The sequence below is a fragment of the Paroedura picta genome, chromosome 3 (genome assembly GCF_049243985.1).
Source record: "Paroedura picta isolate Pp20150507F chromosome 3, Ppicta_v3.0, whole genome shotgun sequence".
In the NCBI taxonomy this organism is placed as follows: domain Eukaryota; kingdom Metazoa; phylum Chordata; class Lepidosauria; order Squamata; family Gekkonidae; genus Paroedura; species Paroedura picta.
The window spans coordinates 52,884,522-53,017,516 of NC_135371.1; the positions used below are offsets into that span (position 1 = coordinate 52,884,522).

At 43.7% G+C, this 132,995-nt stretch overlaps 2 long non-coding RNA genes across 7 annotated transcripts; both read left to right on the forward strand.

Annotated features, from left to right (window-relative positions):
• Nucleotides 1–13,315: 13,315 nt before the first annotated feature.
• LOC143832002 (uncharacterized) lies at nucleotides 13,316–38,065 on the forward strand. 6 transcript variants are annotated; one of them, XR_013229050.1, is made up of 9 exons: nucleotides 20,093–20,253; nucleotides 22,554–22,620; nucleotides 26,120–26,211; nucleotides 29,138–29,283; nucleotides 30,663–30,748; nucleotides 31,525–31,587; nucleotides 32,854–32,907; nucleotides 35,461–35,568; nucleotides 37,129–38,065. It is a non-coding gene; the product is annotated as an uncharacterized LOC143832002 (long non-coding RNA). The 6 variants fall into 6 exon arrangements; XR_013229052.1 differs by lacking the exons at nucleotides 20,093–20,253; nucleotides 22,554–22,620 and adding an exon at nucleotides 13,316–13,417; XR_013229053.1 differs by lacking the exon at nucleotides 31,525–31,587.
• A 155-nt stretch (nucleotides 38,066–38,220) lies between these two features.
• LOC143831109 (uncharacterized) lies at nucleotides 38,221–51,080 on the forward strand. Its single transcript, XR_013228720.1, has 4 exons — nucleotides 38,221–38,659; nucleotides 38,740–38,874; nucleotides 46,346–46,463; nucleotides 50,704–51,080. It is a non-coding gene; the product is annotated as an uncharacterized LOC143831109 (long non-coding RNA).
• Nucleotides 51,081–132,995: the final 81,915 nt, after the last annotated feature.

The window sequence follows — 132,995 nt, forward strand, 5'->3', positions numbered from 1 at the left end:
ATCTGGAACAGTTTTGCTGTATAATAAAAATCTAAGGCCTAGGTGGGTGGAGAGTGGGTGGAGCCCATTCTGACCCAGAAATTATATGATTTATACACCAAACAAGAGTGGCTGTGAGACTTACAGACTGGACAACTCGTCCCCTTCCTCTTCCCAGTGCCAAGCTCTAGCGCCCGTCGTATTCCTGGATACAACGAGCTTTGTCCTAGTTATGAGATTAGCAAAATAAGGCAATTTAGAAAAAATAATCTTTCGCAGTGGAAAGCTTTCACAGCAGGTATTATAGGAGGACACAACCATTGATGAAATTTATTTGGAATATTTTACGAATTACACTTTATAGGAATTCAGCCCTGAGATAGGTTTCTTTTTTTCTGTTGTTATTCCATTGTGAACTGCCCTATTTTTCATGTTATAGTGTCTGTAGAACTAAGCATAAGAATGCTCAGTGCTTAGGAAGAGAGGACTGATCGCCTCTGAATTTCCTTTGGTCATTTTTTTTACCAGCATTGCAGCTCCTGGGCCATGTGAAATGTATAGTTCTAATTATTGGAATATCAAGGTAGATTCTAGAGTGTTGTGCATATTAAACTTTCACTAAATTCTGTTTCAACTGTGGTAACAATTATTTTCCTTGCATACTATACCTTCCATATATTATAATGGTTTTTGGATTGATTTTGTAGTTTATTTTAATTATCAGAACTGACACTGAAACTGCTAGGAGTAGATACAGATTTTGGAGCACATTGGGAGAACCTATGTACAATGGAAAGTGGTAGCAGTTTATAAATAAAAAACATAGGGGCCTAAATTCACTTTGGGTATGTCTCTTCCCAAGAAACAGAACTGGTGAATAACTTCAAAGCATTTGCTGCAGTATGGTTCAAAAATGGATTGTACTCTTATTCTTGAAAAAGGAAAGTTACTGTCAATTTTAAATTGCATAGTTATCCAGGGATGTTCCTCCTGAGAAAATGAGCAAAAAGAATAGAAAGAAATGCAGTTGGGTCCTCTTAACCTGTAATTTATTTAAAACTGTATATTACCGGACTTTGGAAAAGAAAGGTCTTCAGCTGTGATATCCTAAATCAGTGAGGCTGCAAGAAAGGAAGGAAGATAACAAAAAAAGGAAAGTACAAAGTTTTGACATGATCTTTTGGTAACACCAGACATTAAAGAAAGAGTAGCTTTCTAGGACTGTTCCCACACTTGGAACTCCCGTTCGGGAGCAGGAAGAGTTGGGGCAACCTCCCCTGCAGCCGGGCGCAAAGCTTCCAATATGGAAACTATGATCTTTCTGTTCACTCAAGAATTACAGACAAGATTATGGAAGAGTAATAATCAGCATTTCCCAGTTTTTTAAAAATATAAATAGATTCTGTGAAGAAGCCTAGACTATTTCTACACTATTGATATCTCTTGCTTTTGACTTTTTAAAGTACCAAACGTTGTGTTTGTTTCCACATCTAATTTTACCTTTCCAGCTGAAGACCCGAATTGTACATTCACATCATGGTAAAGAATTTCCCAGTTATAGCAATTTCATTTTTTAAGGTGGATTCTAATTTGGGACTGCTCAATGGAGAAATCCTTGCATTCAGGCTCCCCCCCACTATTTTGATTTGTTTTTGCACACTCCTTCCTTATAACATCCATTGCCATCCTCCCTCCTTTCTCCTCCCTCCTGACACATGTGACTTAATTTTTTTAATGTGGTGATCATATTACAACACTGTCTCTATTAAAAATTAGCAGCAATCAGTCTTGATTGTTACACAGCATTATAATGTGATCACATTTTTTTTAAAAAATACATTCATTTAGCTAATTAAATATCATTATATTATATTATATCCTCATGCAAATGTATGCACACCAGCAAGAAAAAAATATAATTATACATCTTTTTTTGAGGTGAGGACACATAATCAATTCTTGGTTACATAGAAATTTTGTGGCATTTGAGATTATGTTTTTAAAGGGAGAATTAAATAGTATTTTTGAGGTTGTGTTTTTTATTTTTTTCAATCTATGTAAGTATTATGCCATTATTTACAGTTTAATTTATAAGATACATAAATAGATGTAATTGCATTTAAACCAGTTTAGTTCCATGGATTTTAATAAAACTAAAATGCATGTTTTTACTCCAGTTACTCCAGCCTGGCTAGGATGTGGTAGGTGCGCTAGAGGAAGGAAGCTGCTTCAGACTGCTAATAAAAAGGGATTGTGCTCTACCAGTGTTATAAATGGTTACATGTTGCCATCTTTCACAATACTATAATAATATGCTAGTAGTCTGAACATTATGTGCTAGACACAGACACTATAATGGATGGTAGAAAAGTATTCATAACATTTCTTGAAAAAAAATATTTATTTATTTTATTATATATTTGCTATTATTGACTGCTGCTCCCGGACCCTGACGGCATGCAGCATTTTACAGTAAAATCATAAAACCCCATTAAATACAAGGTACAAATACTGGCAGCAAAATACAATCTATGTCCTCTCCACACCTATCCATGTACTTTTCATCTTCTAATGGATCGGCTACATATTGTTATATTAAATGTTTCCCTCTTTCAGATGAGTCACTAACAGCTTTATAAATTTTCAGATTATCAGATTATTATTTTTAGATTATCTCACTCTATAGTTCTATTTCAAAACTGAATGTACATTTTGCAATGCTATTCAAAGACATTTGACAGTGTTTAGTCAGACCTAAACAATATTAGCCAACATACCATGGTGGGGGGAGGGGGCTGTTCTGGTGGCTGTGAGTAAGTCATTGCCACTTTTTACAACACAAAGCAACTAAACAGCATTATACATTTAATAAGCATTGCAATAGGACTAGGATTACAAAACTAGAAACCATGCAAAAAGTATGAGTCTTGATATATTAAACCATATATCAAATGGAAACTAGAAAAGTAGAAAAAATGCAGTTAGTTAGTTAAAATAATGCATGTAGGATAATGCATCCCCATTGTGTAAATATATAATATATACAATATATAGTGGCATAGACTACAGCAGTGGTCCCCAATCCCTGGTCCGGGTACCGGTCTGTGGATGAGTCTGTACTGGGCCGTGGCTCCTCCTCGTCCTCCTCCCTGGCTGCTGCCTCGGGGCTGCACTGCCACTCTGCTGCCAGCTCATCTTTGGTGCTCTCCAGCGGCTGCCATGGCTGGGGCTCCCCCTCGGTGTGGCACTGTGCAGCTGCTACTGGCAGCGCCCCCCCCCCAGTGGGCGGCAGGAAGTCAGGGGCACCGGCAGGAAAGCAAGTGGAGCAGGGGCTCAGGTGGCGGCGGCGATGTCCCTTGGCAAAAGACTACCCCCCCCCAGGCCTCAGTAAAATTGTCAAGTGTTAACCGGTCCCCGGTGATTAAAAGTTTGGGGACCACTGGACTACAATTGTGTTTCCTTTATAAAAGCTACCACCACCACTACTACTACTTCCTGTTACCTTTTGTAAAAATGCTCTCTGATGTGACATGGATTGCTGTAATCTGGGGACTAGTTGTAATTCTGGGAGATCTCTGGGCCCCACATGGAAGTTGGCAACCTTATTCAAAGAGGATTACACAGTGTTAAATAATGCAGTCAAACAGCACAAGATGTTCAATAGTCTATGCAATAGGACTAGGATTACAAAAATTTGAAACCTCCAGCCTCTAGGAGGGGACTGGAGGCTCTTGTGGATGCAGCTGATCTCCAGGCAACAGAAATCTGTCCCCCAAAGAAAATGGCTGCTCTGGAGATTGGATTCTATAGCTGCTGATGTCCTTCCCCTCCCAACTGAACCCTCCCTGGATCCACAACCAAATATCCAGGAACTACCCAGCCCAGTGTTGCAGTCTTTGTAGCTGTGGTGCCTGGAAACAGATGATCTTTAGAGTCACAGAGAAAGCAAGGTCTATTCCTTTAATCGGAAATGCCATGGATTAACCCTGGGACTTCTGGCATGCCAAGCCTGGACTTTAGGTGTGTTGCATCCAGCTAAGGCATCCTCTTTTCAGTGCGTGTACTCCAGTACTTCTTGTTGTTGTTTACTTGTTGTTTGAATATTGCAACAACTTGGTTAGCCCCCCCCCCAAATAAGAATTTTTAGTAATTATTTAAAAAGTGGGAAAAGATGACAATGAAGAAGTAGGCAGGTCTTTCTTCTTTCAACCTTCTTATTCCATGTCCCCATTGCCCAGTACACCACTTATCGGAACTAAGCATTTGATGTAAGATTTTGGAGACATTCCACTTGTAATGAAAGGCTGCTTGTTATTTCCCGTGGAGCAGTTTTGCAATGGAGTGGTGCTGTGCTTGAAATGGTGAGGTAACAAAGGGATGTTTTTACAGTAATGGCAACCTGTTTGTTTCTATTGTCTTTAGGGTGCTTTGAATTAGTTCCTGAAGGAGAGATGATTGGGATGTTGTTGTGTTTACTAGTAGGATGCTGTTTTTCTAGTGTTGTTGGAGCACTTTGAGTAAATGAGAGGTTGCTGAGAGTTGGCACTTCTTGAAACCTCCAGCTGCCAAATGGCCTTGCTTGCTCTTAATGTTCTTTGAAGTCAGGCATGGGTGGTGGAAGAAAGAAGACGTAACCTTTTATTCTGGTTATTTCTCCCAAGTTACATTGTTCTGTTTTGCATTTAACAGTCTAGTTTCCACAGTTCGTAGCTTTGTGGTTCTGCTTAAACAAAGCACTCAGATTCTCCATTACAAAGCAGTCTTTGTAATCAGAAACATTCTCTTTATGTTTTAGCGCACAATGTACTCAAATGATGAATGATTCTTTCCTAAGGATACCTTTAATTACACATGGACCAGTTTACGTGAGCTTTTATGTCCACGTTATCTGTATTTTGTACTCATGACTTACAACCTTACTGACAGCCATATACAGTCTTGTGCTCTCACAAAAAATGTACTAAGCCCACAACCATTTTGCTCAAAAATGTACGTTTGCTGTGAAGTGCCGTTAAGTACATGGAAAACAAATGGTTGAATCCATGTTAACAAAATTGGAAGTTAAAATAGATTGACTATCACTTTTTTTCTTTATTTACGGTCATTTAGACCAAAATTTTATATGCACTACTATACTATAGCAGTTTGTAAAGGGAAGGTAATACATTAAAAGGTTAAAAATGCATCAACAATAAAACTTAAAACTTCTCCACCATAAAAGCCAACATTTAGAATCATTAACTGCCGTTGACTATTTTACAAGGATAAAATGAGCCATAAAAGCAATAACACTAGTAAAGCTGTTAAAATATTAAACAAAAGACAAGATTAAGAGACGTGCGATAATATCTACTAACCAAAAAACATAAGAAGTTCTGTGGACCTATAATGGCTAAACATGAGTGACCCAATCTTTCCTAATTCTTAAAGCTAGCCACGCAAATTTTGCTACTTTGCTAGTTAGCAGATTATCTGATAGCAATATTTGCAGGCGATGCTTTCTCAGGTCGTGAGGGCATTCTATAAGCATTGGTACTAATGCACCTGTGCTAATATGATTATACAGCTTGCACTCAAATAAGATGTGTTCTGTATTCTCTACTTGACCCTCATTGCAGATCCAGAGCCGATCCTTGAGAGGGAGTCCATCAAATTTCCCACTCAAGTAACTAGAGGGTAGGGCATTATGACGAAGGAGGGTAAAGGATCTCCTGTGCTCAGGATTTACCACTTTTCTTAGATATTGCATCTGTTTAGGAGATCTTTCCTAAAAAGTGGGTCCTGAATATTGTTGAGATCATGTTGCCTCTCTACTTCTATCACTCTTGTCTTAACAAGATCTATAGCCTTGTCATAACCCATAGACAAAAACAATTGATTTGAGGGACCATAGTAGCACAACCTTTTAGTGAGTACAATTTGCCAAGGTGCAACGAATGTGTCTATCACTATTAGACTTGCAAGACTTTACTGTTGGAAAAGTAGTTTTAGCCAGAATGTAAAGGTAGCTATCCAAAGCCTGGACTGAACGTTGACCATACCTGTCTCAGTCCTGCTATGTTTGAGATGTTGTTTGGTATTGCCAGAATTGCCCCCAGAAATTTAGACCTTTTTGATTGACTATCACTCATGTTTGAGATACATTCAAATCACCACATGACTTGGGTTTTGAACTATTATTATTTATCCTGTTTGCATATTGCCCCTCTCTGCAAAGAGGCTCAGGATGGTTTACAACACTAAGATAAAGCAAACGGAGGCCCCAAACTTACCTGGGCCAGAAATTAATTGGTGGTGGCACAGGTGCAGGGAAGGATGCCACAGGCACGGGGAGAATTGCATGGCAAGCCACCTGTTGCACATGCCCGCCTATAAAGGCCTGCCTCCCCAACCAGTTTGGGTTGAGGTGACGCTGGGAAGGCAAGCGTTGGCAACTGCAGATCTGCGGCCAGTGCAGCTTCACTCCCAGGCCACGAGTGCGTCAGAGCGGGGGGGGGGGCTTGGCCCCATCTCTGTCTCGTGTTACAAGTCCTACTGGTGCCTGCATCCCACTGGGTTCAATGGGGGCTGGGGCCACATTCCACCCCGAGCCATCCTGACTGCCCTGCACTGGTTGAGTGACGTCCAGGCCCGGACAGAGGCTAGGGGTGAACACTACACAAATATTGGCATTCCTAAACTAATGCCTCATAGCCTGGCATCTCTCATCTGCCTGCTGCCTTGGATGGCTGACTCTCCCACCCACCCTGTGTTCCGGTTTATGTTTAAAATGTTAATTGTTTATGATTGATTGTTCAAAAAAAGAATTGTCACAGCTTGCAGGATGGCATAGGGGGCAACTGATAGTGATTCACTCCCTCTTCCTCTGGCTATTTGTATGACCAAAGGAACAGGTGGCATTCTTTCAGGTGAAACTGTAAAAGAACAGAGAGAGAGAGGTCAAGACAGCAATTTTGATTTAAACAAGATTCACGTGGCCTGGATGTGTAATGATTCCAGAGAGCCAAAAAAGAAGAAGAAGAGTTGGTTCTTATATGCCGCTTTTTCCTACCCGAAGGAGGCTCAAAGCGGCTTATAGTCGCCTTCCCATTCCTCCAAGCCTCACTTGGGTTGTGTGACGGATTTCGTAGGGAAAACTAGCCACATGCATAGAGGTGCACTTAACTGCATGGAAGCCTGGTCATGATTTGATAGAAAGGTTTGATACAACATGGAATCTCTGTAGCTTTGAATAGCACCCAGGGATCTTAAGGAGTTTTGAGGAACAAGGCTGCTTGACATCAAGGGGCATGAAGGTAAAATCCAGAATTCATTCTTATCATACACAGAAGAATTTTTCCCATAGCATTATCTTCTCATTCTTTCCCCATTGTGAAATCTGAATAGATTAAAATGTTCTAGTCTGGGTATGTTATTACTTTCTTACTCTGAAGCTGAAATAAAATTTTATAAAAATGTTGATCCATTTTCGAATTAAACATGTAGCGTTTGATTTTGACCATTGGCATAGAAATCAACATGCGATACTAGGATGTGGTATTTTACCTTGCAATGTAACTATTTTAGTTGATGTTCAGACACATTCCGGGAGCTGATCAATGACAGGTTTGACTGTTTTTTGAATTGTTTGTGGTTTTTCAGCATGTGGCTTCACTGTATTTCTTTCTAACCCATGTGGTACAGCCAAATGGGGGTCTACTACCTTTCTGTTCACTGCATAACTTCTTTGTGCGGCAGGCAAATATTTAAACAGACAGATCAGTTACAAATTGTATAACTGAGTCATAATTAAGTGCTGTGTTTTTAATAAAGTCTTCCCCTTTGGAATCTAAGTAGACCCAAGTGATCTGAGAGAGCCATCTTGGTGTAATGGTTAAGAGTGGCACCTTTTAAGCCCATTATGCACGGGGGGGATAGCACACATTCGGGGTGGCGCACAGGTCAGGGAGTTACTTATATGCAAAGTCTTATTAACCCACTCCATTGTCGTGCTTTTATGCTTGCTAGATTAAACATCTTCCCATCAGCTGTCCTAGCAGGCAGATATAGCAATGTACCAATTGGGAACAGACTTTGTAAATTTTGCCAATTAGAGCCTGACTCAGTGCCACATATTCTACTCTATTCCCCATCACATTCTATGCTTAGACAACGACTTGTTGTCTCTATCACAATGGACCTTTCTGGCCCTATGGACAGAATAACCAGACATTTGTTAGCTGATAGGACCCCAGAAATAACGGAACTGGTGGCCGAATTCTTGGCTACTGTGATACAAAAGGCAAGAATCAGGTCTAGACCAGGGGCACCTACAATTGGTGGAAATTACTGATTGCTGGGCATTCTGGAGGAATCTACTGTTGGTTACTGCTTATTTTATTTTATTTGCTTATCTAGACTATGTAATATTTATCAATTAATTATAATTATGAATTACCCTTGTTCTTATGATGTTTTATATGCCATTAAAGGTTTTTGAATTTGAATTTTGAATAAGATGCAATTCAGCTGGGATAAGTGCAAAATTCTACATCTGGATAACAAAAATGAGAATCACATATACTGGCTGGGGATACATTTTGGTGTAGCAGTGTGTGTGAACAAGATCTTGGAGTGTAGGTGGATTGTAACCTAAATATGAACACTCAATGTGATTCAGCCAGGGGGGAAAGGCCAATGCAGTGAATCAGTAATGGTATAACTTCCAAATTGCAAGATGTCATGGTCCTGCTGTACACTGCATTGGTCAGGCCTCACCTTGAGTACTGTGTGTAGCTCAGGAGGCCTCACTTCCAAAAGGATGTGTACAGAATGGAAGGAGTACAGAAGAGAACAACAAGAATGATCAGGGGCCTGGAGGCCAAACTATAAAGAAAACCTGAGTGAATGTTCAAACTGGAGTATGGGAGTTTGTTTGGAGACACAATTGCTCCCCTTAAGTATTTGAAAGGCTGTCACTTAGAGGAGGGCAGTGAGCTTTTCCTGTTGTCAGCAGAGGATAGGACTCATTACAGGTAGGACTAGGTATCAGGAAATGTATATTACAGTAAGAATAATTCAGCAGTCAAATCAGTTGCCTAGGAGAGGTAGTGAGCTCCGACTCATTGGCAGTCTTCAGATACTTGTCATGGATGCTTTAAGCCAAGCTTTCTCAACCAGGGTTTGGTATAACTCTGGGGTTTCATGAAAGCGCCAGAAGGATTTCGTCGAATGGGTGGGAGTTAATTTTAATTTTTCTAATGATCGTGATATGATCATATATGGTCATGTCAAACCCCCTCCTAAAATGGCCAATGATTGGCCGAGGGGGTGGGAAGGGAGGGGCCCGAGCCCTACAGAGCCTTGCTGGTCAAGGCTTGTTGCACGTGGTGGAAACTGGAGTCCAGAGAGGTAAGTATTCTCATTTTAACTTAACGGGGGGGGGGGGGGGGATGAAGCTGCGTATGTACAAACTAGCCCTGTGTCTGGCCCAATAGAATAGGCTGCTAGGCTGTTTCTGGCAGGGAGTGAGGGTGACAGAGTGGCATGGGACTGCTCCACCCCTGTTTCTCCAGGATTCTACTGCACGCTGTCTTTGGCAAAAAAGAACAAACTGGTAGCTAGCCCAGAGTGCAGGTATGGTTCTGTTCACAAATGATCTGAAAATATTTCTGTGCCGTCACTCCCTGTGCTGTGGTAGTGGCCTGGAGTTATCACATCCTGTGGGAGTGTCTGAGTGATGTCACTTCCAGTGACATATGACCTCTGGGGGCATGGCAGGAAAGTGTGGCCTGCTGGCATCACTTTCGGGGTTTCTCGAAACTTGAAGAATGTTTCAAGGGTTTCTCAATGGTAAAAAGGTTGAGATATGCTGCTTTAGGCTGACCTTGCAGTGAACAAGGGGATGGACTAGAGAACCTCTATGACGTCTTCCAACTCTAAGTTCTAAGTTCTTATCTCCTTTATCTTTAATGAAGCTCCATGGATCTTTTGTCACCCATATACCTTTTCCCTATATTCCATTTTTGGTTCAGACACCTTTAGGATATGGTGGTCTAAGTCCTTGTCTTCCATCTCTTATCTTGAGATCCAGTGGACCTGCTCAATGGTAGTGGGAAGAAAATGCAGAATCCCTTGAAGAAAACAAGTCAAGAATTTAATTTTGTGAAGCAGAATCATCCTCAGATTAAATTAGTTGTGTTTGCGTATTACCTGTATTCATAGATAGAACTATCCTACTTCTACAAATGTAGCTATTTTAAATAAAACACAATTTCAGGTAAAAGTAATTTAATAAGTTCCTTTTCTGGAGACAGATATTAATGCTGTGCAGGGGAAAATCTACAATTTATGGTGAGGCTGTCTATTCCAACACATTTATCAGTAGCAAAACAGATGCTTATATTGCTATTTCTAAAGCTTAACCAATGATGATATATGGAGTATGATTATATATGGCTTTTATATCTTATAAATCTTATACACTCTTAAAGAAGATAATCAGCAGCACAGTGGGGAACACTGTATGAGACAAATAAGAAGTCTAGGTGAGAACCCCAAGTTACTAAAGCTCTGCTTGTGTGTTACAGTGAACATCCTGCCAGTACACGTATAGATCTTTTTTTTAAAAAGAGCCAGTACATGTTTACTTTATGAGTGAAACTGAAGACCAGTCCCTGGATAAATGTGGGGTTTGTATAACACGTTCAGCTGATACACATTGACTGTAATATGAGAATACACATACAAAGAAAAATCAAGTGTATCCTGTCCATGGACAGTACATACATACACTGCTACTCCATGTAATGCTCTCTCCTTTTTTGGACTATCCGCCCAACATGTAAAACCTTGCCAAATTATTTATATTTGCCGGACTCCTATTTATCAAGGAGGGCTTTTCTATTGGCAAGAGTAAACTCTTTTATTTCAAATGTGTCATGGGGTAGGTTTCATCAGATTCCTACACCAGAAAGGTACTGTTTGCATGGTTGGAAAGTTCAGACACATTAATCCATATTGTACTAGATTGTTCAGCCTTTTTGAACCAATTAATGATAATTAAGGATTATCTGTTGGATCTAAGATCCATTCCGCATGACTTTAATATAGCACTAGTATTACATTTTGTTTTTGCCACTAAAACTACGTTCCGCATGACGTCGTGAGCAATCTGCAACACTCCTGCAACACTAGCGCCAAAATCGCTTAGTTGTAGCGATTTCCGGGGAATCCAGAAAAGTGGATTCACCCTCATAAAATCGCTACACTCCTGCCAACAACCTGCAACACTTGTGAAAAAGGCCTGTGCATTCTCAATGTAGCGGTTACAACAAAGTCCCTCCCCCTGGCTCTCTCCTCCAAACTTCTGGCGAAGCGATTGCCATTTTTTCCCCCTCGGAGCGGGGAAAGCAACGAAGTAGCTGTCATGACCCCCCTGGTTCATGCCATCCTGTTCCCGACTGTTCCTGCATATTCTCACTTTCTCAGGCCTCTTCTAACCCAAGGCCATAAAGCAATAAACCTGTCCTCTGAGATGTTTCCTCCCTTCCTTTTCCCAGTGGGCAAGGAGGCCCAACAACTGTATCAATCTCACTGTAAGTGTCCTTGCGGAGACAGCCAAATCTCAACAATGTGCCATCTCCCCGATAAGGCACCTGGCCATCTGGTAGCCTGAGAACAGGACCCCTTTTGTCGTCTTTAACCACTCTCCCGCCAAATCCCCTGAGCACCCCTCCTTTATTTGGTGCACCCTATATCTACCCCACCCGTTTCACTTGTACTTTGTTATTATCAAGATCTTTGCTTAGGAAGATCTTGGCATGCTTAGCTAAACGTGGACTTTGCCTAATAAAGCTCTACTTTGGAATTTGCAACTGACTGTTGGATTCTTGATGCGCTTTCACTTGGGACTCCACCGGCTGGGCTCAGCCTGATTCCTGACAGTAGCGAGGCTTCATTCACCCAGCAAGGTTTCTCCGGCTACAGTCCCTCCACAGAATTGCTTTAAAGCTCCCCTAAGTCCCCAAGCACAACACAGCCCCCTGTTTGCCAGTTCCCTTTAATTTCAGCCAAAAAACTGCGCCCATGCGGGGGGGGGGGATTTTTTTTCATTCAGGGGAGCATGGTAACGATGACTTGCCAGCTCACACGCCAGCTAGATGGGTCTCTACATTGCGAGGAATCAAGACATATTTGTTGAAACGTGTGTGTGTTTTTTTTAACTGTGCTTAAAAGGAAAGGGGCTTTTCTGGAGCATGATAACAACTGCCCATTGGCTGTTCATTTGATTGATGGCCAAGGGCGGGAACAAGCACAGGGAAAAATCGCTTCCTTTCTAGCGATTCCTGCGAGACCGGAAACCTGTGGGGAACGAATGAAACGCTACTGGATTCCACTACAAATGAAGGTATGTGGAACGCCGAGATTCCACTATTTAAAATAGCATTTCCGCTTTGTGAATCCAATTTGCAACATTGGTCCTTGTGATGAATGGCCCTAAATTTAGGATGTAGTTCCTTATTATAATGTCTATGCTAAGTGAAAGGGATTGTGCAATGCTTGTTAAAACTGCTGTTCTCCTTGGGAATGTGTAAACAGATCTTTGTTAACTCAGAAGGAGCAAATTTAGCTATTCTTATTCATGGTTCCTCTATATATTTGTGAAACAGCCTGGGGGGTGGAACATGTCCGGCTGTCCAAGTTGGAATAGGGCCATTGCTGGCTGGACTCTGATTGGCCCTGCCCCTACATCTCCTGCCCTCCTTCCCCGGATGCTAGCCATGTTCCTCTCAGATGTGCCAGAGGCAGGGAGAGATACACAGAGCCCTGCCAGACCGAACATGAGCCCTCATTCCCTCCTATCGCTCCTGCTGTGAGGGAGACAGAGAGACACAAGGGGTGGATTCCCAGACATTGTACCTTCCCTGGTGTTCTGTCTGCTCCAGGAGTATGAGAGTATAATTTGTTTTAATGTTTGCTATTGGATTTTGTGTACATTTCACATATTCTACATGTTATGAATTTAAGTGAGAGATTGGCTGCTGAGGAGGGCCATTAAAAAACCAATTGAACTGGTAGGCTTGTGAATCTCAAGGGGTGTCTGGGAAAGGGATTCCCGTGGAGGACAAATCCACAACCTCTTCACTGGAGGAGGACTCTGAGAGCAGCCAACAACTGTCCATGCACCCCAAACTCTCCCCTGAGATGGGGGGAACAGAACCCCCAACTCCTTGCTGTGGGGAGGCCAGAGGAAGGAAGGGGAGGGGCTCATTTCCATGCCCTTGTGTGACATCACAGGGCCACACTCCCAGGGAGGCCTTGTTACCATGGGGACCGTACTGGCTTCAGAGGATGGCCAGCTCAGGGGCAGGCAAGCCAGTCTGGGGAGGAGGTGGGCTGTGTGGAGGACGTTGAGGATGAGACCCAAGATATCCAACCTGAGCAGCCCAGAGGAAGGGTGAGTTCCTATGTTAACAGAGGGATGTGTAATGAAGAGTTTGGGACCAGGAGGTTTCCCAAAGAGGTCCCTGGAGGCAATGGGTGCTTTGGAGGGTGGATTCCCAGACACTGAACCTTCTTTGGTGTTCTGTCTGCTCCAGGAGTATCAAAATATAATTTGTTTAAATTTTTGCTCCTGGATTTTGTGTAAATCTCACATATTCCACATGTTATGAATTTAATAGAGAGATTGGCTGCTGAAGAGGTTCATTAAAAAGCCAATTCAACTTGTAGGTGTTGGGATAGACAATGTCTGGTGTACAAAGATGAGAAGAAAATACTTCAGTGGGCAGCAAGAAGAGTGCTAGATAGGATAGTGAGGTCAGGACCTTCTCTACTGTTAAGTGTCACTCTTTGTCTCCAGATTGCTACTCTTAGGGGCAATTTCGTCCTTCCAGTCTCTCTCAGCTAGGCATGTAGTCAGGCTCTGTCTCTCCTCTGCGCTATCAAGTATGGTAATTATTTAATAAAGAATTTTTCCTATTCATACATCGTGTGCAACTTCAATAACTTATTTACTCTGCCAACAGTAGGCTTGTGAATCTCAAGGGGTGTCAGGGAGAGGGATTCCCATGGAGACTGAAACCACAATCTCTTCACAGGACAAGGTTCCATATCCACAAGAGCAGCCAACCACTAGCCCTGCGCCCCAAACTCTCCACTGAGATGGGGGAACAGAGACCCCATTGCCTTGCTGGGGGGAGGATAGAGGGAAGAAGTGGAGGGGCTCATTTCCATACCATTGTGACATCACAGGGCCACTCTCCCAGGGAGGCCTTGTTACCATGTGGACAGTACTGGCTTCAGAGGATGCCAGCTGAGTCAGGCAGGCCTGCTTGGGGAGCAGGAGGGCTATGAGGAGGAGGTTCAGGACAGGAGTCCCAAGGGATCCACCCTGAGCATCCCACTGGAACAGTGAGATCACATGTTTATTATTATTATTATTATTATTATTATTATTATTATTATTATTATTATTATTATTATTATTATTATTATTATTAGATTTATTTCCCGCCTCTCCCGATAGGCTTGAGGCGGGTCACAACAACTAATCCCATTAAAATTCCCATTAAAATATCAATCTACTAACTAATATGGCAGCTAAAAATCCCATCCCTCCCCCAATTATTAAGAGGTGAAGAGGAAAGGATAGGGGAGTAGCATAAACTCCAACTCCTAGGGGGGGAGCGATATCCCTGATTTGCTGACCCCAGCCTCAACCATAGACCTGGTGGAAGAGCTCCGTTTTACAGGCCCTGTGGAAAGCTGACAAATCCCGCAGGGCCCGCAGATCACCTGGGAGCTCATTCCACCAGGTAGGGGCCAGGACTGAAGAAGCCCTGGCCCTGGTCGAGGCTAGGCGTGCTTCCTTTGGGCCGGGGACGACCAACAGGTTCTCACCCGCAGAGCGTAAGGCCCTGCAGGGGGCATAGAGCGGTAGGCGTTCCCTCAGGTATGTGGGTCCCAACCCGCGTATGGCTTTGAAGGTTAAAACCAAAACCTTGAACCGGATCCGGGCAGCAATTGGCAGCCAATGCAGCTGCCTCAGCACTGGCTGGATGTGGGCCCTCCAGGATGTTCCAGTGAGGATCCTGGCAGTTGCATTTTGTACCAGCTGTAGTTTCCGGATCAGGGACAAGGGTAGGCCTGTGTAGAGCGAGTTACAGAAATCTATTCTGGAGGTGACTGTCGCATGGATCACTGTGGCCAAGTGGACAGGGAACAGGTAGGGCGCTAGTAGCCGGGCCTGGCGAAGGTAGAAAAATGCCTGGCCCGCTACTCTCTTGACCTGAGCCTCCATAGTCAGGGAGGCATCAATGGTCACACCCAAATTCCTAGCTTGGGGCACGATAGTAAGTTGCACCCCTGCTAGGGTGGGTAAACGCGTTACCTGTTCCCGCCCCCTTCCCCCCCCCAGCCACAGGACCTCCGTCTTGGAGGGGTTGAGTTTCAGGCGACTCTGCTCGAACCATTCTGTCACCGCTTCCAAACATCTGGCAAATGGTTCCAGGGGGGAGTTCAGGTGACCGTCCATTAGGAGATAGAGCTGGGTGTCATCAGCGTACTGATGGCAACCCAGCCCAAAGCTCCGTACCAGCTGGGCCAGAGGGCGCATAAAGATGTTAAACAATGTGGGGAAAAGGACCGCACCCTGAGGGACCCCGCAAGTGAGTCTATAGGGCCACGAGAGCTCTTCCCCCACAGCAACCCTCTGGGACCGGTTCTGGAGGAAGGAGTGTATCCAGCACAAGGCTGTGCCCCGGATTCCCCTTACCGGCCAGGCGATGGACCAACAGTTCATGGTCCACGATGTCAAAGGCCGCGGATAGGTATAAAAGGACCAACACGGCTGACCCGCCCCTGTCCAGCTGGCGACGGAGGTCATCCAGCAGAGCGACCAAAACCGTCTCCACCCCGTGGCCAGGGCGGAAGCCAGACTGATATGGATCGAGTGCTGAAGTTTCCTCCAAGAATGCCAGGAGCTGGTCCGCTGCCGCCCTCTCCACCACCTTGCCTAGGAACGCTAAATGGGACACTGGGCGGTAGTTAACAGGGTCCAGCGGGTCCAGCGATGGTTTCTTCAGGAGAGGGTGGACCACCGCCTCCTTGAGCCGCTCAGGAAACTCTCCCGTACTCAGGGAGGAGTTGATGATGTCTCTGAGCTGGCCTTCTATCTTCTGGCCACCTCCCTTGAGGAGCCAAGAAGGACAGGGGTCGAGGGGGCAGGTGGTCGCCCTGACCGAACCTAGCAACTCGTCCACTTCAGAAGAAGTGACCAATGGCGGCCAACAGGTCTCCAGTTCATTCACTGTATTAATTGTGGCGGGAAGGTCGCGGGGGAGTGACAAGACTTTATCCGCAAAATAGCTCGCAAATGCCTCGCAGTCGATTTCCAATTGTCTACTGTTTTGGCGCCCCTCAAGGGCGGTAAGTGATCTAACTATCCTGAATAATTGGGCCGGGCGAGAGCTTGCGGATGCGATTTCCATGGCAAAAAACTCACGTTTAGCCACTTTCACCACCATCTCATATGCCCTCATAAGCGTGCGATAAGATGTTCTTGTAGCCTCGTCACGAGTCTTCCGTCACACTCGCTCCAGTCGTCTCACTTCCCTTTTCTTCTCCCGGAGCACCCCCGTGTACCAGGGGGCCCGTTTGAGTCGAGGGCAGAGAGGACGTTTAGGGGCGATCTCATCTATGGCGGCCGTCAGGCGGGACTGCCAGTCCCCCACCATGGCCGCAAGTGAGTCGCCAGGAGGCATCGGGTCCCGCAGAGCATTCTGGAAACCGAGCGGATCCATGAGTCTCCGCGGGCAGGCAAAAATACACCCGCCGCCCAACTGGGGAGGGGGTGGCATCTCGAGCCGGGCCCGCAGGGCATAGTGGTCTGACCACGGCACAGCCAAAGCTGTATCCAGATCCACCTCTATCCCGGAGCCAAAAATCAAGTCAAGCGTTTGGCCGGCGTAATGGGTGGGCCCAGCAACAAATTGCGAGAGCCCCAGTGTCGCCATGGATGACACCAGGTCCCCGCCAAGGCCTGAAGAGGGCGCATCCGCGTGGACATTGAAGTCACCCAGGATTAGAAGCCTGGGGAACTGCAATGCCCAGGCGGCCACTGCCTCCAGCAGGCGGGGCAGGGCATCTGGCGGAGCATTGGACAGACGATATACTAGCCAGATAGCCAAGCTCTCGACCGAGCCCAACTCAATACCGACGCACTCCACCCCACCGATTTCCGGCCCCGGGAGAGCCCTGTAGGAGAGAGCCTCCCGGACCAAGATTGCCACCCCCCCCTCCTCTCTTGTGGGTCCGGGATTGGTGAAGAACGGAGTATCCTGCTGGGGCCAGTTCTCTCAAGGCCACCTCCTCTCCATCTCTCAGCCAGGTCTCCGTTATGCACGCAAGGTCAGCCTTTGACTCCGCAAAGAAATGTTGCAGAGTCGCAGCCTTGTTCTTGATCGACCTTGCATTGCACAAGACCAATGTCGGACCCACTTTCCCCTTAGCCTCCACCCTCACATAACTGGGGATGGGACGGAGGTTAGAAGGGGATCGAGCACACCCAGAGCGCCGGTCGTGTTTCCACGGCCGGGCCCTATATGGGACACCAGTGCTCCCAACCCTTCTCTTGTCCAACCTCCTCCCCCAGCCATAGCACCCCTGGCCTGTGATCGTCGGGATCCCGGCCCTTCTATATGCTCCCCCCCTGACCAGAACTCCCCCTCCATAATTCCTCCCACCTACCCCCCCAAGAGAGGGCACTAATACACCTAAGCTAGGTCCTTCTCCCTACAACTACATCCCACCCTAGCCCGCCCAGCCCACTTACACTATCACCCACCCAACCCCACCACCCCCCACCCACCAATTCTAGTAGCTAGCGAAAGGGGTCTGATCACAGGGCGAGATCCCGCCTATCTCAGGAGCTCTCTCTGTCCTCTGGCCGATCCTCTCTACTTAACTGACCTAACCTAATCTCAAGCCTCTCTTGGTGAAGATCTCAAAAAATCACCATTCCATCCACAGTAAGTCAGTATTGACAGCAATAAGAAGGAGCAGGTCCAACTGATGTTCTGGCCAGAGCTACTGGGTGGAACCGAAAGGGCAAAGCTAAACCCAGAGACCAAGCTCTGGGAGATATTCCGGTTGCCTCTGGATGGCAGTCTGGGGACCAAATTCTCCTCTCCTCCAGTCTTGGCTTTGCTCTTAAAGTGAAAGCACCAAAGGCTTTCCCGTCCTCCAGGTCGCACTTCCACCGGTGAGGGATCTCCTTAACGACCGCGCAGGGCCCTGGGCAAGCCAAACTCTGCCAGGGAGCCTCCTCCCGTTCCCGCGCTGGTCCAAGGACTGAGGCACGACCCGCGACTCTTACAGCAGGCTCCCCAGACTCCAAAATGCTCCGCCGCCGCATTCTGCGCTGCGCCAGCCAGGAACCAAGCCGGAGCCCAGAGAGACCTGCCGCGAGTAATTCTTTCATTGTGTTACCCTCCTCTCCCAGCAAGCGCCGATTTCCCTCTTCTCCCCGCTGCAGCTGGATGGGGGAGGGATACTCTGGGGGCTCCAAGCTTAGGGAAAGGGGCGCGCAGCCCAACAGATGGAGAGAAGATCTTTCGCAGGGCCCTGTACCGTCCTGGGACCCTGTGCTGCAGTCTGGCACTAGCTCGAATCGCCCCCCAAAGCTCACGTAGGTCCCCTTCCCCCAGCACAGCTGACTCACGCTGAGGTAGCCTCCGACGCGAGCTCGGTGATGTAATTGGCGTTTTTGCTAGGCCGCTGTTATCTCCTTCTTTGCGCCACTGCCTCCTTGAGGTTGCTGCCGAGCCAACTCTGCAAAAGGGAAGGGGGGGGGAAACTAACCCCAGTCCCCCAAAAATTGCCACGGGGAGAGTGCCTGGTAGTTTTCAGGCACTCATAACCAGTGGTGCCAGGTGGAGCTCTAAACTCCTGCATCCGGCACGTCCGCCATGTTTTACAAGTTCCAGAGGGATCTGTGATGAAGAGTTTGCTGCCCTCCCAGAATGGCTGGTGGGGGGCCTCTTCCTCCCAAGGAGCAGGGAAGAGAGCCTGGGAAAACCCTCCCACTGGCCAAAGTCCAACAGCCCCTGAGTTCTCAGGTAGGCCTTTAAGTCCTGTGTCTCTCTCTGTTTCTCCTCCAGACACAGGCAGGCACCCAGATCCAGGTGATCCGGATCCAGCAGAGAGGAGGAGGCTGATCCTGTGGAGGTGAGAGGCGCCTGGGTTTGTGAAATCCAAAAGGAAGCTTTATCCGAAATACTAATACAAAGGCATCTACAGGCAAAGTTTGGTGAAAAAATTTCTGAACAGAGACAAAGGATCAATAGCCCACCAAGGGGTACTTATACAAAAGACCAAATAAAGGAGGGGGGAAGAGGGATGCAAAGGCGGGGAATTACAATGGTTCTCAGCAGGGCCATCTGGTCTGTGCTTTGATCTAAGATGTTACTAGTGTTGAGACTGCACAGGTTCAAGCAAGGTCATTGAGAGCAGGATGAGATAAGGTGTTCTGGTGGTTAGACGCTTTGGTATGCCAAGGTAGGACAGGAACCAACAGGCAATTTATGGTTTTATGACAATCGCCCTGGAGTCTCTGGGAGAACTCAGGTGAAAGGTTAGGAATCAGGGTTCATGAAAGTTGTCCTGCATAAGTGGCGGAACTTACAGAGAACTTGTACCTTCTCTGGTGTTCTGTCTGCTCCAGGAGTAACAGAATATAATTTGTTTTAATTTTTGCTCCTGGATTATGTGTGCATTTCACATATTCTATGTGTTATAAATTTAATAGATTGGCTGCTGAGGAGGTCCATTAAAAAGCCAATTCAAATTATAGGCTTGTAAATCTCAAGGGGCTTCTAGGAGAGGGATTCCCATGGAGGCCAAAACCACAACCTCTTTACAGGACAAGGACTCCAAATCCACAAGAGCAGCCAACCGCTGGCCCTGCACTCCAAACTCTCCACTGAGATGGAGGAAACAGAGCCTGCATCTCTTTGCTGGGGGGAGGCCAGAGGGAGGAAGGGGAGGAACTCATTTCCATGCGTTTGTGTGACATCACAGAGCCACTCTCCCAGGGAGGCCTTGTTACCATGGAGACAGTACCAGCTTCAGAGGATGGCCAGCTCAGGTCCGGGCAGGCCTGTCTGGGGGAGAGGAGGCTGTGAGAAGGAGGGCTGTGAGGAGGAGGTTGAGGAGACCCGAAGGATTCACCCCGAGGCTCAGACAACTGAGAGCACGTGGAGAGAGCTACTGGAGAGTGTTGTTGCTGACCAGGTGAGGCTATTGTGGTGCTGAGTGAGGTGATTGCTGGGTGATTGCTGGGAGGATTAAAAAGGGCTGCTCCTTGCCAGAGGCATGAGCCTTTGGCGCGAGCCGAAGGGCTCGTGGTCACAAAGGGTTCTTGGCCTGGGGTTCTTGGCCTAGCAATTAGAATCAGTTGATATTTCCCTAGTAGTTGCACTACCTAGAAGTTACAACGGACCTCCAGGACACTCATCCCATCATCTGCCGTGAGTGTGACATGATTGCCTTCCTCCCAGAAGACAAGATGGACTACATCTGCCCCAAGTGTAAGCTGATAAGACTTTTGGAGGAAAGGATTAGGGGATTAGAAGACAGCATTATTACTCTGACCCAAACTAAGAAAGGGGAGGAGTTCATAGACCAGAGCTGTGCAACTCGGAATAAAGAGGATACAACCAGTCCTGAAGAGGATAAGGGGATTGACCTCATTACAGAGCCTCTGCAGACAGTTCGGAAAAAGACAACGGCGTAGAGCGAGACAGTTCTCCGGGCCTTTGGAGCTCCAGAATAGATTTCAGGCCCTTGCAGAGGAGGTGCAAGGGTCAACGAGGGAAGAGGTCCCAAAACAAAGTCTAAGACAAAGTAAAGAGGCCACAGGGACAGAAGGAAATGGAGTTGAGAAGAGGAAAAAAGGAGAGTACTGGTAATTGGAGACTCCCTGCTAAGAGGAATGGATCACCATGTGGCTGGGCCCGACCCCCAAACCCGAGAGGTGTGTTGCTTGCCAGGGGCAAAAATTAAAGATGTTTCAGAATGGCTTCCCAAACTCCTAAAATCTATGGATCGCTACCCATTTGTGATGGTCCATGTGGGAACGAATGACATGTCCCTGAATACCATCGCTCCTATTAAAAAAGACTATCAAGATCTGGGGAGGAAGCTCAAGCAAATGGGGGCACAAGTGGTATTCTCTTCAATCTTGCCTGTCAAGGGAAGAGGAATGCGTCGGGAGAGGAAGATAATGGAGGTGAATCAGTGGCTGCGTAGTTGGTGCCAGCAGGAGAGATTTGGTTTCTGGCACCATGGGATAGGCTTTCTTGAGGAAGGCCTACTAGCACCTGATGGACTGTACTTATCTAAGCTGGGGAAGAATGTGTTTGGCAAGAACCTGGGGAGATTCATCAGGAGGGCTTTAAACTGAAGCCACAAGGGGAAGGAGACGATCAACATAGGGAGTGTAAGAAAGGAGACCGATCGGGGGCAGCCCAACCGGCAAGGCCAGCTCATAGGGAACCAAAAGTAAAAGGATTCAGATGCCTTTATACTAATGCCTGAAGCATGGGCAATAAGAAGGAAGCGCTGGAACTTCTCATGCTGATGGAAAGGTATGATCTAGTAGGCATCACAGAAACTTGGTGGAATGATTCTCATGACTGGAATGTAATAGTGGATGAATATGAACTGTTCAGAAAAAACAGAATAGATCGAAGAGGTGGAGGAGTGGCACTGTATGTGAGGAAAAGGCTTACCTGTCAGGAAATTCTAGTGAAGGAGAGTATATCTACAATGGAAAGCATCTGGATGAAAATAAGCGAGGGGAAAACAAACAGTGTGCTGGTTGGTGTCTGCTACCGACCGCCTGACCAATGAGAGGATGTGGATGCTGCACTTTGTGAGCAGCTTGAGAAAATATCCAAGTGGCAGGACCTTGTAATCATGGGTGACTTCAATTTCCCAGATGTGTGCTGGGAAACAAACTCTGCAAAGCGTCCTCACTCATGCAACTTTCTGACCTGCCTGGCTGACAACTTCATTTATCAAATGGTAGATGAAACCACAAGAGGTTCAGCCATACTGGACTTAATACTGACCAACAGGCAAGAGTTGGTGGATGAGGTGAAGGAGGTGGGGACCCTAGGGGGAAGTGACCATGTCCTCATAGAATTCCTTTTGAGATGAGGAGGCAATGAAGCTTGTAGCCAGACACGGATGTTGGATTTTCGTAGGGCAAACTTTAATAAACTCAGAGACATGATGAGTATCATACCATGGATGAGCAGGAGTTGGACTAGATGGCCTGAATGGCCCCTTCCAACTCTATGATTCCATGATTCTATGATTCTATCCCAGAGAAAGGTGTGTTTCCAAGTCAACCAAGGGATATGTGATGAAGAGTTTGCTGCCTTCCCTGAATGGCTGGTGAGGGGGCTCTTCCTCCCAAAGAGCAGGGAAGAGAGCCTGGGAAAACCCTCCCACTGGCCAAAGTCCAACAGCCCCTGAGTTCTCAGGTAGGCCTTTAAGTCCTGTGTCTCTCTCTGTTTCTCCTCCAGACACAGGCAGGCACCCAGATCCAGGTGACCCGGATCCAGCAGAGAGGAGGAGGCTGATCCTGTGGAGGTGAGAGGCGCCTGAAGGCAAGTTGTCCTGTGAAAGCAGGGGAACTTGTAGTGTATACAGTGGTAACTGGCAACTTGAAGCTGGCAGAGTGCCTTGATTGGAAGCGCCTGATGATGTTAGCTGATGGAAGCTGGTAGAACTCAGCAGCGTGAAGGGGGCAGAAATCGGTGAATGGCAGCTGTGGAGTGTGTGTGTGTGAGAGTGTGTGCATGAATGGGGTGTTCCATAGTTGAAGGGCTGTCCACCGTCAGCATGGAGTACTGGTGTGAATGCGTGAGTGAATGTGTGTGAGCATGGGGGTGTTCCATTGCTCTGTGGCTTCCTGCCCTTAGCGTGGCGCACTGGCTTGAATGGAGGTGTGAATGTGTATGCAAATGGGAGTGTTCCATTGCTGTGTGGATATTTGTCCTCAGTGTGGAGCACTGGTATGAATGGATGATGGATTAATGGGAGCCAGTGGCCATTCGCAGGCTGATGTCCTTGGATGCCGGGTGACAGACCCCGGTAGATGTTGGCCAGCCTAAGGCTAGGTAAGTCCTTGGAGGATGCCAGCACAGGGGAGTCCGCGATCCCCGCTTACCACCAGTGTTTGCCTTGTAGGAATGTGTCCAGCTGGTCTTTTGGAGAAGCCGGAACACAAAATGGATCCAGAGGACATGTGGGGGAAAAGGCCCTCTACCCTTTCTGTGACATCACAGAGCTACTCTCCCAGGGAGGGCTTGTTACCATGGGGACAGTACCAGCTTCAGAGGATGGCTAGCCCAAGGGCAGGCAGCCCAGCCTGGGGAGGAGAAGGGCTGTGAGATGGTTACGGACGGGAGACCAAAGGGATCCACCCCGAGTGTCCCAGAGGAAGGGTGAGATCCCATGTTAAATGAGGGATCTGTGATGAAGAGTTTGCTGCCCACCATGAATGGCTGGTGAGGAGGGCCTCTCTCTGTTTCTTATCCAGACACAGGCTGGCACCTGGATCCATGCAACTGGCAGAGGAGCAGAAGGGATGCAGAGAGGAGGAGGCTAATCCTGTGGAGGGGAGAGGCACTCGAAGGCCTCTCTTGCGAATGTCTTGCGAATGTGGGGGAACTTGCAGTGTAACCAGTGGTAACTGGCAACTCAAAGCTGGCGTAGTGCCTTGGTCAAAAGCGCCTGATGATGTTAACTGATGGAAGCTGGCAGAACTCGGCTGGGTGAACGGGGAGGAAATTGGTGAATAGCAACTGGGGAGTATGTGTGTGAATGGGGTGTTCCTTAACTGAGGGGCTTTCCGCCATCAGCATGGGGCACTGGTGTGAATGTCTGGGTGAATGGGGGTGTTCTGTTTCTCTGTGGATTCCTGCCCTCAACACAGCACACTGGCATGAATGGAGGTATGAATGTGTGTGTGAATGTGGGTATTCCGTTTATGTGTGGCTTCCCTTCCTCAGTGTGGTGCACTGGCATGAATGGAAGTGTGAATGTGTGTGCAAATGTGGGTGTTCCATTGCTGTGTGGCTTTCCACCCTCAGCGCGGTGCACTGGTGTGAATGGATGAAGGATGAATGGGAAACAGTGGCCATTCGCAGGTAGAAGTCTGTGGAAGCAAGCTGACGGACCCCGGTGGATGTTGGCCAACCGAAGGCTATGGAAGTCCTTGGAGGATTCCGGTGGGGTGGAATCCATGATTCCTGCTTACCGCCATGGTGTCATTTCCCCGCCGATGCTTCCTCAGCCCTCTGAGGTGTTGCCACAGCAACCAGAGCCAGTTGTTACACATCCATCAGCTGGACAGTCAGTGTCAGTTGAAGATTCCTTCAAATGCAATGAAGATCAAGCAGAGAGCAAAAGGAAGGAATTGGTCGTGTGCCCAGACTCATTTCCAGCACAGCCCAAGTCAGATGACAGCCCGGAGGAGTTTACTGAGTGTTTGAGATGGAGGAGGCGCATAACTGTCACGGAGCACAGAAGAAGTGTAAGGTCAGCATAGCCTGTACACAGCTGATGCGGCTTTGGGGGAGAGTAATTGATGTCCCAGCTGGAATCACTCGGCTCATTAGCAGGGCTACTTTTAGGCAGAGCTGCAGCAGCATTTCGGCATGGGTGCAATATGTGCAGTGACCCTCCCGTCCGGCTTGGATTCCCTTTGCTCTGCAAAACTCCTTCGTGATTTTCCGACTTCGGTCCCAGTAACGGGACTGGCTTTGATGACTACATATATTTCTATCTGTCCCTTGACCACTCTTTGCCTCATCCCCGACTCTGCTTGCTTCGGTACATGTAACAACCCAGACTAGACACTGACCTTGCTCTTGTTTGGTGATGCAGGCTTGGCTCCTCCCATCCAACTGCCACTGGGTGCGGCGAGATAGGGCAGCATACAGTGTTTGACTTGCAGGAATGTGTCCAGCTGGTCTTTTGGAGAAGCTGGGACATGAATAGGATCCAGAGGACATGTGGTAGAAATGGCACTCTACCCTTCACTGGAACCCATGTCTCTGTGCAACCTCCAGATTTGCCCGGCAGATGTCACTCGTGGACCTCAGTTGATGGGATGGAAGTTCCCTAAATTCTCTTTTGAACTGTGGATAGGATAATTCTCTCTCCTGTGCCTTTCAGAAGTAGAGCCCCACTGGATCAAACCAAAGGTCTATCATCCAGTGACCTATTTTCCAGAGTAGCCAGCCTCAGGCTTCTAAGAAGCCTTGCCAGCCCTAAGGAATGAAGATCCATCCCACACAGTTGCCTCCAGCAACCTCGGAGTGTGGTTCTATTTAACCATCATCCCTAATGACCCTAAAGGAGTCCCAAGGGATCCCTAATGACCGCTGCTGGGCCTCCCCAGTTTCAATCCACTGCCTCAGTCTCCTTGGCAACCATCTCAATGTTATGAATTTAATAGAGAGATTGGCTGCTGAGGAGGTCTATTAAAAAGCCAATTCAACTGGTAGGCCTGTAAATCTCAAGGGGTGTCTGAGAGAGGGATTCTTGTGGAGGTTGAAACCACAACCTCTTCACAGGACGAGGACTCCAGATCAACAAAAGCGGCCAACCACTGGCTCTGCACCCCAAACTCTTCCCTGAGATGAGGGAAACAGCCCCCAACTCCTTGCTGGGGGGAGGCCAGAGGGAGGAAGAGGAGGGGCTCATTTCCATGCCCTTGTGTGACATCACAGGGCCACTTTCCCAGGAAGGCCTTATTTCCTTGGGGACAGTACTGGCTTCAGAGAATAGCCAGCTCAGGGGCAGGCAGGCCAGCCTGGGGAGGAGAAGGGCTGTGAGGAGATGGTTGAGGGCAGGAGTCCCAAGGGATCTACCCCAAGTGTGAGGTTGAGATCCCATTTTAAACAAGGGATCTGTGTTGAAGAGTTTGCTGCTGTCCCTGAATGGCTGTTCGGGGGCTCTTCCTACCAAGGAGCAGGGAAGGCAGCCTGGGCAAAGCCTCCCACAGGCCAAAGTCCAACACCCCCAAGTTTTCAGGTAGGCCTTCAAGTCCTGCATCTCTCTCTGTTTCTCTTCCACACAGGCAGGCACCCGGATCCAGGCAATCAGCAGAGGAACAAAGGGGATGCTGAAGAGGAGGCTGATCCTGCGGAGTGGAGAGGCGCTTGAAGGCAAGTTGCCCTGCAAAAGCGGGAGAACATACAAGAGCTTTGATTCCTCTGTTTGAGTCCAGCGGGCGGACCTTAGATAAGATATTCAGGGAAGGAGCTTTCGAGTGTCAAATCTCCCTCCATCACACCTGACCTGTTTTCCAACGTGGCCAGCCTCGGGTTTCTAAGAAGCCTGCCCGCCCCAAGGAGTGAACATCCATCCCACAGAGTTGCCCCCAGCAACCGACATTCAGAGGGAAACTGCCTCTGAGTGTGGAAGTTCCATTTAACCATCATTCCGAATGACCACTGCTGGGCCTCCCCACCTCCCAATCCGCTGCCTCAGTCTCCTTGGCGACGGTCTCAACGACTAGGAGGGACATCTCAGTTCTTGTCCACTGGCTCTCCAGGATGTGTGGGAGGCCTTCCTTTCCCCACCCCTCTCTTGCCCACATAGAAGAGGCGAGAGCTGGTTGAATGGAGCTAGTGCCTTCTCTCTTGTGGGCTCTCCAGCAGTGCCTTATGTTGCCTGTCTACTTGGTTGCAGGGTGATCACGGCACAATGCCAAGAAGTCAAATAGACCAGGAATAGAAATATGCTTCAAAAATACTTTTTGTTTGCAGGGGATTCCTGAGCTGATGCCAGCCTCAAGGTGGGACCCAGAGGTCCCTGGAGGCAATGGGAGCTTTGGAGAGTGGATTCCCAGACATTGTACCTTCTCTGGTGTTCTGTCTGTTCCAAGAGTATCAGAATATAATTTTGGATTTCGTGTCTATTTCAAACATTCTACATGTTATGAACATAATAGAGAGATTAGCTCCTGAGGAGGTCCATTAAAAAAACAATTGAACTGGTAGGCTTGTGAATCTCAAGGGCTGTCTGGGAAAGGATTCCCATGGAGGCTGAATCCACAATCACAGGAGGAGGACTCTGAGAGCAGCCAACCACTGGTCCTGCAACCCAAACTCTCCCCTTAGATGGGGGGAACAGAGCCCCCATCTCCTTGCTGGGCGGAGGCCAGAGGGAAGAAGGGGAGGGGCTCATTTCCATACCCTTGTGTGACATCACAGGGCTGCTTTCCCAGGGAGGGCTTGTTACCATGAGGACTGTACCGGCTTCAGAGTATGGGGAGGAGGAGGGCTGTGAGGAGGAGGTTGCAGACGGGAGACCCAAGGGATCCACCCGGAGCATCCCAGAGGAAGGGTGAGATCCCATGTTAAGTGAGGGATCTATGATGAAGAGTTTGCTGTGCTCTCGGAATGACTGGTGGGCGCTGCTCCAGCAGTTTCCCTCTGGGGCCTTAACCAAATGTTTGAATGAATGCCTGTTATCTAGCTCCTGCCATAGAGCAGGAGAGATCTGGGCACCAGGGAGGTGTTTTTTTTTTTTTTTTTTTTTTTTGCAAATAATGGTTCTGCAACTAGGATGGGTGAAAGGACAAATGTTTCCAGCCTGGCTCAGACGTCCACTCTCCAGGGCACGGAATGGGAGGTAGAGGGAGGATATTTCCCCCCCTGGCTCCACACTGCATATATGAAACTCCTGGGCACCCCTGGGAACTAATGGTGGCTTCTTGTGTTTCACATGAGCTCTAAGACTCACAGTTGACTTGGGAGAAGTTTTCCAATTAGTGGGTGGCTTCTGGTGACTGAGGTACCTAGATTTGATCTCAAGCCCTCTGGTATTTTGTCTGCTGTGAGACATTTTGTCGTTGAGATTTTTTATTGGGGGGAATTGAGATGGGCTCAGGGCCTGTCACTTCTAACCTTCTGAGAATGTTTCTCAACCCCATCACCCAGAACAGACTCAGAGGGGTTGCACTCACAGCAATTCTGTGCTTACCTCAGTCCTTCCCCAAGAATGTTTCTGGGTAGCCAAGAGCCAGCGAATTGACCTTCAGGAAGCCAATTGCTGGACTCTTTTGAGTGCCAGGTGGAAGCGCTACTTGCAGACGGTGCTGCTAGCATGAGAAAATGCCCACTCACTCTGGATGCTCGTTGGCGGGCATGAAAGGTAGACACGGGCCAGGCAAAAGAGGCCCAGCCAGACCCCCTCCGTCTTGGCCCAGTATCTTAAGGCAGAGGTCCCCAACCTTTCTATTGTCAGGGACCGCCTCCGGGGTGAAGGGAGAGCCGACGGCCCGGGAGCCGCTCAGCAGCTACGCGCAAATGTGCATGCAAGGCAACTGCGCATGCGCGTTTGCATCACCGGCATGCCGGCGGCCGCGCCTCCCTCTTCCCCTCCCTCTTGCAGCGAGAAGCTAGCCGGGCCTGGCGAGCTTCTCGCTGTGGGGGGGAGGCAGGTGTGGCTGCCAGTGGCCCGGTACCGTGGCCTTCACGGACCGGTACCAGGCCGCAGACCGGGGGTTGATGACCCCTGTCTTAAGGGACAGCAGCTCTACGACTCTTGGGGCTCTCCACGGTAAGCCCATACCATAGCAGAGGCGCTGCCCTCCCTCAGGCACCCACTGCCCTCTGAGGAAGAAGGATGTTGGAGGAACCCTGGCAAGAAGTCCTCCTGCTCAGGCTTCTCAGTCGGGTGGACCATGGGGAACAATCTGGCAACAGAGGCAGGGTGGGGAGGAGCAATGAATGTGCTGGCTACTTCCTCCCCTGCCTGGGCTGCCTTCTCAACCTCCTTGGACATCCACCAGACTAGCCTTCGAATGACTAGCCAAGCCAACCACCAAGGACCAGCAGCCTGGGAGTCAGACTCAAAGAATCTGTCTCTAACAGAACACAGGACCAGCAAGCCAGGAACAGAACAGAACTGGAAAGAGACCCCCCTAGCTTTAAGTAGTCTCATGGCCACAAAGAAAGTATTTTCAAAAATGAAAAATCTTGCCTGACTGGCCAAGAGATGTTTTCCCCAAAAAACCTGCCTCGCTATTGGCTAACTTCCCACCCAAGCATGCTCCCCTCCACCTACCTTTCTGTTGTTTTTCAGGAAGCAGCTGCAAGTTTAACCATTACAGACACATTTGCTTTTGCAAATGCGTTGCAATGATTGGTCTACAGTGCTCTCCTTCCCCCCTCCCCTTTGCCATGCACAGGCTCGGGCAAAGGGCAGGAAGAGCTGGATCAGGCTGGAAGCAAGGTAAGCTTCCCAACCGTCACCTCCGAAACGCTGAAGTGGCCCCCGAAGCACTGAAGCGGCCTCTGAAGCAGCTGAAGCAGGCCGCTTTGGATCTGTTGCTGATACTGGAAGGCCACTTCGGACTGCCCCAAAACGATGTTGGCGAATCGGGGCCGCTTCAGTCCCGAAGTGGCCAATTCGGCCCAAACTGCACAACTCTATTCAGGGCCTACCTCTGGCAATGATGGAGCCACATCTCATGAGGCATGCCAGTTCTAGGGAGGAATCCTGTGACATTGTTAGGCTTGCTAATCTCAAGGGTTGTTCAAGGGAGGGGCATCTTGGGAGTCCAAGACCACTGTCCCCCCCCCAACCTTTCCCATCAAGAGGGTGGAATGGACCCTCCCCCCATTTCCTTGCTAGGGGAGGCCAGAGAGGGAGGGGAGAGGAGTTGGAAAAAAGAAATATGGACTAACTGAACATTCTGCAGGGATTCTCTTGGTGATCCTATTGTGAATTTGGGTAGGCAGGAAGTCACTTCATACTCGATGTTACATAGACCAGGCCCCACATAAGAGATATCAAACTTCAGAATTGTCTCTTATGCTAGGACTGTCTTTTTATTACTTTTGTGTGAATCTCACTTTATACAATTTATATGCTTTACCTCTTTACTGAAATTCTGATTCATGATATTGTAGCTTTTGAAAGAGGTTTATTTATGTCACTTCTACATGTAATATCAGAATATAATTTGTTTTAATGTTTGCTATTGGATTTTGTGTACATTTCACGTATTCTACATGTTATGAATTTAATAGAGAGATTGGCTGCTGAGGAGGTCCATTAAAAAACCAATTGAACTAGTAGGCTTGTGAATCTCATGGGGTGTCTGGGAAAGGGATTCCCATGGAGGCCGAAACCACAATCCCTTTACAGGACAAGGACTCAAAATCTGGCAGAGCAGCCAAACACTGTCCCTGCACCCCAAACTCTCCCCTGAGATGGGGGAACAGAGATCCCATCTCCTTGCTTGGGGGAGGCCAGAGGGAGGAAGGGGAGGGGCTCATTACCATGCCCTTGTGTGACATCACAAGTCCACTCCACAAGGAGGCCTTGTTACCATGGGGAGCAGCTCAGGGGCAAGCAGGCCAGCCTGAGGAGGAGGAAGGCTGTGAGGAGGAGGTTGAGGGTGGAAGATCCAAGGGATCCACCCCAAGCACCCCAGAGGAAGGGTGAGATCCCATGGAAACTGAGGGATCTGTGATGAAGGGTTTGCTGCTCTCCCTGAATGGCTGGGAAGGAGCAGGGAAGGGAGACTGGGCAAACCCTCCCACTGGCCAAAGTCCAACAGCCCCAAGTTTTCAGGCAGGCCTTCAAGTACTGAGTTTTTCCTCTAGACACAGGCAGGCACCCGGATCCATGTGGCCATCAGAGGAGCAGAGGGGATGCAGAGAGGAGGAGGCTGATCCTGCAGAGGGGAGAGGTGCCTTAAGACAAGTTGTCTTGCAAAAGCAGGGGAACTTGCAGTGTAGCAGTGGTAACTGGCAACTTGAAGCTAGCAGAGTGCCTTAGTCTGGGTCTTGAATCCTGCCCAGTGGAATAAGGGGAATCAAGTTTGAGGATTTCCTTATATGCATCTGGGAGAAAATTTGCTTCAGTTTCCTTAGAAGTCAGAGCAAAATTGGTACTTTTAGGAAGGGAATGCAGAGGTACTAGTATAAAGTATCTGCTTTCTAAAAGCCTAGGGAGTTCAAAGGAACTCACAAAGATGAAAACAAAACAGAAATGTTTTGGATAAACATAGTGTTAAAAAACAATATCTAAGATAATGTTTAAGTCTGCCTATGTCCTTCAAAAAGCTGCAAATACCAACCAGTTGGTAACCTTAACCCCAAGGAAGTATGTCTGGACTCAACCCGGGCCAGGATATTTTCAGTCCTATCCCCTACTTGGTAGAATGAGTTTCTGAAGGAAATCCAGGCTCTGATGGAGCTGGCACTATTCCACAGAGACTGTAAGATGAAACTCTTCCGCCAAGCTTTTGGTTGGGGCCAGTTACCTTAACACCAAATAGGTCTCTTACAAAAAAAAATCTCATACAAAAACATCTTAAACTGGATATAGACCCAATGAATGAGATTGCACTAGATATATAATTATAGTAGATTCTGCTGCAAGTTATAGATGTGGTTTTTAAATGGCTTGTACAATGTTATTAATTAATCTTAACTCATTGTTATTTTTTCCAATTATCTCCAGGTATTTTCCAACCCAGAGCTGGCAATCCTAGTGAATTCTTACAACTGTTCAAAAAGTTCCAGGGCTGAGTAACATTTCATTTTGGAGGGAAAATGTACCTCAGAGTGGGGAAGTGTGTAAGGGTCCAACATAATTGCAAAAGACATTAAACAGGAATTACACTGAAAGATAGTGAAAACGTCTGACATAACACAGCTGAGACTCACCTCAGCTGACTGTTGATGCAGTGGAGGGAGGCTAGAAAGGGATGTGACCGCTCAGTGGCCCGTCCATGGTGCGCACTGTATTAAGGCAGCGTGTGTGCATCAGCTGGCAGGGTAGGACCCGTGACGCCTATAAAGGCACCACATGAGTGGGTCATAGCCTCTTGCCCAGGATGCCGTAGAGAGCAGCTTCCCTCCCACTCACCCTGTGTTAATAGAAAGACAGCCTTGTTACAGTGTCCGAGGTGGATGTTTGCACGGTGAATGATTCATCATAGCTGCTGGTTTGCATGGGATGAAGCCTGTTGGCAGGGAGTCCAGTGTGCGATCGGACTTCCTGGGGTTTGGGGCCCCCATATGAGGTGGCATGTAAACAAGTGCGGCTGACCCAGCGGGGTGGCCAGGGGCTCCTTGCCAGGAGGCCTGGGGGACAACCAACTGAGGTTTGTATCCCATTGTCTCCCCCACTCAGGTTGCTTCCCTTAGCGGTGGACTCCAGTAGGCAAGGGGATCTGTTCTCCCAGCGTGGAATGGTGCAAACCCCCAGGGCTCGTCTGGACTCCATGGGATGTTGTGCAGTCTGCTAACTTCTAGGTTAGGGTCCCATCCTGTGGGGATGTAATACAGCTGTGGCCTTGTTTATACACAACAATGGATGCTCCGTGTCTTATTCCAGCCCCCAAATGCTCTCCTGCAAGTCAACAGTATGATAATTTGTGACTAAATGGATCAATGGTATTGAAATGGTGTTGCCCCAGAAGTATATATGCCATTTCTATTGCAGCAAGCATTGAACTGCCAATATGCTGACACTCATAGGCATGATGTTTTATATCTTAGAGATTGCAGGACCTACTTAATTTATGTGGCTTACAAAGGTTTATTTTTATCATGAACAAATATCCTAGTGTAAATCTTTCATCTTTAAAGATTGTACCGCATTCTTTGCTGACAGTGCCATTGAATAGACTTGAGCAGTACTCTGAGTAGACCTCATTTAGGATTGTTCTCTTAGTCCATATGTAATAGTCTCAGGTCTTCAATGTAACAAATGAGAACTGGACAGAAACCTTGACCAAAGTATACGGCAGGGCTGATTATGGTTTTGATTTCCTTCTGCTTTCAGAAGCTTGCAAGCGACACAGACAGTCTTGCTGGGAAACTGCAATAATGACAGATGGCAAGTAAATGAGGGATAAAACTAACCTGTTAAATAATATGACGTGAAATTTAGCATTTTAATTCCCATCTGGAATGCCTTTACACTCAACTGGTCTTCTTGGGTTTCAGTACGAATTTATACAACATGCTGCAGATTTATGAGTCTATTATGCAATTTCAAGAGCTTGCAAATGGTGTGTAGCACACATGACTGCTCTGCTGAAGTCAAGACCTCGGGGACCACATCAGGCAGCAATTACAGATCCACCCAGGATGCTTGTTGCTTTTGGCTTTTAGAGCTTACTGCCATAGAAAGCTACATATCAACCCTACCTGACAAAGAACTATCTTGCAGCATCAGCATTCGACCGCTTTTGCTGCTAAGTGTCAGTTCTAAAACTGGCATGGGTTGGGAGGAGTGGGGGAGGTGTCAAGCTGTTTTCCTATTTGTAATTTAAATCAATGTTTTCTTAATAGGAATACTTTGCTCTATTGCCAGTTAGGTGTGCCTGTGGCTAATGAAAGAAAGAGAATGAAAAAACTGTGGGAAAGAATTTAAGATACCGAGAAAGGGTCATGGGGATGCTAATGAACTGATAAGAAAACCTCTAAGCTACATTTATTGCTATAAGTTCACCAACATATTCTTATGGGAGCAAAACACTGCCATTCATAGTGGCAGAATGGTGAGGAGGAAAATCCACCACAAGCTGTTTTTGTCATGCTTGGTGCCTTGTGATCAGGGTTTATAACATGTGTCAAGACTTATACTGCCTCCTAATAAACCTCAGAAATTTGCATTGAACCGGGAGGCACTGAGTCATGCCTTATTGATCTGTAACTATTTCAAACACATTAATGCATGGAAGCTTTACCATATGTTAACCTGCATTATTTCCCGGCTACACTTGTGTTGCGAGAATGACATTTTAAATCTTATGTAGGGAATAACACTTCCAGGAAAAGAAAGAGCTCGGACACCAGATTATATAACTTTATTGCATTTTGCTGGTAAATAAGTTTTAGCAAGAAATTTTCCTTCTTTCATCACATTAAGAATTTCCAGGAAGTACCTTAACACCAAAAAATACTGAGAACATACAATATAGCCCAACCGACTAACCCTGCTGACAGTAAAGCAGTTGCCTTGCATAAAGTGGCATGCATCAATAACAGCAAGCAAAGGAAAAACCCTTATCAATCTCACCAATCCAGGCAGTTCTACAGGAAAGGGTAGTGAGGCATACCCCAAAGGTGGCCAAAGATGACTTGATGGGAAAATGCCTTTCCTCCAGAGATGGGTCTTCCTTCAGATGCATACCTGAAAGAAAGGACATGAGAGAGGCTTGTGTCCTCTCTCCCTTTGGTTTCCTGCTGTAGACCTTTCATTCTTTATACCTTATTAAGCTCAATTGTTGATTCCTCTAACCCAGTCAGGATTTTAAACAACTACTCTTGGATTGTTACCAATTTAATGACAGGCTATTTTGATAAAAATTGTTTAGAAAAGCCATGGACTCAGTCCCTTTGCCCTGACCCTTGCCAGTGTCTATCGAGTTCCTGTTGGTGTTTCTCGGAAAGTGGCTTCTCTTTTATTCAGATCTCCCCTTGTCTAACAATATGGCATGCTGTAAAATAATTGTGGTATTGAACCCCCAAGCAACTACAATTGCTCCCAAACAACAGAAGGAACACATAACACACGAGTGCTGGGTATAACAAGGCCACAGCTGAATTGAAAGAACGGCCACATAGCCCAGACATTACAAAATTGTATGTTTATGTGTAGGACAGCCTTTCTCAACTTTTTACCATTGAGAAGCCCCTGAAATAGTCTTCAGGCTTCAAGAAAACCCAGAAGTGGCACAATCATGCAGAATATGGTTGGGAAGCAGAGCTGCATACATGCCTGCCTGGGGCCCTCCTCCTCTTTCCACACCCTTCAGGCTCACCGTTGGCCATTTGGGAGGACCTGGGTAGGTGGACATGACCATATCACCCGATAAATGTTTAACAAATTTAAAAAATATAAATAACTCCCACCCATTCAGGAAACCCTTCCAGGACCATCAAGAAACCCCAGGGTTTCATGAGATCTTGGGCGAGAAAGCCCAGTGAAGGCACTCTCACACTACAGACTTTCCTCCTCAAAATGAGTACAGTTCCATCCAGAATTGGTGGCAACTCAAGTCTGGGTCAAACTTTCCACTGAAAGGTGGAATTGGTGAGAATTGCAAAAATCAGCCATGTTCGGTATCTCTCTAATATACTGGGGTCTGCTACTTACTAGTTGTGGAATATGGCAGAGAGAGCCCAATTTAACAAAAAAAAGTATGCCATGTTGTCTGGTCTTGAACCTGGGATATCTTGAGAAGGGACCACTCCCACCAAGAAATCTGAAAACATCCCATGCCAGAAGGATTTCCAAATCTAACCATGTTTCAGTGTCTCAACCATCTGGAGCTGCCTTGTCTTAGATTCTTCTCATAATCTTACAAGGCCTTCAACAAGTTCAATTCAAAATGGAATCTTTAACAAATCTTTGAAACTATTTTGTCATTGTGTCTTCCAGTTTAAACTATGTGGTTCAGATTCAATTGTGTCCAGTGAAGGAAGGTGAAACATTTGTAAGTTAACAATTATAAAGTGACTTGAGGCCATGAAAAGTGTCCTGCATGTGGTAAGTGTCATTGCCATTAATGGGAATAGATACAAATATTAATGGCCTGGTTGATTTCCATTGTCAGACTTACTAACTAGTGCAACAGAAGATGAATATGCTGTTGCAGGGCATTGTACTAAGTGGCCTATCATAATTAATTGTGTTTCACACCTGCTGCCAGGAACAGCTTTTGATGATGAGCTTCAGTAAAGACCAAAACACAGATCTATGAAGTAGGGAACACAGAGATAGTACTCATTTCAGACTGCTCTACAGGACATCAGGGGAATCTTGCCAGCTGATAGGACCTTCCATCCAGTTGTATATTTAAAAAAGGGAGGGGGGTTTAATGTTAAACTTTCTGGTCTGTGAAGGATGTGTTGCAGACTAAAATGTAATTTAACTGTATGGGTGTGGGGTGGTGATGGTGTTGGATTCAAGTTGAACCTAAGCTTTCCTGGCAACAGCAGTCTCCATTTGAGAATAAAAATGCCAAAGATTGATCAAATATCTCTAGAACACTAAAAGGAATAAAGAGAGATTATCACCATTCCCTGAAACATCTTTTAGTTGTCCCCCTACCCCTTTCTTGTTTGTTTTTTTTCACATCCAACTTTGGGAAGTGTCTGTTAACCTCAAAAGCTTGCCTGATGTGGAACATTCCCACCTCAACTTCTAGGGGGTCCACTTGAGCTGCATCTGGGAAGGGTGTTCTGGTGCCAAGTAGGGATGGGATGTCTTCTCCAGAGTCCTCCTCCTCTCCTGCCTCAGGGACCTGAATGCTGCTTCTCCCTCCAACCTAGGGGCTTTTCTTGCTTTCCTCCTGGTCTTCCCTATCTCCTCTCCAGCTGTTCTGTTCCCCTTCTCCTCCTCCATTCTCTTTCCTCTTGATGTCTCTACATCACTGTCTTTCTTTTTGTTCTCCACATCTCCTCTCCTATGTGGGATATCAGCTCACCTCCTTCTTCCTCCAGCTTCCAAGCACTCATCCTCTGTCTCACTACCTTTTTATCACCCTATTCCTCCCAGGTTCCTCCTATGGCAACCCTCCCCACAAACCTACATTAACACTTCCCTTTGACTCCATGTCTCCCAGCTTTGCCCTGCCCTGCCATTCTTCCAGGGCCTATCCCAGTGTCAGCACTACCAGAGACTTGGGCAGTGGGCCACTTTGCAGTCAGGAACTTTCAGCACCTCTGAGATGATGCTGTTCACACACTGCCCCACAAAGCTCCCTCATCGGTCTTACTGGGCCACCGAGCCAAAAGATTATGATGATAGTCTTCTCAGCTAAGGAATTGCATCAGGGTTGCTAGGACAGGGCTGCATTGCTTAGGCTGCTAAGCAGGCAAGTCTGTGGATCCCAGGTGCTGGACTGTTGCAGATGGGTCAAGTCTGGGCTCTTAGCTGGGAGAGTAGGAGACTCTGGATACCCACTGTATTCAGTAATTTGATTTTGCCTTTCTGGAAGACAGCCAGCATGGCAGCTAGTACCCTATCTACTGGCATCGGATCTAACCACATTGATCGATGCAATGGTTACCTCCAGATAAGACTATTGCAATTCACTCTACACAGGGCTACTCTTGTACCTGATCCGAAGCTTCAACTGGCCAAAACTACAGTGGCCCAATTCCTCACCAGAACCAGATTGAGTATATTTGAATAATGCTCTCCCAGCCGCACTGGCTCTGAGTTGAGGACTGAATCAGATTCAAGGTACTGGTACTAACCTTTAAAGCCCTACAATTTGGGACTTTCATATTTATGGGGCTACCATATCCTCTAGGCCATTCAAAGGAACTTATACTCTAGCACTCAAAATCTCCTAAATGTCCCTGACCCCAGAGAAATAAAGTTGGGCTCAAACAGAGCCAGGGCACTCTTGGTCCTGGCTCTGGCCTGGTGGAACACTCTTTCAAACAAGATCAGGGCCCTGAACGGCCTAAAACAGTTCTGCAGGGCTTGCAAGACAGAATTGCTCCACCGGGCCTATAGTTGAGGCCCATTGTCCACCAATGAACCTGGGTCAAGTCTGCACACAATACATAATGCACTTTCAATGCACTTTTAGAAGTAGATTTTCCTGTTCTGCACAGGAAAATCCAGCTGCCAAAGCACATTGAAAGTGCATTATCCTATGTGTGCGGAATGGGCCCGGCCTCTCTACAGATTCACAGTCAATTTACATAAACAAGTACATTGAGTAAAGCTGAACCACCACCATTATACTCCACTCTATCACTTTATCCCCTCCACCATTGTTAAAGTAGGTAGCATGCTCCTACCCCTGAGGGATAGTGTTAAAGGAAATTTGATTATGTTTTATTTGACCATTGTTATTTCCTGTACTTGTTTAGTTGTTTAGTTTTGGAAATGCACGCTTAGAAATCAAAGAGAGGGATTCTTCAACTGGAGGAAAATATCTGGGGTATGACTTTACACATAGGGTTGGTTGGTGTATTTGGCTTATATGCTGCCCTAAGGTAAAGGTAAAGGTATCCCCTGTGCAAGCACCGAGTCATGTCTGACCCTTGGGGTGACGCCCTCTAGCGTTTTCATGGCAGACTCAATACGGGGTGGTTTGCCAGTGCCTTCCCCAGTCATTACCGTTTACCCCCCAGCAAGCTGGGTACTCATTTTACCGACCTCGGAAGGATGGAAGGCTGAGTCAACCTTGAGCCGGCTGCTGGGATCGAACTCCCAGGCTCATGGGCAGAGCTTTCAGACTGCATGACTGCTGCCTTACCACTCTGCGCCACAAGAGGCTCTTGATATGCTGCCCTACCCTTACACTAACTAACTACACTACTATGTAAGATTACCAAATGTGACTCCCATTGATTTACACTGTGCATCATCTAAATTCCCCATTTTGGTAATAATAACAAAAGGGCAATGATGCTTTGCTTCCTTGGCTTCTTAAATGACTAGCACATTCCATTTGATACTGGAGACTAATTAACTTCTGGCTTTTGTAGTATCAAATACTGATTGGCAATTTTTCTTTCCAGAAGGCTGCATTTATAACTTCAACATCATCATCTGAAGCATCTTTTTGTGTCCCCCACTATACAGCCTGTTGAAGGATTCTGCGGTCCTAATAAAGGTATTGCATCACACTTGATGTTAGATTTTTATTTATTTATTTGGTGGATTAATGTTGGTGAACCTATGGTCTCATTTCAGTATTTTGTCTTCCTAATGCCGGTCTTGACGATCCATGGATATTTCTAAAAGCAACAACCAGAATCTACTAGCAACCAGAATCTACTAGTTCTGGAACATGGTGTTTTCACCTGAAGTTCCTAACCTAAATTCTTGGTAACCTACAGGAAGGATTCTTTTCATAAATTACATGACCTTTATCTCTCCCCCCCCCCCCCGCTTATTTCTGTTGTGTTACTTCTATGTCCTTCTGAAAACTTTATGGAGGAGGTATTTCAGTTTTTTAACGAAATGTTATTGTATGCTAAGAACCTAGTAGCATATCAAACATCCTAATTCTCCCTAGGCAACAGCTAGGGCTTAGAATCCAACCAAGACACAAATCAGCTTGACTGAAGAGAATGAAGTTATTAAGGACCTAACAAACACCTAGATCCGGGGATAAGTACTGGCTAATGAATGCTGCACAACCAGAGCAGATGTGTAGTTCTCTCCTTCTACTGAAGAACTTACACTAGAGTACACTACAGCAGTGGTCCCCAACCTTTTTATCACCGGGGACCAGTCAACACTTGACAATTTTACTGAGGCCTGGGGGGGGGTAGTCTTTTGCCAAGGGATGTCGCCACCATCTGAGCCCCTGCTTCACTTGTTTTCCCACTGGCACCCCTGACTTCCTGCTGCCCAATGGGGGGTGCTGCCAGCAGCAGTTGTGCAGTGCCACACTGAGCCCTAGCCAAGGTGGCCGCTGTAGAGCACCAAAGGTCAGCCGGTGGCAGAGTGGCAGGCCAGCCCCCGAGGCAGCAGCTGGGGAGGAGGATGAGGAGGAGCCGCGGCCCGGTACCGACTGATCCACGGACCAGTACCGGTCCCCGGACCGGGGGTTGGGGACCATTGCACTACAATATTCTAGGGATACTGTGATTAACTCTACATATTTTGGTAAGGGAAATTAGGTATTTTGAGGAACAGTAGCAAATTGCAGAGAACAATCCAGCTTTCCATTTATGATGACTGTAGGCTTTTGAGGTAGTACAGTTTTAAGCGGGTTTCAGAGCGTAAGATACATCCATGTCCTATAATGGAGTTGAACCAATAACGCTTAGAAATACCCTTCAGTTGCATAGATGGTGATGCTTTAAGTAAATTTCAGATCTTTGCCCTATTGGGGCTTATATTGCTTAGAGCAGGGGTAGTTAAACTGCACCCTTCCAAATGTCCATGGACTACAGTTCCCATGAGCCCCTACCAGCGAATGCAGAGAGTGGAATCAGTGGAGAACATGCCACTGCCATGTGCTACTTTCATATTATAAAATACACACATGTCCTTGGTGGGATTATATGACTCAGAAATGTGTTTCATATTTTCATACTGGGAACAATAATACAATTATAAATCTTTAGTTGCCAGCTCTAGCCCACCCCTCCTGCCCTCAAAAGGCTCATCCATCATAGGAGTCAATATTATTGTAAAGTCTTCTTCAGATTTGTTGTCATGGAAACTACATCAGTATCCCACTGCATTATTTTTTTCTGGCTCATTTCTTACAATAAAAAAATCCATTTTGTCCCATATTCTACAGTTTCATTTGGCAAAAGTTGTTAGTTTCTTTTTAAAATCCTTGCAAGTACTGCATACTATTGTGAGATACTGTTTTCACTTTTCTTCCATATAGGTAAGTACTCAAATCCATATGTACTAGGTGTCTTTCATGGTGCTGGGAGGAGTTATCTTCTAAATTAACAGCTTGAGAAAAGTAATACATGTTATTTGAATGCAATTTCTTGCAGTGTCTGTAACATAATAGAGATAGGGATGGTTCTCTAAGTCCAGAACTTGCATAAATACCGACATAAAAGCAAGTTTATAGCTTCTGTATTTGGCCTTGCTACCTAATCTTTGGGTAGTTTCTGAAAGTCTTTAAAGGCAGCTCCTTATAAAATTAATTGCAAAATTAAATTTCATTATTAGAGCAAGAACAACTGTGCCCAGGTCCTGCTTTTGCAAAAAGGGATTCAAGCAAAAAGGGATAAATTTAAGGCATTTATACATCACATTCCAGAACAGAAGGCCCATCTACAGAGATGGATTGTTAAGTGTCTTAGAAGAAGAGTCACTCTGGGTTTGACCAGTGCTCCTTTGCAAGTAGTGTCCATTTATTCCTATTGTCTACTTCCTGTCATTTAAGCAATTTCTATGAATAATTAACCCCCCAGCCTCTTCTGGGGACACAACTAGATGTTATAGCAATCCTGGCAACAACCTGGGAATGATGATTCCATTTTAGACCTGAGCACAGGCAACTTAAAGATGCCATGAAGGACTTTGCATAGGGTTGCCAGCTCTGTGTTGAGAAATGCACAGAAATTTTGGGGGTGGAGTCTGGGGGAGGGTGGCCATTTTCTCCAGCAGAACTGATCTCTAGTGTCTGGAGGTCAGTTGTAATAGCAAGAGAGCTCCATGCTCCAACTAGAGATTGGTAATCCTAACTTTTAAACATTTTTAATGGACCATGTTTGGCTCTAAAATAATGATAGTGGTGACTCCAGGTTGCCCCATGGACAACATAATATCTAGATTTACTCTCAGTACACAATCCAGGTTGGCTTTCTTACATCAAATACTGCTGACAGATGTTTTAGCTTGGACCTAGTGTTCAGCAAAACACATTTAGACCCAGTGGCTTGTTAGCACAACTACCAGGTTGTGCTATTACTTGTCTACTAACATAAATGGTCAATAAAACAATTATCTGTGTTTTTCTGATGCTGTTATTCTCAGTAACTAGTATAGATTTTAGTCATCAAAATTCACTTGAATGGCGTAATTGTTTTTAAGTTCCTTAGGTGTTCCTAACAATTTCCTTTGTACAAGGCATCTAGAACGATCTGTCAAAAAGACAAGATAAAGATGTGTATCCAAATCGTTTTAAATAAGCACTGCAAAAAGGGTGAAATAGCAGGTTTGCACAGGAAGTGCAGCAAACAAGAGGAGTAAGAAGTTATAACATTTTACAAAGTGGGCTGGAGGAGGGGGAAAGGTGCTGCATTTGTTTCATTTCTTCCATTTGTGGCTGAAGTCATGATAGCAGCTTCTATTATTACTGAATTCACAAAAGTACTCTGTGACCTTTCAGAATGAAAGGTATAATTTAACCAAGAGACGATTCTCTTTATCATTGCTTTATTATCGTAATGAATGTACTGATATGGGCTTTGTGCTTAAAGAAGCTGTCTGCTAGATAAATAGCATTTTTGGAGAATAGCATCTAGTGAATATTGGGGATTCTGTTGAGAACAACTCTATGCTAGTGTTGTTTAGCAAGGGCTGTACTTGAGAAGCAGCCATTGTGCTTGTTTCTTCCAGAGAAGAATAATTTCTGAGAAGGAATTTGCAAGGTTATCAGTGCTACTGATAAAAATGGTTCTTCATATTCAAAGTAATCAAACATTACAAGAATGGTACATGTCTCTTTTACTGTCCAATTATGTGTGGGGTACAGGAGCTGAATACAAAGCTTCATTGGGGAATGGCTGGCCTAGCACCTCATGATGATGATGTCATCTGTTCAGTCGTGTCCGACCTTCGGCGATTCTATAGGAAAGTTTTCACCATGCGTCCCTGTCTCTGACTGCTTCTTTTAGTTGGTTCATGGTCATCCCTCTATCGGCTCTGATTGTATCGAGCCACTGGATCCTTTGGCGACCATGTTTCCTTTTGCTGCTGACCATGCCAAGCATTAATAATTTTTCTAGCAAGTTTGATCGCATGATGTGTCCAAAGTAAGTGAGCTTTAGCCGTAAATGACAAATGACAAAGTTGGTTTGCTCCTCTCTGAAACTATCTTGTTGGTAACTTTGGCTGTCCATGGTATTCACAGCATTTGTCTCCAACACCATAATTCGAAAGCAAAATTGAAAGGAAACCCTGGCAAATCACAGGTCATTCTGGTTGGGAAGGCAAAGATCTTGAAGGACACTGTTCTCCCCACTCTCAGTGGGGTTCAGCTGATCCTTGTTGACTCTGATTAAGAGCTTAGGGGTTATACCGGATCCAACATTACTGCTGGAGAAGGAAGATAATGAAAATGACTGTCCATGGCATTCACAGCATTCGTCTCCAGCAACATAATTCAAAAGCATCTATTCTCCTCCTGTCTTCCTTCTTCAGGGTCCAGCTTTTGCGTCCATAGGTTGGTATGGGGAAGACAATGGCGTTGGCTAGCCGACACTTTGTATTAAGGCTGATATCCTTATTCTTCCATATTCGGTTCATGCCTAACATTGCATTCCAGCCCAGTGTTATTTGCTGTCTGATTTCACAGCTGCATCCACCACTTTGATTGATCATAGAGCCAAGAAAGATGAAATAATCAATACATTCAATGTTCTCGTTGTCAATCGTGACTTTGGTGCTACTACTAGTAGTTGTCATGATCTTGGTCTTTTTGATATTTAGGTATAGTCCCATCTTTCCACTTTCTTTTGTCTCTTTATCGGGGTCTTCAGATCATGCTCCAATTCAGCAAGGAGTGTTGTATCATCTGCATAGTGGAGATTATTGATGTTAGGACTTCCAATTTTGACTCCAATTGTAGATTCTTCCAGATTAAGCTTCCGCACCTCATATGACCAAGCAAATGGTGGGAGGCTGGGAACAGCCAGCAGAAATGTGGGGAAAATAGATGTAATTGGCAAGTCCTCTAAGGCAACTGGGAAGAGGGAAGCTTTTCTGAAGCCAAACACTCTGCAGTAGTGAGTTGGGGAGTAGCACCCTTAAATCAGGCTGAACATTATAAAAGCAGGGATTATACACTGGGATGAGCATCACAGCCAAGGCCGTGGAGGGACAAATTACTACAGATGCACAAACACCTTATCTACTACTTATAGCTATTATCCCAGCCTTCCCCAGAAGAGTTCAGAATACGGAATTCTTGAACACCTGTCAGTTTGGTTCACCTTGACTTTTACCTCACAGGAGGCATTGTGTTGCGCTGTGCTGTGGCCCAGTTTTTTGCTCAGGGTATGTTGCTCTACCTATTCCCACTCCCACATGGGGGAGCATTTGTCCCTCTGCACCCTGTCTGCCTGGTATTTTTGCCCCTGCATAAGGCAGCAGGAGTGGCGAGGTTCTGCCATGCTTCAGGGCAGCTTGAAATGTTAAAAAAAAATATTTTATGAATGTGTGATTACCCAATCACATGTTCTTACAATTTTTTAAAAATTGCACAGCATGGCAGAGCTACCTGGGGCTTTAATTTTTTTCCCCAGAAGCTGTGGTATTCGCACAAGGGTAGAGAGAAGCTGGGCCAGGATGACCCAATTTTTCCATTTTTGACAGCCCAGGCCTAACATACACCCCAGTGATGCCCACACCAAAAATGGGTTCCCTTGCCATGGGCCAACTGAGGACCTGAATCATGCTTGTCCTGGGACCACCCTGGACCAGTGCTGACATCACCCAAAAGCGGAAATTAGCCCCATAGCCAGACAAGCAGTGAGTCAGCTCAAATTCCTCATGTGGAAACGTTCCTCCTGTTCACCAGTGATGATCAAGGCAGTTTTTAAAGCCATCTGCCATTCAGGTCTCTGCAACCTGTGCACATATATTTGCAGCTCCCAGAATCTAGCTTCCTGACTTATGAGGCATCAGCTAGGAGCTGGCTTCTGGTCTCTTGCTGCAGAAATGTTATTCTGTGCTCAGCAAAGTTTTTTAGAGGAAGGAAATCAGGAACAGAAAGATCAGCAGGAAGTCCGGTTCTTCAGAATCAGATCCAGGGAGGCCACTGCCATTTTAAAGGCTAAGTTTGAAATGCTGGAAGAGCCTGATCCTTGCTGATGACTACAGTACAGCTAAAAGAGGCACTCCTGGTTTTCCCCAGAGCCTTTTCAAGTGCCTTAATAGCTGCCCTCCTCATGGCTGTTTTGTTAGGCTTTAAAATGTTAAGCTATGTTAGACTTCAAAACAACAGTGGCACTTGTAGTTTGACCCTAAAATGCAGCAAAAGTGTGAGATCAGGAGCCCAGTTCCCTTCTTTTCTCCCTACCCCAAACTGTCAGTTTGAGCTGCAGAGAAAAGGAGAGGAACTAGTTTTGTTTCCTTATCTCTCTTTTGTAATAGGGAGACTATCAATTTTGGTAGCTTTACTGAAATCCAGATAAACTATGTCCACAGCATTCCCCTGATCCAGCAAGGTAGTCGCTTTCTCGAAAAAAGAGATAAGGTTGGTCTGACATGTTCTTGCGAAACCCATGCTGAGTCTTAGAAATCACAGCTCTCAGTTCCAGCTGCTCAAGGACTGAGTGTTTGATTATTTGTTCCAAAATTTTGCCAGCTATAGATGTTCAGCTGACGGGTCGATAATTACCTGGATCCTCCTTTTTCCCTTTCTTGAAGATGGGGACAACATTTGCCCGCCTCTAGTTGTCTGGCAACTCATCTGTTCTCCAAGAACTGTCAAAAATAATGGACAGAGGTTCAGAGATGACATCTGCAAGTTCTTTTATTACCCTTGGATGCAGTTCATCTGCCCCAGAAGAGTTTGTTTCATTTAAAGAAACTAGGTGTTTGTGGACTGTTCCAATAGTGATTCTAGGCCACCATTCCCATCCCCCGTGTTGTGTTACATTTTTGCCACAATGATCACCATTTCCATCACAAGAGAAGACCGAGGAGAAATAGGAGTTAAGCAGTTCAGCCCTCTCTTCATCATCTTTTATAATTTCACTTTCTTGTCCTCGCAGTGGTCCTATGGTGTCCCTATTCATTTTCTTGCTTGAAATATAACTAAAGAAGCCTTTTTTGTTATGTTTAGCAAAGTGTGGCTTTAATTAATGTTTTTAATGTATCTTATGTATGAGAACGGTTCTGTTTATATTGTAAACCACTTTGAGTTCCATAAAGTAGAAAAGTAGCTAATGAATATAAGGAATAAATAAATATTGTTTTCAGGAAAGGGGGATGGATCAGAACTCCATTCTTAGATGATCCTATTTAAGGAATGTGTCAACTTCTGACTCCCCCTGCCCAGGTTTCCATGTGACTCTTTCTGCACAGCCAATTAGGCTCTGATTTCCATTTTTTTTTGCATGTGTTCCCCCCATTCCTCACAGAATTGGGCCCCTTCAGGGGCAGTCCCAGGGCTGTCACAACTTGCCCCCTCAATTAGCCCACATCACAGGAGTGCTCAGAAATCCGCATTCCCTATTTTTTATGTGGGATCCAATGGGGAGTATGATGGGGCTAGGCCATGTGGAAGTGGGGAAAATTGAGCTATCCCCACTCAGGCATTCCCAACCAGGGCTCCCATCCCCACCCCTCAAGCATCACTTCCATAATCTACCCTCACAACCTTCGCTGGCCTTTCCCTGATTGTGTTTAACACATTTCCAATATAATGAAATAGCAACCCCTACCTCACCCGCCACCATGTTTGGTCAACACCTTTGTTTCTCTTTTTTCTTTAGAATTCAACTTCATATTTGGTTTCAGTGAGATTGGGGACAGTCTGTGTGTGAGGGAGGAATGGCGTGATAAAACAGCCAACCTTTTTTGTATCCCCATGTTTGTGTTGTTACAGTTTTGCATTATAACCTGATTGTGTGTGTGTGTGTTTTTTAAGATTTCAGTCTTGGGGAGGCGCTCAAATGCAATAAAATGGTTCTGGAAGATATTTGGGAGTTTTTGCTACATGACAATGACTGACAAGTTTGAAAAATGGCAAGAGGTTTTCACTTCTGGTATGTGTATGTGTATATATCATTTTCTTCTGTAAAACTGGGGTCTTTTTCAGAAAGATCTGTCTTGCCTGTTCACTGCTTCAGTCTGTGGATTTAAATATCCAAGGATTTGTCTGACTTAACTATTAAATTATAAGATAAAAATTTAATACTAAGAAGATAGTAGTGAAGGTAAAAAAAATATTATTAAGAGTATCCATTTACTATGGCCACTGAAAAAGGGCCAAAATTCAAAAGGCAGAGTTACTGCCGAGCATCTTTAGTTCAGTTTATCAGGACAACTTTCAAAATGTATGGTTCCAAAGTAGAACCTATTCTAGATACCAATGGAATCTCCAGTTTGGGGAGATTTTCTATAGTTTTCCATTCCAGCAAATGTGTTGGCTACTAAAGATGATCCTCATTAGACTGGCCATTTGTAAACATTGAAAAACTGAAATGTTAACTTTTGGATCAGTTTGTCCAATCCAAATAGATGTAAAAATAATATTAAAATTTAAAAAATAGGTGTGATATAAAATCTGTTACCTTACAAAGTAAAAGAAAGAGCAAATGATGTGACAAATGCTAATAATATGCTCCTCACAGAAGAGAGAATCTCATTCCCTGTTGTATTCAAGGGGAGGGGGGGAGGGGCTGATTGCATTCTACATCTGTTGTCAGCCGACTCAATAGCCCTAACATTTGAGTGAGCATTTTGCTTTTGAATGCAGCTTGATGGCATTTCCTTCTCCAGTCCTTTTTGGTGATCATCCATTTCTCCTCCTGCACTTCCATACTGAGCAGCAATTGGACTGGCTGCCTTTGATTCCAAGTATCACACAGCTAATCAGGAGGTTATTCTGTCAGCCTCATAATGTGCACTGGTGTTCAGGTCTTTGGAAGACATTATCAGTTCTTTGAATGATAAATATACAAAGTGGCATTGCTAGGTCAAGTAGCACAAATGGACATTTTCAGAGACTGGACTGCCCAACAAAATAAAAGATAAAGGTTCTTTCCCCCAGGCAGATTTCTCCTTAAGTCCTGCAACTGGCAACAGAACAAAAAGGACAATCCCATTCCAAACAAGCACCACAAATGAGCATGTGAAGAACTGAGGAATAGCAGTCAGCCTTCATCAGGTCTCATTCTTCATCTCTGTGACCTTTAAAATTTTCACCATCCAAGTACTTACTCCTATAATGCAGGTTGTTTTCTTATACTCTGTTCAGCTCCTTCCATTATCCAGAGCTGATATAAGGAGGAAAAATACATGTAGCTGCCTTATACTGAATCAGGCCATTTGTTCATCAAAGTCAGCCTTGTCTACTCAGACTGACAGTGGCTCTCCAGGGTCTCAGGCAGAAGTCTTTCACATCTCCTAGCACCTGGTCATTTTAACTGGGAAATGCTGGGAATTGAACCTGGGAACTTCTAAGCCACAGCCCCTCTCCTAAATGATAACTATATCAGAAATCTGAAGAGCCATACTGGCATATACTGGGTCTGGCCCTGTATCTTCCAGATACATCATTTGGTTCCTACGCTCACTTTTATGGCTGCTCAGATCCACCAGACTCCCAGGCAATTATCCCTCTGTCTCTAGCCTCTCATTCTTCTTAGACCCAAGCATCATATTAAACAAAATTAGGATTCCAGTTCCCATTTTATATATCCAAACAATGCCTGTTTAGGGTGCCGCCCTACAACTGAGTAGCAACTAGGCAACTTGTCATGCATGTACATTCTATGTAGCAGCTTCCACTTTGTAGAACAGCCTCCCAAGGCCTCCATATTTCCATTATTTCATAGAACTAGCAAGAAAACCAATTGCAAGCAGGAATGCAAAGGGCGTTAGGACCCAGGGGACACCGGGAGGTGCAGATCTCTCTGTGTCTCTCTCTCGCTCCCTCCCCCTCTTGCTCTATGTCTCGGTGTGCCTTGCAGCAGAAGGCATAGCAGGTAATTAGGGCTGGTTTGTAGGAGGGAAGGAGGGCTGGTGTGCAGTTTGGGGCAGCTGTCTCTGTCTCTCTCTCTCTGCCTCCCTTGCAGCAGGAGCAATAGGAGGGAATGAAGGCTCATCTTCGGTCTGGCAGGGCTCTGTGTGTCTCTCTCTGTCTCTGGTGTGTCTGAGAGCAAAGTGGCTAGCGTCCAAGGAAGGAGGGCGGGGGTTGAGGACCACTGCCCTAGACCACCCATTCTGCCAAGCAAGATATTCCTGGAGGTTTGGAGGAAGGCCTTAAAATCATACAATGCCTCAGAGTCCGGCCTCCAAAGTAGCCATTTTTGCCTGCAGAGCTGATCATTATAATCTAGAGACTAGCAGCGATCTAGAGAGGATGGTAGAGGCTCACAGACTGGTTGGGGTGGAGTGGTTGTGGGTGTATCCCTCCTGGGCTTCGGGCTTTGGCCAGCTCTTACCAGCAACTGTTTGTATTTTGGGGTGCAGACAGACGGACAGACCAATATCAATCCTGAGAGTCTGGAAAGTTCAGGAAGATCTAAATAAAGAATATTTACAGCCTGAAACTGTAAATAGTGAACAAGGAAATGGCTGGAGAGACATGGAAACTAAAGTGCCTTTTTTCAAGCTTGGCCTGGTAAATAAAAACTCCTATGAACTCAAAGACATAAGTGGCCCAGAATTTCAAGTGTAGTTAGCTTTACAGGAAAGTAGACAGTGAGACTTTGGGGAAAAAATAGGTGATCCACTTTTATTAGGCAATGACTTGGCCTTGCAGACAACAACAGGGACTGCAGTTGCCAGCTGTAGATCTCAGGTTTCAGAAGGGCAGACATCACCAGCCAAGCAACCAAGTGGATTCTGGGGCCATGTGCATTCCCTTTGAAGGGGTGCATGAGAGGGGGGAGAGCTTTCCCTTCAGCCTAACTGCCTAGAGATGGACGGGAAGGCGATGGGAAACTGCTTTGAGACACCTGAAGCCTGCTGGGTCACTGCAGCCCATTCCCAGTTCTCTCAGACCTCTCACAGCCCCACAACCCTCACATGTCTATTGTGGGGAGACGAAGGGAAAAGGTGTTTGTAAACCACTTTAAGACTACTTTGGGTAGTAAACAGTAGGGTACAAAAATTCAGCTCTTCTTCTTCTAAGGAGCAGCCGTGAAGCATTTGGCCACATAACATTTTATCAACAGTAAAAAATGGAGACAGAAGAAGCTGGGTAGACACCTGTGTACTGTGACTACCCCATGTGTATTAGGGCAGGGGGACAAGAAAAGAAATGAAGTTGAATGCAGAACTGGGAGGAATTGGTTGCCATGTAATTTCCTCCTAATAAGAGTCTCCAGTCTGATTTTCCTTTCATGTATCTGAGGACATGGCTCTGGAAAGCTCATCCGTAGCCACTATGTCGCAATTCCCAAAGGTCAGTCCTCTCCCATACTCAGTGAACATTCCACACCACAGGTTCTTGACACCCATATCTCCACGCCCATGTCCTCATTTGTCACCACCATGCCACCACAACCTCCCCCACAACACACACATTCAACCCCATGCCTTTACAGACTGGACAACTCCTCCCCTTCCTCTTCCCACTGCCAAGCTCTAGTGCCCACTGTATTCCTGGATACAACGGGCTTCTCTCTTTTAAACCTCAAAGCACTGTGAGTCTGAATCTGTGCCTCATCCACAACGGTAGTAACTGCAGCTCTCTTTCTCTGAAGGGACTCAGGACCAAGCCAAGTTCAAAAGTGCTATCTCACTTAATTTGGTGTCCTTCATTTGGAGGGGTTGTAAAACTGGTTCTTAAAAAAATCTGGCCTAATCTTGTCATTCTGCCTTTTTTCTCCCCTAGGGAATTTCTAACACAATACTCAGCCCCGACTTTGGATATAACAAAAATCAAATCAATTAAACATATTTACATATTTGTATTGTGTGATTAGCAGGCACCTCCCTCTCCAGCTTGTGTTGTCGTTAGTTGGTTTTTTTCTGAAAATTTCCTGGAACAATCTTAGAAAAAGAAAGAAATATTAAGTCTGAAAGAGCTCTTCCCCACCCCTCTCTTACCAAGAAAATTTTCCCTAATGGAAGACAGTGTCATGAACTGTGGCAATTCTTTCCAAGAAGAAAACTTTGAGTCTTAGAAAGAATCTTTGGTAGTTTATTGGAGAGACATACTAACAGATACATAGAACATAGAACACTTTATAGCTGAAACTGACCATCGAATTTGAGACAATTATAGAGCCCGGCTTGCCCCCTCCACGCCAGTTGTTTCTTTCTTTTCCTCAGGCTACATCAAGATTTTTTACTTTCAAGCCAAACGTTGAGACACACCCTCTTTCGGGACATCCTCAGAACATATGTAGACTGTTACTATTCTGGTTTCACCCCTGAAAAGCGGCTGCACATCATAATTCAAAATATCTTCAATGGCACTTTCTATAGTCCTTTTTTGTCCAAATACAAAGGGCTCTGAGCCTTTATTTCCTGGGCATTCCCACTCCAAAGTGCAACTCTCTAAGTCTTCTCCCTTTCAAAATTAAAAATCAAATATGTTTCTGCTAAAGGTTTGTTGTTTAAAGCAGGGGTCATCAACCCTCGGTCCTCTGCCTGGTACCGGGCTGTTAAGGCCTCGGTACAGGGCCGCCGGCGGCCGCGCCTCCCCCCCCCCCGCAGCAAGAAGCTCGCCAGGCCGCAAGCGAAGCGGCCGTCGAAGCGGCTGCCGAAGCAGTTGCTGAAGCGGCCGTTTCGCTCGTGGCCCGGCTAGCTTCTTCTTGTGAGGGGGGGGGGAGGCGCGGATGTGTGGAGCTGCCCGCATGTGCATTTGCACCCCATACTGGCGCAAACACATGTGCGGCAACTCTGCACATGAGCGTTAGCGCCCCCTGTTGGCACAAATGCACATGTGTGGCAACTGTGCACAATGATTTGCACGCAACTACCGCGCGCGTGGTGCCCCAGCCGCCGGCTCTCCCCCACCCCCGGAGGCAGTCCTCAACCGCAAAAAGGTTGGGGACCGCTGGTTTAAAGTAGTGATCCCCAACCTGTGGGCTTCGGACCACATGTGGTCCTTCGACTAATTGAAGGTGGGCCCCGAAGGAAGCCTTCTCCCCCCCCCCGGCCCTTTACAACACACTTCGGGTGTCATTGTCTCCCATCACTCCCAGATGGGACTATCTCGTTGCAGAGAAACAAGCTCAGGGTTCCCATTGATTTGTCATTGTCATGAGTTAAAATTTCCATGAAAATAAAATGTTCCTTATGTTCATTGTTGTGGCGTGTCTGTATCTTATTTTGAAGGGATGTTTAAACATTACCATAGCGATCAGAGAGCGTTAGGGCAGTGGTTGAGAGTAGAGGAGTAAACTACCCCCCCCCCACCAGGCCTCAGTAAAAGGCTAGTGGTTAGTGGTTCCCGGCGTTGAGTGGTCCCCGGTGATAAAAAGGTTGGGGACCACTGGTTTAAAGGATCTATTTTCCTCTTATTTTCCTTTTTGGGGAAGGATTATACCCAGGCGGTACACCAACTATTAAGCGGGTGGAAGTCCCTTTCTTCTCCCCAATCCCTATATTTTTCTTCCTCCCCCTCTCCCCCTCCTGTTTGAACTCTGAACTCCAGTTCATTTTTAACTATCCTTTGGATTTTTTTAACTATCCTTTGGATTTTTCTTCCCTCACCCCATGTTTGATGACTTTCTGCCCATTCAATTAAGCTTTCCTCTCCTCGTATTTCCATTTCATTCTCCTGTTCCCCAGGAAAATTTTCTCCAGGATTTCCCCCCTTTGCCCCTTTGCCCTATTTTCCAGACGCCTCACAGCTTCATATATTTTACGCCTTGTTCTTTGTGACCCCCCTTGCTTTCCTTCTGTATTTCCCCTATCTCTTCTCTCTTCCCCCCTTTCTTGCTGTTTCTAAGCCTTTGCTAATTTTTTAAGCTTCCTCTCCAAACAATAATATTTAGTACCAAGGTCACCAACATAGCCTTGTCTTTCAATTAAAGTTAACTCCAAATCTCTCAAAGAGCCTGCAGATCCTGCTTGGTTTTGTAACATTAACATTTCTTTCTCTAACTTTTCAATCTCCCCTTTTTTTTCATAATCTTTTTCTCCACCTGAGTCATAATCTCCTGAGATTTTGCAGAGCTTTCGCCCTTATCTTCCTTCCCTTCCACAGCCTGGGTCTCTGCTTGCATAGCTTCTCCTATTAGAAGGGGGGGATTCGCTATATTTCCCCATCCCCTTTTCACCCCCCACCAATTCTTGTCTCTCTATGTTCCTCAGAGCCTTCTGATTCCCAGGGATCCCTTCACTTGCTTGGGCTGGATGGCAGTGGATTTCCTTCTGCCTTGCTGCTGTCTTCTAGGCTGGCAGCCATTTTCTGCTCCTTCTGCTGAGTCACAGTCTTAGCGATTTTTACACCTTCTGCTTCAATTCCTGGGATCTTTCCACCCATTTTTAGTTTCTTTTGGCTCCTGGTGGCTCCCTTCATTGAAGTCATCCCGAGTTCCCTCCAAATGGGGGGGGGGGACCTCCCAAATCAGCAAAACACTGCAAGTTCTCCTGGAGCTCCTCTACTGTGTTACTACCCTCTTCAGAAGTAAGTAAGTAAGTAAGTAAGTAAGTAAGTAAGTAAGTAAGTAAGTAAGAAAGAAAGAAAGCAAGTAAGCAAGTAAGCAAGTAAGCAAGTAAGCAAGTAAGCAAACAAACAAACAAATAAATACATATACATAAATACATGGTAAATTGCCAGGTTTATGGTTGAGCCCAGGGCAGCAAGGAAGATCTGACTGGTCTCCCCTGGTGCTAGGCAGAATTTAGGCCATGTGTTATCTACGGCCCCTTCTTCCCACTCCCTTTATTAGATGTTTTAAGATTGAGTAATACCACCATGTTTGTTCTCATTTTTTGTTGTATGATTTTTTATGTCCTCATATTGTTTTAATCGGGTTTATTGGGGCTTTAGCATGGGCAACTTGTAACCTGCCATGAACTGATCTCGGGAGTGGCAGGAAATAAATTTAAATAACAACAACAGTTTGGACATATGAATTGAAGATAATTTGGAAGAGGATACATTGCATCATGCCTATGAGAACTGCTCTCTTTGGCTTGAAAATCAGGAATTCAGTACTCACTCATGTTCCTGCTCTTAAGTTCACACAATAGAGTCAATTTGTGAGAAGATACAGGATGGGAGCAATTGGTGTCAGAACAACTGAGTTCATGAAATCTACAATTCTAACTAACAAATGGAAGTACACAACAAGGAATCTGCCCCGTAACACTCAACCAACTCAGAAATCAGAGATGGAACAGACTGTTCTATTGTAAAGTGTACACTAAATACACCACAGTATGCTGTAGGTAATAAGGAAGAAGGGGGTGAGTGGGACATGTAACCCAAACCAGTTCAGGCTACAGAGTCTATACCTGGGCACTTATTTAGAGAAGTCATAGATAGAAATCAAAAGAGTATAATGAAGACTAAAGGAAGAGGCTGATGTTGGTTCCCAGGTTCCAGTTCAGTCTTCTGACTAAAAGTGTCTGTGTGTGTGTGTGTGTGTGTGTGTGTGAGAGAGAGAGAGAGGGAGAGAGGGAGGGTGGGACGGAGGGAGCAGAAGGCAGTTTGCTGACAGATAAATAACAGAAACTTGAATGCAAATTATAGGAGACTGCCTATTTAGAAGAAATGCTAATTACTTCAGTAGAAACAATTTCATTTCCTGAAGACGTAAAGAAGGCATTGTGTAAGATGATGATAGAAAAGAATCTGCATGCAGACTTGCAACATAACTAACAACATGGATATATCACTGTGAATTCATTTACCTATGGTTACCTTTCTTGGGTTCATTAAAAAGCACTGGGGATGATTTATACCAGAGCAAGGAATTTTATACAGAAGGAAAATTCAAAGGGACAAAAGCAACTTCCATGAAAGGACATTACAGAATAAATTTCCCATTAACAGTAATGGGTCTTGCCTTTCTAATTTCACACACACTGTGCTGCCTCCCTCGAAGTTTAAGGAAAGAAATTGCACTAGTAATTGGGCTGTCCCAGTAGGATTGGGAATACACCAAGGTGAAAAATATTCTGCAGCACAAAAGTGCAAAGGAGTCTGTTTAATTTCCAACGCAGCAAAATAAGTAAACAAAAACAAAACCCACAGTTGAAATCATGTTCATAGAAGCCTGCAGAGACATGAAGAAGTCATTTGATAGGAATGTGGAAACCCAACGGTTTTGCAAACATCCTAGACAAAGGAACCAGGGGAAATTGCATTATTCAAAGATCTTTGTCTAAGCTTTAACAGGATAGCAGGGCAGTATACCCGATATTTACCCAACAACAGCAGCAGCCCCAAACAGCTGGTGATATTGATGGTGGAAGGGCCCTACCATCCTAATGCCCTACATGATGCTGCCTCTGCCTCCTGCCCGCTCCACAGATGAATATGGGAAGCCCCAACCAGTTGGCAACATCAACGACATAGGAACCCTCCTGCCCACCTGCCTGCCATGGATGCCACCTCTGCCTCCCACCTGCCCACTGATGAAAGGGAGATGCCACTGATGCTGCCTGAGTGAGCTTTGCCCAGATGCACTATATGCATTGGTGACCATGGGTGACACTGGATGTGCGTGTGTGTGTGTGTGGGGGGGGTGACTGGTTGGTAGGATTTCCAGGTCCTCTGAGCAACCATCAAGAAATGGGGAGTTGCCAACTTCATGTTGGGGGACCCACTTGGAAATTGGCATCCCCGCCCACCCATGCATCACCAAGCCCCATCCACCCACCTGCCTTGGGTGCCTAATAGGCTAGATACAACGCTGCTGTTATGCAGGTGGCAGATGTTAAACCCAACCATACTTATATAGTCCAACCCAAACACTTCTGGAATGCTGTGAAGATCTCTTAGTAAGAAATTTCTCTGTCTTATGCATGTTCTTCTGACTATTGACATAGTTTTTAGAGAGTTTCCCCTCAAAATAAATAAGCTTTCATGAAATTAGGATTAAAAACTTGGAACATTATATTTCATATATCTGTTATTAAAAGTCCAAAGCAAGTAACAATCCTTATAAACACCAAATTGTTGCTCAGAATACAGCACTAGAATGTAGTTGCTTTTCAAGTCAGAACAGCTAAGGGGTAGAGATGAGTGGATTGAAAAGCTATGCGACTGATGGAAAGTTCTCACAGGCAAAAGTGTTTCTCCTTGTACTCTTTTTTTAGATTCTTAGTCTTTGTCATGCTTTATTGGGGCTCTTTTGCATAGAGAACATTCTGTCAAAATGCATATCAATCTCCATGCAGAAGCAGTTTTGAACCTGCACACTAGCTGTTTGTTTCTTAGTAACAAGTATCCTGCAGCCACTTTTGTTGGTGTACAGTTCAAGAACAAAATCATCTTGATTACTGGATAGCAATCACACATTTCTGAGTTTATCCTTGAGTCATTAAACTGACTTCATTGTCACACACGCATGCAGAATCACTTGCAGTCCATAACCTCACTGGATCTGCATAACTGGGTCCATCCTTACAGGATGGCCTATATTAGCTGCTTTCCATACCTGTACTGATCAGCAAAGCTAGTCCAATCTTATCAGATCTCAGAAGTTAAGCAAGGGCAGCCTTGACTAGTATTGGGGTGGTAGGCATCCAAGGAATATCAAGTGAATAACATTGAGACATACAATGGTAAACTTTTCTTGCTTGGAAACTTTGTGTGGCTTAGGGATGTGTGATTCAGCCTGGATAAGCCCCTAAGGAATCAATGCTGATCTGAGGGCTTGGGGAGGCTTATCCAAACTGAGTCACAATTCCCATTAGTTTAAATGGTCGGAATCAGAGAAGCCCAAATTGATTCGGGCTTGACTGGGCTTATCTGGCTGACTGAGAAAGACCTGCAAACAGCTGATCCCCAGAAGACCTCTCTGATGGTACAGAAAGAAAAACTGTGGATCAGCTGTTTGGCACTATATTTAAATATCTCCCAAATGTTTCCAATATTTGGGCACAGACAGAAACCTTTTGATCTAACAGTAGTTCTGGTGAATTGTTGTTTAAATTTCTGAGGCAGCAGGAATTGGAGATGCTTAACCAAGGAGGGGAGAGAGTGACCTAGAAGCAAAAATATGTGCATGAAAGGAACGCTGAAAACAGGATTTCTCAAAAATGTTAAAATTTCCAACAAGGCCTGGTGACCTCACATATTTGTTTCCAGTCCAAGAAACATGTTGGGGTGATAAGATAAAATAAGATAATTAAACTAAGGTGAGGTAATGAAACAGTAAATTAAAATAAATGGTCAACTAGTGTTAGTGTCAAATATTATCCTATTGCATGCTTCATTGATTGTTTTATGCTGTCCAATTTCACTGCTTATATCCTGTAATCTGCCTTGAGTGCCAGTAAGAAAGGTGGACTGTAAAATAAAATAAATAGTGTGCCATAGTAATGAGTAGACATCATTGCTATTCAGAATACTATATGACATTTTTGTATGTAAAAGAATGAGTTTCTGAGTTTATAAAATTTTGCTATTACTGCCTTTCCATAATAGGAATATATGCCTGTTGACTTTCTATTTACCACGTGGTTGCTAAGTGAAGGAGCTATCATAAAGGGGAAAAATTATTTGAAGGATACCTAATAGTAACAACAGACATTTAATCAGACAACACATGAAAAGCTAATTTCTCCACTTTTGATATAGAGCTATGGTTATTGGCTTGATAGGACCTGATTTTTGTCATAAGTATTATACAGCTTTTCTGTTACTCTTGCAAGTACATTAATGTCCCCTCAGATTTCTGTTAGTTGTAAAGTATTTGCAGTCAGATGAAGAAATATCTGTAATTGAAGGAAATAATCAAATCCCACAAGTACTGTCCTTATAAGAGGAAATAATTTCTTAGCTAGAAATATTACTTTCCATTACTAGTTTTGAGACTACTTGAAACAATAATACCTCAGCTTTCACAATACTTTATTAAATTGTTGACAGGACAATATAGGCTATCACTGATCAATCACCGCAGCCACAGAGGTTAAGCTTCCTCAGGAGGTGATGAGATCTCGTTGTTTGAAAGATTTTAAGCAGAGGCTAGGCAGTCATCTGACTGAAATGCTGATTTTATTAACTTAGGCAGATTGTGAGTGGGTGGGCAAAAGGGATGTGCTAGTGTTTGTCTCTTGCATACCCAGGGAATTGCTGATTTCCATTGTAGGTTGGTCCCCTTCAAGGATCACTGCCTTGTCATGGCGAAGGGGCTTGCATAGCTCAATGAAGCTATGAGCATATGCAGGGCCATGCAGGGCCACCCAAGACCCAAGATCATAGCAGAGAGCTCTGACAAAAGGTGATATACTGGAGAAGGAAATGGCAAGCCACTCCAGTATCTTTGCCATAAAAATTCTATGGGCAGTACCAAAAGGCAAAACGATATGACGCTGGAAGATGAGCCTGTCAGGTTGGAAGATGTCCAATATGGTACTGGGGATGAGCAGACGGCTAGTATGAGTAGCACCAGAATGAATGAAGTGACTGGGCCAAAGCCAAAAGGACGCTGAATTGTGGAGGGAACTGAAGGTGAAAAGACAGTCTGATGCTGTAAAGACTTTTATTCCATAGGAACCTGGAACGTCAGATCCATGAATCAAGGCAAGCTGGAGGTGGTTAAACAAGAGATGACAAGACTGAACATCAACATTTTAGGAATCAGTGAACTAAAATGGACAGGAATGGGTGAATTTAATTCAGATGCCCATCAGGTATACTACTGTGGGCAAGAATCTCTCAAAAGAAATGGAGTAGCCTTCATAATCAATAAACGAGTAGGAAAAGCAGTATTGGGATACAATTCCCAAAATTACAGGATGATCTCAGTTCAAATCCATGGCAAACCATTCAACATCACAGTAATCCAGGTCTATGCCCCAACCACTGCTGCTGAAGAGGATGAAGTTGACCAGTTCTATGATGCCCTACAACACCTTCTAGAAGCAACGCCAAAAAATGATGTGCTTATAATAATGGAGGATTGGAATGCTAAAGTAGGAAGCCAAAAGATAACTGGGATAACAGGCAAGTTTGGCCTTGGAGTACAAAATGAAGCAGGGCACAGGCAGGTAGAATTTTGTCAAGAGAATACAATGGTCATAGCAAACACTCTTTTCCAACAACTCAAGAGATGACTCAACACGTGGACATCACCAGACGGTCAACACAGAAATCAGATTGACTATGTGCTCTGCAGACAAAGATGGAGAAGTTCTATACAGTCAGTAAAAAACAAAGACCAGGAGCTGATTGTGATTCAAATCATCAGCTCCTTTTGCAAAATTCAGGCTTAAATTGAAGAAAGTAAGGAAAAGCACTAGGCTACTCAGGTATGAACCACTCAGGTATAAACACTCTTTGGAGTGTTTAATTACACCTCTTTTACAACTATTTCACATTGTTTTTTAAGTCCACTTGTATGACACTGCTAACAAACTTGTATGAACTGGCGAACAAACCAGTCAGTCCTAGAGGAGATCAGCCCTGACTGCTCTTTAGAAGGCCAGATCCTGAAGATGAAACTCAAATACTTTGGCCACTTCATGAGAAGGAAGGACTCCCTGGAGAAAAGCCTAATGCTGGGAGTGATTGAGGACAAAAGAAGAAGGGGACGACAGAGAATGAGGTGGCTGGATGGAGTCACTGAAGCAGTCAGGGAATGGACTCAGGGAATAGTAGAGGACAGGAAGACCTAGAGGATCATTGTCCATGGGGTTGCGATGGGTCGGACACGACTTCGCAACTAACAACAATAACAACAATTGTGGGTTGGTAGGTAAATTTCTTCTAGGCCAAGGTCTATTATGGAGATTTTTGGTGGAGGAATCACTTGGGCATGAGTTCCTGCATTGTGCAGGTGGGGGAGTTGGACTAGATGACCCTGGAAGTCTCTCCCAACTCTTTGATTCTATGATTCTAAACATTGTTCTAATGGAACTGAGTCCATTTCAGTGAGAATATTTTCATGCTAACAGTGTGTAAACTGCACTGATAATTCAGACCATAGAGATATAAATGCTTTTGTTCTCAAAAAGCAAAACAGGCTTTTACAGTGTAGTCCTAAACCGAACTTCTCAAAATCCTTCTGAAGTCTGTTTACTCCCAGGAAAGTGTTCATAGGATTGCACTGTTACTTTCTCTACAAAAGAGGACCTCAACTTTAGTCATTGTATTAGCATGGCTGGAAAAGTTGTAGCTACTGAACCTTGTCCCTCCTAATGGGACAGAAGCCCAACAGGAAGCCAGCATGGGTAGTAAAATGAAATACTTGTATTCTGTGACTTTTTTTTTTTTTTTGCAGTCGCACAAAGGGTTCATCATCACAGGCTTCAGCTAACTGGAATTTGTCACCAGCCACTTGTCCTCTTTCATCTGTTAGCCCTGTAAAGTACCATTGGCAGTGTGTAAATGAAGACACCATTTTATTGCCTTATTTCCTTTCCCTGCCAACCATTAACAGCTTGATCATGCTGTGGAAAACTTCCCCTGTTATCTAAAGAAGTGAGCAGTGAAACAAAAGCTTATATCGTGCCACAAAATTTTGTAAGTCTTTGCTACTGGAATTTTACTCTTTTCTACTGTAAAACACCATGTAGCAAAACAATTACATCCACTGACTGTGGAAGCTAGTTGAAAAGTTGGCATCATAGTGATATAGTCACGGTTAATGTGTATTCCATGAACATAACAAGCATGTATAGTTGGGTCACAGCCAGGCTGTTCTCAAGTTATATGTGCTACCTCTCAGACACAGTTTTAGACAAGGATGAGCTGAAACTGGTAGTCATGAAACTCCCCTGTTCACACGTGTTTTGAATTAAGGGGCGAATGCTTAGTCCCAAATAGCTGTTAAGTAAAAAGCACGTGGAATCATTTGTGTCTGTGTCCCATCATGCTTTCCCACTCTCCTGCCCCTCTCTGGAGGACGTTCTGTGAACATTGATCTGAATGGTCCATCTGCAGCTGTACAAGTAACAAGGACAAATGTCTTCAAAAGAAAACAAACAGTGCACAGTCACACTGGATAAAAATGCAACTGACACCACATGACGCTAATCATCCGCTGCAGCTGCTATGGCTTGGAAGCCAACCAAATAAACAGCTTTTGGCTTTCAGGGATTGTGATTTTCCTCTCGCAACGTTAGCCAGTTTATGAAAGCCGAAGACATTTCCTATCATGCTGTAAGTGGGTTGATATTGGGGGCCCTCCCAAATGTATCTTAAATTATAAGAAATGTTGGGTTGCTGAAAGCAGTAGACACTCAGACAGGCAAGAAAGGCAATCTTTCTTTTGTATCCATTGTCGTAACAGAGCCGCTCCTGGGGAAATTGCTGTGACAAGGAACCGCTTCTTTGCCTCCTTTGCTGGCAAAGTCACAGTTATTGTGCCCGTTGAAGGAGAATCCTGACAAATTCCAGCTTCTGGCTCCAGCCATTTACTGAAGAATAAGATCTTATCGTATTTTGCACAAAAATCAATGCCATCCTGGAGCAATCTCTTCTATTATCCAAGATGACATAGTCTTGCAGTGGGAAAGTTTAGAAGTTAGTCAGAAATCTCATGTGATAAATTACTTTTCACAGGAAATGTATTCTATACATATTGCTCTACGTGTAGACCAAATGCACATATACTGAGTAGCTGCAGATAATTATGGCTTCCCAGTAGGTGTACATGTAACAACATACATGTATCCAGGGATGATGTATCTACACATAGGCTTCATGTCATGCATAGAATGATATTATGTAGATAGTGCAACAATTTCTCAGGATACATTTCATCTCGTTTTGAGCTGTAAACATGAGGACTCTCTCTATTCCTGGTGGGAAAGGGTTCCTTCCCTTCTCTCACTTATTTAACATATATTCCAGCACAGTTAGTAATTAGTAAAGGGCAGATAAATAGTTTCCATAGTGTTTTGAAGTCATTTTGTGTCAGCAAATTCTCTGCTTAAACTGAGATTGAGAGAAAAAGACCAGTACTAATACATTTCAGCTGCTAAGAATGTGTTACTATAGCAACAGCTTGGCCAATGGAAACCCTGAATATATCAGTTTTTGCTCAAAATGAATTTGTTTACCTTAATTTCACCAAATTATCTTTTAGTCAAGTAAAAAAAAAACCTTAATTGTTATTCTAAATATATAGAGTCTAAATCATTATTAAACTAAGAATTTGTTTTTACAAAGGTTGTTACCCATGTTTCGTGTCTAAATAAATAACAATGGTGATGATGAAGAGGTGCAGCTCCGCAAGAAATACGGTACCTAATGGGGTAGACGGTAGTAATTTTCTGCACACACTTATCATACCCAGATATTGGGAAAGTGGCTGGGATGTGGCTCATAAACTATTTGCTTCACTGCTTCCTTCTCAAAACTGCAGCAGTTTTGCCAGAAAAGTCAACCTTCGGAAGTTGCTCTTGAGGTTAGCAGAACCTTGCCTTTCCAATTACTAATATATTGTATACGCAATTGAAGAGAAAGAAAATATAGGGAACAGTCTTGGTAAAGCCAGATTTCACCTTGAGTTGTGTCTAAAGTAGTCCTTGCATTAATAGAATGGCTTGCATATCATCCTGATTTCCCTTTCAAGCTGTAGCATCATCTCATATAATTTCTGAGAGTCCAGGAGCAAGTTTCCAGATTATAGGGGGATTGTAGAAGGTAGGCAGTGTTTGAAAGACCATTCTGTTAAGTCATAGATTTATGAATCTTGCTTATTCATAGTGGTGGCCCTTCTTAGGGCAAAAAAGAGGGATATAAATTATATTAAACTAGGGGCAAAGCCCATTGTATCCAGGAATACAATGTGCGCTAGAGCTTGGCGGTGGGAAGAGGAAGGGGGGGGGAGTTGTTCAGTCAGTAAGGGCATGGGGTTGAATGTGTGTGTTGTGTGGGAGGTTGTGGTGGCGTGGAGACAAATGAGGGCATGGGTGTGGAGATATGGGGGTCAAGAACCTGTGGTTTGGAATGTTCGCTGAGTGTGAAAGAGGACTGACCTTTGGGAATTGTGGCATAGTGGTTACAGATGAGCTTTCCAGAGCGATGTCTTCAGATATGTGAAGGGAAAATCAGACTGGAGACTCTTCTTAGAAGGAGATTACATGGCAACCAATTCCTCCCGGTTCTGTGTCATTTCTATTTTTGTGTGAATTAGGCCACAGACACTGAAATGTCCCCCTGCCCTAATACACATGGGGTAGTCACAGTACACAGGTGTCCACCCTGCTCCTTCTGTTTCCATTTTTTCACTGTTGATAAAATGTTATATGCCCACATGCTTCTTTCATGGTTGCTACTTAGAAGAAGAAGAACTGGATTTTTGTACCCCATTGTTTACTACCAAAGGAGTCTCAAAGTGGTTTACAAATACCTTTTCCCTTCGTCTCCCTATAACAGACAACCTGTGAGGGATGTGGGGCTGTGTGAGAGAACTGGGAATGGACTGCAGTGACCCAGAAGGCCTCAGGTGTCTCAAAGCAGTTTCCAATTGTCTTCCCTTCCTCTCCCCATAGCAGACTCCCATGAGGGAGGTGGGGTAGAGAGCCTCACAACCTCACAAGCTGGCAACCCTTAGAGGAGGTCTCTCTGTGCACAGCAATCTTGACCTTAGTAAGGTTTTTTTATACTGTTTTTTTGTTTGCCAGGCCAAGCTTGAAAAAAGTCACTTCAGTTCCCTTGTCTCTTCAGCCATTTACTTGTTCACTAATTACAGTTTCAGGCTGTAAATATTCTTTATTTAGATCTTCCTGCACTTTCCAGGCTCACAGGACTGATGCTGGTCTATCTGCTCCCCAGAATACAAACAGTTGCTAGTAAGGGCTTGCCATAGCCCACAGCCCAGGAGGAACACACCCACGCCACTCCCTCCCAACTGCAGTCTGCAAGTCTCTACCATAGTATCTAAGATCGCTACTCATCTCTAGATTATAATGATCAGCTCTGCAGGCAAAAATGGCTCCTTTGAAGGCATTGTACGATTTTGAAGTCCCACCTCCAAACCTCCAAGAATATTTCCAACTCAGGTTTAGCCAACCTCCAGGTGGGGTCTGGAGAGATCCTGGAATTACAGCTCATCTGCAGAGTATAAAGATCAGCTCCCCAGGTAGAAAGGGCTACTTTGGACAGGGTTGTGGTAGAGAAGAAACATTTAAAGCCTCCTACACAGGTTGTTGATGAATTGAAAGACTTGAGGCCTACTACACAGGGTTGTTGTGCAGGAGATGAAAGAACCTCCACAACAGCATCGAATTTCATCTGCAGAATAATGTTGTGCAGTAGGCCTCAAATCTTCAGAGAGTTGTAAAGATGAAATGCACATGGCTTGGCTATGTCTAACCCCTGGCCAGAGCAGTATTTTAAATGAGAAGGGGCTTTTCTGTGGCCTCCCTGTCAGCCAACTGTCTGGCAGAAGGGGAAAGCTCACCCACACCCATGCCCACAGACTCCCCTGCGTTGCTCTTGGAAATGTCTCCCTCCCCTCAGTCAGGGACTGTCAGAGGCTCCTTCACAGCAAGCCTGAAAGGGGGAGAACTCACCAGCCACCTGCCAGCTCTGTCAGTGTTCTGAGGCAATGTGAGGTAAGTTACAGTTGGACGTAACAGTTAGTACATCCTTGGGGCGAAAAGGGCTGGCACAGCCTGTCCAAGCCTCTGTTCTCATCCCCCTCGACAACCCTACCAACCTCCTCTCCCTGTGGTAGTCAGGGGCAAACTGGCAGTGATGTCTCCAGATTGCCCCTGGGTGGGCAGGCCCTGTCAGAACTTTGGCCCAAGGATTGGGCCAAAGTCCTGAGTGGGCGTGAACTGTCAGAGGCAGGGGACAATCAGGATGCATGCCTACTCTCTGCCCACTTAGCCCTTAGCGAATAATTATATAAGGAAAGATAAATAAAATGATTGCATATCCAACATAAAAATCTGACATCTCATAGCAGTCCAAGATATATTTACTTCATAAGGACTGATTTTGCATGACAGTGGCTGCACCAGACTGCTGCTGATGCATTGCAATGCAGCAAATTGCTCCACTGTTTCATGTGTTCCCTCAGGGGACACATTTCAGCAGCAGATGTGGACTGCTGCTTTCTGTGTCCATGTGGCACCAGAACAGCTCTGCTGCCGAAATGCATCCCCCCGGGAAATGCAGCCACAGCAGAAAGGTTTTGCTGCATGGGGAGTAGGGTTGCAGAAAGGTGGGATTGCCTGAGAACGCCATCCCATTTTCCTGCAAAATAACAAAACAAATCAACAAAAAGCACCATTTGATCCTGCCGCACTTCAAAGCACCATGGAGCCAAGTGGGACATTTTTAGTTCCCTTCCAGCCACCATAGCATGGGTGCATGGGCCTGGCCTGGCCTGTCAACCAATGGCAGCCATGGTAAAAAAGGGAATGCTGAAAAATTAGTGTTCCCTTGCGTCAGGCGATCAGAAGCCCTAAAGCGGGCCAGGGCATGGAGGGAGCTAGGCTGGCACTGATGTCATGCATAAGTGGAGATTAGCCTCGCTACCATGCAAGTGCTGGCCAGGCCTTTCCTGCCTGTGCATAATTAGTCAAGGAATAGAATGTTTTACTGTTAAAACATCTTAAACTTTATTGCATCTACAGCATTCCAGTTTTATAAGTAAACTAGAAAAAAAGCCCATTTGTAAAAATGGGCAGAGTGCGGGCATAGGTCCAGGGCCCTGTACCTGCGAGCTTGCAGAGCAGCTGGTGGGGAGAGGCTGGTAAGCGGCACGGCTCGGAGGGCCGGTGGTGCGGGCGATGGGGAAGGGCAGCACACATGCTCGGGAGTCCGGGCATGTGTGCTGCAGCTGGGGGCAGGGGCGGGGCGTCAGTGCAAGCAACCAGGCATGCCGCGCATGCCTGGTTCATTGGCGTGGCCTGCCGGCTGGCGGGCAACCCACACTGGCTGGCGGCGTCGCTAGCAGGGCAAAGGGAAGAGAGGGAGAGGAAGCAGGAGGACCGGCATAAGGTGAGCGCGGAGCAGGGAGCGGCCGGGGGAAGGGTGAGTTGGTGTGGGGTTCGGAAGCGCGGGGACAGGGGCTGGGGTAGAGGTGGCGGATGGTATTCGGGGCATTGTGGCATGTGGTGAAGGGGTCTGGGGAGGGTGGGAGGGTGAGCGGGCGGTGGGTGCGTGCCGGAGTGTGTGGTGGGGTGGATTGTTTTGTGTTGGGAAGCGGCGGGAGGTTGGGCAGGGGTCTGGGGAGGGTTTGGGGGGATAGCACGCGGCGGGTGGGTGTTTGTGTTGCTGGGTGGGTTTTCTTGTCTCGGGAAGGGACGGCGGATTGGGAAGGGGTCTGGGCAGGGTTGGGGGGTTGGCTGGCGGCCGGTGGGTGTCGGAATGTGTGGCTGGGTGGGTGTTTGTGTGTCGTGAAGCAGCAGCGGGTCGGGAAGGGGTCTGGGGAGGGCGTGGGTGGGTTAGAGGTTGGCGGCTGGGCGCGGCAGTGTGTGCGTGGGGGGTGTTTGTGTCAGAGGCAGCCGCGGCAGGGCGGGAAGGGAGCTGGGGATGGAGGGGGAGTTGTAGGACTTACCCGGTAGTGTGGTGTTGGGGGGTGGCAGGAAAGGAGCAGGGACGCCGCGTCTTCGACGCAGTGTCCCTGCTCCTTTCCCGAGGGCTATGGGAAGGAGTCCCCTGGCGGGCGAGGCCGTGCCAAATGGCCGATGGGGAGGCGTGCTTCGCGCGCCTCCCCATCGGCCGCTTGGGGCAAGAGTGGCACTCGTAGGGAGCTTTGCGGCTCCTGATTCACCCTTAAAGAGTTTTTATCACGGACAGTGCCCGCCCTAACTCCTCCCCAATAGCCCTTAGGGCTTTATTTAATCCGCTCCGCAGGAGCGGTTAAAGATGTTGTGGGACACATAACCTGGGATCCAATGTTTAGCTGATAAGGTACGGTGATGAATCCAATAATATGGGTCTCTCAAAATGGATTATTCTGAACTCTACAGTTTGGCTAACCTTACTAGGCTTTAATGCCTTGGTTTATTATGGAGCCAGGTCCCTGGAAGAAGGCTGGGAGATGTGTAGAACAACATTGGTGGGAAACTTGGAGTGAATCTGACAGAGCATTGGAAACCCTATGAGTTTCTGGTGACAGTGGCAAAGAAATTTCTATTTCTTTACTAGCATTGCATCAGTTTGTTCAGGAGCTACAAAATTGTTTGAACTATTTTGCTATTTGCTTGCTCCTAAAATTGAGCCTTTAAATTCTCAGGAACATATGTTTAATTGTGACATATTTGCTGATAAATATTTCACAAATATATTTCAGTGTGGAATGTTGGTTGTAATATAGTTCAGACAAAATAAAATGTCTACTGTATCAGCTGGTCCAGTTATGGATAGGTTTGACTCAATTACTCTGATAAATGTGACGGTACTAGTTGATTATCTCCAATTGACTCTTTGCTGCTCCTACTGAAATTATCAGTATTCTTTGATATACTGATAATAATCATCATAATACTTTGGATTGGTTTAAATTGTTCCTTACAGATCAGTCTCAGAGGGTTACTGACAGAAACAAATTGTTATCAGTGTGAGGCTTGACCTATGGGTTCCCAGAAGGTTCAGCGTATACCTCATTCTGCTATTCAATCTTCCTGAGAGAAATTATTCATGGTTTTGGAGCTGCATTTCATGAATATGCTGAAGACACCCAGCTCTAAGTTTCTTAAGCAAACAGCTAGATGATGTGCTAGAGGTCTTGAGCCTCCCTAAATTAGTTGAAATTAAATCTTGGCAAGGCAGAGGTAATGCTGGCGTGGACGAATGATGTCTTGAAAGATGGAGAATGAATGCCCTCCCTTCAGAAGTAATGATAGGAAGATTCAATGAAACTCCATATTCAGCTAGACTTGCATTTGCAGCAACAAAAGAATCATTTCTGTGGTTCATATTCTTTTTGACTGCCCCCAATTTTCAGATCGAAGAGATGAATTGATCTCTCAGTTAGTTAATCAGGACTTTATCTCTTCAGAAGATAAATCATCTTGGCTACCCAGAGATGAACAAAACTCTTTGTGTGTGGCAACATTTCTGGGAACTGTTGTTAAGCTACATGGTAACTTTTGTAGGACTTTTTACGCTCTCCTTTTGTGGGGTGAGGGTCTGTTGTTTACGATTCTGGTAGTGAAAATAGTAATCAGGAAGTAAGAAAAATATTAAAATACAAGCCACTTGTTGCTAAGTAGGGATTTGAATCTTGACCCACAGATTCCAGTCTGACACCCTAATGTTCACATGATACAGATGATGAAATTTGGCCCTACGGACCTGGCACCCCTATTAATAACACACATGGGTATGAATCAGAACCCACCATAAATTCTACACAACAACCAAACAGTCAGCATAAAGATTGCTTCAAAACAAAACAACAAACAACAAAAGTTAGTGCATCTATACAGGAAGAACCTGTAACAATTTCAAATTCAAATTCAATACCTTTATTGGCAAATATAAAAAAGAAACAATAAAATGTAATCCATTAAAGAGAGTAAGCCATTGAAATTCAGTCTCAAGCAGTCAGGGAGAGTTGTTGTGGGAAGAGAAATAGATACAGAAACTAGGCAATAATTTTGGTCATCTGAGGGTGGTGATCTTGGAGAGCTTCTTGGTGTTGTGAAAGCTATCAGTTCTCATTAATGGTTTCAGGAGACATTCTCTGTGACCATTTCTATAGTGCATTTGATTTGTACTGTCTCCTGTGTTTTCATATGGCAGTTTGTTGCAAATTGTAACTAAATGCACAATCTTGAATTAGTTCTAGCTGTATTTTAAAATTTGCTTCACATTTTGCAAAATGTATAAAGCAAGCACACATTGGGATTCAGTTTTCCGGTTGTCTCAATATTCTCTTAAGTTAGTTACATAATAAAAAGAGGGAAGCATCTTTTGAAAACATTTAACAAAGGTCCAGAATATAAATCATGTTATGAATATGTAAATCATGCCTCAATGTGACACTTCACTTGTCTGGAAAAAATGGATAGACTAAAGATAATAAATAAACTTCATCAAGGATGATACAATTTTAATTTAACACTGTAGTAATGAGGTAGGAGAGAATTTTCAATTATATGACATATGTTAATATGTCAGTTTAAAAAAAAAACACATTTGTTTGCTTGTTTCCCTACAAGCCACTCCTATCTCAGAAACCTAAGATAACCACCAAATACATGTGTTGATTCTAATGGTAAGAAAAATGCTAGAACAGATGCACATAAAAGAGACACCGAGAAGAATTACCTTCTTTTAAATCTAAGTTTAGAACAGCATAGCTTTGTTTAGGAGGACTGCATGGACAATGCACCCAGATTAACAGTGAGAAGTAGAAATTTTATTTAGTACAGTCAAAGTAAAAATGCATACATTCTGAATTATGATGGTGGATATGAGTTCATCTGAGAAAGTTAATGTTGCATGTGATCAGTGGTGGCTTGGTTGTTGGAAGTGGCAGCTGTAATTACTTCTCTCACCCATGTCTCACTGTTGCTGCCTCCAGCCCCATCCAGGACTCATGGGATGGAATCCTATTCCTTCTTTATATATACTTAGATTTATATGACCACCCCTCCTGGCAAGCCAGCTTGGGGTAGTTAACAACATCATATCATAAATAACATTTAACAATACCATTCAATCTCGTTAGAACCAGTACAAGTAAGCCATTTCCTTCAGATGATCTTTCATCCCAGGGGAGGCCTCTTATAGGAGGGGACCAACTCAATGATATCCCTGTTCACTGTCCCCAACCAAATGCCTGTCAGAAGAGCACCATCTTGCAAGACCTTCAAAATTGATCCAGCTCTTTGCTTTATAAAAACATTGCAGGAAACAGTTTAGGGATTCCCGCTATCTCACAATATTATTTCCTCTCACAAAATTTGCCCATTACTTTGGTTGCCCTACTGAAAGGCAATGTGAATTAGTGGCCAAATTATTGTGAGATGCTCAAGAACTTGGAAAACTGGCTTGCTGTCCAGCTCCTAATGAAGCCTGGTGGAAAACCGAGGACAGGATAATTACCTCCTCTGGTTGGACAGGTCAGGAGGCGAGCAATTGTCTGGCTAGTACTGGGTAGGCTGTGGCATTTCCCCCCAGATCTGCCACTTGAGGGGACCCCTGGAAAGGATATTCTAGAACATTGGTTCATCACAGAGAAAACACTATTACACAGAGTTTAACAGAACAGGAACTTCAGTGACTTCTGACTTTCTTGCATACAGGACTCCAGTTTTCTGTGGGGGGTGGGAAATGTAACACTGAAACATTTTAGCACTTTATTACACACTCTATGGAAGGACTGCAATACAATTTCCACTTAATCTGGGCATGGAAGGGACACTGAAGGCTAATATATAACCAGACTTGAACAGATTTCAGGTAGATGGTAATTTCACATATTGTAAAAAGAATTGTTTCATTAGTCTTGAAGAGGGAAATGAAACTGAAGATGTTATTGCTTGATAAATTACAATAGAAATTTTGTTACATTCAGTCAAGTACTAGAAGAAAAATTGGCTCTTTATGGAAATGGTTCGTGTAATCTTGTTCAACAAAGAGCAGTTGGATTAAAGCTCTTTCTAGTAACTATTTTTAAATGGATTGGAAGTGCATTTTGAGGACATCTGGCTCTCCAAACACTGCATACATATCTTGTGTTCTTTTAAAGATGTTTTTAATCTGTATTTTTTAAATGTCCCTACTCATTAAAAGTTTCTAGTAACAGAATTGTAACTTGTGCTTCTAGTATGAATTAGCAAGAACAAGAAATCGATTTTCAGAATTTTGTTTAGTTATTTTTCTTTTTTGATAACAGAAGAAAGAACCTACCCTAGGCTATAATAAACATTTAAACAATTTAACAATAAATATAAATAGAAATGTATTATCTCTTCTTTTAATTGTCATAGAACAACCAAAACGGCCTCCAGATTTAAACCGTTTTCAAAGGTATTTTCATCAGTGGTTGTTATCAGTGGTTGTTTTTCCAGCTTCGCATTTGCTGATGAAGTCCTTCATTAGGATCTATTCTTCTTCACAGAAATTAAACAATATATATATTGGCCTTTGGCTCACAGATGTTCAATAAGAATCATGCAAAGAAGCAGAAGATATTCAAGTACTATACTAGGGGCCAAGTCCATTGCATTCAGGAATACAATGGGTGCTAGTTTGGGGTGGGGTGGGGTAGAAGAACTCTGCAGACAGCCTCTCCCTCCCCTGGACCTGCAAAGCCGGCTGGAGGAGGAAGCACTCAGGGGTGGGCCAGCCGCCCTGAGTGGGAGTTAAGGGCTGAAGCATGAGACATGCTACTCCTCCAAGGCCATACCAGACATATATATTAAATATATTACAAATTTGAAAACATACTAAACCAAGAAAAACCACACTTACAAGGACTAATATATAAACTTTTATTGAAATATGAAACTGAGATGGAACAGATAAAACCATGCATGATCAAATGGATGCAAAACTTCGAGACTCAAGTGACCTTAGAACAATGGGAATACATATGGACTAGAATTCCAAAGCTTACCAACAGTCAAATTCTTAGAGAAAACTGGTATAAAATGTTCTATAGGAGGTATGCAACACCAAAAGTGATTGCTACAATTGCAAAAAGTTGTGATGTGTTGGAAATGTGCATATAAAATAGGTTCTTTTTATCACATGCTGAAATGTGAAAAAATTATAAGTACTGGGCTAAGGTTCATACAATAATGCAGAAAATGTGGGAGTTGAATTTTCCTATGAAGCCTGAATACATGCTACTAAGTTTATCACCGCAGTGCCTCCCAACACACACAAGCAGTCTATTCTTCTATGCGACGACAGCAGCAAGATTAGTGCTGGCTAGAAAATGGAAAACGCATGAGCTACCTAGAAGACTGGTTGAGCAAATTGGCGGATCTCGCTAAGATGGTTAAATTGACATTAATGGTTAATGGAAAATCAGAAGAAGCCTTCCAGGAACAATGGGGTCCTTAACTGAACTATCTAAAAAAGTAAATCAGATGGGAAAGGAGCGGGTTCTAATATGCTTAAATTCTAAACAATTGCTTCACTAATGTTTATCATATGTATCTATTCTATATCTAACTTTTCTGGGAAAATAAAAAATTATATATATAAAAAAAGAAATATATTATGTGGAACAGATATTTACCATATTCACCATGTATTTACCACAGCTAACAGATTAAATTCAGCCATTTTTCTGCTGCTAGAAAAGGAAAGATATGTCTTCTTTTAAAAAAGGTAAAGGTAAAGGTATCCCCTGTGCAAGCACCGAGTCATGTCTGACCCTTGGGGTGACGCCCTCTAGCGTTTTCATGGCAGACTCAATACGGGGTGGTTTGCCAGTGCCTTCCCCAGTCATGACCGTTTACCCCCCAGCAAGCTGGGTACTCATTTTACCGACCTCGGAAGGATGGAAGGCTGAGTCAACCTTGAGCCGGCTGCTGGGATTGAACTCCCAGCCTTATGGGCAAAGCTTTCAGACGGCTGCCTTACCACTCTGCGCCACAAGAGGCTCAACAGATTAAATTCAGCCATTTTTCTGCTGCTAGAAAAGGAAAGATATGTCTTCTTTTAGAACCCAAGAATGCTGTGCTGTGGACTTTGGTTCTTACATGAACAAAATTCATGTTGGAGGAATATTATAATAGGAAGGAAAATTGGATGTTATTCATTGGAAAAGCTGACTGGGTTCAGCCCACCCACTCAAGACTTTTTCAATTCAATCAAAACAATGTCTTAAATACAAGTTGCTACTTTACTCAATTTTCATTTTTCTAAAGAATTGTAGACCACAGAGCAGCAAAAAAGATTCAAAGCAGTTAATTCTAATAGAATGGCTCAAAATTAGCAGTGGACGTAAGCTGGACCATAAAGCAAAATTCATGATGAATTTTGCCCTGTTTGTAGTTTGCAAACTGAAGTTCATGATTGGTCTATAGTCATGAAGCTCCATGAACTTTTAAAGCAGTTTGTGGCAGTTCGTGGATAGAGCAGAAAGTAGGGATTTATGGGGACTCCAAGGACTTACTTGGACAGTCCCTTTAAACAGTTTGAACCAGTTGTGCAGTCTCTTTAAAGTTTAAAGAGAATGTATAAGAAAACCTGAAAAACAGCAGAACAGTGGGGAGCAGCCTACTCCCTGCTGATCAGCTGTTTCAAGTCCAAAAAACAGCTGAGTCGCAGGAAGCTCCTGCTTGTGCTGCCCAAATGTTTCAGGTTGTCTTGTGCAATCCCTGTAAAGGGACTGCACAAGACAGTCTAAGAAAAGCTGAGCTGCAGGGAGTGCCACTCAGCTATTTGAGCTATCTTGTGCAGTCCCTATAAACTTTAAAGGAGCTACACAAGACAGTCAAAATAACTGAGCAGCAGGGAGTTGGTGCTCCCTGCTGCTCAGTTGTTTTTCAGGCTTTCTGCAAACCTCATTTGAATGGAGATAACTTTCAGTGTTTTTTTTATGGGGACATGTTTGGAAATGACCCTCCTGGTTTGGTTACAAACCAAAATTGACACAAACAGCATTTTTCTTGTTTATTCCTGCCCCTACTCAAAATTTAATGATTCTTAGTTGACACATTGTCATGTCTTCATACACATTCCCAATATTCCTGTGTGGTTGCTGTAGCCAAACTTTTTAAAATGAAAATCTTCAGGTTTTCAAGAAGGATGAATATTTATATGGACATTGAGGTCACTATGTGAAATACAGTTCAATTTACCTGTCTTCGGTTGTTGTACAAAGGGCTTTACAGCACACTCCCCCAATACCTGTTCATGGTGTGACACAGTGAAATTAACTGCAACTGATTATGAATCAGTTCCAGAGATGTCTGAAGAAATGCACATAAGTAGTTCAATCTGTTTGCTGGTGAATCAAGTTGATATTTTAAGCTGTGGAACAGATTTTGTTATTAAATATTTCCTTCAAATAAAGGCAAGCACAGTATTTGATTTTTTCCCCTTTCCAAGGATTTTCTCTTCTCAGCAATAGACACACATAGGGGCAAATCAGACAGATGTAAGAGTTTGCTGATGAGAAAGGATTAGATCACTATGTGAGAAAATCTCTAATTCACAGTCTAAAGCTGAAGCAACATCACTAATTTCATTTAAAAGCAGAAGTGGAAATTTGGAAAAAATATGGGCAAATATTTTTATTTCAAGTCAAGAATGAGCAATCATCTTATGCATTTGAGTCTAAGACAGTGATTTTCAACCTGGGGGTCAGGACCCCTTTGGGGGGTCGAATGACCCTTGTGCAGGGGTCGCGGCAGGGCAAGCAGCTTGGCCGGGGTAGATCAAGATAGAGCATTCGTCTGTCTGGAGCAGCGGAAAAGAGCGAGATCAGCATGGTGGGACAAGAGGCAGAAATGAACTGAGAAACCTCAGAAAAAAACCAATTTATATGCAATCATGAACAATGGATCTTCACGCCATTGGTCAGTTTCAGTTAAATTTCTGTGAAAGAACACTTGTATAATTTTATGGCTGGGAGTCACCACAACATGAGGAACTGCCTTAAAGGGTCACGGCATTAGGAAGGTTGAGAACCACTGGTCTAAGATGACCCATTCACATGTAAAGCAGTGGTAGGGATGAGTTTATTTTTGAAATGATGTTGGGAGTAAAACTTGTCTCCTTGTATACTTTAATCTGGTATTGTCAGCATTTATTTCTTCACATGGCTAGCATCAAGTGTTGGCTGTCAGGGCAAAATATTCCAAGTATCAGAACACTTAGCTGTGCCAGCCAAGGCACAGATGAGGGTAAGGTTTCAATCTCATAAAAATAGTTCAACCGGCCTGTCGGGGGGGGGGGGGGAGGGCAGAGAACAGCATCACCCCCACAACTACCTTCAGGGGAACCAGGCAGCCAGTGAGGAAACAGGAGTTTGGAAATCAGTGGGGGAATGGGTGGAGGGGATGGTTGGCTTGCCAGGGAGTCTGGTAATGGCTCGCTTTACAGCCAAGATGTCCCCAGGCCTGAAAAGCTAGAACTTCCCAAGCTCACTACGGAGCTTGGAAAGGAAGAAGATTGGTGTTGAACAGGATGAAATATCCAGAAGCCATGCAAGTGTCCCATGATGCACCTGCAAGGTGGGGGAGTGATGCAGCAACCCAGTGGCCTTTCCCATGCTAGCCCCACCAGTGCTGAAGTAAGGGAAGGGGAGTGGAGACAGAAAAATGGTACTCCACTGGGCTTAAGGGTTGCTAGTCTCATGAGTCATACTCCAGGGAGGGAGGATTGGGAAGTCCAGTGAAGTCCTGCCCAGCATTGGGATATTTACAGAGGACGCATGAAACATGCTAAGGAGAAAGAGCAAGGGAGAGGCCCAGAAGTGCTGGAAAATCACTTGGGCTGTTGATGGGGAAGAAGAAAGGGGTGAAAATGAACCTCCTTGTCCCATCATGATTTGAGGCTAGCCGAGCCTGCTAGCTAAAAATCAAGCCATGGAGAGCTCTAGCCCATTGAATTTCTCCCCAGGATCCTGACACAAACCCTTCTGATAGTCCCACGAAAAAAAATCCAAAACATCAGACTCAAATCAGCTCCTATCACCCTGTGTCCATAGTACAAATGAGAATTTTAATTGCTTATCAAATTGGAAGATTTTCCCTACCTGCGTACAATTTGGCCAAGTGGACCTCTGAAAATTTCAACCCATCACAATTTCATCTGAACAGGGGGGAATAACAAAAGCATTTGGTCAATAATGTACATTCCATTAAAAAACTGAAATGAATGAATAAACGTGATAAAGAAAACCAAAAATGAAAGCACAAACCAAAGCAAAAAGAATAACATCTCTATGCACGCATACAATTTCAGTGTTTTCTGTGTTGAAGGGAACCATTAAGTGGTTATACCTCGGAGGCTGGGAGTTTCTGGTTGCTTCCTCACTGGGGAAACATTATTAAGTATCGTTAGGATTGTAGCCCATGTTCCATTTGCTCTGTTAATAGACTACTGACAGGTGCCAATTCTAATATTCTGCTCCAAATAAATAGGTCCATGGCTTAAGTAAGAATTCAGCCAGACACATACTGGTTCACTTCCTACCCTATCAGATGCCACTATAGATCAGGTGTTAAAGAATCATCACCAGAAAATGAGTTAACACTTTTGCTATATTTGAAACTGTATTATGAGATGACTAGATAAAAAGCCCGCTGCACATGCAAATGCAGCGGGCATTAGGGGGGAAGTGTTTGGGGGGGCGGTGCGTGGTGGGCGTATGGGGAGTCTGGTTCCGTGAGGCACAGAGCAGCCTCTCCTGCTTCCGCCTTACCGCGGCTGCCACCTTATTGCCACCTCTGCTGAACTGCCTCTGTCAGTGCCTGCCTGTGGCAGTGGCAGTGGCACAGGCCTGGCCACCACTGATAGCACTTCCTCGCCTCTGTGCCTTCCCCCTCTCCACAGACTCCTGGCTGCCATTGCACCTGCCGCCTTCCTACTGCCAGGTGCAGCAATGTGCTGGGCAGGCCTTGGCAGCTGGTGGGGAGTATGTTGCTGTGAGGCTGCGCATGCAACTTGCAGCCGGGTGTTGGGGGCAGGCGTTCCATGGGCCAAGAAGAAGAAGAAGAGTTGGTTCTTATATGCCGCTTTTCCCTACCTGAAGGAGGCTCAAAGCGGCTTATAGTCGCCTTCCCATTCCTCTCCCCACAACAGACACCCTGTGATGTGGGTGAGGCTGAGAGAGCCATGATATCACTGCTCGGTAAGAACAGTTTTATCCGTGCCATGGCGAGCCCAAGGTCACCCAGCTGGTTGCATGTGGGGGAGCGCAGAATCGAACCTGGCATGCCAGATTAGAAATCCGCACTCCTAACCAGTACACCAAACTGGCTCTCAACCCAATCCGGGCACGGCCAACTTTTCTGGCTGCACCCAGGTTGGCCCGTGGAGTAGAAGTGGTGTCCGGACACCGGGACAGGGCCTGGAAAGGGCCTGGACACCACTCCACCCATAGTGGCTTTTCCCAGTTATATAGAGCCACTATGTGGTAAGGATAATCAATAGCTGCTTGGAGATCATGGTTTCTCAGTTTGCATATAGAAGTTGCACAGTGCAATCCTAAGAGAAAAATATACCAATTTAAGACCATTTATTTCTTCTCTCATTAATTTTGATCATTGTTACAAACTTAGAAATCTGGCCACACTGCAAGGAAGCGGAGAGAGAGGAAAGTGTATGAGCCCACCTGCATATAAGCTGAGGCACCTAATTATACCACAAAATGCTGGAAAAACTTATTGACTCACATATAAGCCTAGGGTGGTGTTTGGATAGTGCCTTTTTCTCCTTTCCTCCCCTCCCCCCTGTTTTGGGCAGGATTTTTCCCCCTTTTCTTCCCACACTCCTCCTCCCTCCTCTTTCCCTCTGACTCCTCTTTCCTTTATTCCTTCCTCTAGGGGTGTTTCCACCTTCTGCTCTCTGCTCTCCCTCTGAGGCAGAGGCTTCAGAATTTCCTGTAGAGCTTCCTGCAACACGTGCTCGCCTTGTGCTAGCCTCGCTAAGGCAGGGAGGGAGGGACACAGAGACTGCTCTTTCCCTCCCAGTGTAGACTAGGCCTGAAATGTGCAGATGAGTTTGTGTAATGAGTATTATTTGCTAAGGCTCAGTGTTTGTTCTGGTTGAAGGATCTGTTCTCCATTCAGGGATTAGTGTCACTTGACAGTTCTAATATGAGCCTGGGGTCTGCATCTTTCGCTTGATTTGTCTTGGAAATTGTTTATCATGAGGAGGTGTCATTTTGACCTCTTGAGGAAGGGAAGATGTCACTTGTCCTTGGAGATAGCATGGGTTGCCTGAATGAGGGAAAATAACAAGAGGCATGGTGGTCTCTAAATCTGATATTAAGTGTTTGGAAGCCAGCTTTGGAAGGAATGGATCACTAGTTAATTGGGTTATGTTAATTACATGATGTTTGTTTAATGTCAGTTTGTAGAGTAAGACCTTGGACAGTAGTGGATTTAGAACATTTGTTTATTGATAAGAGAATGTCAGGAGGAGTTTTGGGAGACGTTTATGAAGAACATAGAAATATATTTCGTTAAGGTTTCATTTATTGACATATTTACACTCATACATAGATGTACATGCAGGTGTGGAAGGTCTATTTGAGAAATTAGAGAAGCTGGGTCAAAACTTGACATGAGATGGAACTCTTGGGGATTGTTGTCATTTGGGTGAAACTAGGAGGAAGGCGAAGTTGACCATATATGGACAGGTGCTTTATGTAACCTTAGGGACTTTCCTTACCAAATGGGGAAGGTACCTAAGATCAGCATCACGGGATGTGGGAGTTTGTGATTGGTTTATCAAGAAGGGAACAACTAAGCAGGCACTAATTTAGACAATATGATTGGATGCTGGTTCCATATGGGAAGGGTTTAAAAGATGGGAATCTTTGGGCGAATTTTAGAAAACTCCTGGAGTTCCTCCAAGTTTCTTGTAGCCTTCATTTCACCAAGAAAGGATAGGTAAATATGAATTGTGAAATTGCTGTTAGACAGCATAAGTAATTGGGTAATCAGGGGGAGTTGGGCTGTGGGGGATAGAAATTGCACTTGTTTCATTTGTATAAGGAATCATTTAATTACTATAGTTGGGATAAGTAAAGCTTGCTAACCGATATCTATACTTATATATTGTAGGATTGTGTATTGGATTTGCTTTGAAGTTATTTTAATTGCAAGAATGTACCCCCTTTATTAATCCCTAAATAAACTCTATATGCTTTCACCTCACTGTGTCTTCATTGTGCCTGGGAAAAGAGAAACCCTCAGTGTATCACCAACAGATCCTGCCTTCTCTTGGGCTTGACTCGCTGAATGCAAAAAGGGGCATCTAGCAGAGGTTAACACCAGGCTTGCTGTGTCTCTGCTGTTCCTGCCTCTGCTTCTGCTGGCAAGTATACGTCTCCCACCCCCACCCTCCAGTCTTGTCTGGAAGCTGTTTTTTTTAATACCTGCATATAAGCCGAGGGGGACGTTCAGCTTAAAAAAAGGGCTGAAAAACTCGGCTTCTGTGCGAGTATATATGGTAATTAATCTTGTATAAGAAGGAAGGAGTTAGTGTCAATGTAACTGCAAATTATTTCTGTGAATGGCATTCTTTCTAAGTCTTGCAGTTGTTTCCTGACTTTATATGTTTTATAAAAACAAAATGTCCTGGATCTCGCTGTGGCAGTTTAAGAGGCCTTTAAAGGGTTAGTTTATCTTTCAATGAAAAGATAGGATGAAAAATAGAGTACTGAGGAAATGTTAGCAGCTTCTGCTCTGGATTAAGAAGACAGTTTTCCTGCTTTCCTGAGAAGGCCAGTGTTTGCATTGCTTCCTAAACATTAAACCATTTGCCATATAAAAACATAATATACCAAGTGATTTCTAATAACATTTGACCCATTCCATGACAAGTCTCCTCAGTAGTTCTTGAATTCAATGATTGACTGGCAAGAGAGCATCTTGGCTCCAAAAATGATATGCACACCTGCTGTATGGTTTTAACATGGACCACAGCATTTATTAACTTTAACAGAGTGTTGGCACTACAGGGAAGAGGGAGACTGACCTGTTGGTTAAGTGACCATGATAACCTTGGCCCCCAGTCGCCCCAAGGGAGTCCCCCCCCCAGTTCCCATCCGGGAACATGGCTCCCCTTGCCACTGGGCCCTCCACAAGGAAGTGTCCACCTGGGGTACCAAGAGGAGGCACATACCTCCCTTATTCCTCTCCAGGCCACCTGGCAATGCAAGCCCTCAAGCCTGCCCAGCTGGGTCAGCCTTTGCTCGCAACCCTGCCATCTCCCCCCCTCAAAAAAAAAAACCAGGCTCCATCCCCTGTGCAACCACAAGCTGTGATTATCTTAGATATAAACAAATCAATACTGTGTTAAACGTATACACAACCAACTTAACAAAGGGTGGGTGGGAGAGATGCTGTTCTGGTGGTAACTCCAGGCAAAAGAGGCCAGGCAACACATGTGGCACCCTTTATAGGTCCACACCTCACCACCCCACCCCACCCCACAGCACGATTCCTCCTTGCATTGTGCCATCCTGATATGCCCAAGAGGGTGTCATTCAGGCATGCCCTTTTTGCCGCCCAGTTCTTTGCTGCATCAACCTGCAGCCCCAGGTAAGTCGGAGCTGCGATTATGGTAAGATCAAACCTATGCATAGTGGTCATTCAAAAAGTTTGTATTTTGTCAAGACTTATTAATATTCTTCTGTTCTTACACTATTAATTAGTGTATGAATTGTCGTTTTAACTGTGGTACTTTTATGTAGGTCTTGACTGACACAAAAACAATAGCTGATTCAAAATGCAGGTAATAGCATCTTGGCTTGACCTTTTGGAGACATAAATTCAAATTGTTACACCTAAAATAGGAAAGGATATTTTGTGATTCATTAAATGCCATTTATGGTAATACAAGCAGGATGGCTTATTTCTCCCTTAAACAAAGACAATGATTACCTTGAGTTGTGACAGTCTTAAACTTCAATAGAAGTCACAGCTGCTGGCATCATTGCTTTGAAAAAGACAATTGCCATCAGGATTCCCCTAACACATGGAAGAAGTGATTTCACATCAGCAGTACTGAATTGATAAAAACTGGAGCATGAAATGTAAAAGAGAGAAGAGCTGAACGTACCTTCTTGGACTGACGCATTTTAAATAGAGGTCATTATATTCAAAGAAAGGAAATGCTGGAACATCTTAAGCAAGCTGCTAATAGATGCTAACGAATGAGTGGCCCTAAAGGTAAAGGTAAAGGATCCCCTGTGCAAGCACCGAGTCATGTCTGACCCTTGGGGTGACACCCTCTAGCGTTTTCATGGCAGACTCAATACGGGGTGGTTTGCCAGTGCCTTCCCCAGTCATTACCGTTTACCCCCCAGCAAGCTGGGTACTCATTTTACCGACCTCGGAAGGATGGAAGGCTGAGTCAACCTTGAGCCGGCTGCTGGGATTGAACTCCCAGCCTCATGGGCAAAGCTTTCAGATGGCTGCCTTACCACTCTGCGCAACAAGAGGCTCTGAGTGGCCCTAGAGAAGTGTTTATTTAGGGTACTTTAGTGTGTTTGCTTTGCTGTCAAAACTTCACATTCCGCTGAACTTTAGGACTGACTCCTTCACAACCTGAATATAATAACTTATAGAAACGTAATCTAGAATGTACTTTTTTAGATGAGCAGAGTTGTTCAGAAAACCAGCCCCACTCTTTTATGGTGCAGGAACTGGCCATTGTTTGCCCTCCTTTATTGAACTAGGGCAGGGGTTGTCACCCTGTGGTCCTCCAGATGTTCATGGACTACAATTCCCATGAGTCCCTCATGGGAATTGTAGTCCATGAACATCTGGAGGACCACAGGTTGACTACCCCTAAACTAGGGGCAGTGGTTCCCTAAATTTTCCTGGCTGCAATCTTCTTGGTTCCCAGGCCACATCCCTAGTACCACCCCCACCCCCAAACACAGACAAACACACACCGTATGTGTAAGTTCTTTATAAAAATCACTTGTAAAAGCCACTTTCGGTCCTCATTGTGGAGAAAGACAGACAGGGAAAGAAAGAGAGAGAAAGAAGCACACAATGGAAAATCCCATGGCCAGGAGTGAGGAGTAAGGAGAAGGCTTTTCCAGCCTCTAAAAGATGGAGACTGTTGAGGATGGATTGCCAAACCTGGGTTAAGAAATTCCTACAGTGGAGCCTAAGGTGGAGCTTGAGAAGGACAGAGTCTGAGGAGGGGAAGGACGCTAGTCAGAAAATGATCCCATCCAGCCTATTATTTTCTTCAGTAAGCTAAACATGGTTGACCCTGGTCTGCACTGGAATGGGAGACCACCAAGGAAGTCCAGGGTCGCTACTACCAAGGCAATTTTTATTTATTTATTTTTCAATTTTTACCCCACCCATCCCAGCAATGCTGGTTCACCAGCTCATAATTGCAAGCCATCTTCCCCTCAAGTGGGAACTCTCAGGACTTCATTTCTACATCAGGGTGGAGGATAGCAGCAAAGAGTCCTTTCTTGGTTAAGAACGGGTTAATGAAGGTTGGAGGAGAGATGATCTAATTCTTTGTGTTGACAGAGTCCAGTTCTTGGTGAGCAGGTTTTTGGGATAACTTAGGAGAAGGGCCTATGTAGCCAGATTTCTGCTGAGTTACACGTACATTGTAATATTTATGATCTGTAGGCCCAGAAGAAAAAAGCTGTGGAGGACAGACATTTTTTTGAGGATAGAGAGCCCTGAACTGTGAGACTTTGAGGTATGGGTGGTTAATTTGCTGGCTACATATTCCTAATGAGAAGCTTTTCAAAGGGACTCTCTTTTTGTGTTGGTGAACAGTATTTGGTCAGTTCATAGTCTGACGAAGAGTGCGTGCACTCGAAAGCTCATGCCTTGAATATATCTTTGTTGGTCTTAAAGGTGCTACTGAACTCTGATTTTATTGTGCTACTTCAGACCAACATGGCTACTCATTTGAATCTAGCATTTTGGTTGTTTGCTCCAAGCATTGGTATAGCACCAGGTTCTGTCTGGTAGTACTAGAAGTCTGGCCTATTATGGCAAAGCTTTGTATCATGGCCCATCTGTGGCTTTGCACTGCTGTGGAAATGTTATCAGCAGTGGTGGCAAGACCAGAGAGACAAAACCTCAGGCCTAGTGCCAACTTGTTTGGGGAGGTTGCCTGAGGAGGATTATAAGAAGGTTGTGTTGTTTCTATTCCCATCTGCATTGAATTTTATCTTTACTTTGTCCCCTTCCAATTCTTTCCTCCTTTTCTAGGCCACTGGCTGGGGTTATTTTTAGTAGCCCTTTTCCCACTGGCATATTCTTTTGTTAATTCTCCCATTTACTAGATTGTCAATGTTTGTTCATTAGGCTCTGGGTGTCTTGGTATTGTAGAGCACTTGCTTTGCATCCAAGTGAGCCCAGGTTAATCGACAGTTTAAAACAGGGAGTAATGATCCCCCCCCATACTATTTTTCTTTCCTAGCCTTGGTTTGGCTGTCCTGGTGTAGAGTTATATTACATCCCTAAAGAAAACTAAGCACCTCTGTATCTTAGCGATTGTTTTGTTTAAACCAGTGGTCCCCAACCTGCGGGCCGTGGCCCGGCGCCGGGCCGCAAAGGCCATGGCGCCGGGCCGCGGCTCCCTCTCCCCGCCCCCCCCCCGCAGTAAAAAACTTCCCAGGCCGCAAGTTTGCGGCCCGGGAAGCTACTTACTGCGGGAGGGCGGGGAGAGGGAATCAGGGCCGGGCCGCGCCCGTGCAGGCCGCGCCCGCTCGGCCCGATCCGCGGGCGCGGCCCGCGGGTGCGGCCGGGCGCGGCCCGCGGGCGCGGCCCGATCCGCGGGTGCGGCCCGCGGGTGCGGCTGGGCGCGGCTGGGCGCGGCCCGAAGCATGGGCGTGGCCCGCGCGGGCGCGGTCCCTGCGGGCGCGACCCAATACCCTACAGGTCCCCAGCCTAATAAAGGTTGGGGACCACTGGTTTAAACAACGGCAAGACTTACAAAGAATGCCATTCACAGAAATAATTTGCAAAAATAATTGCAGTTCAAAAATAATTTGAAGTCAGGGAAGAGCCTCCCAGAGCTACTCTGAATGCTTGGCGGCTCTACCTCAAACCCTTGTCCCCCCCCCCCAGGCCCCAGGAAAGGTGGGAATGCCAAAATTCCCAATATAGTCTATGGCAACATTGACTTTAATGGGTGCCGAAGCTGAGGCGGCCAGGTTATTTGATAAATGAGTAAATTAATATAATTCCTGATTTGGGGAGGGGGAGTGAAGAAAAATTTCAAGAGGCACTCTTTGTTGCCTACACACATGTCTGCCTAGTCGTTGCTCCAGGATGTCCGCCATGTTTAATAAAGTAATTCTCCTCCCTGGGAACAAGGGAGAGAAAGGTGGGAGCGAGTGCAGGATGCTGCAGACAACTTTAGCGTGTTTGTTCCTCTATACCTTCCTTCTGCTGGTTGCCTGCTGGTTGCTCTCCATAAGCTAGTGTTTTTTAGGGAGGTGGATCCACTTTTGGGGATTCCCAGAGAAGCACTTTAAAATGGAAGATATAGCGAGCAGTTTGCTGCCCAGACGCAGGATGTGGGCAACATCATGTGGTGGTGCCAGAATATAGCATCTTCATTAGGTAAGCATTAAACTATATTTATGGCATGGGGAAATGCCCATAGTATTTAATATTATTTATATCTTATTAACATATCTCATTGACATTGCTATGACTCCATTGAACAAGTTAAGGAGTAAATATGCCATGTTCAGTGAAACCAGCAAACAGTAAGCAGATATTTCAAAAGTGAGATGAGCAAGCTATAAATCATTATGATTTCTGCAACCAAACTGCTACCACTTAATCTAACCAACTCCATCATTTTAACATACTAAACTCCTTTTTAATAGAAAATTCCAGTTTTTCATTATGTTCTCATCAGTCACAGTATCCCAGCTTAGTTTGCTATTATTGGTGTTAACTGTTGAGTGATGTTTTTGGAGCAACCATGGCTCCACATACTTTTTAGGGTCAGAATGTGGAAGTGGTGGTCCAACAAATTTAATACAAATGTCAAGGATTTTTTGTCATTAACAAAGCTCTGGATTGGATGACAATCAAATTTGTCTGCGAAATCCCTCATTTGCATTCAGTGGAAGAAACAGAAAGAGTATTCAAAACATGCTTCAAAGGCTCCAGTTTTTCTGGATCCATTTTTAAAGGAGATACTGAAGGAAACCATGAGTTGTATCTCCATTTCTCTAATAATTTTAGCATTTTTTTGTTGTTGGACCAATCACTTGGCATTGCTTCGCCCACCCTTTGTGGCAGGATCCAGGCCAATCAAGTAAGTCTAGCTTAGCCTGTCCTTCTGTTGGGCCTAAACTGATCAACATAGCCTATGCTTTCTTGGCCCCCATGTCCCCATATCACTCCTGCTGATGTCTGTAGGTGCAACTAATATGCAATATCGGGACTATGCATGGGCACAAGCATCTGAACAGCCTGTTGCCTTCTTCACTGCTGGCCTTAGGACTGCAGCCCCAAACTCCCCCAACAAATAAAGGTACTGTACACAGTACCAGTGCATACTAGCACAAAAATTACCAGTGCTGTAGTCTATTTGTTTTCTGTTTCTGCATCTCACTCATCTGGTTGTACTCTTATATCTCCTCCATTCTCTTCCTTTGTGTGTTACACATTTCTCTGTATAATAGCATCCTTCATCTGTGAACTATAGGGCTATACTTTCTCTATCCAGTAGCAGTTTATAACATACCATATTCTCCTCATCTGATATTTGAACACTTTCTTTTGCTAAAAAGAGTAAGTATAGAAGCAAAGGCCAAGCATAACTTGATTAAAAGATACTGGTGCAGTTTCTCTTTTTCTTAGCATTATTTATTTAAATTGACATGGAGTTGGAGCAGAGAGAGAAGGCAAGTGAAGTGGGAGAGTCAGGAGGGCACAATTGCCGTTAACAATTGCTTCTACAAAAGTTGATTCCGGATATTTATGGACCTGTTAAAATCTGTGGAGTCAGATCAACATCTGGAAATATCATCTTCATTTCTCTGTGATTTCCATGCTGTCCATCCAAATCTGGTCATTCTGGTGAAGATTCTTACGGCCACTTCGAGTGTCCTTAAAGAAGGAATGTGGGAGAGAGGCTACAGCCCTGATTCATGAGGGGGATGGCATTGTGTGGGGTCCCATAGCATGTGCTACATGGATAAGCTGGCCCTAAATAGGCTGACACTGGACAAAAATATATTGACAGGGTCGACATGAGAGACAGTCCTAACACTATTTTAAAGGCACTGGACATCAGAGAGGCCTAATTATCCTAGCTCAGCTCAACATACCTGATAAACTGTAGTACACTGTGTTGATTTGTATCTCGTTTGTTCTAGATCCAATGCATAGCTTGTAGTCTGTCTGCAAACCTGGAACATATATATATTATGATCCATTTTTCTTTAGGGAATGTTGCTGCTACATTTGCAAGACATCAAAGCTGACATTCATTTTTTTGCTTTGATCGTTGGAGGGCTTAATTTTTAGTTTTAGAGAAAAATTAATCATATCTTGTTGGAGGCTGTATCAATTCTCTGTGTGATATGCACCATGAAAGGTCACTCCCTCCTATATACCTCAACAATGATAATTAGCAATTAAAAGAGCATTAAAAACACGTTTGCAACTGTAGCACAGATTTGGATGCTGTTTTTAGATATTTAGCTAAGCAGGTATATGTTAAGTGTTTTACTTGATTACAAGCATGTTGCGCTATTAAAGTTCAATAGACTATTGATATTTGAAAAGGTTACAGAAACGGCAAATATTCATTGTCGTATCTGATTATATGAGCATACTATGCCAGACCTACACAATTGGAATCAGATTACTTGGAACTGAACAAACAAACAAAAAAAAGAAAACCTAGAGAGGCAAAACAAAACCAGATGTGTTTAGTGTTTGAAACAGTCCATTTTAGCTCCTCTTATCTAAGAACTACAGTAATCCCAAACAGAAAGCTATAGATAGAACACAAAAGAATGAATACTCTGTTATTCCAGGTGAATAAAGTACAACAGATTCTAATATATAAGCAGTGGGTACTAATTGTATAGCCTAGCAAAAAATTAAAAAATACAATGAGGTCAAACTACATGGTTGAAACACACACACAAAATGAATGTTGACATCTTGTCTGTTAGGTCCTGTCTAAGCTCTAGGAGGAGAAATAGGGGGGAAAGGTCAAAGTTAGAGACAACTTTATTCCATTTTTTCTAGGGCTCAAAGCAGAGCCTATGGCCAAGATGTCACCACCAATCTTCTTTCCTAGGTGTACACTTTTTAAAAAGTAATATGTTAATTTTAATTTTGCAGATGGAATAGTAATGTAGACTGGATTTTTTCTACAGTATTAGGACTTTTTAAACATGTTGCTCAACCAAAAACACTAAGGATGGTGGTATTATCATCCCATACCCTCACACCTGGCACCAAATCAGAATGAATAAATGAATGAATGAATGAATGAATGAATGAATGAATGGATGGATGGATGGATGGATGAATGAATGAAAACTTTGCAGATCTATCACTTCAGGCAATCAAGAGACAAAGCAAATTGGCAAGACATTGTGAGGAATGAACATCCTTTTATTTTCAGAGCACCATTGGTCAGCACATTATATTAATAGCATTTCACATCCATCTATTTTAAGAGGCAACTGAATAATGGTAAATTGGTAAACAATTCTCATTACCACTGCACTAGCAGCTGCCACACTTTAATCATTTTAAATGCAAAATCCAGCAAGAATATATCTTATTGGGGTTAAATAAATGTCATAACATAGTTTAGACAGTATGATTCAACCATTTAGCTCAAGAAATGCTGAATTTTGTTGTAATTCTTGCTCAAATATACTTCTATCAGGGACATTTCTCACCAGCCTCATTCTCTATATGCAATACAATAAACAGGGAACAATAAAATGTGGTCAGATCTGAGCCATCCCAAAATGCCACTCCAAGATTTTTCACCTTTCTGGACTACTTCTGTGTTTTGTTTTAAAATACCTGTGAAATGGAAATATATACAAGCATTCTGAAATATGTCTAGGGACATTTTAGTTTTGTGGAATACCCAGGATACATACATAGCTTCCACAACTGTCTTGTGCTGAGTCAGACCAGGGGTTTAGCAAGGTCAATCTTGTCCACTCTTACTGGGAGCAAAAGTCTTATCTGCTGATCATTTGAGACTCCAGAAATTGTTGCTGAGACTTTCTGAATGTAGAGCCTTTTCCATTGAGACATCATGCATAATCTGAAGTTTTGATTTCAAATAGGTTCCCCCCACAAAACGAAATTTTATTGCAACTGACATTTCTTCAGTGTTCTAAAAGCCCTAAAATCCAAAAGGTTTGTGAAGTAATGAACAGCCTGATGCAAAGCTCTAAAACATTTACAAAGAGAGGAAAAGGGCAGCTAATAGTGGAATATCATTTTAATGAAAATGTCTTTATGGACCTCCTTTTAAACTTATGTCCCAAACTACAAATGGAAATGGTACATGTGGGTTCCACAATTACCTTTCGAAGGACAAAAACAATCTGAAAGGGTGAGATATACTCAGCACATGTTATTGAGAACAACATCTTACCTTCTTCACGTACAACTATTCTCACATCCTTTGATCTGTTTTCTAATGTGTCTACACAATGACCAATTCTGCATGAGGTATCTGCCCCTGGACAGCCTCTGGTTACTGGCAGTTCAGTGCTCCTTCCATATGACATCGTCAGCAACCCAAGGCTGTCCAGGGGCTGGCTCAAGTTTTGGGCAGATTTGCCTCAAGACAAGGGAAATCACCAACGCTGGATTCGCCACCTAGTTTTGCACTTCACATCAGGGAGCAAACAGAGGCAAGCCTGTGCAGAGGGAGAAATGTGTAACTCTCCCTGTAGCATTTTGCCCACCCTCACACCTGCCCTCCCCTCTTCATTTCCTGCTCAAGATTTTTTTTTTAAAAATGGTGAGGTCCACGTTGCTGCAGGACTGCAAAGCTACTTTGCCCAAGTTAAAATAAAATAAAATAAAGTGTCTTTTTGGGATTGGGCAGGCAAAACATAGTCCTGTTTATTTTTTCTGGATGTGGGGAGTGAACAGAAGCCTTAGTGTTTATACACAATCACTATTTGGGGTCCAGTCACCATGTCCAGCTTCTCACAAATCTGCCAGAACATAAATAGAGATCAAAACATCATGAATCCCAAAAAGGGTGGGATGCTTTATTGTTATGCTATTTCTCCATAGCAATGTGGAAGTGTTAATTTTTAAAATAAAAATGCTTTAATGTTGTCGCATTCCCACATAGCAATGCAGAAGTGCACTGTTTTAAAAAATCTATTTGGGAGCTGGGGGGGGGGAATGAAAGTTTGAGTTCCTGAGCAACCACTGTGCTGTGATTGGTCACTTGCTGTTTTTGACAAGTCAAGGAGTGGGGGGGGGTGTAGAAGTTTGACCTGTTTTTCCTTGCCACCTCATCGAGAGGCAAAAAGCTGTGATGAGGCAGCGGGAAAATGTAGGAAGGGTTTCCCATCAGGAAGCTTGCAAATGTGTGGCTTACAACTGGACATTTGCAAGCAGGAGGCAGCATGGGTTTTGTGCCTCCATGCAGAATCGGTCAATGTTCCTCCACTACAAATGTGCACAATAGCTGCATATATTCAAACTCCTGCTGAGTCACATGTGTTGAACTGGTTGAAAAAACTTTAATCATTTATTAACCATATTATAAATGTATGGCAGAGGACATTTATTATCTATTATGAAGATCATTGATGTTACTCAACCTCAAGTATGTTCTCTTGGACATTGCACAATAATCCAGAATGAGGTTGAGGGCCATTTCACATATTATATGACAATAAGGATATTTTTTTAAAAACAGATGTACATTTTCATTTGGTCACATCTCTTTCATGAATGCATTTATAAAACAGATGTGTTTTCATATCACATCTGCTTAACAGTCTATCAGTGTAATAACATTTAGGAAGAAAAAGGCTGTGTTTGAGTTACAGGTCTCTTACAAGGACTCAGGGTATCAGTCCATTAATGGTTTGGATTTATCTCTGCTGTGAGAGGCAAGTTAAAATATCCACTGTAGTGGCTGGCATACTGACAGAATTCAGATAGAGGATTGTGCCAGAGTATGAACCTGGCAAAGTCTTTGGAAATAGGTTTATGCTGATATATGCTGCATATCTTCATATCAATCAATGATATAAATAAATTGGTATGGCAATCAAAATTTATCCTCCTCTATCATCAAGAGATTCCTTCCTTCCATACACATATTGTTAAATATTCTGTCATATAAATGGAAAAAGAATATCAGTTTATAAAAGGGCATTTGCCTTTGAACCTTTAGAGACAACTATACTGTCTCCAGCATTTGTCATGTCGTTTTACAGTATGTTATGTGTTGGAGCATTTAATGTCCCATGGGCCTGTACAATTAATCTCTAATGACATAATGCAACACAGCCAAGCTGAGATTTGGTACAAGATGCTGGATTTAAACTAATTCCCAAAAAATTAGGATTCCTTTTTGAATTATTCTTGATTCATGTAAAATACTGCTTTTATTTCTAATAATTTAGCTCAGATATTTGCCGATTACTTGATTAGCTGATGAAGTGAAGAAGAATCTCATTTTGTAAATGGTTTGCAATGGTCACAGTTGGGGTAAATAAGCAGAGTTTGTATGGAGAAGAACCCTATAGGATGAACTGTCAAAGGTTCAGAGCACCTTTAAGCATAGCAGGTCTATACCTGCCTTCTATTATTTTATTCTCAAAAAACCACATAGTTTAGTGTTTATAGTGATGGTAGTTCTCTCTTTTAATTGCAGTTAAGATCAGCATGTATTTACCTAACTTTAATTACTTCAAATATATTTCATCCCCTTTTAAAATATGTTTCCTGTAGATAAATAAAACCATTTGCACTTTTTTATTGGTTCACTATTGTCCACCTTTAATTTAGGGAATTAATCCTTCTACATTTAATAATACAACTGTTGCAGGCTTCATTTTACTCATTTCAACTACCTCTACTGTTACTTTCTCAATATCTTTAGAAGTTTTTGGAGTTGACTCTTAAGAAGTATATTCAAGATTCTCTTATTCATCCACTTTCTCATACACAGCCCTTTCTGTTTTAGCTCCACCTCTCTTAAGTGCAAACAAAACATTATTGGCTTCTACATCAATTAATTTGTTGTGACCAATTGTCAGATTATTATTATTATTTTTATACCCCATACAACCAGTGGGATGTACCCTGGATCTGATAGTTCGGGCTAGGATAGTTATTGATATTGTACAATCTACAAGTTTGGGCCTGAGGGCCGAAATTAGTATCCAACTCCCTCCCTGTATAGGCAGAGAGCAGATTTATGCTTGTTCAAGGAGGCTTATAGACCCAACAGGATTCTGGAAAGCATTGCAGGATCCAACACCCAACAGCAATTCAGTAGTGTAAGACTGACATGGACATCTTTCTGAAGCCCTAGTTGAGGCCAGATGTACTTCCCTGAGTTCGGGGACCACTAGCTGGTTGGTATTGGCCAATTGTAACATTCTATAGGGGATTAGGCAGAGAGATGGTCTCTTAGGTATGCCAGGCCCAGACCTTAAAAGTAAGAATCAGTACCTTAAACTTGATCTGGAATTCAATCAGAAGCCAGTGCAGCTGCTGAAGAATAGGTCAAACATAGGCCCTCCAAAGAGTTCCTGTGAGGACCCAGGCAGCTGCATTCTAGACTAGTTGGAATTTCTGAATCAAGGATAAGGGTAAACCTGTATAGAGTGAGTTACAGAAGTCAAGCCTAGAGGTGACAGTCATGTGTCTAACACATGCACCCTTGATCCATGTCCCTCATGGCTGGTGGTGAGGAGATCTGGGCTACTCTCTGGAGTTTATTAACCTTTCCCTAGTTTGAGGGATTTTCCTGGAGAGATTGAAGGAGGTTGTGGTCAGGTTTCCATTAAAAAAAAACAGTGCTGGATCCATCTGACCCAGCCAACTACCACCCAGTCTTGCATTTATCATTTCTGAGTAAGGTGGTTGAGTGCATAGTAATGGAGCAATTACAGAGTTGATGAAACATCAACCCTTGATCAATTCCAGTCTGCCTTCCAAAATGGCCATGGAGTGGAGATGGTTCTGGTCACCCTCACAAATGATCTCCAGAGACAGCTGGATCTTGCAGATTGACAATTGACAGCAGCTTTAGACTTAACAACAGCATTTGAGACAATCACAAGCTATTAGTCTGCCACCTAGTCAACATGAAGATGTAAGACGCTGCCATCAAAATGGCTGCAATCATTTCTCCAAGGTCAGGGACAGAGTCATTTTCCACATGGGGAATTTGCCCCAGCTGATACTCTTCTGCTTGTGGGAATGCAGATTCTTTTGTATTCCCTTCATTGCCTTGGGCACCAACAGTCAGGCCAGGGTTATCTGGTAGGGAAAAGTCAGGCCACTGTGGCCGAACTCCTCCCTCCCTTCACTCAACCTATGACGTCCTGGAAGGAACGAAAAATGCCCCAGGCAGCTTTGTGGCACTGCACAGCACCACAGAGCTGTCTTTTTAAAATTGCATTATCCCACCTTCTTAAAAATAAAAAGGAATGCCCCCAGCAGTAGAGCTATGTGGTGGAACATCACTGCCCCAGCTGCCTCATCCAGAGGCACAAATCTGGGGTGGATGACATGTAACAGCAAAAACCCTCCCCCGTGTGGAGTTAGGAAGTGGTGGACAATCTGCCCCAGACCAAGAACCGGGTGGTGGCACATCACTGAGTCATCCATGTAGAATATGTCAGTTGGAGGCACTAGGGGACAGAGCCTCCTAGCAGCATGTCCTGGTATGCGGGGCCCCACAGGAAACTGTTCTCTCTCTGATAATTTTTTCAGCCCTGGTGAAACACTCTGCCTACTAAAATCAGGGTCTTTAAACAGTTTTGCAGAGTTGTTCCACCACACTTATGGTTGAGGCCCATGAATAACATCTAAAAAATATTGGTAGCCTCCCTATCTATCTTTATCTAACCCAACCTACATCTTTGGAATTATTATTCTGCCTACCACCCTCCTCCTTTTTGCTAAGGATGGAGTGCTGGGGAAATTAATTTTTTAATCTGTATGATTTAAAATGCTGTTATCTGATGTGCAAAACTGATGTGCAAAAATAAAACTAAATTTATTTACTTGGTTTATACTTCATCTTCCTCTGCAAAGTAAACCCTGAGCAGCTTACTTTGTTCTCTCCCCCATGGGTGACAAGAAAGATAATAACATTTTGTTTGCACTCTAATCGGTATGGTAATGACACCTTGTTTGTCTACTACAACCTCTCATGGAAACTGATGACGTCCCACTATGATATTTTTTACTTTCCTGCTAGGACTATTATAAGTTTCTAATTACGACTGCTTTGAAAATCACTTGTAAATTTCATTCTGTTCAGTTGTTGTCTGTGTTCAAATAGCTCTACTAGCCATTACTTGATAGGTACAGTTTAAGGTTCTGTTTCTGGCATTCAAAGCCCTAAGTGGTCTGAGTCTATGACCGGTATATTCAGAACTTCAGCCTGGAACTTGACTCTGTGTTAAAGAGTTTACAGAAATTAGGCTTATATATATAAGAAGCATGTATTGGGGCATTCAAGTTCACATTTTGAACTTCAGGAATGTATTCATTTAATTTATTTACTGAAAATATTTCAGTAGATACATGAAATGCATAAATTCCTGAAGCCCAAAAGGTGAACTTAGACTTCCTGCTCTTAAAGGCTTAAGAGAGTTTATAAATTTTCAGAAAACTACAATTAAAATTGATTAAAATACCATAAATCAAAATCAACAGTGTAGAAACCACAGTAAAACTATCTCTCCTGTTGAAGAACTTCATGTTTAGCAGGCAAGCATATCACTTTCAACAGCCATGGTTATTTATTCAATGAACTCAGGTTGCTCTCACCTCAGTGCTGTACTAGTTAATCAGCTCCAAACAGCTTTGCAGTTGCTGTAGTTGCTAACTTTAATTTCTTTATGATTTGTTTCTTTTTTGGCAATGGTGCCTGTGGGGTGGCTGCTAGCTGTCTTCAGTTTTTTTGCTACCAAAACAGACAACTGTGTAATAATACAGCCAGTCACGGCAGCCCTTGCTCATGACAAAAACATCTAGTGAGAATGCCCATGAATGGGTTTTTATTCATTTAATCTCACCTTTCTACCCAGTTAGGACCCGCAAGATAATACAGTTAATTAAAAAAAAACTAACTTAAAAAATCCTTTCTACGGTTATGTTTTAACTACTGTGTGTATATATACATACATACACACACAATAGTTAACATAAACAGGAAGGAAATTCAGTACCAAAACACCAAAAGATCTTCACCAAGCAACAGAAGTCTGTAAAGGGGGACAGATATTATTAATTATTTATTAATTTATTAGTTTATTTGTTTATTTATTTATTTGTTTGTTTGTTTGTTAGATTTGTTACTCGCCTCTCCCCGGATGCTTGAGGTGAGTTACAACATATAAAACCCCGATAAAACCGTACAATAAAATCCATAAAATAAGAATACAATATAATAAACAGAATAAAACAGTAATATAAATGCGGCAAAACCTCCAAACTCATCTATACTACCCCAAGATAACCCAATCTAGAGGAGTGGTGGGAGACAGAGGGTGCCAATTACACATCGCTACTGCTGCTATAAGGGGAGCCATATCTTCCTTGCGGCCCAGCCTCATCCAACGACCTGGCAGAAGAGCTCCATTTTACAGGCCCTGCGGAACACTGTAAGCTTTCACAAGGCCCATAGCTCTTCTGGGAGCTCATTCCACTGGGTCAGGGTCAGGACTGAAAAGGCCCTGGCCCTGGTTGAGGCCAGGCACACTTCTCTGGAGCCAGGAATGACCAACAAATTCATACCCGCAGAATGTACAGCCCTGTGGGGGGTATAGGGCAACAGGAGGTCCCTCAGGTCCCTGGGCCCAGACCACATAAGACCTTAAAGGTCAAAACCAAAATTTGAACTGGATCCGGAAAATAACAGGCAACCAGTGCAGCTGCCTCAGCACAAGCTGGATCTGGGCCCTCCAAGATGTACCTGTGAGGACCCTAGCAGCTGCATTCCACACCAGTTGAAGCTTTTGGGTTAATAACAAGGGCAGGCCAGCGTACAGCGAGTTACAGAAATCTATTCTGGAGTTAACCGTTGCATTGATCACTGTGGCCAGGTGTTCGGTGGACAGGTAGGGCGCTAGTAGCTGACCTTGGCACAGATGGAAAAAAGCCTGGCTGGCTACCTTCTTGGCTGGCTACATGGCTGACAGATCTAAAAGAACAAGCACAGTAGACTCACCTCGATCCAGCTGGCGATGGAGATCATCCAACAGGGCGACCAGCACCACTTCCACCCTATGGCCAGGATGAAACTCGATAATTTTCCCTAAGCAGGGAATTTCACACATTTGGTGCTTCAGACCTTTTTCAGGTTGCCGTATGTGTAGCCTTAGGGTACACAGCCCTCTTTCATGGTCCTTGGATTCCCCACCAAATATGATGATGCTTCCTTGGAAATGGGATTCCTCATGTTTGAGTGATGTCTGCTGGCATTTTTTTTTACTTCAGTTGATAATATACCATAACCCTATAAGATCCAGAGAAGACACAGGGGTGATGAGAGTACATAACAGATCCTATGGGATTTTGTGAAACTCTGCTATTACTAAATACACCAATCAGGATATTTTAAATTGATAGTTTATGTTATTTATGTGTCTTAGTGTTTTTATTTATTTTTATTTATTTAACAAAATGGTACAGGAAACATGATTCTGGTAACAGTAAGGTGGTAACGACAACAATATTAACATAATAACAATAACAACAATAACATTAAAGGAAGGTGAAATTGCAAGAGCCTTAGCTCAACTCATACTGAGACCCAGGGGTTGAGTGGATTTGTTAAAATCAAGTCTTTATTATTACGGTACTAGACCAGTAGTCAAATTACAAGGTGCATAAAAACATCTGGTATTAACAAGATAAAAGAATAATTGATAACTTAAATATTATAAAAGATAAAAACATTCCAGCTATAAGAATCATTCTGGTTTTAAAACTCACAAGCATTATCTCAAGCAATTGAGACTATCTCTACCTAAGTTGCTCCGAATCCAACCAGCTCTTCCTTGTTTTGATTGATCTCCAAGCAAATCTGGCCACAACAGAAGTTATTTCTGTGCTTTTGTCTGACAACATGTCTGTGATTGCCTCTGAGTTGGGCTTATTCTGTAGGGAAGATATAAGTTCTCCCCTGAATTGATCGTATTGCCTACATTGGAGTAATACATGTTCAGATGTCTCAATGCTCCTATCCTGGCAGATGCATACATGATCACAGATGGGTATTTTTTTAAGCCTTCCCTAAAAGCGGATGGGAGCATGTTATATCATAAGAGAATAAATGATCTCCATGTTCCTTTTGCAGGCCCTGTGGAACTGCTTTAGTTCTCTCAGGGCCCTGATCTCCTGTGGGAGCTCATTCCACCAGATGGGGGCCAGAATGGAAAAGGTTCTGGCCCTGGTTGAGGTCAAGCGGACTTTCTTGGGGCCAGGGACCACCAGGAGATTGGAGGAGGTAGAGTGCGAGGCTTTTTGAGGGGTGTAGGTGGAGAGGTGATCCCTCAGGTACACTGGGCCCAGACCTTGTATGGCCTTGAAGGTGATAACCAAAACCTTAAGCCTGTTCCAGAACTCAATCGGGAGCCAGCGCAGCTGCTGGAGAATGGGCTGGGTATGGAACCTCCCAGGTGGTGCTGTGAGGACCCTGGGAGCTGCATTCTGGACTAATTGCAGTTTGCAGATCAAGGATAAGGGCAGGCCAGCGCAGAGCAAGATACAGAAGTCCAGCCTAGAGGTGACCATTGCATGGATCACTGTGGCTAGATGTTCCGGGGCCAAGTAGGGCACTAGTAGTTTGGCTTGGCAGAGGTGGTAAAATGCCAGCCGCGCTACTGTCGTGATCTGAGCCTCCATTTTCTGCTCTATGTTGGTTTTAATTGACTTGCAGGCACCACCCAAGTGTACCTGGCCCATGAGTATCTTTTTGGGGCCTTCCTAGCCTGGTTGGCCATTCTCACACTTCTTTTTTGAGGACTTTCTCTTTTGAGGCCTTTCCACCTGGAGTCCTTTCTTCCCCTAACTCCCTCCCTTTTTGATGGGCTCCATCCTCTTGCTCTCTGCTAGCTGTGACAATAGGTATACATCAAACCAGAAGTACAAGAGAAACATCCAAAAAGAAAATCTCAACCTTCCCCACATAAGAAATACTGTCACTCCTTCAATATGGGAGGGCTGGGTGGGAAAATAGTCCCCTTTGGCAGCTGCAAGATAAGAGGCTGCCGAGGAGCATGTGGTGCCCTATTAGGACACCCATGCCCCTCCCTTCTCCCTCTGGTGCCCCACGGTCCCACCTGCTCGGCCATGCACTCCCAGGCATCTTCCTCCTCCTGCCTTCCTGCTGCCTCGTCAATGGCGGCCCCTGGTGAGTCGTGGCCACTTTTTTGTTATCAAACCAGGGCTGTGAACTCTGGATTTGTAAATACGTGGAGATTTCAGGGGTAGAGCCTGAGGAGGGTGGGATTTGGGGAGGGGAGCAACTTAAATGGGGTATAATGACACAGAGTTCACTGTTCAAATCAGTCATTTTCTCTCGGGGAAACTCATCTATATTGTATGGAGCTGTAATTCAAGAGGATCCCCAGGTCTCATGTAGACATTGACTCCCCTATATAGAACAGCTGTCCACAGCAATTACAAGATGGGGAGAGAGGAGGACCAGCTCCATCAGATTGTGTGATACAGAACAGGCACATACAAAAAGCCATTTACTCTATGTTGAAAAACTTATTCAAAAAAATTGTTGAAGTCCCAGATGCCGGGGTGGATGGGGGTGGTACTGTTGGAGGAGTAAGGCAGAGAACCACAAAATAAATGGCATATGAAGGTCCCATTGCCACATTTATCAGTAGCCACGCTAGCAATCTCAACTCTATCTCCATCTCAACTCTATCTCCATGTCATGTAGTATGGTGGTCAAAAGTGCCATCACGTCACAGTGGACTTAACCCATAGGATTTTCTGGGCAAGAGACATTCAGAGGTGGTTTGCCACTGCCTGCCTCTATGACTGGCCCTGGGTTTCCTTGTTGGTCTCCCATCCTAATATTAATGAGGGCCAACCCTGCTTAACTTCCAAGTTCTAATGAGACTGGACCAGCCTGGACTATCCAGGGCAGAGTCTGCTCTTACTTGGTTTATTCCATTGTCAATCCTGTTGAATTCAGATCGCTTTGAACTCGGGTCTTCCTTTCCCCCCCTCCTCCCCATTGAAACAGGAAAGGCTTCTGCACGTGGTTAGGGAGGCTCAGAAGGTGGGGGGGGGGAGCCAAGCCTCTTTCTTTCTTTTCTTGAAGGGGAGGGGAGAGGAGCCAGGCAGGGAGCCTCTTTCTTTCCTTGGACGGGAGGGGGAGAGGATCGAAAAAGGCAGAGGAGGGAGGAAAAATCCAGGACCGACAGAAGTTGAGAGAAATTAGGGGCTTCTCCTTTAAGGCAAGCATGTCACATGACCAGTTGTAGCCTATCAGAGGTTCTCTACCACGGAGCTTTCTTTCCCAGTCTGGATATTGAGGATTAACAGCAGTCTGAGATCGCACAATAAAGGTAGGGTCACTCTGGATCAATCCTTCTTGGAGCAGAAGGAAAATTTAAATCGCCCCAAATCCAAACGGAAATCGGGTTGCAATAAAAGCTCCGTGCAGTTTACACCCAGGTCAGGGCTGTTGAAGTATAGTATCCGAATATGATCCAGGCCTGGATTCAGATCCCCATTCTACCATGAAACTTACTCTATCATCTTGGGCCAGTCACCCCCTCTCAATTTCATCTGCTGCACAACATTCTTGTGAGTATCAGTGGGGGGAGAATTATATAATCATCCCAAATCCTGTGTAAGAAGGGAAAAAATGAATGGAGGGATCCATTACATGCCATCTCAATAATACCTCACAGTTTCTACTGTTAAAGATGCCATCATCCATTTGGATATAGAATGAGGAATAATATGACCTTTTTTGTCAAGTCCATCATTTGGTATACCTTCTGTCTCCAGGGTTACAATAACATTTGTGCACAGGAGGATAACAAACACTTTAAACAGAGAATTCTACTATGATTACAAAGCAATAATTAAGGTGTAATAAAAAGATAAGCATTAAAAGTAAGAAGATGGCTTTTGTATGGTGTTATTTATTATGAAAGAAACATTCAGACGATTCCAAATATAATCATGGAAATCAACAGCAAGATTATCCCAGCAGGCTTAGTGCTGTTGCTAAGCGACGTTCCACATTCGCTCTAAGATGTCGGTGCTGTGACATGACTAAGAAAGACAGGGCAGCTACAGCTTCCAAAACCACAACAAGAAATTGTTTGGGGACATACATATATATTAGCTGGGAATAAAACATAGTAAAAGTCAAAGTAAATTCTGTCAAGTAAACATGCCAAGTAAACATGGGGTTGACTGCAGAGTCATCAAGAGTAGACAAATCAGCTGTCTGGCAAACACACATTCCTCAATGTTTGCACAGAAATTTGGAAATTGCACCATTACACTGCTACTGGCATTATAACCACTTAACTGCTAATTCAATACGTCCGTTCCTCCTTAATTTGAACTCATATCCCTCAATCAGCTTCACTAAGAAATATTGCCTCCATCAAGTACATTCAGTACTGTTTCTCAACACCACTTTGGTTCTGTGGATAACATGTATGTGACAACGCCAATCAGGGTACACAATTCCATCACCCATTAGCCTGTTTAATTCTTTTTCCTTTTATATACCAGGCAACCCAGCCTGCTTTCTTTATACTAATTATATAGAATGATAAAATTCAGAAATATTCTGAATATTCAAAATATGGAATTCTTCAGCGAATTCCAAATACAAATGACGTAGTCCTAATGAATATTATTGATTCTAAAATAAAAATGGACAGAGTTTAAACTACTTTTCTTTCCATGAAGAAGTTACATTTTTTCCCTGTGCAGAAATCTGCCTCTGTGACTTTCCATGTATCCACATCCATGAAGGGTATGTTGTTGTTGTTAGGTGCGAAGTCGTGTCCAACCCATTGTGACCCCAGGGACAATGATCCTCCAAGCCTTTGTCGTCTACCATTTCCCGGAGTCCATTTAAGTTTGCACCCACTGCTTCAGTTACTCCATCCAACCACCTCATTCTCTGTCGTCCCCTTCTTCTTTTGCCCTCAATCGCTCCCAGCATCAGGCTCTTCTCCAGGGAATCCTTCCTTCTCATGAGGTGGCCAAAGTAATTGAGTTTCATCTTCAGGATATGGCCTTCTAAGGAGCAGTCAGGGCTGATCTCCTCTAGGACTGACCGGTTTGTTCGCCTTGCAGTCCAAGGGACTCACAAGAGTCTTCTCCAGCACCAGAGTTCAATGAGGGGTATAGATCTGTATATTTTTGTGCCTTTAGTGGATGCTCATCAGTGAGAAATTCACCAAAGCAGCTTTCTCAGTCACTAACATACCAAGACATACCATATGGGTTCTTTCAAGGACCACTTCCACATTTTAGACATGCCTTGCTTTAGCCTCGCTTTGGATTTCCATTGAATGTTGAGAGTCAACACGTTGCTTTCCACCTTTGGGCTTTCCTTCTCTCATTTCCCAGGCTGATATTCACCATATGTTTTCTGGATCTGATTCAGAAGGAGGCAGCCTCTGATGTCGCTTTTCTCCCTTCCCCTTTTCCAAAAAGTTGTTGTTGTTGTTTTTTTTTTTTGCAAAATGGTGCCTGCTTACACCTTCCTTTTCATTGCACCCCTTAATTCCACCATTCTGTACCCTCAGTTGCCTCCTCCGTTTTCCCCTAAAATATACTGGTTATTATTTTTCTAAATGTATCTTATCATATTACAACACTGCTGCAGCATAATGAGCTGGACTGCCACTATTTTTTAATAGTTAGAAAAAGCATTGTAATGCAACCACCCCTTTAAAAAATCAGGCGTTTCAAGACAGAGGGAGGGAGGGAGGGAAGGGGAGAGAGGATGGCAATGAGGTAGAGGTCATGAACAAACATATCAAAAATCGTGGCCAGGGGGGAAACCTGAATGCAAGCATTTCTCCATTGGACAGCCCCACATTAGATTCTGCCTTTTAAAATGTAATCGCAGTAACCAGGAAATCCTTAACTACAGTGAGAGGGAAATTCAGTTTTGCACTTGGAAAGAAGGATTTTAGTGGTGAAACAGATGAAAAAGTCAGCCCTTTAAAAAGGTAAATCCAAACAATATTGCTCATGCAGAAAGGGTATAAGCAAAGCTCCTATTAAATACACTGGTGCTCCAAATGAAGTCAGAAATTGAGGCATTCCCAGTTTTGCCCCTCCACTCCCCATGTATTGTGAAAAGGCCTTTTTCTTCATCAGAAACAACAAATGTCATGATAGTGATCACTTTGAATAACTGATCTAGTCATCCAGAAAGCAGACTTTGAAGCAATATAGCTTTAAAGGCCTTTAAAAAAAAAAAAAGTCAGCTGTTGTGCTTTTTGTCCCAAAGGAGTTGCATGTGGGCTTAAATAAATTTTCTACTGATTAAAAATGTAAATTGACTAACTGCTGAAAAACCCTGTGAAAAGACTTCCCCTTTCCCTGCCTTTCAGTTTCCCTTTTTATCTCCTTAGAAGAAAGAGTTGATTATAATTACAGTGGAGGCTGAAATGTAGGCTCAATTTTTACAGTTTTAATTGAAGCCTGAAATGGGTTCTTTCCATTTTTATGTATGTGAATTATTGCATAGCATGAACAGTTAAAAATCCACCAAATACATTTTGTATTTAAATCTACATTATTTATGGGGAATGCAGACACAGGGAGAGACAGAAAATAATTCCTGTGTGGACAGAGAGAAGGTCCTTGGCAATTCAGGTACAAATTCCATCCTGGTGAACAACAGCAGGATCCAGAACAGTAAGTTCAGCAATAATGGTAAAAAGACAAATAAAATCATATCATGGGCCTCAGAAACTTACACTGAGGAAAACTTGTCTTGATGTTGTGATGGCAATTCCACCACTTGCCTAATGATGTTTATTGCCACTGTTGAATGCTTGTGTTGTGTATGGTGTGCTCAGCTGAGTTTGAAAAGCAGTTCTCAGATTCTTCTCTCCCTGAAGGCATTGCTAGTGACCACAGCTGTAAAAATGCCAGCTGGTTGAGTTTTGTGCTTTCCAATATATAGAAATATGTCACCCCCACCTTCCCTTCTCTGATAATCTCTTCTTTACTATTGGTCAGGAATGGAGGATAATGCTATTGCATTAGGATGGACTAAAATGAACTTTTGGGAAAGCACGCCTGCAAGTGTTGTTCACTAAAGCTACAGTTCGAGGGTTGATCCCAATTAATTGGTTATGACCTTGTAGAAAGTTAGGCCAACTCTCTTGAACTGAAGAGTTGCTGATTCTCACAACTGGTGTATTTAGCTTTATGAAGAAGGCAAATAAATTAACAACATTTCTTATCTCCATACTAATATGTTTAGTAAGAGGCTTAATCATTGATTTGATCATCCCTTTCATTGCTATGCCAAAGGAGGCATAAATTTCTTCCTGCTGGAGAGTGGGGGGGCCCTACAATCTGATTTTTGGATTATTTCACTGAACTGTATCATGCATAGCTAAAAATTAGAGTGACATTAATTCAGAAATATTATACAATAAATTTAATTCTGTGCCACTAAAGTTTAGGTGACTTTCGGAATATAGTGACATTTTCTGCCTTGGTGACTTTCTCCTACTGTTAAGTAATTTCAGGTCACATAATCTTGTGTGGTCATATAAAAAAATACTATGCTGTTTGTATTTATGTTTAACAAAGTTTGCACCTGCTATGGTGGACCCTGAAGCTATTTGCAACATTGTCCCACCCCTTTATAAACAGGAAAACACCAGCTACATCCTAGCAAATAAGGTGGGCTGAGGGCTGTTGAAAGCCTTTCTGTATGTTCTGGACAAACTTATAGCTGGCACAACTTTCCTGACTACTCTCCAGGGGATTCGTTGTTTCCCTTCAGGGCCAAGCAGGAATCTGGGAATTAAGGTGTTTCTTGGATTGGCTGATAGAAGGGAAAAATAAAAAATAAATTCCTATCACTATTCCTACACTATCAAACTAACTCAAAAACATACAGAGGAAGTCAAGAGTGACTAGATACAATAGAGCAAAAGTAGTCCAACTGCGGCCTACCAGATGTCCATGGACTACAATTCTCATGAGCCCCTGCCAGCGAATTGTAGTCCCTGGACTACATAGAATTGTAGTCCATGGACATCTGGAGGGGCACAGTTTGACTAACCCTGCAATAGAGGGTGAGACTGGCTGAAGGTGGCATTTACTGTCTGACGTGGAGAGAAGTCCAGAGAGCCACAGTGGATCCATTGTCCTATTCCTGTATATATTGTTTTTTTGTTTTTTTTTGGGGGGGGGGTTCCAGTGAAGTTTTGGTACTCTCTTGTACTATGTACTGTCACCAATAAAGAGCTGAATGATTCCAGTGCCTCCTTGTTCCTTGGCGCACAGACCTAACAGCATAACAATAACAAAAGAAATGTCTACTAAAGACTACCTAGAGGGATTTAAGTAATAAAAATTATTTATTTATGATTTGCGACTGATTTTACTTAATTCACTGCTTGTTGAGCCAAACAGCAGCACAGCAAGTCTGGGAGAAAGTAGAACTATGTAGCAAAATGCATGTGCCAAAAGCCAAATTCACTGTTTTGCGCTGTTAGGAATGGGTCAACAAACAGATGAACTTTCCATCAACAAAATCAGCTCCCTGTTCACAGGCGGCAAAGAGAACAGGCACTGAACTGCAGAGTGTCTGATCATCCCTCAACAAAGCAACATTGACACACAAAGATTAATTTTAGATTTGTTTAGTATTGCTGACAAGCTGGCAGTAGGACCACAACAAAGACCAAAGGCCAAGAAAAGAATCAAATGTATTGTGAAAGTCTTAGTCATAAAGACACAGAGCTATTACTATCTGTTGTATCTTTAAAGATGACCACACTACGGTTCAGCGGCCTGGGCCAATTGCATAAATTCCACAACTTCTTTTGTAAAGGTTCTACAGGCCTGTTTCACCAGTGTGGCACAACAGTACTGAATACATCAACGTGTTTCTGCTTCTCTTCTCTATTGATTTGTTAGCGTGACCCAAAGCGAAGCCATTTTTCCAGAAACAGGCCAGATCACAAAAGACACGAGAAATTTCTCTGCTTCATGACGGAAACATAGTGGGCAGGGACTCTATAAATACTGACTGGGATCTCAGGGCAAACGTCCACAGTTTTTTACGAATAAACTACTGATCAACAATAAACAAACAAGAAAGATGAAATGTTTCTGCTTCTCTGTTGATTTTTTAGTGTGAACCAATGAGAAGCCATTTTTCCAGAAACAGGCCAGATCACAAAAGACACGAGAAATTTCTCTGCTTCATGACGGAAACATAGTGGGCAAGGACTCTATAGATACTGGCAGGAATCTCGGGCAAACATCCACAGTTATTATAAATAAACTATTAATAGTAAACAAATAACAAAGATTAAATTGCTTCCAAAGAAAAATAATAGGGAGGTGAAACTGATGCAATGAAAATATATGATTTGCATGCATACATATGATATACCTTTAATAAACACCCTGAGCAGATGGACAGAAAAAGGGAAAGAAGAATGTCATACCAGTCATCATACTTAGGGTTTTCCCTCACATAATAAGCCAGATAGATTTTTGAGGATGTAAAGCTGATTAATGATCAGCAAGGCTCATGTTGGGTTACAGGGAATTCTGCTAAGTGGGGAAATCCTGCAGTTTAGATTTTAAATCCAGGAAAGTTCCATAGGAAATATGAAGAAATGTATTTTTCCTGTGGATATTTGAATTGGGACTGTTTCTAGCAATATCATTTAGATTTGCACTTTTTAAAGGCTGGCTTTTCAGTCCATTTCTACATCAAAATTCACCTGTCCAGGTACAGTTTCTAATTGCCCGATGTGTGCATTTGGGTTTTCCCCTACAGCCACCATCAGAAATACCCCTTTCCTCCTTGCTGTCCTCCCTCCCTTCCTCTCCTCCCCCCTTCCATTCTAAAAAACTCTGACTTAAAAAATGGGGGGATCACATTGCAACACTATTTCTAAGTTGTTGTTTTTTTAAAGCAGTCCTGCACAGCAGCATTATAACATTATAACCCAGGGTGTTTTGTTTTTGTTTTTTTAACATTCAGGACACTTTGGGGGAAAAGGGGGAGATGATCAGGGGATGATCAGGGGTGCAGAATGGTGGGTTTAAGGGGCACATTGTAAACAAAGGTGCAAGCAGGCACCATTCTGCAAAATATGCTTTTTTTTTAAAAAAAGGGAAGGGAGCAACGAAGGGAGACTGCCTCCATTGGACTCAGTGCGGAAAGCATACTACAAATGTCAGCCTGGTAAATGAGAGGAGGAAAGCCCAAATGCAGAAAGGCTAGAGTCAACTCACAGCATCCAAAGGAAATCCAAAGCAAGACTAAAAGAAGGTGTGTCTCCTAATGTGGAAATGGTATGAGCATTTTAATCAAGCTTTTCATCATAAGTTCTCTCTCAGGGCAGAGAACAGGCAGAAGGGAGATGTCTCCTCTATTGCTTTCCAGCCTCACCTAGCCATCTTTTTAGAAATGCTAATAGATGTAGCAAGAGCCCTTGGAATGGTTGAGTCCTTCACCTCCCCACAGTAGCAGAGATTTGGTTGTCTTAAACTTCAGGAAGAAACTCCTGGAGATCGTAGGAAAAGTTGGAAAGAGAAATGTTAAAACTGCTGGGAGCAAAGAAGAGGGGCTCTTTTGTGCTGATTCCACCAAGTACCAAAATGCAGGTCATTTTATTTCCACTTTACATTTGACAAAAGGGTATTGGCAGGTGGCTAAGAATCCTAAAAACCAACCAAAAACAGCATTTGTAACCAGAGGGACTCCTTGAATGCCAAGTTTTGAGTTTTGAGTTTTGGTTTCAGGAACACCCTAGCCATGTTACAGAGGCTGATAAATAAACTGTTAAGGGGGGTTGAAAGAGTTTTCACTTGCTTATATTGATACAAGAAGCAAAACCCATTGTACCCAGGAATACAACAGGTGCTAGGACACACACCCGCACTGTGGCCTTCCTGGGGGCTGGTTACATGGCTAAAGCTCCTGCCCACCCTTGGACTCTTGAGGCCCTGCCTCCAAACTTCAAGGAATATTCCTGACCCAGGGGTCTCCAACCTCCAGCTGTGACCTGGAAATATCCTGGAATTGGACTATCGGCTCCCCAGGGAGAAATGGCTATTTTGGAGATGGGACTCTACAGCATCAACTCATCTCCAGGATCCTGGAGTCCAGAGAAGCAGCACTTGGACTTGTGGAAGAAGAAACAGCACTTGGACTTGTGGAAGCAAGGTGGGAGCTGTGCAAAGGGAGGTGAAAAAAACACCAGGCAGACCCAGGAGGACCCAGGAGCTTCTTTCAATCTTTCAGTGAGCCTCCTGCCCCCCCCCCCGCCTCCCACGGCCGGACTGAGGCGCACCGCGCAGCCTCCAGCTCCAACTATGCTGTATATGTTGCCTCCAAAGCTACCTTTGGCATCTAAGAGCTGCACGAGGCGAGCTGGGAGGGTCAGGGTGCTTGTTGCAGCTCTCTGGCTTAGGCTGCCACTTCCCCCTCAGTTGGGCACTGAGCATATTTCAGCTCAGCCACGGAGACTTATGGATCTGACTGGATTCCTGAATGCTCTGTGGGACTCAATGCCTCCTGGTACTTCTCTAGATGGATTGGTCAGTGACTGGCATCACAGACTGCTGGCCGCCATTGATGAGATAGCTCCCAGACGTCCGCACCCGTCTCAAGTGGGCCCCATGGTACACCGAGGAGCTACGCGGGAAGAAACAGGAACTGAGATGACTAGAGTGGGTTTGGAGAAAGACTTGTGACGAGGAATCAAGAGCATCTTATAGAATGCAGTTAAGAGCCTATAAGATGGCGGTGAAGTCAGTGAAACGTAACTTTTACTTGACTAGCATCGCATCTGCGTACTCACGCCCAGCAAAACTATTCAGGATAGTCCGATCTCTTACCGCCCTCAACGAAGGTTGCCAAAACAATAGCCAATTGGATATTAGCTGTGAGGCATTTGCGAGTCACTTCGCAGACAAAATCTCGACTCTTTGCCATGACCTCCCTCCAACTATGGACACAGAAAGTGAACTAGAGGCCCCTTGGCCGTCTTTGGAGAGAACAATGAGTCACTTCAGACAACACTCCCTCCACCCCAGACTGAGAGGTCAAACCTACCAAAGGTGTGTCAAACTTATTGTTGTCAAAATACTGTTCTAGTTCTGGTATGTTATTGTTGTTATATTGTTATATTGATATTGATACTGTTCCATGTAAATATTCTGAAATGTTTTCATGAGCATCCTCTCTATCTAAGCTAGCCTCTTGAGTGTTCAAGTGTATACTTTTAATGTTAAGGGGGAAAGCCTTCAACCAACTCTGACCTTCAAGAGCTGGTTATCCCAATTCAGCTTGAAGGGCCAACCCTGGTACACAGTTTGGAATTCCACAGGTGGAACATAGGAATTTAAGAAGAATTGAATCCAAGTGGAGTAACTTGTACAGTGTTTGAATGTTTAAAGTGACTGGCTCTTTAGAGGGCTTTTTTGGGCAATATTGGGTTTAGACAGAGATGGAAGAAGAAAGGCAGCCTCCTTTTCACTGGACTTCTATAACGTTCCATATTATTTTAACCGTTTGAACTAACTAATTCTTAAAAACAGACAATAGTATTCTTAACCACAATAAATTTTATTTCTGATTTCACTCTGCCAAGATTTTCAGGTATTCTTCCAAGGTATAGAAATGCCTTGTCACTTGGTCATGGGTCCTGTGTAGGCTTGGAGATAGGTGGAGAGAGGAAGGTAGTTTCGTTTTACTCTGGCCATTTTATCACTGACTCATGTATAGAATACACGTTTCTTTAGACTATACACTGTAACAGCAGAAAGATAAAAGCTTCCCCCAAAGCCTTTTATCTTGGATATCTTTCTCTCATAATTACTCTTTAACTATTCCTCTGTTCTCCCAAGCAAGAGTTGTAATGTGAAAACAAATTCCCTTTCCTTATTTTTTGCCGGTCTTAAAGGTGCTACTGTGCTACTTCAGACCAACATGGCTACCCACTTGAATCTTCCTTTCCTCAGTATTATTGATGGACCAATGTCTTCTGTCAACTTGCTTTTTCTGTAATGGGAGAAATCCCCCCCCCCATCTAGGCAGCCCATTTTTGTGTTTTATTGAATATCTAGAAGATAAATGTGAAAGAACGGGGCACCAAGAAATAAATAATAGGAAAAATAAATCCTCTGCCCCAGGCAGAGCGTGTGTTAATTGAAAGGAAAGAAAGGATAGAAAGAGGGTGCGGACCTCACCAGAAAAGAAATTAGGCTACTCAACGCCAGCAAAGAGAACAAAGTTATCTTTTCTGACAATGTGTGAATGATTTAGAGTAATCAGGCTTGGTCTACTTGTGCAGGAAAATCAGGTGGAAATGAAGTGGCAGAATGCTTTCACGATGTGTGGCAGAATAGGCCACATGTGTACATAGCTAATGCACAACCACATTTCCCAGGATAATTATAGATATAAATCTTATTTGATTTATTAGGCATAAGAGACCAATGATAAATTACTTTATGATTGTTTTATCTTAAACTAACCCAAATAGCAGTTTCTGAGCCTGATGTAAAAACTTGGTCATTGATCCTATTAAAGATAGCCATTATTATTTTTATGTTTTATATCTTAACACCGCCCGCGGCGCCGCGGACTAAATAAAGCAGTAAGGGGTTCTGGGGCGGAATGTGTCCGGGATGAGGAAGGGTCTGGATTAGACCCTTCCTCCAGACAGACAATCGGAGGGACCAATCGAACACGCACAGCGCGGCTCGCAGTTGCTCCTTTGCCGGTGGCCTGTCGCGGCAGGAGCCGCGAAGCGACTCCCGCTGCGTCAGGCCGCTGCCTGCCGCTGCCGCCAACACTTCGCCCCCCTGCCTTAGTCTTAACACTTCCCCCCTTCGCCCCCCTTAGTCTTAACACTTCACCCCCCCACTGCCGCCAACACTTCGCCCCCCCTCGCCGCCGCCCTCACTACTCAGAGGCACCCGCACCACCGCTAGGGCCCGCTGTATCCAAGGTACAGCGGGCAATATTACTAGTATGTCATATTTTATGATTATATGCTAAAAGTGGGAAACCTTCAAGAACCTGAAGAGGTCACATTTTCTCTGGAACAATTTCTTTCTTTCTTTCTTTCTTTCTTTCTTTCTTTCTTTCTTTCTTTCTTTCTTTCTTTCTTTCTTTCTTTCTTTCTTTCTTTCTTTCTTTCTTTCTTGCAATCCTAATATCCTCTCCCCATTCCTGTTTTCTTCTCTCCTTCCCATTGTGCAACTAACCTTTCTTTTATTTGTTACCAATCTTCAGTCCATTTATTATACATTTATTTACCTATACCGTACCTTTCTACCCAGTGGGAAACAAAAGCAACTGATATGCCTCCTCTCATCCATTTTACTTGCACAACAACCCTGTGACCCTAATGTCACCAAGCAAGGTACCATGGCAGGGTGGGGATTTGAACTTGGGTCTACCAGATCTTAGTCTCTGTAGCTATTACAGTACACTAGCTTCCAGCTTTCCCTATTTCCTTCCTATGGGCAGTGCATTTCTGATAATGCATGAGGCTTTTTCATTTGTGTAAGATTCAGAGGCAGCTGAATTGTGTCCTTCTGATAAGGAATGAATATTATTCAATCGACTGCAGTTTATAGGTGTCTGAATGTGAAGTTTTTGTAGCACCAGTTATTTGAATGAGAATGTCAGCCTTTAGTAGAACACAATAGTTATAGTGGTTTCTGTTCAGTTGTCGGATAAATAGTTCTACCAGAGTACAATAATCCATTTTCTGTCATCTCTAAGGCAAACAGAGATTACTTGTACCTGAAGAAAGTCTGAGTGAATACAGAAGTATGAAACTGCTGTCTGGGTCCGTTTCCCCCCCCCCCCCAGTTTAGTTCTTGTTTTGCCCTAATCTACACAAACAATGGAGAACACATAGAGAACACAAGTTTTGGATCTTTAGTATAATCCATATGACCAGTAGTATCTTGTTGTTGTTATGTGCGAAGTCGTGTCCGACCCATCGCGACCCCATGGACAATGATCCTCCAGGCCTTCCTGTCCTCTACCATTCCCCGGAGTCCATTTAAGTTTGCACCTACTGCTTCAGTGACTCCATCCAGCCACCTCATTCTCTGTCGTCCCCTTCTTCTTTTGCCCTCGATCGCTCCCAGCATTAGGCTCTTCTCCAGGGAGTCCTTCCTTCTCATGAGGTGGCCAAAGTATTTGAGTTTCATCTTCAGGATCTGGCCTTCTAAAGAGCAGTCAGGGTTGATCTCCTCTAGGACTGACCGGTTTGTTCGCCTTGCAGTCCAAGGGACTCGCAAGAGTCTTCTCCAGCACCAGAGTTCAAAAGCCTCAATTCTTTGACGCTCGGCCTTCCTTATGGTCCAACTTTCGCAGCCATACATTGCAACTGGGAATACCATAGCCTTGACTAAACGCACTTTTGTTGGCAGGGTGATGTCTCTGCTTTTTAGGATGCTGTCTAGATTTGCCATAGCTTTCCTCCCCAGGAGCAAGCGTCTTTTAATTTCTTTGCTGCAGTCTCCATCTGCAGTGATCTTGGAGCCCAGGAAAATAAAATCTGTCACTATCTCCATTTCTTCCCCATCTATTTGCCAGGAATTGAGAGGGCCGGATGCCATGATCTTTGTTTTCTTGATGTTGAGTTTCAAGCCAACTTTTGCACTCTCCTCCTTCACCCGCATCAACAGGCTCTTTAGTTCCTCTTCACTTTCTGCCATTAGAGTGGTATCATCTGCATATCTGAGGTTGTTGATATTTCTCCCTGCAATCTTGATCCCAATTTGTGACTCCTCTAATCCCGTCATTGCTAAATATTTCACAGTTTCTAAAAAGGAAAAAAAAACTGAAAATAGAAAAAATATTCCATCTCTCAGGATAGTGCTTATTAATTCCTTTTTTTAAAATGTCCCATTTGTTTTTACAACATCCCAATCAATAAGGTATAATTAATAAAAACAGTAAAAAGAACAGCAGCCTAAAATGAAGACATAACTAAGAAAAGAGCATCATGAAAACATAACAAAGAAATAGCAGTAAAATGAACATAAAGGTAAAGGTAAAGGTATCCCCTGTGCAAGCACCGGGTCATGTCTGACCCTTGGGGTGATGCCCTCTAGCGTTTTCCTGGCAGACTCAATACAGGGTGGTTTGCCAGTGCCTTCCCCAGTCATTACCGTTTACCCCCCAGCAAGCCAGGTACTCCTTTTACCGACTTCGGAAGGATGGAAAACTGAGTCAACCTTGAGCCGGCTGCTGGGATCGAACTCCCAACCTCATGGGCAAAGCTTTCAGGCTGCATGTCTGCTGCCTTACCACTCTGTGCCACAAGAGGCTCTAAAATGAACATAGCAGTGGAAAATTTTCTAAAATTTGCTTTAAAAATAATCTGTTTTATGCCTACCATTTCATGCCTTGGTTTTGTCAGGTGCACCATGTGTAGTCTCCTTTTTTGGAAGGGTTTACACAAATATTAGTGGCCTTGATCATACAAACATCTAGTGTATTTTTTTCAGGCATTTCAAGGCTATAGGGAAATCCAGTCTTTGTAAAAGCATTTAAATCTGACTGAAAGATATTGAAGAATGAATGGATGTGAAGGACAACCTAGCAAAGCTAACACCCTTTTTATAAGAGCAAAATATTGTCATTATATAATCCTATGTTGTTAGAGCAAACAAGTATCAGCTCAGCAAGTTATTTCTGGTGAATACACACCAGAAGCATATATAAAGTGGTAAAAGTGGGACAGAAAGGCCCTGACCAAGCAAGAGACCTGTGAACAAGGATAAAGCTTTTTATACTGAGTTTCTATTAGGAGAGCCTGGAAAGTCCCTTTTGCAGAACTAATGACAGTCTGCTTGACTGTCTGTGTGATGAAGAGGCACCTTAAACAGGCACAGAAAATGCCAAGCGATTAAGTCATGGTCTTCCATCTGCACATGTTCATGATTGCTTGCTTGAATGTATTAAAAGTTAATGTAACACAAGTAGGGGGGACTTCTTAGTTCTCTGCAACTCAGAGTCCCCATCTATATACATAGTTCTCCTATATATTTGCGAAACTGCCTTGGAGGATGGAGTGTATCCAGGCCCCAGACAGTGACCAAGCTTGAATCCAGCCACTGTCCATGGGGTCGCGGTGGGTTGGACATGACTTCACAACTAACAACAAGAACAGTTTGGAAGAGCAATTTGGATTCTGTGGACACATCTTAAATTCTTTGCATCCGACTGATTAGAATGGCTTGCACACTGTTTCTTAGCAAACAGGGAAGCAATCGAAGAAGAAGTTCTTATATGCCACTTTTCTCTACCCAAAGGAGTCTCAAAGCGGCTTACAGTCGCCTTCCCTTTCTTTTCCCCACAACAGACACCTTGTGAGGTAGGTGAGGCTGAGAGAGCCCTGATATTACTGCTCAGTCAGAACAGCTTTATCAGTGCTGTGGTAAGCCAAAGGCCACCCAGCTGGCTGCATATGGAGGAGGAGTGGGGAACATAACATTTCCTTGCCATTCTCTCTTTGTACAAGTCCATCATAGACTTGAATGCACAGTGTTATTTTTATTTGTTTGTCCGGTAGAAGGTAGTTGTAAGAAGGTAATTTCCACCCACTACCCCCTTGCCTCTCCCACCTAGCTGTCCTACCTGGTCCCACTCGCTCAATCCCTCCCCCACATACCTTTTCCCCACTCCTTTCTTCTCTCACCTACCTCTCCTTCCTGATCCATACTAACACACATACACACACCCTTATTACCTATTGCAGTAGGAGGTCTGTGGGCCGTCCACTGGCAGCTGAAGTGTCTCCACACTTCCCAGGCCCGCCCTGCTCTGCAAAAGGTGAGACCAGCCCAGGAAGCCAGGCACCACAATGGCAGAGCTTCCTCGGCCTGTCCCACTCTTCAGAGGGCTAGGCAGCAGCAGAGCTTCCCTGGACTACCTTGCTCTCCATAGGTAGGACAGGCCTGGGAAACTGGCACCGCAGCAGCAGAGTGGTCCCAGCCTGCTTCATGGGTGGAGCAGCAGCCCCAGGCAGCTTCGCAGCTGGCACCTCTGCCACAGAGTCATCAGCTGGCAGCCCCCCCCCCCATGTTCTGACATGCTCCTTGGGGCAGAACTATGGACATCACATCCATAGCCATTTCCGTCCCAGGGGGCATGGCAAAAAATGTGTTATAATTCAGAAACAAAACAGATGATTTATTTTGCCTTTTCGGTATTACAGGTGAAATCCAGATTATAGCATATTTGTGTTATTGCAAAGAGGATTGTTTGCTAACAAAAAAGCTAATTTGATGACAATGACACACGGATTCAGTAGAATAGAGGAAATAATAAAAGGTTTTAACCTGAAAGCCAGCTTGGTGTAGTGGTTAGGAGTTCTAGCTTCTAATCTGGTGAGCTGGGTTTGATTCCCTGGTCCCCTATAAGCAGCTGGTTGGGTGACCTTGGGCTCGTCATGGCCATAATAATACTGTTCTTACCAAGCAGCAATATCAGGGCTCTCTCAGCCTCACCCACCTCACAGGGTGTCTGTTGTGGGGAGAGGAAAGGGAAGGTGATTGGAAGATGCTTTGAGACTCCTGGTAGAGAACAGTGTCATATATGAATAAACTCTTCTTCTAAAGAATTGTTTTGTGATATCTTTTAAAGAATTATTTCGAGACACCAATTGACTCTAGAATTGTACATAGTTTGCAATTTACAAAAATTATACTAATTGTTGTATTTGGTCTCTGTAATGCTAATCGAAAGTACCATGGAAGTTAGAAAATACAATACCTCATAGGATCCTTAAAAATATCTGGAAAGTCTCCAAAAGAAAAATGTCTTAAAATCGGGACGTGGAAAGGAGATAGTAAAGAACAGAGTACTATTTTACTCTTTATGCCAAATCCATCATATTTGATATCTCTCATGGGTCACTGGGTGGGCTAGACTACTGCTTTGACCCTAAATAGCTGTTCTTGCTTTCTAATGTGCCATGGTACAGAGTTAAATAGAAACTGACTAGATGTCAGATCTCATAAGAAGCAAAAATTTGACATTTGTATGCATTTGTAAGAAAATAAGCTTTTATATAAGCCTATCAACAGATCCCAGTCTTTTGGTTCTGAGACTCTCCTGCCACTAAAAATGTTAATCATCTTGAACAGTACATTAAATATAGTCAGACACAGATAAGCAGCACTTAACCAGAGTTCAGCAATTAGCATCTTTCATAGTTAAACCAACCAGAATTCAAACCCTTTTTGAATTCTAGTGTATAATCCCAGTTTAGATATGTATGTGGGATTTTGCTGAGAAGCTGTGACTGGTTTAAAAAATGCACTTACTATAGTAGTAATTGAGACCCACCATGGGAACATATAAAATTATATGCCCCCTAGTTGCCAATTTCTTTTTCTTGGTATAATTCAAGACCCTTGGATATTTCGTTCACAATTGGTTTAGGACCAGACACTGGAGGATCTGGAAATTCACTTCTTAAGGTCTGGCGGTTAGTTCACGTTCACCAAAGTATTGGGAAATATCAACAGACTATAGAGAAATACATCCCTATCTTTCCCTATCAATTCACTTTCATGAAGAGCATTTCTGCAAGCCAGAACAAACGTTTTTGCTTCTAACTTAATGAAAAACAGGTGTAATAAGACACAAAGGGTGGGTGTCCTACTCTGCATGGGTATCCTACTCTGGATATAATGGATCATTTAATTTTAAACTGTCCTTATTTTGAGAGTTGTTATCAGCTTGGAGGATTTCCTTATGCAAGGATGATGATGATGATGATGATGATGATGATGATGATGATGAGATTTATTACCCACCACTCCTGAGAGGCTCGTGGCGGGTTACGAAAGACCAGTTAAAACTCCATAGTATTGAATGAGAAGAATCCTGTTAAGATGCGTGTGACTGCATCAATTTTAGATCAGATTTTAGTTGTTAACTTGGAAAGGATGAATGCTATTACTGCTTGTAACCACACATGGTTATCTGTAACTGTTTTGTTTTGCAAACTGATTTTGCACTGTGCCTGCATTTTATTCTTGCTTTATTTTATTTTTGCTATGCCAATAAAGGATCTGTGTCTGTGGACCAGAGTAGCAGAAAGATCACCATAGAACCATACATGACATCTTTGAGACATTTGACCTTAAGCCAGACTTTGCTTACCTATCTGATAAAAGCAAGAAGAGTCAGCATCAAGGACAGGGTGTTCTCAACAATTGTTCTCCAAGTTATGGGTCACAGTTTCTCAGTCTATTTGTTTTAGTTCCTTGTTCTTCACCTTCATACTTCAGCAAGACATATTTCAGCAAGACATGTTCAGTCCAGAAGATGTTTGGAGGTAGATAAGCAGAAGAATGTGATGCTGTTATTTGATTGGTTTGTTGTTTGTTGCTGTGCTATTTTTTTAAGTGATGGTTTGACAGTTTTAAACTGTGCTTTTAATGAGAGTCACTTTTTCTGATTCATATTTATAATTACCAGGGACATTATTTGTTTAGTGGAGACACAACATATAAATATTCTAAACTAACAAATAACTATCAGGGTACATTTTATTAATTAAAAAAAAACTAAGCATTATGGTGTGTGAAGTTTCTCTCGCCTTTTACACCAGGGGAAGAGCTGAAGCCCAAACTGCCCCCTCTGTGAGTTCCACAGGATGTTGAGAGCTGACAGTAATAACACAAGAGCCAAGCGTTTATCAAAAAGGTTTATAAAAAGATTTTTTAAGGCTGCATTACATATAGAGATAGCAGAGCCAAATTAAAACAGTGTGATGGAGGTCAAAAAGAAATTACAATCCTTCCTGGTTCAAACTTCCCCCTAAAATTGGGAGATTTGGCAAAAGAAATTTTGAATCCCTCTAGATAAGTCTTATGAGCCTCTTGTGACGCAGGGTGGTAAGGCAGCCAACATGCTATCTGAAGCTCTGACCATGAAGCTGGGAGTTTGATCCCAGCAGCCAGGTCATGGTTGACTCAGCCTTCCATCTTTCCGAGGTTGGTAAAATGAGTACCCAGCTTGCTGGGGGGGTAAAACGGTAATGACTGGAGAAGGCACTGGCAAACCACCCCGGATTGAGTGTGCCATGAAAACGCTAGAGGGCGTCACCCCAAGGGTCAGACATGACTCAGTATTTACACAGCGGATACCTTTACCTTTAGATAAGTCTTACCCCATGTACATAAATTCAGAGTCCATCCAACAGAGTCTTTATGGCTGGAATTGAGGCTCTGAATGAATCTCTTGAACAATAGACTATCCAGGCAGATATACCCACGAGATTTTTTGACATAGAAGCAACAGGCAATTAAGATGAGCTGATAGTTTAACAAGAGCAAGATGCCTGCAATTATTGAGGTGCCAAAGGTTAAAGCAATTCTGGTATTATTCCAAATTTGTCTGGGTTGTCACTAGGCAGGATCTTTAAAGGCAGGGGTTGCCATGTTCCCGTGACCCCTGAAGTGCTTGTATAGATGGCAGACAGCACACTGTCCTCACATAGTGCATGCCCTGGTAACAATAATTTATAGGCTGTATTACTGAAAAGTGTTCCATATGGGAATGCCCTTGAAGTCTGTCTGGAAATTACATTAGTTACAGAATGTTGACTGGAGTGGGTCATTGTAGGGTGCACATCACACCAGTCTTGTGAACAGGTTGTTTTTGAGCTACATTCAGGTTGCTGGTATGGACCTTTAAAACCTTGTAGAGCTTGAGTCCAACATACCTTAAAAGCTGCTTTCTCCCAAGGGAACCTACCTGTCTACTCTAGTACTCTTTGGAGGCCCTGTTTAAGTGTCCTCGTCATCTGACGTTAAACAAGGAGCAGCCCAAGAGAGGGCCTTCTCAATTGTGGTACTAAAATTCCTTCCCCAGAGATATCTGTATTCCTCTATTGTTGTCTTCTGCTAGTGGGTGAAACTTTTTAAGGTTTACCCTCAGTAACAGTTATTGGCCTTCCTTCTTTACTGTGTTGTGAGTTTGTGTTTTGCTACTCACTATCTTAGGGACCTTTATTTGGGTGGAAAAGCAGCACCTAAATGTTTTTAAATTAAAAATATCTTTTTCCTATTACAGTGAAATGTTCGTTTTCACAATATATTCAGAATATATACAATATCATCAAAATGACCTTAAAGCAGTGGTCCCCAACTGTTTTATCAGCAGGGACCAGTCAACGCATGACAATTTTACTGAGGCCCAGGGGGAGGGGTAGTCTTTTTCCGAGTGATGTTGCCTCTGAAGCTTGTAGCCAGACGCGGATGTTGGATTTTCGTAGGGCAAACTTTAATAAACTCAGAGACATGATGAGTGTCATACCATGGACGAGAATGCTGGAAGGGAAGGGAGCATGTGAAGGGTGGGCGCTACTCAAACAAGAGCTATTGCATGCTCAATCAATGACTATTCCAGAAATACGAAAACACTGCAGGAGCTCTAAGAAGCCTATTTGGATGAACAGAGAACTTCAAGAGGAACTAAGAAAGAAAAGGAAAATGTTCAGGAAATGGAGGGAAGGACAGAGCTCTAAAGACGAGTACCTACAGGTTACTAGGCACTGTAGATCAATCATCAGAAAGGCCAAAGCTGAGAGTGAGCTAAGATTGGCCAGGGAAGCCCATTGTAACAAGAAAAGATTTTTCAGTTACGTGAGGAGCAAACGTAAAGTAAAGGAGGCAATAGGCCCACTGTTGGGTGCGGATGGACAAACTCTAACGGAAGATGCAGAGAAAGCAGAAAGGCTTAGTGCCTATTTTACATCTGTTTTTTCCCACAGGTCAAAGTGTTTAGGCACATCTAGAGATGGCTGTAGCCAAAGGATAGTGTCTGGGTGGCAGGTTAACATGGATAGAGAGGTGGTCGAGAGGCATTTAGCTGCTCTGGATGAGTTCAAATCCCCTGGTCCAGATGAAATGCACCCGAGAGTACTCAAAGAACTTTCCAGAGAACTTGCACAGCCCTTGTCCATCATCTTCGGAACCTCTTTAAGGACTGGAGATGTCCCGGAGGACTGGAAAAGAGCAAACATTATTCCGATCTTCAAAAAAGGGAGGAAGGATGACCCGGGAAACTACAGACCAGTGAGTCTGACCTCTGTTGTGGGGAAGATAATGGAGCAGATATTAAAGGGAGCGATCTGCAAACATCTGGAGGACAATTTGGTGATCCAAGGAAGTCAGCATGGATTTGTCTCCAACAGGTCCTGCCAGACCAACCTAGTTTCCTTTTTTGACCAAGTAACAGGTTTGCTGGATCGGGGAAATTTGGTTGATGTCATTTACTTGGATTTTAGTAAAGCTTTTGACAAGGTTCCCCATGATGTTCTGATGGATAAGTTGAAGGACTGCAATCTGGATTTTCAGATCGTTAGGTGGATAGGGAATTGGTTAGAGAACCGCACTCAAAGAGTTGTTGTCAATGGTGTTTCATCAGACTGGAGAGAGGTGAGTAGCGGGGTACCTCAGGGTTCGGTGCTCGGCCCGGTACTTTTTAACATATTTATTAATGATCTAGATGAGGGGGTGGAGGGACTACTCATCAAGTTTGCAGATGACACCAAATTGGGAGGACTGGCAAATACTCCGGAAGATAGAGACAGAGTTCAACGAGATCTGAACACAATGGAAAAATGGGCAAATGAGAACAAGATGCAATTTAATAAAGATAAGTGTAAAGTTCTGCATCTGGGTCAGAAAAATGAAAAGCATGCCTACTGGATGGGGGATACGCTTCTAGGTAGCACTGTGTGTGAACGAGACCTTGGGGTACTTGTGGATTGTAAACTAAACATGAGCAGGCAGTGTGATGCAGCGGTAAAAAAGGCAAATGCCATTTTGGGCTGTATCAACAGAGGCATCACATCAAAATCACAAGATGTCATAGTCCCATTTTATACGGCACTGGTCAGACCACACCTGGAGTACTGTGTGCAGTTCTGGAGGCCTCACTTCAAGAAGGACATCGATAAAATTGAAAGGGTACAGAGGAGAGCGACGAAGATGATCTGGGGCCAAGGGACCAAGCCCTATGAAGATAGGTTGAGGGACTTGGGAATGTTCAGCCTGGAGAAAAGGAGGTTGAGAGGGGACATGATAGCCCTCTTTAAGTATTTGAAAGGTTGTCACTTGGAGGAGGGCAAGATGCTGTTTCTGCTGGCTGCAGAGGAAAGGACACGCAGTAATGGGTTTAAACTTCAAGTACAACGATATAGGCTAGATATCAGGTAAAAGTTTTTCTCAGTCAGAGTCATTCAGCAGTGGAATAGGCTGCCTAAGGAGGTGGTGAGCGCCCCCTCACTGGAAGTCTTCAAGCAAAGGTTGGATACACACTTTTCTTGGATGCTTTAGGATGCTTAGGGCTAATCCTGCGTTGAGCAGGGGGTTGGACTAGATGGCCTGTATGGCCCCTTCCAACTCTATGATTCTATGATTCTGCCTGAGCCCCTGCTCTGCTTGCTTTCCTGCCGGCACCCCTGACTTCCTGCTTCCCACTGGGGGGCGCTGCCAGCAGCAGCTGCGCAGTGCCATGCCGAGGGGGAGCCCCAACCATGGTGGCCACCAGAGAGCACCAAAGGTGAGCTGGTGACAAAGTCGGAGGGCAGCCCCCATAGCAGCAGCCGGGGAGGAGGATGAGGAGGAGCCACGGCCCGGTACGGACTAATCTACAGACCGGTACTGGGCTTCAGACCGGGGGTTGGGGACAGCTGCTTTAAAGGATTGCTTGGATTGCAGACTACCAACTCAACTCTAAATTATGATTAGTTGGTGCTACTGATACTAGAAGACAAATACATCTCCTAATCAAGTATTGACACTGCTTAGCTTTTGAGATTTGACTACACCATTTTGCCTTCCCTCACATTTGTGACAAAATAAGGAGAATGAAAAAAGCATCTGGATTCTGATTTATGGTGAAATACATTTTTAGGGTTTATTAGAATTAATATTATGATAATCTGTTCTACATAATATATTTCTGGTAAGAGCTTGGAGGAGCAGTGTGTCTCATGGCTTAAGTGCCACTCAGCATGCTTAACACCAATGCTAACACCAACTCAGGGCAGCTGTCCTGCCCCTGAGTGCCTCCTCCTCCAATCGGCTTGCCTGTCTGTCCAGCAGCCAGCCAATCACCCTCCGTCCCCCACCCCTGATCACCCCCTCCTCCTTCCACTTCCCTCCAAGGCTCAGAGTCTGCAGACCCCTGCTGCATCAGAGCTGCCCCTGCCGGTGAGTTCCCTAACAGCTGCCTGCAGCCTTTTCAGATCCTGGGGGCAGGAGAGGCTGTCTAAAGAGTTCTTCCACCCCCTCCCAATCTAGCACCCATTGTATTCCTGAATGCAACAGGCTTGGCCCCTATTTATATGTATAATTATTGTATTTATATCAATCATTGTGGGCCATCTTTCCTGAAGCAAAATGACTACAAAAATATATATTGACTTGCACATAACTTTATTTTGTTTTACAGCCATGAGAAATGACAAAGACAAGAGAAAGATTACATTTCCTCTTCAGCTATTGGATATTATCATTCACAGAGAAGTTTAAAGATAATAATAATAATAATAATGGTAATAATAATGGTAATAATAATGGTAATAATAATGGTAATAGTGATAATATTGAGAGTTTTAGAGAAAAGGAATCTTCAAATAGTAGCTCAGATGAAGAGCTGAAGAGCTTGATATTTTGACAAATGGCTTGATGTAAAGCCATTTTCTGAAAGTTCAGAGACATCATGGGATCTGACAGTTTGCCCAGTGATGCTTCTTAGATACTGACAGCAGCATCAGGAGAATATACACAGATGTTTATTTGTTGACTTTAGATGAAGGAAAAATCACAAATAATTTCTTTTGTAAGAATGACAAGTTCAAATTTCTCTCCTTACTTTCAGTATCATTCATCTGAATAGTAAAGCTGGAAAATATAAATCAGGCAGATCTCACCATTGGAGAAAGGTGCTGTAATGGGCTTAAATAATGGATACAAGATACAAAGGAAGCCAAAGAAAGGTAAATACCATAAACTTCTCTTTTTTTTTAATTGCATAAAGCTTCCTGAATCACACCATTGGTCTCTCAAGCCCAGTATTGTCTACTCTAAAGAGTTCTTATTCAGGCAGTAAAAGCTCTTTACCAATGTACATATAATACATTGGCTTGGATTCTACAGCTCATGTGGAGGATAAGGACACGTCAATGATGTTGCATAGGAAGTGATGTCATCAGGCCAGTGACTTCCAAGTGATAGATCAAATAATAATAATAATTAATAATAATGCTTTGGTACTTGGGCAAAAACCTCTACAGTAAAACTGGCTTCTACCATAGAGTTTTTGTCCAAATAAAGTATAATTACACAGAAGTCACTGATGTGATGGCATCTCTTCCAGTTCAATGCTAGCAACATGACTTACGCCTTCTTCCTTTCTACTAGCAAGCCCTCCCTCCCCATAATTAAAATCTTTGCTTGTTGATTCAAGTGTATTCAAAAGCAGCTTATAATTGCTTTCCCTTTCTCTCAACACAAGAGACATTCTGTGAGATAGGTGGGGCTAAGAGAGCTCTGACAGAATTGCTCTATAAGAACAGCTTTAACAAGACTGTGACTAACCCAAGGTCACCTACCTGGGTGCATATGGAGGAGTGGGGAATCAAACCTAGCTCACCAGATTAGAAGCTGCCACTCTTAACCACCAAGGTGGCTCTGCAAGTGTTTTTTTTAATTGCTTTGCAGGTAAATACTTTCCATGTCACAGAGGACACTGCAACATTTTATGGCATTAAAATTGGCCACAACTTTTATTCAAAAACAGTATTGGATGGCACGGGGGAAAGAGATCCAGCCTTCTTGTGGCCCTTCGGCCACAAGGCAACCAATTTAAACTCAGCAGCAATGCCCAGAGACATCTGGCATTCACCAGGCTCTCCGGAGCACCCCAATGGCCTGCTGGTTACCAGGGGAGTGGCAGTATTTGGGAACCCTTTGAGGCGTGAACCTCTGTTTGGTTCCATTGCTACCCAGAACTGTGGTTCTGCTGTCAAGGCCCCCTCTTCCATGAGTGGGGGCAGTCTGGCTCTGCTTACCCACAGCCTCCTAAGGAGGCCCCCTCTCTAGAGCAGGCCACCACGCAGGCCTGATCTGCTCACCAATGGAGCCTTCCTATGCCAACTTACCGACAGTTGTGACATTAACGTTTCAAACAGCTACTTCCTGCTTAATCTTTTTCCTCTTTGTTTTAACAAAACAAGCAACACAAGTAAACATCTCCTCATTAACACAATAATAATAACAAGGGATGGGTGGGTGGATTGCCTCGCTGATGGGAAAGCAGGAAGAGATGGGAGAACCAGCCATTGCATACTCTCCCATCACTCCCTACCCACTTCCTTGTGAAGGGCAGGGAGGCAAAGGGAAACCTTCCTCCTCCCAATGGCTCCTGTGCTGAATGCTGCCACAGAAGACTGTGGGATTTATAGTCCCAAGCAGAACAACAGATTTTCAGGTGACATGGGGTTCACAGCAAGAATTGCACCCTGGGGTAAGTCCCGTTCGCCCTTAAGGTTGTTTTTATGTTCTAATATCTGATTTTTTCTGTTATCTTGGTTTATCCTAATTTTTCTCACTTTTTGTTAACAGCAGCAGTCAGTAGAATTCATCTGATAAGTTTTCCCAAATTGTAGCTGAAAACATTCCTAGACAGACTCCAAAGTCCTTCCGCAGTGGATAAAGTTAAGAAATTTCTTAACGATGGAAACAGTCAAACAACTCTCCACACAGCTTAGTTCTGTGCTGATGCTATTAAAATGCATAGTATATACATAAGACAGAAAGTATCTCCTCCAATATATTGACTCACTACTTTGCATATGGTTTTTAACTATGAGTTTTAATTATGTTTTAGATTTTATACTGTTGGTTATGGCTTACAATCCATGACCAACAGTATAAAACCTAAAACATAATTAAAGCTCGTAGTTAAAACACCACATGAAAAGTAGTGAGTCAGTATATTGGAGGAGATACTTTCTGTCTTATTTATATACTAGCCTGCCATCCCTAACTCTGAGGATGGCCTTTACTCATCTAAGATTTTAATCTTTGCCATTGGCAGTATGCAATGGCTGGTTCTCCCATCTCTCCTTATCTGAATGTACTTATATATGTGTTAAGGGAGTGGTATACGTGGTAATGGATTGCCCCCTTTACAATGAACCAAGAGGTGAGTTTATTAAAAGAATACTTCCTATTATCACAGATCTTTCCAAAAGTGAAAGTCTGATTTTTTAAAATTATCAGACAATGATACCTATGTCACCAACAGAGTTGCCTTGTTTACCTTCACTACCAGAAAGATCAGATCCAAACTGCATGATTAGGTTGGAAATTTAATTATTAAGATTTGTTATACTGTATTTATATTATCATGCAGGAATGTATTTGATAATGTTTACAACTCTTTCCTCTTTATGATTCTATGTGTTTTATCTTCAAATCTTGATTGTGTGCATTCTACATTTGAATGAAATGCCTATGGCTGATCAATAAACTGAATACTAAATAATGTTGGTTTAAATATATTTTTCAGGATATACTGATATTTTGAATGTATCTTTACAGTTTGGTCTGATATACTGTAAATAAATCTGTTGTTGTTGACATTCATTCTATGTTGTTTATTTTTTTTAAAAAACTCTTACAAATCTTTTTTCAATTATTTATATTTCAGTTATTATTAATCTTGATTCTCCGTTCCAATACAAAATTATTTCTATGGGATTTTGATCAAGTATCTTCAGTTTTCTAAATTCATTGTCAAACTTTTTGCTTTCCAACATGTCTATTCTTGAATATTTTAATGTTTGTCTAAAAAGAAGGTAAAGTCTCTGCCCTTTAGATGTTTGGTCCTCCAGGAATCTTCTAATTCCAGCGTTCCCATGTTTTAAAGTACATTTTTAGTAATTTTTCTATCTGCCTTTTTGGGGGCTTAATACTATGTTCACATTTCCGAGGATCATTATTTTTTTCATCTTGGAAGTCTAGCATAGGGAATGGGGGAATTAAAAGATAAGAATGAGTAAATGTAAAAAAGAAAACAACCAACAACAGATTAGACAATAAAAAAGAGTTTCACTATTTTCGCTCTATTATTGAAGCTGAGATTTTCTTGGAAAGCAGCTAAGTGAAGTTCAGCCAAAACCAAGTTCTTTAAAGCTAGTTACATCAGTCTCTTGCTGAGTAAAGGTAAATGTAAAGGTATCCCCTGTGCAAGCACTGGGTCATGTCTGACCCTTGGGGTGACGCCCTCAGCTGATAGGTGAACCTATGGGGGGGAGGGGCTCGATAAATCAAGTTTCCATCCAAGTTCTTGAAATATCAAAGGCAGCTGAGACATGGAAAATTTTTTGACAATAAGATCAGCTGATCACAAGCTGATCCTGCACTGAACAGTGACAGTTCCTCCAGGAGTGTATGTATATATATATATATATATATATATATATATATATATATATATATATATATATATATATATATATATATATATATATATATATATATATATATATATATATATATATATATATATATATATATATATATATATATATATATATATATATATATATATATATATATATATATATATATATATATATATATATATATATATATATATATATATATATATATATATATATATATATATATATATATATATTTAATCTCTAGGCCACTGCTCCAGGCCTGCCACCTCATGGCAATTTACAACATAAAAGAACAATACAATAATAAAAGTACAGTTTAAAAAACCCATCCACATCCCTGTATGAGTCATCCCCACCCCCCACCCCCCACCCTCTTTGAATGTGCTCTTTATCAGGTCACCATGTCCCCTGGAGCTTTCTCTTTAAGGTGTATGAAAAAAAATTGTTTGCCTTCAGAAGAAAAAGTTGGTTCAAGTCAATGATGAACAATACTAGATATAATTTGCATTTTAATCTGCCTAAATATACAGTTACAGCAGAAAGCCATTGAAGTCAGTGTTGTAACTCTGTTTAAGTCCAAAATAGCCAAGGAAGCTCAGAGACCCACTATATAAACTTTAAACAGTAGACTGATATCAGAGATGCTGTTTCAAGTTTTGAAGAGAACAGGAGTCACATGCATATCAAAGGAAAGAACAGATTTAGAGCAAAGCTCAACAGTGTTGCAACTGGTTACATAACAATTTAAAACAGCAGAATTGAAGATGGTTGTTGTGATTACTGCATAATAACCATAAATAGGGATGTTATCAAGAAATAAACATGTTGGTCTGAAACACAGGTGGCAGGGCAACACCTCTCATCCTGGTGCCTCTTGGTGTCATATTGGCTGGGAGAAGGCCATTTATCGGCGAAAAGAAATACGCGACTCCTTGTTTGGCTTTATTACAAAAACTCCTTCCACTGGAAGGGTTGGCACAACTTATCAGTAGTTATAGATTCAGACTGGAATCTAAGTTCATGCTAACAAATGAGATCACAGACAGCAAGGCTTAATCTTCCACTGTATGATTGTTGTTCAGCCTTTTATCATTCAGGGCCTTTCCCTTGAACCAGGGTGTTTCTAACAGCTAAAAGTCCAAGCTATTCTCACATATGGGAGTTCTTGCCACACCAGACTGGCATCTCCCCAAGAGGCAGGCTAATTAATGACAGGCATTAAATGGACAATCTTTCCTCTCTCTAAGGTACAGCTAACCCCACTCTGTTCTCCTTCTGAGGCACAGCTAGGCCTTCTCTGTCTACTGACTTGCTGAGGCAGACCATAAGTTGACAGCTGCTGCCTCCCCTTCAGATAGCTTCTAAAAGGTGATTGGATTTATAGCAGTGCTGAAATAGGCTCAGCTGTTTCATCTTTAGGGACTCCTGTCCATCACAATCCCTGTGCAATGTTCCTGCCTAGTCTAAGTGATCCAAATATATTTCTAGGAAAGGAAAACGAAAGGGCTGGTTTGTAACTCTGGTATGTTCTCCTGTAATGTTTTGCTGGCCAGATCCTTGTACATTTTTATTATTAAATGTCACTTACGTCATACGCCATCCTCATACACTATTTTATGCTCCGTGACACAATTTAGGAATGCTGAATATGAAAGATCAAGTTCAAAAGAAGGATCCTTGGAAGCATGCCAGAAAAAAAGACCTTTCCCCATTACATTGTACTTTCTGAATAGTGACATCAGCTACCAGACTGCAGTGGTTGCTCATCGGTTATATGGACTGAAATAAACACTCTTCGTGAGAAAAAAAACCAAAACTTGTGCAATATCATAAATCAGGACTGAACACACAAAAACACCATCATCATAAACAACTATCTTTCAGGGCATGTATTTGATATTAGATGTCATTGCTATGTTATTTTAACTAGTAGCATTAGGGATCTCTCACTGATAAAGTTGTACATATGAATGATGCTTTCTGTAACTCATAGAAAACTTTCAGCCCGATATTCAGTGTTTTGAGTAAGGTGTGCAGAGCTGACATTATTTTGAAAATGTATTTTCAACCCCCTGCTGTTTAGACACCATCATTGGTTCAGGTCTAATGGAATCTACTTGACCGCAGAGCACTGGCAATTCAGAGCTCCACAAAATGGGAAACAGAGGATCAGAAAATAGTTGTTGTTGGCTTTTAGGCTGTCACCTTGATTTCCTTCCCACAAAACCTAAAAGCTGGTCTAGCATGTAAATGAAGTGAATGGGAGCTATTTTGCCAAGAGTCATTCTTTCAGTCTTTTAAAGATAGTGTCATCAGTTAATGATCACTAATGAAGGTTTCTGTAGCAATTAAAGGATTGGCTCATTTTCAGAAATTGAGGGGGGAGGGAAGAGAAGCTTGCCAAGCCGCAAGCTAATCGGCCGCTTTAGCGGCCGATTTGCTGGCGGCCCAGAGGGGCTGGGAGGGGGAGCCGCGGCCGCCGGCATGGCGGCGGTGCAAACGGACATGCGCGGACTGCCGCGCATGCGCGTTTGCGCCCCTGCTGGGCGTTCGCAGCAAGGCGGCCAAGTCGCTGGGGAAAGTTGCGTGCCTTGTCTCAAGCTGGTACCAAACTGAGCCCCGCCGACCTCCCCACAGCCGCATACAACTACTGTGGAAAAGTCATGAATCTAAAACAAACAATGGGAATTCCTAGGGCCATTCCACACAGTAAAAAAAACTAGCGTTACGCCAGCGCAATGGCGTAACGCTAAGAAAACCTGTGCCTCCAGGAATTCCTCACCTGCTGGCTCATCTGCTGCCATCTTGCACGTCTTGCCACTCTGCATGCCTGCTTGAAATGGTGGCAGAGGGGAACATGCTATACACGCTCCTCTCTTCCGCCTGTCAATCAAGACAGGCGGCCAATCACCTTTCTTCCTCTTTTAAAGGAAACGCGATTCCAGCTAATTTTTTAAAAAAATGAGATTTATGCATTTAAACGCATATGCATCTTTTCATAGATGCATAGGGCTCCTTTTACAGCAAGCCCTCTTGCAGTCCAAAGCCTTGAAGCTTTAAAAAGAAATGGGGGGGGGGATTTTGGGGGGCGGGGCAGGGAAGAGGCATGCTTTATGGCCAAACTGGTGGGGAAAAGTATATTTTGTGCTCTCCCTGGGCAATTGTGTGCCTATTCATTGCTATTCATCCATTGCTATTTCTTTTTCTTTTTTTAAGAAAGCTGCATTCCAGGGAAGAGAGAGGGAGACAGACTCGAGGGTGGGCACTGGAGCTGGAGATCTCGCTACTTTGGTAACGCACGTGTCTTTTGCTAGTGGCTTGCTGGCTGCTCTAATCCTGCTCACGCTACGTGGCAGGGGGAATCCAGTTTATGAGATTCCTCTGCAAGTGCTTTAAAATGGAGGATGTAGCTGCCAGTTTGCTGCTGTAATGCTAGATGTTCACTATGTCGTGCAAAATGCCAAAAATACGGTGGTTACAAAGGGTAAAAATTTCATTTTTTTAAATGGATGCGGAATGGCTTCTAGTACCTCTGTTCAACTTTAGAAACACAGCCTGGTAATGCAGAACCCAAAAATCCAAAGGGAAATTTGAATACAAAGAATTACAGAAGCATCTTTAATGTGATAGTGATTTGAATTACGGCAACATGTTATAGACATTGAAGGAATATTTAATAGAAATGCAGCCAACAACCAGACCTGAATTTTGGCCAGAACACTGAGGCTTCTTGTGAAATGAAGCAACAAATTAGAAACTTCAGAGCTCAGCTAGCTAGTGAAGCATACCTAATATCACTATCCCTGAAAGGTGATTATGGCATGCTATTAAAGTTCATGAATGCCAACACCACATACAGAATTTCTATAAAGAGAATGGAATTCAAATCAACAGAAGGAAGCCCTTCTGTCAATAACAATTGTAGCAGGAAGTCTAGAAAATGGCCCTTGAAATTGCTGATATTTAAATTACTGTCAGTGGTTCTAACTTGACAATCATATGGATGAAAAAAATGTTCTCAAAAAGAGGAAAATAGAATGGATTTGGAATCCAGATACAAAGGCTGGTACCTTGTTGAAATACTGATTAGTTGATCTTCTACAAAGAATTAGTCGTCAGCAGTTTGACCTTCTATCCTGTTGTAGGAGTAGCTGGGCAGCTCTTTCCGCAGCAAATAAAAAAAGGAAGGCAATTTTCAACAATTGACCATCCCAAGATCCCCTTCTGTTCTTGTAATTGTAGCCCAACCAGGAAGAATCTTTTGACAAACTCACAACAACCTGGAATCTCTCCACGATGTCTTTTTATGGCATTGTGAAAAACCAAAGATGGCCATTTAGGCAATAGCTCTATGTTTATCAGATCCAGCCATTTTATTATCCTGAGTGGAATCCAGCCATTTTATTATCCTGAGTGGAATCCAGCCATTTTATTATCCTGAGTGGATTAAGCGCTTAGGCCCTGTAAATTTACCAGTAGCCTGCTGCATTTCCCACCCTCGGCTTATATGTGAATCAATACGTTTGCCCAGAATTTGTGGTAAAATTAAGTGCCTCGGCTTATATGTGGGTTGGCTTATATGTGAGTATATACGGTACTCAATCAAATTCTGTTGGTATTCAAAGAGTGAATTACTAAAACCAATTGTGCGTGGAGCAGAAAAGCTGGGTTGACAGCAGCATGGCAGCAGGGCTAATCCCTACCTATGCATGACATTGCCATCAGCCCATCCCCCTCCTGGCCCTGGTCTGCGTTAGGGCCTCGGATGGCCCACAACAAGGGAATGCTAATTGATCATCATTCCCATTTTTGCTGTGGCTGCCATCAGAGGCCAGGTCAGTCCAGTCCTGTGCATACAGGAAGAGCCAGGCCTTCCAAAACCAACTATTTCCCACACCTACAGTGTCCCCACAGGGACACAAAGCGCTCCTTTTGGCTCTGTGGTGCTGCGGAGCCAAATGGGGTGTCTTTGCACCTCACACAATGGTGGGATAGTGGCATGCTGCTATTCCAACATCGTGTGGTGGGATCTCCACACACCCCGCTCCCCTGCCACTGCCACCGCAATGTGTTCCACCTTCCAGCCCTGGAGTTGTGTGTGTGCTCACACAACTATAGGGTGGACTGTTTGCACTGGGGGATTTCTATTACTATGCTTCAGATTATTTTATTTTTCCTCCTTTTTGGTTTTATTATCTGTGTAAATAAAAAAAATCTATCTTAATAATTATGGAAATAATAATTTATTATGAAAATTGGAACCAGAAAAAAAAATCTTATGGACAGTTATGTAAACGGTAACTACCTCTTGACAAGCTACTTCTTATAGAAAGCTATAGAGCGAGGAAGGGTTTTTTTTGTGGGATTTCTTTTTCATTCTGATTTCTTATCTAAGGGAACAGGCCTGATAGAAAAGGTTATCCATATAATATAGAAGTGGCTTATAAAAACTCAGTGAAGTACAAGTAATGAATTACCCAAGCTTACCAGTCCTTGGATGATAAGGGTGATGTGACTGCTGTAAGTGAGAATCCAAACAATTGAATATGTGCAATGAAACAGGCTGCTCTTGAACCTGATTGATAGCTTACATCCAGTCCCCAGATTCACAGCTTCTGCATGTAGGATTTCATGCTCCATTAACTAATTCTGAGCATGCTGTGGCTTATTTTGCCAGGAACAATTAGAGATGGGCAAACCCAGCTTAGACAAAATCAGATAAGAAGCAAGCCAAACACTCATTCTGTTTTCAAAACTGACCGACCCTGATATTGCAGAAGAGTTGGCAAATGGTTGGGAAAATGGGGCGGGGGGCGGGGGGGGATAAAGACAGCAAGTTTTTTTTCCTGACACTTTTTATCATTTTATACATTACATAGTGAAAAACTTGAATTTGTGGTTCAGTGCATGTTCAGTAAAGAACAATCCCAGTTACTAAGAAACGGACCTTTGAAAGGCAGAACATTTTCACCTTTATGTTAACATTCTAGAAATAATATCTGTTCATTGACATGGATCTGTGATTGTGCTGCAGTTATCATTCATTCACTCACTCACTCACTCACTCACTCACTCACTCACTCACTCACTCATTCATTCATTCATTCAATGTAGATTTATTCATTCCTGAAACTCATGGCAGCTTACAAAAAAAGGATAAAACCTCATAAACAGAAATGACAATAGTCCTCACTGGCAGGTAAAATAATCTATATCCCTACCCCTAAGCCTACCGCAGGCTATAACACCAGGGCACACTGGTCCCCAATATCCACCATCATCCTTAGGAGAGGTGTCTCAGCCTAGCTGACCAGAGGCTATGCCTCTACAGGCCTCTACAGGGGCCTATATAGGAAGGGACCTGATCTTCCTGGCTTGGCTTCAACCAAATGCCTGGTGGAAGAGCCCTGTCTTACAGGCCCTGCGGAACATTGACAGCTCTGTCAGGGCCCTCAGCTCTTCTGGGAGCTCATTCCACCAGGTTGGGGCCAGGACTGAAAAAGCTCTGACCCTGCTCGAGTCCAGGCATGCCTCCTGACAGCTGGGGATAACCAACAAATGCATACCCACAGAGTGAAGAACTCTGCCGGGAGCATAAGGAGACAAGCAGTCCCTCAGACATGCAGGGCCCAGGCCACAGATAGCCTAAAAGGTAAGAACCCAAACCTTGAACGTGATCCAGAAACTAATTGTAACAAGTGCAGCTGCCTCAGCATAGGCTGGACATGGGCCCTCCAAGATGATCTCATGAGGACCCTAGCAGCCACATGGACATAGGCCTGTATCTATTGCCAGGCTCATAAATTACTGCTTTCAAAATTTAAGCTCTATCAGATGCTTCATAGTAAAGCTATCAAAAAATGTGTTGTAGAACCTTAAAGACGAACAGGTTCATTTTACAATATAAATGTGTATGGATTACAGCCCATTTTATCAGCTGGTACTTTTTGTTTTGTTGTAACTGACTAAGCTACCTCTGTCAAACTGGTACGATTATCCAAATCGTAACAGCATAAGAGGAAAGGTACCACCATTTTTGGAGTACACTTTAGTCATTTCAGTTGAAAAGATTAGCCATCTAGTACTGCAGCACAAGATCACCATTAGCTTCTTTTTCACACCATTGTGTGAGGAAGAACTGAGAACAGTTGGGTGAAAAAAAATTATTTTCCTCAATGACCACACATGTTGCCAGTAGCTAATATGGAACTGACACATACCGTTTTCAGTAAGCATTGTATAAGGGTATGTCACATTTAGATAAACATTGAATGAAAGAACATAGAATGTCAACATTGGTTCATTTATTACGTATTAGAAGCCACAACTAGTATTTGTCTATTGTCTTCTGAAGACTCCCAAAGTACTTAGTATATTTCTCAAACAAACTGTATTGGAAACCCATTCCTTCCAGACAATGTTTATGTAATTTAAATTGACAAATAGTGCTCACAGACATTGGAATTAATCTCCCAAATCCCCCTTAGGAGATAGTTGCCTAGTCCATGGTTGCTCAGGCCTTGAGAACAGTTGAGCCAGTGATATTTAGAAGGACATTATGCCTGAAATGTTTCATTGCGACATCAAAGGAAATCATCCAATAAACAAAAAGTGAAGTGAACTAAGTAGACCAGAAATCACTGGGGAATTGAGCAATAGTAGCAAATGATCCAAAGGTATTTGAATGTATGGGTTGGATGTCAGGACTGGATCCCTCCAGCTTTTCTATTTGATTTCAACCAATTTGCCCTCTCATTGCAGCCTCTATTCTGTACTAGTTTTCTCCACAAGGGTCCTGCAATCCTAGCCTTCTTGTTATTTTACTAATAGATTCAAACCTGTTTTTCTTCTGAATTGCCCCTTAGGTCATTTATAGATGTTAGTTGCTCTAACCACTTAACAGAAATACAAAGTGGTTCCCCTCCTTTAAAAACTCTTAATAAAATTATATTTTTAAAATGAAACACAGAGTATTGACCAGGAAATACCTAAGCATGAGTTATTTCATAGCCACTAGATTGGCATAGTCTCCATGTTGCTTGCAGGTATTCTGAATCTCACACAAACATCTATAATTACGAGATTCTGCCCTTTAGGTGTTCATGCAAATGGACATGGACCATGACCAGTGGACCTTGTTAAGTTTCACCATAGTAGAATATTTCTAGGAAGAAAAATAAAAGGAAATTACTGGAGACCTGCATGTAAGGTCTCAATAATGAGATTTAGGATTTCATAAGCAGGGACCCACAAGGACTTGGAGGGGGCATCTCATTTTCTTTTACCCATTACTTTCTCTTTCCCTTCCCTAGTGGTCCCCATAGTCTCCCAGGCCATGTCCAATTGTATCGTGGGGAACCCACAAGGACTTGTGATAACACCTCATTTTCCTTTGTATTCCCCCTCTATTTCCTCCTTCCCTCCTCTTAGGAGCCCTCATATCCTCACCATTCCTGCTTCCTTCTCTCTTCCTATCGAAGAACCTACATTTGATCTGAGCCTCATCTTCAGCTATATTTATTTTTTCATTTATACTGTTTTTCTCCACAATGGGGACTGAAAATAGCTTATCTTTTTCTGTTCTCAATTTTGTCCACACAATGACCCTGTGAGGTAAGTTAGGCTGACAGTGTGTGGCTGATCCTAAGCCAACCAGTACGCTTCCACAGGAGAGTGATGATTTGAACTTAGGTCTACCAGATCCTAGTTTGAAACTCTAACCATTCCACTATGTTGACTTTTGTGGAAGGTTGTCCTGGAAGATTTTCTGGAAGGTTGAAGTGTTCCCCTGTAGGGACATTCATTAAGAGACCTCAAAGCAGCTGTTTTATTGCTAAGAAGCTTCAAAAACAGACTCGAAAGGGAGATTACAGAAATGCAAGTTATTACAACACTCAAAATAATGGAATCCCCAGGACTCAACAGGGATATTGGTTTCTTATCTCATTG